Genomic DNA, 144,179 nt, shown 5'->3' with positions numbered 1-144,179 from the left:
GCCAAAACTAATCCAAAAATATTTTCAAACCTGCCAAAATAGAAATCCAGACAGAAGTGATCAATACATTCGAAAAAACCTGACAAAACATGATAAAGCCCAACAAAGCTAATCCAAACACACCAAAAACTGGGCTAAACAGAATCAAAACAAATCAAAACAAATCGAAACCTTCTAAAAACCGGCCAAAATATTTCAAAACCCATCAAAACTAATCAAAACCTTCCGAATACCCGCCAAAACATTCCAAATACCCGCCAAAATATTTTAAAACCCGCCAAAATGAATCCAAACATTCCAAAACCTGCCAACACAATAAAAACAACTCAAGAGAATACAAAACATTCTAAAACCCAACCAAAACATTCCGAAAACCCGCCAAAACATCATCAAAGCAAATCAAAACCAACCAAAATATTCCGAAAACCCGCCAAAATAATTTAGACCCGCAAAACTCATCAAAACATTCTGAAAAGATGCCAAAACATTAGAAAACCAGCCAGAACTGATCAAAACATTCAAAAAACTTGGCAAAACATCATAAAAACAAATCAAAACCAACCAGAACATTCCGAAAACCCGACAAAATAGTTTAGAACCTGCCAAAACTGATCAAAACATTCTGAAAAGATGCCAAAACACTAGAAAACCAGTCAGAAGTGATCGAAACTTTCAATAACTTGCCAAAACATAATCAAAACAAATGAAAGCAAACCAAAACATTCCAAATACCCGACAAAATATTTTAAAACCCGCCAAAAGGAATCCAAATGTTCCACAACCTGCCAAGACAATAAAAACAACACAAGAGAAAACAAAACATTCTAAAACACCACCAAAACATTCCGAAAACCTGCCAAAACATCATAAAAACAATTCAAAACCAACCAAAAAATAAGAGGAACACGGCAACATATTGGCACACAAGAGACGGAGAGCGCGGCACCTTCTAGGAGGCCAAGAAGGAAGCCGCACAACACCTGCACTGTGTCTGCAACTTTCAAACTGCTAGAAGCTAGTGGCTTGCCACTGGCCTGCCTCTTCAATTGCCATTAGCATTCCAATGGAAGCTATTCTTGGACAACTTTGCTCTGCTTGCTGCTAGTTCTGCCCCAGCCTACCATAGATAACCTTGCTCTTCCCTTGAGGCTCTGAGATGCCAAGAACTTGTCAACTTCAAAGGGCGGGCCGGGCTACATCTACTCAGCTGCCACAGTTTCTCCGTGCTAGACCTAGTGGGAAAGCATTTTGCTGAGATGCAGAAGGCAAGAAACGCAGAATACGGAGACGCGGAGCTGTCCCAAGTGCCGCTGCCAGGCGTCTTTCTGCAGAAGCAGCGCCCCGGAGCGCACCGCAACCGGCACCGTCATCTCTGCGCAAAGAGCCAAAATCTTTGAAAACCCGCCAAAACTCATCCAAAAATATTTTCAAACCCGCCAAAATAGAAAACCAGACAGAAGTGATCAATACATTCGAAAAAACCTGACAAAACATGATAAAGCCCACCAAAGCTAATCCAAACACACCAAAAACTGGGCTAAACAGAATCAAAACAAATCAAAACAAATCGAAACCTTCTAAAAACAGGCCAACATATTTCAAAACCCGTCAAAACTAATCAAAACATTCCGAATACCCGCCAAAACATTCCAAATACCCGCCAAAATATTTCAAAACCCGCCAAATGGTATCCAAACGTTCCAAAACCTGCCAACACAATAAAAACAACTCAAGAGAATACAAAACATTTTAAAAAACGACAAAAACATTCCGAAAACCTGACAAAACATCATAAAAACAAATCAAAACCAACCAAAATATTCCGAAAACCCGCCAAAATAATTTAGACCCGCAAAACTCATCAAAACATTCTGAAAAGATGCCAAAACATTAGAAAACCAGCCAGAACTGATCAAAACATTCAAAAAACTTGGCAAAACATCATAAAAACAAATCAAATCCAAACGAAACATTCCAAAAACCAGCCAAAATATTTTAAAAACCGCCAAAAGGAATCCAAACGTTCCACAACCTGCCAAGACAATAAAAACAACTCAAGAGAATACAAAACATTCTAAAACCAACCAAAACATTCCGAAAACCCGACAAAATAGTTTAGAACCTGAAAAAACTCATCAAAACATTCTGAAAAGATGCCAAAATACTAGAAAACCAGTCAGAAGTGATCAAAACTTTCAATAACTTGCCAAAACATAATCAAAACATTCCAAATACCCGACAAAATATTTTAAAACCCGCCAAAAGGAATCCAAATGTTCCACAACCTGTCAACACAATAAAAACAACAGAAGAGAAAACAAAACATTCTAAAACACCACCAAAATATTCCGAAAACCCGCCAAAACATCATAAAAACAAATCAAAACAAACCAAACAATAGGAGGAACACGGCAACATATTGGCACACAAGAGACGGAGAGCGCGGCACCTTCTAGGAGGCCAAGAAGGAAGCCGCACAACACCTGCACTGTGTCTGCAACTTTCAAACTGCTAGAAGCTAGTGGCTTGCCACTGGCCTGCCTCTTCAATTGCCATTAGCATTCCAATGGAAGCTATTCTTGGACAACTTTGCTCTGCTTGCTGCTAGTTCCGCCCCAGCCTACCATAGATAACCTTGCTCTTCCCTTGAGGCTCTGAGATGCCAAGAACTTGTCAACTTCAAAGGGCGGGCCGGGCTACATCTACTCAGCTGCCACAGTTTCTCCTTGCTAGACCTAGTGGGAAAGCATTTTGCTGAGATGCAGAAGGCAAGAAACGCAGAATACGGAGACGCAGAGCTGTCCCAAGTGCCGCTGCCAGGCGTCTTTCCGCAGAAGGAGCGCCCCGAAGCGCACCGCAACCGGCACCGTCATCTCTGCGCAAAGAGCCAAAATATTTGAAAACCCGCCAAAACTCATCCAAAAATATTTTTAAACCCGCCAAAATGGAAAACCAGACAGAAGTGATCAATACATTCGAAAAAACCTGACAAAACATGATAAAGCCCAACAAAGCTAATCCAAACACACCAAAAACTGGGCTAAACAGAATCAAAACAAATCAAAACAAATCTAAACCTCTTAAAAACCGGCCAAAATATTTCAAAACCCATCAAAACTAATCAAAACCTTCCGAATACCCGCCAAAACATTCCAAATACCCGCCAAAATATTTTAAAACCCGCCAAAATGAATCCAAACATTCCAAAACCTGCCAACACAATAAAAACAACTCAAGAGAATACAAAACATTCTAAAACCCAACCAAAACATTCCGAAAACCCGCCAAAACATCATCAAAACAAATCAAAACCAACCAAAATATTCCGAAAACCTGCCAAAATAATTTAGACCCGCAAAACTCATCAAAACATTCTGAAAAGATGCCAAAACATTAGAAAACCAGCCAGAACTGATCAAAACATTCAAAAAACTTGGCAAAACATCATAAAAACAAATCAAATCCAAACGAAACATTCCAAAAACCAGCCAAAATATTTTAAAACCCGCCAAAAGGAATCCAAACGTTCCACAACCTGCCAAGACAATAAAAACAACTCAAGAGAATACAAAACATTCTAAAACCCAACCAAAACATTCCGAAAACCTGCCAAAACATCATCAAAACAAATCAAAACCAACCAAAATATTCCGAAAACCCGCCAAAATAATTTAGACCCGCAAAACTCATCAAAACATTCTGAAAAGATGCCAAAACATTAGAAAACCAGCCAGAACTGATCAAAACATTCAAAAAACTTGGCAAAACATCATAAAAACAAATCAAAACCAACCAAAACATTCCGAAAACCCGCCAAAACATCATCAAAACAAATCAAAACCAACCAAAATATTCCGAAAACCCGCCAAAATAATTTAGACCCGCAAAACTCATCAAAACATTCTGAAAAGATGCCAAAACATTAGAAAACCAGCCAGAACTGATCAAAACATTCAAAAAACTTGGCAAAACATCATAAAAACAAATCAAAACCTACCAGAACATTCCGAAAACCCGCCAAAACATCATAAAAACAAATCAAAACAAACCAAACAATAAGAGGAACACGGCAACATATTGGCACACAAGAGACGGAGAGCGCGGCACCTTCTAGGAGGCCAAGAAGGAAATCGCACAACACCTGCACTGTGTCTGCGACTTTCAAACTGCTAGAAGATAGTGGCCTGCCTCTTCAATTGCCATTAGCATTCCAATGGAAGGTATTCTTGGACAACTTTGCCGTGCTTCTACCACAGATAACCTTGCTCTTCCCTTGAGGCTCTGAGATGCCAAGAACTTGTCAACTTCAAAGGGCGGGCCGGGCTACATCTACTCAGCTGCCACAGTTTCTCCTTGCTAGACCTAGTGGGAAAGCATTTTGCTGAGATGCAGAAGGCAAGAAACGCAGAATACGGAGACGCGGAGCTGTCCCAAGTGCCGCTGCCAGGCGTCTTTCCGCAGAAGGAGCGCCCCGGAGCGCACCGCAACCGGCACCGTCATCTCTGCGCAAAGAGCCAAAATCTTTGAAAACCCGCCAAAACTAATCCAAAAATATTTTCAAACCTGCCAAAATAGAAAACCAGACAGAAGTGATCAATACATTCGAAAAAACCTGACAAAACATGATAAAGCCCAACAAAGCTAATCCAAACACACCAAAAACTGGGCTAAACAGAATCAAAACAAATCAAAACAAATCGAAACCTTCTAAAAACAGGCCAACATATTTCAAAACCCGTCAAAACTAATCAAAACATTCCGAATACCCGCCAAAACAATCCAAATACCCGCCAAAATATTTGAAAACCCGCCAAAATGAATCCAAACGTTCCAAACCCTGCCAACACAATAAAAACAACTCAAGAGAATACAAAACATTTTAAAAAACGACAAAAACATTCCGAAAACCCGCCAAAACATCATAAAAACAAATCAAAACAAACCAAACAATAGGAGGAACACGGCAACATATTGGCACACAAGAGACGGAGAGCGCGGCACCTTCTAGGAGGCCAAGAAGGAAGCCGCACAACACCTGCGCTGTGTCTGCAACTTTCAAACTGCTAGAAGCTAGTGGCTTGCCACTGGCCTGCCTCTTCAATTGCCATTAGCATTCCAATGGAAGCTATTCTTGGACAACTTTGCTCTGCTTGCTGCTAGTTCCGCCCCAGCCTACCATAGATAACCTTGCTCTTCCCTTGAGGCTCTGAGATGCCAAGAACTTGTCAACTTCAAAGGGCGGGCCGGGCTACATCTACTCAGCTGCCACAGTTTCTCCTTGCTAGACCTAGTGGGAAAGCATTTTGCTGAGATGCAGAAGGCAAGAAACGCAGAATACGGAGACGCAGAGCTGTCCCAAGTGCCGCTGCCAGGCGTCTTTCCGCAGAAGGAGCGCCCCGAAGCGCACCGCAACCGGCACCGTCATCTCTGCGCAAAGAGCCAAAATCTTTGAAAACCCGCCAAAACTCATCCAAAAATATTTTTAAACCCGCCAAAATAGAAAACCAGACAGAAGTGATCAATACATTCGAAAAAACCTGACAAAACATGATAAAGCCCAACAAAGCTAATCCAAACACACCAAAAACTGGGCTAAACAGAATCAAAACAAATCAAAACAAATCGAAACCTTCTAAAAACCGGCCAAAATATTTCAAAACCCATCAAAACTAATCAAAACCTTCCGAATACCCGCCAAAACATTCCAAATACCCGCCAAAATATTTTAAAACCCGCCAAAATGAATCCAAACATTCCAAAACCTGCCAACACAATAAAAACAACTCAAGAGAATACAAAACATTCTAAAACCCAACCAAAACATTCCGAAAACCCGCCAAAACATCATCAAAACAAATCAAAACCAACCAAAATATTCCGAAAACCCGCCAAAATAATTTAGACCCGCAAAACTCATCAAAACATTCTGAAAAGATGCCAAAACATTAGAAAACCAGCCAGAACTGATCAAAACATTCAAAAAACTTGGCAAAACATCATAAAAACAAATCAAAACCAACCAGAACATTCCGAAAACCCGACAAAATAGTTTAGAACCTGCCAAAACTGATCAAAACATTCTGAAAAGATGCCAAAATACTAGAAAACCAGTCAGAAGTGATCGAAACATTCAATAACTTGCCAAAACATAATCAAAACAAATGAAAGCAAACCAAAACATTCCAAATACCCGACAAAATATTTTAAAACCCGCCAAAAGGAATCCAAATGTTCCACAACCTGCCAAGACAATAAAAACAACACAAGAGAAAACAAAACATTCTAAAACACCACCAAAACATTCCGAAAACCTGCCAAAACATCATAAAAACAATTCAAAACCAACCAAAAAATAAGAGGAACACGGCAACATATTGGCACACAAGAGACGGAGAGCGCGGCACCTTCTAGGAGGCCAAGAAGGAAGCCGCACAACACCTGCACTGTGTCTGCAACTTTCAAACTGCTAGAAGCTAGTGGCTTGCCACTGGCCTGCCTCTTCAATTGCCATTAGCATTCCAATGGAAGCTATTCTTGGACAACTTTGCTCTGCTTGCTGCTAGTTCTGCCCCAGCCTACCATAGATAACCTTGCTCTTCCCTTGAGGCTCTGAGATGCCAAGAACTTGTCAACTTCAAAGGGCGGGCCGGGCTACATCTACTCAGCTGCCACAGTTTCTCCGTGCTAGACCTAGTGGGAAAGCATTTTGCTGAGATGCAGAAGGCAAGAAACGCAGAATACGGAGACGCGGAGCTGTCCCAAGTGCCGCTGCCAGGCGTCTTTCTGCAGAAGCAGCGCCCCGGAGCGCACCGCAACCGGCACCGTCATCTCTGCGCAAAGAGCCAAAATCTTTGAAAACCCGCCAAAACTCATCCAAAAATATTTTCAAACCCGCCAAAATAGAAAACCAGACAGAAGTGATCAATACATTCGAAAAAACCTGACAAAACATGATAAAGCCCACCAAAGCTAATCCAAACACACCAAAAACTGGGCTAAACAGAATCAAAACAAATCAAAACAAATCGAAACCTTCTAAAAACAGGCCAACATATTTCAAAACCCGTCAAAACTAATCAAAACATTCCGAATACCCGCCAAAACATTCCAAATACCCGCCAAAATATTTTAAAACCCGCCAAATGGTATCCAAACGTTCCAAAACCTGCCAACACAATAAAAACAACTCAAGAGAATACAAAACATTTTAAAAAACGACAAAAACATTCCGAAAACCTGACAAAACATCATAAAAACAAATCAAAACCAACCAAAATATTCCGAAAACCCGCCAAAATAATTTAGACCCGCAAAACTCATCAAAACATTCTGAAAAGATGCCAAAACATTAGAAAACCAGCCAGAACTGATCAAAACATTCAAAAAACTTGGCAAAACATCATAAAAACAAATCAAATCCAAACGAAACATTCCAAAAACCAGCCAAAATATTTTAAAAACCGCCAAAAGGAATCCAAACGTTCCACAACCTGCCAAGACAATAAAAACAACTCAAGAGAATACAAAACATTCTAAAACCAACCAAAACATTCCGAAAACCCGACAAAATAGTTTAGAACCTGAAAAAACTCATCAAAACATTTTGAAAAGATGCCAAAATACTAGAAAACCAGTCAGAAGTGATCAAAACTTTCAATAACTTGCCAAAACATAATCAAAACATTCCAAATACCCGACAAAATATTTTAAAACCCGCCAAAAGGAATCCAAATGTTCCACAACCTGTCAACACAATAAAAACAGCAGAAGAGAAAACAAAACATTCTAAAACACCACCAAAATATTCCGAAAACCCGCCAAAACATCATAAAAACAAATCAAAACAAACCAAACAATAGGAGGAACACGGCAACATATTGGCACACAAGAGACGGAGAGCGCGGCACCTTCTAGGAGGCCAAGAAGGAAGCCGCACAACACCTGCACTGTGTCTGCAACTTTCAAACTGCTAGAAGCTAGTGGCTTGCCACTGGCCTGCCTCTTCAATTGCCATTAGCATTCCAATGGAAGCTATTCTTGGACAACTTTGCTCTGCTTGCTGCTAGTTCCGCCCCAGCCTACCATAGATAACCTTGCTCTTCCCTTGAGGCTCTGAGATGCCAAGAACTTGTCAACTTCAAAGGGCGGGCCGGGCTACATCTACTCAGCTGCCACAGTTTCTCCTTGCTAGACCTAGTGGGAAAGCATTTTGCTGAGATGCAGAAGGCAAGAAACGCAGAATACGGAGACGCAGAGCTGTCCCAAGTGCCGCTGCCAGGCGTCTTTCCGCAGAAGGAGCGCCCCGAAGCGCACCGCAACCGGCACCGTCATCTCTGCGCAAAGAGCCAAAATATTTGAAAACCCGCCAAAACTCATCCAAAAATATTTTTAAACCCGCCAAAATAGAAAACCAGACAGAAGTGATCAATACATTCGATAAAACCTGATAAAACATGATAAAGCCCACCAAAGCTAATCCAAACACACCAAAAACTGGGCTAAACATAATCAAAACAAATCAAAACAAATCGAAACCTCTTAAAAACCGGCCAAAATATTTCAAAACCCATCAAAACTAATCAAAACCTTCCGAATACCCGCCAAAACATTCCAAATACCCGCCAAAATATTTTAAAACCCGCCAAAATGAATCCAAACATTCCAAAACCTGCCAACACAATAAAAACAACACAAGAGAATACAAAACATTCTAAAACCCAACCAAAACATTCCGAAAACCCGCCAAAACATCATCAAAACAAATCAAAACCAACCAAAATATTCCGAAAACCCGCCAAAATAATTTAGACCCGCAAAACTCATCAAAACATTCTGAAAAGATGCCAAAACATTAGAAAACCAGCCAGAACTGATCAAAACATTCAAAAAACTTGGCAAAACATCATAAAAACAAATCAAATCCAAACGAAACATTCCAAAAACCAGCCAAAATATTTTAAAACCCGCCAAAAGGAATCCAAACGTTCCACAACCTGCCAAGACAATAAAAACAACTCAAGAGAATACAAAACATTCTAAAACCCAACCAAAACATTCCGAAAACCTGCCAAAACATCATCAAAACAAATCAAAACCAACCAAAATATTCCGAAAACCCGCCAAAATAATTTAGACCCGCAAAACTCATCAAAACATTCTGAAAAGATGCCAAAACATTAGAAAACCAGCCAGAACTGATCAAAACATTCAAAAAACTTGGCAAAACATCATAAAAACAAATCAAATCCAAACGAAACATTCCAAAAACCAGCCAAAATATTTTAAAAACCGCCAAAAGGAATCCAAACGTTCCACAACCTGCCAAGACAATAAAAACAACTCAAGAGAATACAAAACATTCTAAAACCAACCAAAACATTCCGAAAACCCGACAAAATAGTTTAGAACCTGAAAAAACTCATCAAAACATTTTGAAAAGATGCCAAAATACTAGAAAACCAGTCAGAAGTGATCAAAACTTTCAATAACTTGCCAAAACATAATCAAAACATTCCAAATACCCGACAAAATATTTTAAAACCCGCCAAAAGGAATCCAAATGTTCCACAACCTGTCAACACAATAAAAACAGCAGAAGAGAAAACAAAACATTCTAAAACACCACCAAAATATTCCGAAAACCCGCCAAAACATCATAAAAACAAATCAAAACAAACCAAACAATAGGAGGAACACGGCAACATATTGGCACACAAGAGACGGAGAGCGCGGCACCTTCTAGGAGGCCAAGAAGGAAGCCGCACAACACCTGCACTGTGTCTGCAACTTTCAAACTGCTAGAAGCTAGTGGCTTGCCACTGGCCTGCCTCTTCAATTGCCATTAGCATTCCAATGGAAGCTATTCTTGGACAACTTTGCTCTGCTTGCTGCTAGTTCCGCCCCAGCCTACCATAGATAACCTTGCTCTTCCCTTGAGGCTCTGAGATGCCAAGAACTTGTCAACTTCAAAGGGCGGGCCGGGCTACATCTACTCAGCTGCCACAGTTTCTCCTTGCTAGACCTAGTGGGAAAGCATTTTGCTGAGATGCAGAAGGCAAGAAACGCAGAATACGGAGACGCAGAGCTGTCCCAAGTGCCGCTGCCAGGCGTCTTTCCGCAGAAGGAGCGCCCCGAAGCGCACCGCAACCGGCACCGTCATCTCTGCGCAAAGAGCCAAAATATTTGAAAACCCGCCAAAACTCATCCAAAAATATTTTTAAACCCGCCAAAATGGAAAACCAGACAGAAGTGATCAATACATTCGAAAAAACCTGACAAAACATGATAAAGCCCAACAAAGCTAATCCAAACACACCAAAAACTGGGCTAAACAGAATCAAAACAAATCAAAACAAATCTAAACCATTTAAAAACCGGCCAAAATATTTCAAAACCCATCAAAACTAATCAAAACCTTCCGAATACCCGCCAAAACATTCCAAATACCCGCCAAAATATTTTAAAACCCGCCAAAATGAATCCAAACGTTCCAAAACCTGCCAACACAATAAAAACAACTCAAGAGAATACAAAACATTCTAAAACCCAACCAAAACATTCCGAAAACCCGCCAAAACATCATAAAAACAAATCAAAACAAACCAAACAATAAGAGGAACACGGCAACATATTGGCACACAAGAGACGGAGAGCGCGGCACCTTCTAGGAGGCCAAGAAGGAAATCGCACAACACCTGCACTGTGTCTGCGACTTTCAAACTGCTAGAAGATAGTGGCCTGCCTCTTCAATTGCCATTAGCATTCCAATGGAAGGTATTCTTGGACAACTTTGCCGTGCTTGTACCATAGATAACCTTGCTCTTCCCTTGAGGCTCTGAGATGCCAAGAACTTGTCAACTTCAAAGGGCGGGCCGGGCTACATCTACTCAGCTGCCACAGTTTCTCCTTGCTAGACCTAGTGGGAAAGCATTTGGCTGAGATGCAGAAGGCAAGAAACGCAGAATACGGAGACGCGGAGCTGTCCCAAGTGCCGCTGCCAGGCGTCTTTCCGCAGAAGGACCGCCCCGGAGCGCACCGCAACCGGCACCGTCATCTCTGCGCAAAGAGCCAAAATCTTTGAAAACCCGCCAAAACTAATCCAAAAATATTTTCAAACCTGCCAAAATAGAAAACCAGACAGAAGTGATCAATACATTCGAAAAAACCTGACAAAACATGATAAAGCCCACCAAAGCTAATCCAAACACACCAAAAACTGGGCTAAACAGAATCAAAACAAATCAAAACAAATCTAAACCTTCTAAAAACAGGCCAACATATTTCAAAACCCATCAAAACTAATCAAAACCTTCCGAATACCCGCCAAAACATTCCAAATACCCGCCAAAATATTTTAAAACCCGCCAAAATGAATCCAAACATTCCAAAACCTGCCAACACAATAAAAACAACTCAAGAGAATACAAAACATTCTAAAACCCAACCAAAACATTCCGAAAACCCGCCAAAACATCATCAAAACAAATCAAAACCAACCAAAATATTCCGAAAACCCGCCAAAATAATTTAGACCCGCAAAACTCATCAAAACATTCTGAAAAGATGCCAAAACATTAGAAAACCAGCCAGAACTGATCAAAACATTCAAAAAACTTGGCAAAACATCATAAAAACAAATCAAAACCAACCAGAACATTCCGAAAACCCGACAAAATAGTTTAGAACCTGCCAAAACTGATCAAAACATTCTGAAAAGATGCCAAAATACTAGAAAACCAGTCAGAAGTGATCGAAACTTTCAATAACTTGCCAAAACATAATCAAAACAAATGAAAGCAAACCAAAACATTCCAAATACCCGACAAAATATTTTAAAACCCGCCAAAAGGAATCCAAATGTTCCACAACCTGCCAAGACAATAAAAACAACACAAGAGAAAACAAAACATTCTAAAACACCACCAAAACATTCCGAAAACCTGCCAAAACATCATCAAAACAATTCAAAACCAACCAAAAAATAAGAGGAACACGGCAACATATTGGCACACAAGAGACGGAGAGCGCGGCACCTTCTAGGAGGCCAAGAAGGAAGCCGCACAACACCTGCACTGTGTCTGCAACTTTCAAACTGCTAGAAGCTAGTGGCTTGCCACTGGCCTGCCTCTTCAATTGCCATTAGCATTCCAATGGAAGCTATTCTTGGACAACTTTGCTCTGCTTGCTGCTAGTTCTGCCCCAGCCTACCATAGATAACCTTGCTCTTCCCTTGAGGCTCTGAGATGCCAAGAACTTGTCAACTTCAAAGGGCGGGCCGGGCTACATCTACTCAGCTGCCACAGTTTCTCCGTGCTAGACCTAGTGGGAAAGCATTTTGCTGAGATGCAGAAGGCAAGAAACGCACAATACGGAGACGCGGAGCTGTTCCAAGTGCCGCTGCCAGGCGTCTTTCCGCAGAAGGACCGCCCCGGAGCGCACCGCAACCGGCACCGTCATCTCTGCGCAAAGAGCCAAAATCTTTGAAAACCCGCCAAAACTCATCCAAAAATATTTTCAAACCCGCCAAAATAGAAAACCAGACAGAAGTGATCAATACATTCGAAAAAACCTGACAAAACATGATAAAGCCCACCAAAGCTAATCCAAACACACCAAAAACTGGGCTAAACAGAATCAAAACAAATCAAAACAAATCTAAACCATTTAAAAACCGGCCAAAATATTTCAAAACCCATCAAAACTAATCAAAACCTTCCGAATACCCGCCAAAACATTCCAAATACCCGCCAAAATATTTTAAAACCCGCCAAAATGAATCCAAACATTCCAAAACCTGCCAACACAATAAAAACAACTCAAGAGAATACAAAACATTCTAAAACCCAACCAAAACATTCCGAAAACCCGCCAAAACATCATCAAAGCAAATCAAAACCAACCAAAATATTCCGAAAACCCGCCAAAATAATTTAGACCCGCAAAACTCATCAAAACATTCTGAAAAGATGCCAAAACATTAGAAAACCAGCCAGAACTGATCAAAACATTCAAAAAACTTGGCAAAACATCATAAAAACAAATCAAAACCAACCAAAACATTCCGAAAACCCGCCAAAACATCATCAAAACAAATCAAAACCAACCAAAATATTCCGAAAACCCGCCAAAATAATTTAGACCCGCAAAACTCATCAAAACATTCTGAAAAGATGCCAAAACATTAGAAAACCAGCCAGAACTGATCAAAACATTCAAAAAACTTGGCAAAACATCATAAAAACAAATCAAAACCAACCAGAACATTCCGAAAACCCTCCAAAACATCATAAAAACAAATCAAAACAAACCAAACAATAAGAGGAACACGGCAACATATTGGCACGCAAGAGACGGAGAGCGCGGCACCTTCTAGGAGGCCAAGAAGGAAGCCGCACAACACCTGCACTGTGTCTGCGACTTTCAAACTGCTAGAAGATAGTGGCCTGCCTCTTCAATTGCCATTAGCATTCCAATGGAAGCTATTCTTGGACAACTTTGCTGTGCTTGTACCATAGATAACCTTGCTCTTCCCTTGAGGCTCTGAGATGCCAAGAACTTGTCAACTTCAAAGGGCGGGCCGGGCTACATCTACTCAGCTGCCACAGTTTCTCCGTGCTAGACCTAGTGGGAAAGCATTTTGCTGAGATGCAGAAGGCAAGAAACGCAGAATACGGAGACGCGGAGCTGTCCCAAGTGCCGCTGCCAGGCGTCTTTCCGCAGAAGGAGCGCCCCGGAGCGCACCGCAACCGGCACCGTCATCTCTGCGCAAAGAGCCAAAATCTTTGAAAACCCGCCAAAACTAATCCAAAAATATTTTCAAACCCGCCAAAATAGAAAACCAGACAGAAGTGATCAATACATTCGAAAAAACCTGACAAAACATGATAAAGCCCACCAAAGCTAATCCAAACACACCAAAAACTGGGCTAAACAGAATCAAAACAAATCAAAACAAATCTAAACCTTCTAGAAACAGGCCAACATATTTCAAAACCCGTCAAAACTAATCAAAACATTCCGAATACCCGCCAAAACATTCCAAATACCCGCCAAAATATTTTAAAACCCGCCAAAAGGTATCCAAACGTTCCAAAACCTGCCAACACAATAAAAACAACTCAAGAGAATACAAAACATTTTCAAAAACGACAAAAACATTCCGAAAACCTGACAAAACATCATAAAAACAAATCAAAACCAACCAAAACATTCCGAAAACCCGACAAAATAGTTTAGAACCTGAAAAAACTCATCAAAACATTCTGAAAAGATGCCAAAATACTAGAAAACCAGTCAGAAGTGATCAAAACTTTCAATAACTTGCCAAAACATAATCAAAACATTCCAAATACCCGACAAAATATTTTAAAACCCGCCAAAAGGAATCCAAACCTTCCACAACCTGTCAACACAATAAAAACAGCAGAAGAGAAAACAAAACATTCTAAAATACCACCAAAATATTCCGAAAACCCGCCAAAACATCATAAAAACAAATCAAAACAAACCAAACAATAGGAGGAACACGGCAACATATTGGCACACAAGAGACGGAGAGCGCGGCACATTCTAGGAGGCCAAGAAGGAAGCCGCACAACACCTGCACTGTGTCTGCAACTTTCAAACTGCTAGAAGCTAGTGGCTTGCCACTGGCCTGCCTCTTCAATTGCCATTAGCATTCCAATGGAAGCTATTCTTGGACAACTTTGCTCTGCTTGCTGCTAGTTCCGCCCCAGCCTACCATAGATAACCTTGCTCTTCCCTTGAGGCTCTGAGATGCCAAGAACTTGTCAACTTCAAAGGGCGGGCCGGGCTACATCTACTCAGCTGCCACAGTTTCTCCTTGCTAGACCTAGTGGGAAAGCATTTTGCTGAGATGCAGAAGGCAAGAAACGCAGAATACGGAGACGCGGAGCTGTCCCAAGTGCCGCTGCCAGGCGTCTTTCCGCAGAAGGACCGCCCCGGAGCGCACCGCAACCGGCACCGTCATCTCTGCGCAAAGAGCCAAAATCTTTGAAAACCCGCCAAAACTAATCCAAAAATATTTTCAAACCTGCCAAAATAGAAAACCAGACAGAAGTGATCAATACATTCGAAAAAACCTGACAAAACATGATAAAGCCCACCAAAGCTAATCCAAACACACCAAAAACTGGGCTAAACAGAATCAAAACAAATCAAAACAAATCTAAACCTTCTAAAAACAGGCCAACATATTTCAAAACCCATCAAAACTAATCAAAACCTTCCGAATACCCGCCAAAACATTCCAAATACCCGCCAAAATATTTTAAAACCCGCCAAAATGAATCCAAACATTCCAAAACCTGCCAACACAATAAAAACAACTCAAGAGAATACAAAACATTCTAAAACCCAACCAAAACATTCCGAAAACCCGCCAAAACATCATCAAAACAAATCAAAACCAACCAAAATATTCCGAAAACCCGCCAAAATAATTTAGACCCGCAAAACTCATCAAAACATTCTGAAAAGATGCCAAAACATTAGAAAACCAGCCAGAACTGATCAAAACATTCAAAAAACTTGGCAAAACATCATAAAAACAAATCAAAACCAACCAGAACATTCCGAAAACCCGACAAAATAGTTTAGAACCTGCCAAAACTGATCAAAACATTCTGAAAAGATGCCAAAATACTAGAAAACCAGTCAGAAGTGATCGAAACTTTCAATAACTTGCCAAAACATAATCAAAACAAATGAAAGCAAACCAAAACATTCCAAATACCCGACAAAATATTTTAAAACCCGCCAAAAGGAATCCAAATGTTCCACAACCTGCCAAGACAATAAAAACAACACAAGAGAAAACAAAACATTCTAAAACACCACCAAAACATTCCGAAAACCTGCCAAAACATCATCAAAACAATTCAAAACCAACCAAAAAATAAGAGGAACACGGCAACATATTGGCACACAAGAGACGGAGAGCGCGGCACCTTCTAGGAGGCCAAGAAGGAAGCCGCACAACACCTGCACTGTGTCTGCAACTTTCAAACTGCTAGAAGCTAGTGGCTTGCCACTGGCCTGCCTCTTCAATTGCCATTAGCATTCCAATGGAAGCTATTCTTGGACAACTTTGCTCTGCTTGCTGCTAGTTCTGCCCCAGCCTACCATAGATAACCTTGCTCTTCCCTTGAGGCTCTGAGATGCCAAGAACTTGTCAACTTCAAAGGGCGGGCCGGGCTACATCTACTCAGCTGCCACAGTTTCTCCGTGCTAGACCTAGTGGGAAAGCATTTTGCTGAGATGCAGAAGGCAAGAAACGCACAATACGGAGACGCGGAGCTGTCCCAAGTGCCGCTGCCAGGCGTCTTTCCGCAGAAGGACCGCCCCGGAGCGCACCGCAACCGGCACCGTCATCTCTGCGCAAAGAGCCAAAATCTTTGAAAACCCGCCAAAACTCATCCAAAAATATTTTCAAACCCGCCAAAATAGAAAACCAGACAGAAGTGATCAATACATTCGAAAAAACCTGACAAAACATGATAAAGCCCACCAAAGCTAATCCAAACACACCAAAAACTGGGCTAAACAGAATCAAAACAAATCAAAACAAATCGAAACCATTTAAAAACCGGCCAAAATATTTCAAAACCCATCAAAACTAATCAAAACCTTCCGAATACCCGCCAAAACATTCCAAATACCAGCCAAAATATTTTAAAACCCGCCAAAATGAATCCAAACATTCCAAAACCTGCCAACACAATAAAAACAACTCAAGAGAATACAAAACATTCTAAAACCCAACCAAAACATTCCGAAAACCCGCCAAAACATCATCAAAGCAAATCAAAACCAACCAAAATATTCCGAAAACCCGCCAAAATAATTTAGACCCGCAAAACTCATCAAAACATTCTGAAAAGATGCCAAAACATTAGAAAACCAGCCAGAACTGATCAAAACATTCAAAAAACTTGGCAAAACATCATAAAAACAAATCAAAACCAACCAAAACATTCCGAAAACCCGCCAAAACATCATCAAAACAAATCAAAACCAACCAAAATATTCCGAAAACCCGCCAAAATAATTTAGACCTGCAAAACTCATCAAAACATTCTGAAAAGATGCCAAAACATTAGAAAACCAGCCAGAACTGATCAAAACATTCAAAAAACTTGGCAAAACATCATAAAAACAAATCAAATCCAACCGAAACATTCCAAAAACCAGCCAAAATATTTTAATACCCGCCAAAAGGAATCCAAACCTTCCACAACCTGCCAAGACAATAAAAGCAACACAAGAGAAAACAAAACATTCTAAAACACCACCAAAATATTCCGAAAACCTGCCAAAACATCATAAAAACAAATCAAAACAAACCAAACAATAGGAGGAACACGGCAACATATTGGCACACAAGAGACGGAGAACGCGGCACCTTCTAGGAGGCCAAGAAGGAAGCCGCACAACACCTGCACTGTGTCTGCAACTTTCAAACTGCTAGAAGCTAGTGGCTTGCCACTGGCCTGCCTCTTCAATTGCCATTAGCATTCCAATGGAAGCTATTCTTGGACAACTTTGCTCTGCTTGCTGCTAGTTCTGCCCCAGCCTACCATAGATAACCTTGCTCTTCCCTTGAGGCTCTGAGATGCCAAGAACTTGTCAACTTCAAAGGGCGGGCCGGGCTACATCTACTCAGCTGCCACAGTTTCTCCTTGCTAGACCTAGTGGGAAAGCATTTTGCTGAGATGCAGAAGGCAAGAAACGCACAATACGGAGACGCGGAGCTGTCCCAAGTGCCGCTGCCAGGCGTCTTTCCGCAGAAGGAGCGCCCCGGAGCGCACCGCAACCGGCACCGTCATCTCTGCGCAAAGAGCCAAAATCTTTGAAAACCCACCAAAACTCATCCAAAAATATTTTCAAACCCGCCAAAATAGAAAACCAGACAGAAGTGATCAATACATTCGAAAAAACCTGACAAAACATGATAAAGCCCACCAAAGCTAATCCAAACACACCAAAAACTGGGCTAAACAGAATCAAAACAAATCAAAACAAATCGAAACCTTCTAAAAACCCGCCAAAATATTTCAAAACCCGTCAAAACTAATCAAAACATTCCAAATACCAGCCAAAACATTCCAAATACCAGCCAAAATATTTTAAAACCCGCCAAAATGAATCCAAACGTTCCAAAACCTGCCAACACAATAAAAACAACTCAAGAGAATACAAAACATCCTAAAACCCAACCAAAACATTCCGAAAACCCGCCAAAACATCATCAAAACAAATCAAAACCAACCAAAATATTCCGAAAACTCGCCAAAATAATTTAGACCCACAAAACTCATCAAAAGATTCTGAAAAGATGACAAAACATTAGAAAACCAGCCAGAACTGATCAAAACATTCAAAAAACTTGGCAAAACCTCATAAAAACAAATCAAAACCAACCAAAACATTCCGAAAACCCGCCAAAACATCATCAAAACAAATCAAAACCAACCAAAATATTCCGAAAACCCGACAAAATAGTTTAGAACCTGCCAAAACTGATCAAAACATTCTGAAAAGATGCCAAAATACTAGAAAACCAGTCAGAAGTGATCGAAACTTTCAATAACTTGCCAAAACATAATCAAAACAAATGAAGGCAAACCAAAACATTCCAAATACCCGACAAAATATTTTAAAACCCGCCAAAAGGAATCCAAATGTTTCACAACCTGCCAAGACAATAAAAACAACACAAGAGAAAACAAAACATTCTAAAACACCACCAAAACATTCCGAAAACCTGCCAAAACATCATAAAAACAATTCAAAACCAACCAAAAAATAAGAGGAACACGGCAACATATTGGCACACAAGAGACGGAGAGCGCGGCACCTTCTAGGAGGCCAAGAAGGAAGCCGCACAACACCTGCACTGTGTCTGCAACTTTCAAACTGCTAGAAGCTAGTGGCTTGCCACTGGCCTGCCTCTTCAATTGCCATTAGCATTCCAATGGAAGCTATTCTTGGACAACTTTGCTCTGCTTGCTGCTAGTTCTGCCCCAGCCTACCATAGATAACCTTGCTCTTCCCTTGAGGCTCTGAGATGCCAAGAACTTGTCAACTTCAAAGGGCGGGCCGGGCTACATCTACTCAGCTGCCACAGTTTCTCCGTGCTAGACCTAGTGGGAAAGCATTTTGCTGAGATGCAGAAGGCAAGAAATGTAGAATACGGAGACGCGGAGCTGTCCCAAGTGCCGCTGCCAGGCGTCTTTCCGCAGAAGGAGCGCCCCGGAGCGCACCGCAACCGGCACCGTCATCTCTGCGCAAAGAGCCAAAATCTTTGAAAACCCGCCAAAACTCATCCAAAAATATTTTCAAACCCGCCAAAATAGAAAACCAGACAGAAGTGATCAATACATTCGAAAAAACCTGACAAAACATGATAAAGCCCACCAAAGCTAATCCAAACACACCAAAAACTGGGCTAAACAGAATCAAAACATATCAAAACGAATGTAAACCATTTAAAAACCGGCCAAAATATTTCAAAACCCATCAAAACTAATCAAAACCTTCCGAATACCCGCCAAAACATTCCAAATACCAGCCAAAATATTTTAAAACCCGCCAAAATGAATCCAAACATTCCAAAACCTGCCAACACAATAAAAACAACTCAAGAGAATACAAAACATTCTAAAACCCAACCAAAACATTCCGAAAACCCGCCAAAACATCATCAAAGCAAATCAAAACCAACCAAAATATTCCGAAAACCCGCCAAAATAATTTAGACCCGCAAAACTCATCAAAACATTCTGAAAAGATGCCAAAACATTAGAAAACCAGCCAGAACTGATCAAAACATTCAAAAAACTTGGCAAAACATCATAAAAACAAATCAAAACCAACCAAAACATTCCGAAAACCCGCCAAAACATCATCAAAACAAATCAAAACCAACCAAAATATTCCGAAAACCCGCCAAAATAATTTAGACCCGCAAAACTCATCAAAACATTCTGAAAAGATGCCAAAACATTAGAAAACCAGCCAGAACTGATCAAAACATTCAAAAAACTTGGCAAAACATCATAAAAACAAATCAAAACCTACCAGAACATTCCGAAAACCCGCCAAAACATCATAAAAACAAATCAAAACAAACCAAACAATAAGAGGAACACGGCAACATATTGGCACACAAGAGACGGAGAGCGCGGCACCTTCTAGGAGGCCAAGAAGGAAATCGCACAACACCTGCACTGTGTCTGCAACTTTCAAACTGCTAGAAGATAGTGGCCTGCCTCTTCAATTGCCATTAGCATTCCAATGGAAGGTATTCTTGGACAACTTTGCCGTGCTTCTACCATAGATAACCTTGCTCTTCCCTTGAGGCTCTGAGATGCCAAGAACTTGTCAACTTCAAAGGGCGGGCCGGGCTACATCTACTCAGCTGCCACAGTTTCTCCTTGCTAGACCTAGTGGGAAAGCATTTTGCTGAGATGCAGAAGGCAAGAAACGCAGAATACAGAGACGCGGAGCTGTCCCAAGTGCCGCTGCCAGGCGTCTTTCCGCAGAAGGAGCGCCCCGGAGCGCACCGCAACCGGCACCGTCATCTCTGCGCAAAGAGCCAAAATCTTTGAAAACCCGCCAAAACTAATCCAAAAATATTTTCAAACCTGCCAAAATAGAAAACCAGACAGAAGTGATCAATACATTCGAAAAAACCTGACAAAACATGATAAAGCCCACCAAAGCTAATCCAAACACACCAAAAACTGGGCTAAACAGAATCAAAACAAATCAAAACAAATCGAAACCTTCTAAAAACAGGCCAACATATTTCAAAACCCGTCAAAACTAATCAAAACATTCCGAATACCCGCCAAAACAATCCAAATACCCGCCAAAATATTTGAAAACCCGCCAAAATGAATCCAAACGTTCCAAAACCTGCCAACACAATAAAAACAACTCAAGAGAATACAAAACATTTTAAAAAACGACAAAAACATTCCGAAAACCCGCCAAAACATCATAAAAACAAATCAAAACAAACCAAACAATAGGAGGAACACGGCAACATATTGGCACACAAGAGACGGAGAGCGCGGCACCTTCTAGGAGGCCAAGAAGGAAGCCGCACAACACCTGCACTGTGTCTGCAACTTTCAAACTGCTAGAAGCTAGTGGCTTGCCACTGGCCTGCCTCTTCAATTGCCATTAGCATTCCAATGGAAGCTATTCTTGGACAACTTTGCTCTGCTTGCTGCTAGTTCCGCCCCAGCCTACCAAAGATAACCTTGCTCTTCCCTTGAGGCTCTGAGATGCCAAGAACTTGTCAACTTCAAAGGGCGGGCCGGGCTACATCTACTCAGCTGCCACAGTTTCTCCTTGCTAGACCTAGTGGGAAAGCATTTTGCTGAGATGCAGAAGGCAAGAAACGCAGAATACGGAGACGCGGAGCTGTCCCAAGTGCCGCTGCCAGGCGTCTTTCCGCAGAAGGAGCGCCCCGAAGCGCACCGCAACCGGCACCGTCATCTCTGCGCAAAGAGCCAAAATCTTTGAAAACCCGCCAAAACTCATCCAAAAATATTTTTAAACCCGCCAAAATAGAAAACCAGACAGAAGTGATCAATACATTCGAAAAAACCTGACAAAACATGATAAAGCCCAACAAAGCTAATCCAAACACACCAAAAACTGGGCTAAACAGAATCAAAACAAATCAAAACAAATCGAAACCTTCTAAAAACCGGCCAAAATATTTCAAAACCCATCAAAACTAATCAAAACCTTCCGAATACCCGCCAAAACATTCCAAATACCCGCCAAAATATTTTAAAACCCGCCAAAATGAATCCAAACATTCCAAAACCTGCCAACACAATAAAAACAACTCAAGAGAATACAAAACATTCTAAAACCCAACCAAAACATTCCGAAAACCCGCCAAAACATCATCAAAGCAAATCAAAACCAACCAAAATATTCCGAAAACCCGCCAAAATAATTTAGACCCGCAAAACTCATCAAAACATTCTGAAAAGATGCCAAAACATTAGAAAACCAGCCAGAACTGATCAAAACATTCAAAAAACTTGGCAAAACATCATAAAAACAAATCAAAACCAACCAGAACATTCCGAAAACCCGACAAAATAGTTTAGAACCTGCCAAAACTGATCAAAACATTCTGAAAAGATGCCAAAATACTAGAAAACCAGTCAGAAGTGATCGAAACTTTCAATAACTTGCCAAAACATAATCAAAACAAATGAAAGCAAACCAAAACATTCCAAATACCCGACAAAATATTTTAAAACCCGCCAAAAGGAATCCAAATGTTCCACAACCTGCCAAGACAATAAAAACAACACAAGAGAAAACAAAACATTCTAAAACACCACCAAAACATTCCGAAAACCTGCCAAAACATCATAAAAACAATTCAAAACCAACCAAAAAATAAGAGGAACACGGCAACATATTGGCACACAAGAGACGGAGAGCGCGGCACCTTCTAGGAGGCCAAGAAGGAAGCCGCACAACACCTGCACTGTGTCTGCAACTTTCAAACTGCTAGAAGCTAGTGGCTTGCCACTGGCCTGCCTCTTCAATTGCCATTAGCATTCCAATGGAAGCTATTCTTGGACAACTTTGCTCTGCTTGCTGCTAGTTCTGCCCCAGCCTACCATAGATAACCTTGCTCTTCCCTTGAGGCTCTGAGATGCCAAGAACTTGTCAACTTCAAAGGGCGGGCCGGGCTACATCTACTCAGCTGCCACAGTTTCTCCGTGCTAGACCTAGTGGGAAAGCATTTTGCTGAGATGCAGAAGGCAAGAAACGCAGAATACGGAGACGCGGAGCTGTCCCAAGTGCCGCTGCCAGGCGTCTTTCTGCAGAAGCAGCGCCCCGGAGCGCACCGCAACCGGCACCGTCATCTCTGCGCAAAGAGCCAAAATCTTTGAAAACCCACCAAAACTCATCCAAAAATATTTTCAAACCCGCCAAAATAGAAAACCAGACAGAAGTGATCAATACATTCGAAAAAACCTGACAAAACATGATAAAGCCCACCAAAGCTAATCCAAACACACCAAAAACTGGGCTAAACAGAATCAAAACAAATCAAAACAAATCGAAACCTTCTAAAAACAGGCCAACATATTTCAAAACCCGTCAAAACTAATCAAAACATTCCGAATACCCGCCAAAACATTCCAAATACCCGCCAAAATATTTCAAAACCCGCCAAATGGTATCCAAACGTTCCAAAACCTGCCAACACAATAAAAACAACTCAAGAGAATACAAAACATTTTAAAAAACGACAAAAACATTCTGAAAACCTGACAAAACATCATAAAAACAAATCAAAACCAACCAAAATATTCCGAAAACCCGCCAAAATAATTTAGACCCGCAAAACTCATCAAAACATTCTGAAAAGATGCCAAAACATTAGAAAACCAGCCAGAACTGATCAAAACATTCAAAAAACTTGGCAAAACATCATAAAAACAAATCAAATCCAAACGAAACATTCCAAAAACCAGCCAAAATATTTTAAAACCCGCCAAAAGGAATCCAAACGTTCCACAACCTGCCAAGACAATAAAAACAACTCAAGAGAATACAAAACATTCTAAAACCAACCAAAACATTCCGAAAACCCGACAAAATAGTTTAGAACCTGAAAAAACTCATCAAAACATTCTGAAAAGATGCCAAAATACTAGAAAACCAGTCAGAAGTGATCAAAACTTTCAATAACTTGCCAAAACATAATCAAAACATTCCAAATACCCGACAAAATATTTTAAAACCCGCCAAAAGGAATCCAAATGTTCCACAACCTGTCAACACAATAAAAACAGCAGAAGAGAAAACAAAACATTCTAAAACACCACCAAAATATTCCGAAAACCCGCCAAAACATCATAAAAACAAATCAAAACAAACCAAACAATAGGAGGAACACGGCAACATATTGGCACACAAGAGACGGAGAGCGCGGCACCTTCTAGGAGGCCAAGAAGGAAGCCGCACAACACCTGCACTGTGTCTGCAACTTTCAAACTGCTAGAAGCTAGTGGCTTGCCACTGGCCTGCCTCTTCAATTGCCATTAGCATTCCAATGGAAGCTATTCTTGGACAACTTTGCTCTGCTTGCTGCTAGTTCCGCCCCAGCCTACCATAGATAACCTTGCTCTTCCCTTGAGGCTCTGAGATGCCAAGAACTTGTCAACTTCAAAGGGCGGGCCGGGCTACATCTACTCAGCTGCCACAGTTTCTCCTTGCTAGACCTAGTGGGAAAGCATTTTGCTGAGATGCAGAAGGCAAGAAACGCAGAATACGGAGACGCAGAGCTGTCCCAAGTGCCGCTGCCAGGCGTCTTTCCGCAGAAGGAGCGCCCCGAAGCGCACCGCAACCGGCACCGTCATCTCTGCGCAAAGAGCCAAAATATTTGAAAACCCGCCAAAACTCATCCAAAAATATTTTTAAACCCGCCAAAATAGAAAACCAGACAGAAGTGATCAATACATTCGAAAAAACCTGACAAAACATGATAAAGCCCAACAAAGCTAATCCAAACACACCAAAAACTGGGCTAAACAGAATCAAAACAAATCAAAACAAATCTAAACCATTTAAAAACCGGCCAAAATATTTCAAAACCCATCAAAACTAATCAAAACTTTCCGAATACCCGCCAAAACATTCCAAATACCCGCCAAAATATTTTAAAACCCGCCAAAATGAATCCAAACGTTCCAAAACCTGCCAACACAATAAAAACAACTCAAGAGAATACAAAACATTCTAAAACCCAACCAAAACATTCCGAAAACCCGCCAAAACATCATAAAAACAAATCAAAACAAACCAAACAATAAGAGGAACACGGCAACATATTGGCACACAAGAGACGGAGAGCGCGGCACCTTCTAGGAGGCCAAGAAGGAAATCGCACAACACCTGCACTGTGTCTGCGACTTTCAAACTGCTAGAAGATAGTGGCCTGCCTCTTCAATTGCCATTAGCATTCCAATGGAAGGTATTCTTGGACAACTTTGCCGTGCTTGTACCATAGATAACCTTGCTCTTCCCTTGAGGCTCTGAGATGCCAAGAACTTGTCAACTTCAAAGGGCGGGCCGGGCTACATCTACTCAGCTGCCACAGTTTCTCCTTGCTAGACCTAGTGGGAAAGCATTTTGCTGAGATGCAGAAGGCAAGAAACGCAGAATACGGAGACGCGGAGCTGTCCCAAGTGCCGCTGCCAGGCGTCTTTCCGCAGAAGGACCGCCCCGGAGCGCACCGCAACCGGCACCGTCATCTCTGCGCAAAGAGCCAAAATCTTTGAAAACCCGCCAAAACTAATCCAAAAATATTTTCAAACCTGCCAAAATAGAAAACCAGACAGAAGTGATCAATACATTCGAAAAAACCTGACAAAACATGATAAAGCCCAACAAAGCTAATCCAAACACACCAAAAACTGGGCTAAACAGAATCAAAACAAATCAAAACAAATCTAAACCTTCTAAAAACAGGCCAACATATTTCAAAACCCATCAAAACTAATCAAAACCTTCCAAATACCCGCCAAAACATTCCAAATACCCGCCAAAATATTTTAAAACCCGCCAAAATGAATCCAAACATTCCAAAACCTGCCAACACAATAAAAACAACTCAAGAGAATACAAAACATTCTAAAACCCAACCAAAACATTCCGAAAACCCGCCAAAACATCATCAAAACAAATCAAAACCAACCAAAATATTCCGAAAACCCGCCAAAATAATTTAGACCCGCAAAACTCATCTAAACATTCTGAAAAGATGCCAAAACATTAGAAAACCAGCCAGAACTGATCAAAACATTCAAAAAACTTGGCAAAACATCATAAAAACAAATCAAAACCAACCAGAACATTCCGAAAACCCGACAAAATAGTTTAGAACCTGCCAAAACTGATCAAAACATTCTGAAAAGATGCCAAAATACTAGAAAACCTGTCAGAAGTGATCGAAACTTTCAATAACTTGCCAAAACATAATCAAAACAAATGAAAGCAAACCAAAACATTCCAAATACCCGACAAAATATTTTAAAACCCGCCAAAAGGAATCCAAATGTTCCACAACCTGCCAAGACAATAAAAACAACACAAGAGAAAACAAAACATTCTAAAACACCACCAAAACATTCCGAAAACCTGCCAAAACATCATAAAAACAATTCAAAACCAACCAAAAAATAAGAGGAACACGGCAACATATTGGCACACAAGAGACGGAGAGCGCGGCACCTTCTAGGAGGCCAAGAAGGAAGCCGCACAACACCTGCACTGTGTCTGCAACTTTCAAACTGCTAGAAGCTAGTGGCTTGCCACTGGCCTGCCTCTTCAATTGCCATTAGCATTCCAATGGAAGCTATTCTTGGACAACTTTGCTCTGCTTGCTGCTAGTTCTGCCCCAGCCTACCATAGATAACCTTGCTCTTCCCTTGAGGCTCTGAGATGCCAAGAACTTGTCAACTTCAAAGGGCGGGCCGGGCTACATCTACTCAGCTGCCACAGTTTCTCCGTGCTAGACCTAGTGGGAAAGCATTTTGCTGAGATGCAGAAGGCAAGAAACGCAGAATACGGAGACGCGGAGCTGTCCCAAGTGCCGCTGCCAGGCGTCTTTCCGCAGAAGGAGCGCCCCGGAGCGCACCGCAACCGGCACCGTCATCTCTGCGCAAAGAGCCAAAATCTTTGAAAACCCGCCAAAACTCATCCAAAAATATTTTCAAACCCGCCAAAATAGAAAACCAGACAGAAGTGATCAATACATTCGAAAAAACCTGACAAAACATGATAAAGCCCACCAAAGCTAATCCAAACACACCAAAAACTGGGCTAAACAGAATCAAAACAAATCAAAACAAATCTAAACCATTTAAAAACCGGCCAAAATATTTCAAAACCCATCAAAACTAATCAAAACCTTCCGAATACCCGCCAAAACATTCCAAATACCCGCCAAAATATTTTAAAACCCGCCAAAATGAATCCAAACATTCCAAAACCTGCCAACACAATAAAAACAACTCAAGAGAATACAAAACATTCTAAAACCCAACCAAAACATTCCGAAAACCCGCCAAAACATCATCAAAGCAAATCAAAACCAACCAAAATATTCCGAAAACCCGCCAAAATAATTTAGACCCGCAAAACTCATCAAAACATTCTGAAAAGATGCCAAAACATTAGAAAACCAGCCAGAACTGATCAAAACATTCAAAAAACTTGGCAAAACATCATAAAAACAAATCAAAACCAACCAAAACATTCCGAAAACCCGCCAAAACATCATCAAAACAAATCAAAACCAACCAAAATATTCCGAAAACCCGCCAAAATAATTTAGACCCGCAAAACTCATCAAAACATTCTGAAAAGATGCCAAAACATTAGAAAACCAGCCAGAACTGATCAAAACATTCAAAAAACTTGGCAAAACATCATAAAAACAAATCAAAACCAACCAGAACATTCCGAAAACCCTCCAAAACATCATAAAAACAAATCAAAACAAACCAAACAATAAGAGGAACACGGCAACATATTGGCACGCAAGAGACGGAGAGCGCGGCACCTTCTAGGAGGCCAAGAAGGAAGCCGCACAACACCTGCACTGTGTCTGCGACTTTCAAACTGCTAGAAGATAGTGGCCTGCCTCTTCAATTGCCATTAGCATTCCAATGGAAGCTATTCTTGGACAACTTTGCTGTGCTTGTACCATAGATAACCTTGCTCTTCCCTTGAGGCTCTGAGATGCCAAGAACTTGTCAACTTCAAAGGGCGGGCCGGGCTACATCTACTCAGCTGCCACAGTTTCTCCGTGCTAGACCTAGTGGGAAAGCATTTTGCTGAGATGCAGAAGGCAAGAAACGCAGAATACGGAGACGCGGAGCTGTCCCAAGTGCCGCTGCCAGGCGTCTTTCCGCAGAAGGAGCGCCCCGGAGCGCACCGCAACCGGCACCGTCATCTCTGCGCAAAGAGCCAAAATCTTTGAAAACCCGCCAAAACTCATCCAAAAATATTTTCAAACCCGCCAAAATAGAAAACCAGACAGAAGTGATCAATACATTCGAAAAAACCTGACAAAACATGATAAAGCCCACCAAAGCTAATCCAAACACACCAAAAACTGGGCTAAACAGAATCAAAACAAATCAAAACAAATCTAAACCTTCTAGAAACAGGCCAACATATTTCAAAACCCGTCAAAACTAATCAAAACATTCCGAATACCCGCCAAAACATTCCAAATACCCGCCAAAATATTTGAAAACCCGCCAAAAGGTATCCAAACGTTCCAAAACCTGCCAACACAATAAAAACAACTCAAGAGAATACAAAACATTTTCAAAAACGACAAAAACATTCCGAAAACCTGACAAAACATCATAAAAACAAATCAAAACCAACCAAAACATTCCGAAAACCCGACAAAATAGTTTAGAACCTGAAAAAACTCATCAAAACATTCTGAAAAGATGCCAAAATACTAGAAAACCAGTCAGAAGTGATCAAAACTTTCAATAACTTGCCAAAACATAATCAAAACATTCCAAATACCCGACAAAATATTTTAAAACCCACCAAAAGGAATCCAAACCTTCCACAACCTGTCAACACAATAAAAACAGCAGAAGAGAAAACAAAACATTCTAAAATACCACCAAAATATTCCGAAAACCCGCCAAAACATCATAAAAACAAATCAAAACAAACCAAACAATAGGAGGAACACGGCAACATATTGGCACACAAGAGACGGAGAGCGCGGCACATTCTAGGAGGCCAAGAAGGAAGCCGCACAACACCTGCACTGTGTCTGCAACTTTCAAACTGCTAGAAGCTAGTGGCTTGCCACTGGCCTGCCTCTTCAATTGCCATTAGCATTCCAATGGAAGCTATTCTTGGACAACTTTGCTCTGCTTGCTGCTAGTTCCGCCCCAGCCTACCATAGATAACCTTGCTCTTCCCTTGAGGCTCTGAGATGCCAAGAACTTGTCAACTTCAAAGGGCGGGCCGGGCTACATCTACTCAGCTGCCACAGTTTCTCCTTGCTAGACCTAGTGGGAAAGCATTTTGCTGAGATGCAGAAGGCAAGAAACGCAGAATACGGAGACGCGGAGCTGTCCCAAGTGCCGCTGCCAGGCGTCTTTCCGCAGAAGGACCGCCCCGGAGCGCACCGCAACCGGCACCGTCATCTCTGCGCAAAGAGCCAAAATCTTTGAAAACCCGCCAAAACTAATCCAAAAATATTTTCAAACCTGCCAAAATAGAAAACCAGACAGAAGTGATCAATACATTCGAAAAAACCTGACAAAACATGATAAAGCCCACCAAAGCTAATCCAAACACACCAAAAACTGGGCTAAACAGAATCAAAACAAATCAAAACAAATCTAAACCTTCTAAAAACAGGCCAACATATTTCAAAACCCATCAAAACTAATCAAAACCTTCCGAATACCCGCCAAAACATTCCAAATACCCGCCAAAATATTTTAAAACCCGCCAAAATGAATCCAAACATTCCAAAACCTGCCAACACAATAAAAACAACTCAAGAGAATACAAAACATTCTAAAACCCAACCAAAACATTCCGAAAACCCGCCAAAACATCATCAAAACAAATCAAAACCAACCAAAATATTCCGAAAACCCGCCAAAATAATTTAGACCCGCAAAACTCATCAAAACATTCTGAAAAGATGCCAAAACATTAGAAAACCAGCCAGAACTGATCAAAACATTCAAAAAACTTGGCAAAACATCATAAAAACAAATCAAAACCAACCAGAACATTCCGAAAACCCGACAAAATAGTTTAGAACCTGCCAAAACTGATCAAAACATTCTGAAAAGATGCCAAAATACTAGAAAACCAGTCAGAAGTGATCGAAACTTTCAATAACTTGCCAAAACATAATCAAAACAAATGAAAGCAAACCAAAACATTCCAAATACCCGACAAAATATTTTAAAACCCGCCAAAAGGAATCCAAATGTTCCACAACCTGCCAAGACAATAAAAACAACACAAGAGAAAACAAAACATTCTAAAACAACACCAAAACATTCCGAAAACCTGCCAAAACATCATAAAAACAATTCAAAACCAACCAAAAAATAAGAGGAACACGGCAACATATTGGCACACAAGAGACGGAGAGCGCGGCACCTTCTAGGAGGCCAAGAAGGAAGCCGCACAACACCTGCACTGTGTCTGCAACTTTCAAACTGCTAGAAGCTAGTGGCTTGCCACTGGCCTGCCTCTTCAATTGCCATTAGCATTCCAATGGAAGCTATTCTTGGACAACTTTGCTCTGCTTGCTGCTAGTTCTGCCCCAGCCTACCATAGATAACCTTGCTCTTCCCTTGAGGCTCTGAGATGCCAAGAACTTGTCAACTTCAAAGGGCGGGCCGGGCTACATCTACTCAGCTGCCACAGTTTCTCCGTGCTAGACCTAGTGGGAAAGCATTTTGCTGAGATGCAGAAGGCAAGAAACGCAGAATACGGAGACGCGGAGCTGTCCCAAGTGCCGCTGCCAGGCGTCTTTCTGCAGAAGCAGCGCCCCGGAGCGCACCGCAACCGGCACCGTCATCTCTGCGCAAAGAGCCAAAATCTTTGAAAACCCGCCAAAACTCATCCAAAAATATTTTCAAACCCGCCAAAATAGAAAACCAGACAGAAGTGATCAATACATTCGAAAAAACCTGACAAAACATGATAAAGCCCACCAAAGCTAATCCAAACACACCAAAAACTGGGCTAAACAGAATCAAAACAAATCAAAACAAATCGAAACCATTTAAAAACCGGCCAAAATATTTCAAAACCCATCAAAACTAATCAAAACCTTCCGAATACCCGCCAAAACATTCCAAATACCAGCCAAAATATTTTAAAACCCGCCAAAATGAATCCAAACATTCCAAAACCTGCCAACACAATAAAAACAACTCAAGAGAATACAAAACATTCTAAAACCCAACCAAAACATTCCGAAAACCCGCCAAAACATCATCAAAGCAAATCAAAACCAACCAAAATATTCCGAAAACCCGCCAAAATAATTTAGACCCGCAAAACTCATCAAAACATTCTGAAAAGATGCCAAAACATTAGAAAACCAGCCAGAACTGATCAAAACATTCAAAAAACTTGGCAAAACATCATAAAAACAAATCAAAACCAACCAAAACATTCCGAAAACCCGCCAAAACATCATCAAAACAAATCAAAACCAACCAAAATATTCCGAAAAGCCGCCAAAATAATTTAGACCCGCAAAACTCATCAAAACATTCTGAAAAGATGCCAAAACATTAGAAAACCAGCCAGAACTGATCAAAACATTCAAAAAACTTGGCAAAACATCATAAAAACAAATCAAATCCAACCGAAACATTCCAAAAACCAGCCAAAATATTTTAATACCCGCCAAAAGGAATCCAAACCTTCCACAACCTGCCAAGACAATAAAAGCAACACAAGAGAAAACAAAACATTCTAAAACACCACCAAAATATTCCGAAAACCTGCCAAAACATCATAAAAACAAATCAAAACAAACCAAACAATAGGAGGAACACGGCAACATATTGGCACACAAGAGACGGAGAACGCGGCACCTTCTAGGAGGCCAAGAAGGAAGCCGCACAACACCTGCACTGTGTCTGCAACTTTCAAACTGCTAGAAGCTAGTGGCTTGCCACTGGCCTGCCTCTTCAATTGCCATTAGCATTCCAATGGAAGCTATTCTTGGACAACTTTGCTCTGCTTGCTGCTAGTTCTGCCCCAGCCTACCATAGATAACCTTGCTCTTCCCTTGAGGCTCTGAGATGCCAAGAACTTGTCAACTTCAAAGGGCGGGCCGGGCTACATCTACTCAGCTGCCACAGTTTCTCCTTGCTAGACCTAGTGGGAAAGCATTTTGCTGAGATGCAGAAGGCAAGAAACGCAGAATACGGAGACGCGGAGCTGTCCCAAGTGCCGCTGCCAGGCGTCTTTCCGCAGAAGGAGCGCCCCGGAGCGCACCGCAACCGGCACCGTCATCTCTGCGCAAAGAGCCAAAATATTTTCAAACCCACCAAAACTCATCCAAAAATATTTTCAAACCCGCCAAAATAGAAAACCAGACAGAAGTGATCAATACATTCGAAAAAACCTGACAAAACATGATAAAGCCCACCAAAGCTAATCCAAACACACCAAAAACTGGGCTAAACAGAATCAAAACAAATCAAAACAAATCGAAACCTTCTAAAAACCCGCCAAAATATTTCAAAACCCGTCAAAACTAATCAAAACATTCCAAATACCCGCCAAAACATTCCAAATACCAGCCAAAATATTTTAAAACCCGCCAAAATGAATCCAAACGTTCCAAAACCTGCCAACACAATAAAAACAACTCAAGAGAATACAAAACATCCTAAAACCCAACTAAAACCTTCCGAAAACCCGCCAAAACATCATCAAAACAAATCAAAACCAACCAAAATATTCCGAAAACTCGCCAAAATAATTTAGACCCACAAAACTCATCAAAAGATTCTGAAAAGATGACAAAACATTAGAAAACCAGCCAGAACTGATCAAAACATTCAAAAAACTTGGCAAAACCTCATAAAAACAAATCAAAACCAACCAAAACATTCCGAAAACCCGCCAAAACATCATCAAAACAAATCAAAACCAACCAAAATATTCCGAAAACCCGACAAAATAGTTTAGAACCTGCCAAAACTGATCAAAACATTCTGAAAAGATGCCAAAATACTAGAAAACCAGTCAGAAGTGATCGAAACTTTCAATAACTTGCCAAAACATAATCAAAACAAATGAAGGCAAACCAAAACATTCCAAATACCCGACAAAATATTTTAAAACCCGCCAAAAGGAATCCAAATGTTTCACAACCTGCCAAGACAATAAAAACAACACAAGAGAAAACAAAACATTCTAAAACACCACCAAAACATTCCGAAAACCTGCCAAAACATCATAAAAACAATTCAAAACCAACCAAAAAATAAGAGGAACACGGCAACATATTGGCACACAAGAGACGGAGAGCGCGGCACCTTCTAGGAGGCCAAGAAGGAAGCCGCACAACACCTGCACTGTGTCTGCAACTTTCAAACTGCTAGAAGCTAGTGGCTTGCCACTGGCCTGCCTCTTCAATTGCCATTAGCATTCCAATGGAAGCTATTCTTGGACAACTTTGCTCTGCTTGCTGCTAGTTCTGCCCCAGCCTACCATAGATAACCTTGCTCTTCCCTTGAGGCTCTGAGATGCCAAGAACTTGTCAACTTCAAAGGGCGGGCCGGGCTACATCTACTCAGCTGCCACAGTTTCTCCGTGCTAGACCTAGTGGGAAAGCATTTTGCTGAGATGCAGAAGGCAAGAAACGCAGAATACGGAGACGCGGAGCTGTCCCAAGTGCCGCTGCCAGGCGTCTTTCCGCAGAAGGAGCGCCCCGGAGCGCACCGCAACCGGCACCGTCATCTCTGCGCAAAGAGCCAAAATCTTTGAAAACCCGCCAAAACTCATCCAAAAATATTTTCAAACCCGCCAAAATAGAAAACCAGACAGAAGTGATCAATACATTCGAAAAAACCTGACAAAACATGATAAAGCCCACCAAAGCTAATCCAAACACACCAAAAACTGGGCTAAACAGAATCAAAACAAATCAAAACAAATCTAAACCTTCTAGAAACAGGCCAACATATTTCAAAACCCGTCAAAACTAATCAAAACATTCCGAATACCCGCCAAAACATTCCAAATACCCGCCAAAATATTTGAAAACCCGCCAAAAGGAATCCAAACGTTCCAAAACCTGCCAAAACAATAAAAACAACACAAGAGAAAACAAAACATTTTAAAAAATGACAAAAACATTCCGAAAACCTGACAAAACATCATAAAAACAAATCAAAACCAACCAAAACATTCCGAAAACCCGACAAAATACTTTAGAACCTGAAAAAACTCATCAAAACATTCTGAAAAAATGCCAAAATACTAGAAAACCAGTCAGAAGAGATCAAAACTTTCAATAACTTGCCAAAACATAATGAAAACACTCCAAATACCCGACAAAATATTTTAAAACCCGCCAAAAGGAATCCAAATGTTCCACAACCTGTCAACACAATAAAAACAGCAAAAGAGAAAACAAAACATTCTAAAACACCACCAAAATATTCCGAAAACCCGCCAAAACATCATAAAAACAAATCAAAACAAACCAAACAATAGGAGGAACACGGCAACATATTGGCACACAAGAGACGGAGAGCGCGGCACCTTCTAGGAGGCCAAGAAGGAAGCCGCACAACACCTGCACTGTGTCTGCAACTTTCAAACTGCTAGAAGCTAGTGGCTTGCCACTGGCCTGCCTCTTCAATTGCCATTAGCATTCCAATGGAAGCTATTCTTGGACAACTTTGCTCTGCTTGCTGCTAGTTCTGCCCCAGCCTACCATAGATAACCTTGCTCTTCCCTTGAGGCTCTGAGATGCCAAGAACTTGTCAACTTCAAAGGGCGGGCCGGGCTACATCTACTCAGCTGCCACAGTTTCTCCTTGCTAGACCTAGTGGGAAAGCATTTTGCTGAGATGCAGAAGGCAAGAAACGCAGAATACGGAGACGCAGAGCTGTCCCAAGTGCCGCTGCCAGGCGTCGTTCCGCAGAAGGAGCGCCCCGAAGCGCACCGCAACCGGCACCGTCATCTCTGCGCAAAGAGCCAAAATATTTTCAAACCTGCCAAAACTCATCCAAAAATATTTTTAAACCCGCCAAAATAGAAAACCAGACAGAAGTGATCAATACATTCGATAAAACCTGATAAAACATGATAAAGCCCACCAAAGCTAATCCAAACACACCAAAAACTGGGCTAAACATAATCAAAACAAATCAAAACAAATCTAAAACTCTTAAAAACCGGCCAAAATATTTCAAAACCCATCAAAACTAATCAAAACCTTCCGAATACCCGCCAAAACATTCCAAATACCCGCCAAAATATTTTAAAACCTGCCAAAATGAATCCAAACATTCCAAAACCTGCCAACACAATAAAAACAACTCAAGAGAATACAAAACATTCTAAAACCCAACCAAAACATTCCGAAAACCCGCCAAAACATCATCAAAACAAATCAAAACCAACCAAAATATTCCGAAAACCCGCCAAAATAATTTAGACCCGCAAAACTCATCAAAACATTCTGAAAAGATGCCAAAACATTAGAAAACCAGCCAGAACTGATCAAAACATTCAAAAAACTTGGCAAAACATCATAAAAACAAATCAAATCCAACTGAAACATTCCAAAAACCAGCCAAAATATTTTAAAACCCGCCAAAAGGAATCCAAACCTTCCACAACCTGCCAAGACAATAAAAGCAACACAAGAGAACACAAAACATTCTAAAACACCACCAAAATATTCCGAAAACCCGCCAAAACCTCATAAAAACAAATCAAAACAAACCAAACAATAGGAGGAACACGGCAACATATTGGCACACAAGAGACGGAGAACGCGGCACCTTCTAGGAGGCCAAGAAGGAAGCCGCACAACACCTGCACTGTGTCTGCAACTTTCAAACTGCTAGAAGCTAGTGGCTTGCCACTGGCCTGCCTCTTCAATTGCCATTAGCATTCCAATGGAAGCTATTCTTGGACAACTTTGCTCTGCTTGCTGCTAGTTCTGCCCCAGCCTACCATAGATAACCTTGCTCTTCCCTTGAGGCTCTGAGATGCCAAGAACTTGTCAACTTCAAAGGGCGGGCCGGGCTACATCTACTCAGCTGCCACAGTTTCTCCTTGCTAGACCTAGTGGGAAAGCATTTTGCTGAGATGCAGAAGGCAAGAAACGCACAATACGGAGACGCGGAGCTGTCCCAAGTGCCGCTGCCAGGCGTCTTTCCGCAGAAGGAGCGCCCCGGAGCGCACCGCAACCGGCACCGTCATCTCTGCGCAAAGAGCCAAAATATTTTCAAACCCACCAAAACTCATCCAAAAATATTTTCAAACCCGCCAAAATAGAAAACCAGACAGAAGTGATCAATACATTCGAAAAAACCTGACAAAACATGATAAAGCCCACCAAAGCTAATCCAAACACACCAAAAACTGGGCTAAACAGAATCAAAACAAATCAAAACAAATCTAAACGTTCTAAAAACCGGCCAAAATATTTCAAAACCCGTCAAAACTAATCAAAACATTCCAAATACCCGCCAAAACATTCCAAATACCAGCCAAAATATTTTAAAACCCGCCAAAATGAATCCAAACGTTCCAAAACCTGCCAACACAATATAAACAACTCAAGAGAAAACAAAACATCCTAAAACCCAACTAAAACATTCCGAAAACCCGCCAAAACATCATCAAAACAAATCAAAACCAACCAAAATATTCCGAAAACTCGCCAAAATAATTTAGACCCACAAAACTCATCAAAAGATTCTGAAAAGATGACAAAACATTAGAAAACCAGCCTGAACTGATCAAAACATTCAAAAAACTTGGCAAAACCTCATAAAAACAAATCAAAACCAATCGAAACATTCAAAAAACCTGACAAAATAGTTTAGAACCTGCCAAAACTGATCAAAACATTCTGAAAAGATGCCAAAATACTAGAAAACCAGTCAGAAGTGATCAAAACTTTCAATAACTTGCCAAAACATAATCAAAACAAATGAAAGCAAACGAAAACATTCCAAATACCCGACAAAATATTTTAAAACCCGCCAAAAGGAATCCAAATGTTCCACAACCTGCCAACACAATAAAAACAACACAAGAGAAAACAAAACATTCTGAAACACCACCAAAACATTCCGAAAACCTGCCAAAACATCATAAAAACAATTCAAAACCAACCAAAAAATAAGAGGAACACGGCAACATATTGGCACACAAGAGACGGAGAGCGCGGCACCTTCTAGGAGGCCAAGAAGGAAGCCGCACAACACCGGCACTGTGTCTGCAACTTTCAAACTGCTAGAAGCTAGTGGCTTGCCACTGGCCTGCCTCTTCAATTGCCATTAGCATTCCAATGGAAGCTATTCTTGGACAACTTTGCTCTGCTTGCTGCTAGTTCTGCCCCAGCCTACCATAGATAACCTTGCTCTTCCCTTGAGGCTCTGAGATGCCAAGAACTTGTCAACTTCAAAGGGCGGGCCGGGCTACATCTACTCAGCTGCCACAGTTTCTCCTTGCTAGACCTAGTGGGAAAGCATTTTGCTGAGATGCAGAAGGCAAGAAACGCACAATACGGAGACGCGGAGCTGTCCCAAGTGCCGCTGCCAGGCGTCTTTCCGCAGAAGGAGCGCCCCGGAGCGCACCGCAACCGGCACCGTCATCTCTGCGCAAAGAGCCAAAATATTTTCAAACCCACCAAAACTCATCCAAAAATATTTTCAAACCCGCCAAAATAGAAAACCAGACAGAAGTGATCAATACATTCGAAAAAACCTGACAAAACATGATAAAGCCCACCAAAGCTAATCCAAACACACCAAAAACTGGGCTAAACAGAATCAAAACAAATCAAAACAAATCTAAACGTTCTAAAAACCGGCCAAAATATTTCAAAACCCGTCAAAACTAATCAAAACATTCCAAATACCCGCCAAAACATTCCAAATACCAGCCAAAATATTTTAAAACCCGCCAAAATGAATCCAAACGTTCCAAAACCTGCCAACACAATATAAACAACTCAAGAGAAAACAAAACATCCTAAAACCCAACTAAAACATTCCGAAAACCCGCCAAAACATCATCAAAACAAATCAAAACCAACCAAAATATTCCGAAAACTCGCCAAAATAATTTAGACCCACAAAACTCATCAAAAGATTCTGAAAAGATGACAAAACATTAGAAAACCAGCCTGAACTGATCAAAACATTCAAAAAACTTGGCAAAACCTCATAAAAACAAATCAAAACCAATCGAAACATTCAAAAAACCTGACAAAATAGTTTAGAACCTGCCAAAACTGATCAAAACATTCTGAAAAGATGCCAAAATACTAGAAAACCAGTCAGAAGTGATCAAAACTTTCAATAACTTGCCAAAACATAATCAAAACAAATGAAAGCAAACGAAAACATTCCAAATACCCGACAAAATATTTTAAAACCCGCCAAAAGGAATCCAAATGTTCCACAACCTGCCAACACAATAAAAACAACACAAGAGAAAACAAAACATTCTGAAACACCACCAAAACATTCCGAAAACCTGCCAAAACATCATAAAAACAATTCAAAACCAACCAAAAAATAAGAGGAACACGGCAACATATTGGCACACAAGAGACGGAGAGCGCGGCACCTTCTAGGAGGCCAAGAAGGAAGCCGCACAACACCGGCACTGTGTCTGCAACTTTCAAACTGCTAGAAGCTAGTGGCTTGCCACTGGCCTGCCTCTTCAATTGCCATTAGCATTCCAATGGAAGCTATTCTTGGACAACTTTGCTCTGCTTGCTGCTAGTTCTGCCCCAGCCTACCATAGATAACCTTGCTCTTCCCTTGAGGCTCTGAGATGCCAAGAACTTGTCAACTTCAAAGGGCGGGCCGGGCTACATCTACTCAGCTGCCACAGTTTCTCCTTGCTAGACCTAGTGGGAAAGCATTTTGCTGAGATGCAGAAGGCAAGAAATGCAGAATACGGAGACGCAGAGCTGTCCCAAGTGCCGCTGCCAGGCGTCTTTCCGCAGAAGGACCGCCCCGGAGCGCACCGCAACCGGCACCGTCATCTCTGTGCAAAGAGCCAAAATATTTGAAAACCCGCCAAAACTCATCCAAAAATATTTTCAAACCCGCCAAAATAGAAAACCAGACAGAAGTGATCAATACATTCGAAAAAACCTGACAAAACATGATAAAGCCCACCAAAGCTAATCCAAACACACCAAAAACTGGGCTAAACAGAATCAAAACAAATCAAAACAAATCTAAACCATTTAAAAACCGGCCAAAATATTTCAAAACCCATCAAAACTAATCAAAACCTTCCGAATACCCGCCAAAACATTCCAAATACCCGCCAAAATATTTTAAAACCCGCCAAAATGAATCCAAACATTCCAAAACCTGCCAACACAATAAAAACAACTCAAGAGAATACAAAACATTCTAAAACCCAACCAAAACATTCCGAAAACCCGCCAAAACATCATCAAAGCAAATCAAAACCAACCAAAATATTCCGAAAAGCCGCCAAAATAATTTAGACCCGCAAAACTCATCAAAACATTCTGAAAAGATGCCAAAACATTAGAAAACCAGCCAGAACTGATCAAAACATTCAAAAAACTTGGCAAAACATCATAAAAACAAATCAAAACCAACCAAAACATTCCGAAAACCCGCCAAAACATCATCAAAACAAATCAAAACCAACCAAAATATTCCGAAAACCCGCCAAAATAATTTAGACCCGCAAAACTCATCAAAACATTCTGAAAAGATGCCAAAACATTAGAAAACCAGCCAGAACTGATCAAAACATTCAAAAAACTTGGCAAAACATCATAAAAACAAATCAAATCCAACCGAAACATTCCAAAAACCAGCCAAAATATTTTAAAACCCGCCAAAAGGAATCCAAATGTTCCACAACCTGCCAAGACAATAAAAGCAACAAAAGAGAAAACAAAACATTCTAAAACACCACCAAAATATTCTGAAAACCCGCCAAAACCTCATAAAAACAAATCAAAACAAACCAAACAATAGGAGGAACACGGCAACATATTGGCACACAAGAGACGGAGAACGCGGCACCTTCTAGGAGGCCAAGAAGGAAGCCGCACAACACCTGCACTGTGTCTGCAACTTTCAAACTGCTAGAAGCTAGTGGCTTGCCACTGGCCTGCCTCTTCAATTGCCATTAGCATTCCAATGGAAGCTATTCTTGGACACCTTTGCTCTGCTTGCTGCTAGTTCTGCCCCAGCCTACCATAGATAACCTTGCTCTTCCCTTGAGGCTCTGAGATGCCAAGAACTTGTCAACTTCAAAGGGCGGGCCGGGCTACATCTACTCAGCTGCCACAGTTTCTCCTTGCTAGACCTAGTGGGAAAGCATTTTGCTGAGATGCAGAAGGCAAGAAACGCAGAATACGGAGACGCGGAGCTGTCCCAAGTGCCGCTGCCAGGCGTCTTTCCGCAGAAGGAGCGCCCCGGAGCGCACCGCAACCGGCACCGTCATCTCTGCGCAAAGAGCCAAAATCTTTGAAAACCCACCAAAACTCATCCAAAAATATTTTCAAACCCGCCAAAATAGAAAACCAGACAGAAGTGATCAATACATTAGAAAAAACCTGACAAAACATGATAAAGCCCACCAAAGCTAATCCAAACACACCAAAAACTGGGCTAAACAGAATCAAAACAAATCAAAACAAATCGAAACGTTCTAAAAACCGGCCAAAATATTTCAAAACCCGTCAAAACTAATCAAAACATTCCAAATACCCGCCAAAACATTCCAAATACCAGCCAAAATATTTTAAAACCCGCCAAAATGAATCCAAACGTTCCAAAACCTGCCAACACAATATAAACAACTCAAGAGAAAACAAAACATCCTAAAACCCAACTAAAACATTCCGAAAACCCGCCAAAACATCATCAAAACAAATCAAAACCAACCAAAATATTCCGAAACTCGCCAAAATAATTTAGACCCACAAAACTCATCAAAAGATTCTGAAAAGATGACAAAACATTAGAAAACCAGCCAGAACTGATCAAAACATTCAAAAAACTTGGCAAAACATAATCAAAACACTCCAAATACCCGACAAAATATTTTAAAACCCGCCAAAAGGAATCCAAATGTTCCACAACCTGTCAACACAATAAAAACAGCAAAAGAGAAAACAAAACATTCTAAAACACCACCAAAATATTCCGAAAACCCGCCAAAACATCATAAAAACAAATCAAAACAAACCAAACAATAGGAGGAACACGGCAACATATTGGCACACAAGAGACGGAGAGCGCGGCACCTTCTAGGAGGCCAAGAAGGAAGCCGCACAACACCTGCACTGTGTCTGCAACTTTCAAACTGCTAGAAGCTAGTGGCTTGCCACTGGCCTGCCTCTTCAATTGCCATTAGCATTCCAATGGAAGCTATTCTTGGACAACTTTGCTCTGCTTGCTGCTAGTTCTGCCCCAGCCTACCATAGATAACCTTGCTCTTCCCTTGAGGCTCTGAGATGCCAAGAACTTGTCAACTTCAAAGGGCGGGCCGGGCTACATCTACTCAGCTGCCACAGTTTCTCCTTGCTAGACCTAGTGGGAAAGCATTTTGCTGAGATGCAGAAGGCAAGAAACGCAGAATACGGAGACGCAGAGCTGTCCCAAGTGCCGCTGCCAGGCGTCGTTCCGCAGAAGGAGCGCCCCGAAGCGCACCGCAACCGGCACCGTCATCTCTGCGCAAAGAGCCAAAATATTTTCAAACCTGCGAAAACTCATCCAAAAATATTTTTAAACCCGCCAAAATAGAAAACCAGACAGAAGTGATCAATACATTCGAAAAAACCTGACAAAGCATGATAAAGCCCACCAAAGCTAATCCAAACACACCAAAAACTGGGCTAAACAGAATCAAAACAAATCAAAACAAATCTAAAACTCTTAAAAACCGGCCAAAATATTTCAAAACCCATCAAAACTAATCAAAACCTTCCGAATACCCGCCAAAACATTCCAAATACCCGCCAAAATATTTTAAAACCTGCCAAAATGAATCCAAACATTCCAAAACCTGCCAACACAATAAAAACAACTCAAGAGAATACAAAACATTCTAAAACCCAACCAAAACATTCCGAAAACCCGCCAAAACATCATCAAAACAAATCAAAACCAACCAAAATATTCCGAAAACCCAACAAAATAATTTAGACCCGCAAAACTCATCAAAACATTCTGAAAAGATGCCAAAACATTAGAAAACCAGCCAGAACTGATCAAAACATTCAAAAAACTTGGCAAAACATCATAAAAACAAATCAAATCCAACTGAAACATTCCAAAAACCAGCCAAAATATTTTAAAACCCGCCAAAAGGAATCCAAACCTTCCACAACCTGCCAAGACAATAAAAGCAACACAAGAGAAAACAAAACATTCTAAAACACCACCAAAATATTCCGAAAACCCGCCAAAACCTCATAAAAACAAATCAAAACAAACCAAACAATAGGAGGAACACGGCAACATATTGGCACACAAGAGACGGAGAACGCGGCACCTTCTAGGAGGCCAAGAAGGAAGCCGCACAACACCTGCACTGTGTCTGCAACTTTCAAACTGCTAGAAGCTAGTGGCTTGCCACTGGCCTGCCTCTTCAATTGCCATTAGCATTCCAATGGAAGCTATTCTTGGACAACTTTGCTCTGCTTGCTGCTAGTTCTGCCCCAGCCTACCATAGATAACCTTGCTCTTCCCTTGAGGCTCTGAGATGCCAAGAACTTGTCAACTTCAAAGGGCGGGCCGGGCTACATCTACTCAGCTGCCACAGTTTCTCCTTGCTAGACCTAGTGGGAAAGCATTTTGCTGAGATGCAGAAGGCAAGAAACGCACAATACGGAGACGCGGAGCTGTCCCAAGTGCCGCTGCCAGGCGTCTTTCCGCAGAAGGAGCGCCCCGGAGCGCACCGCAACCGGCACCGTCATCTCTGCGCAAAGAGCCAAAATATTTGAAAACCCACCAAAACTCATCCAAAAATATTTTCAAACCCGCCAAAATAGAAAACCAGACAGAAGTGATCAATACATTCGAAAAAACCTGACAAAACATGATAAAGCCCACCAAAGCTAATCCAAACACACCAAAAACTGGGCTAAACAGAATCAAAACAAATCAAAACAAATCTAAACGTTCTAAAAACCGGCCAAAATATTTCAAAACCCGTCAAAACTAATCAAAACCTTCCGAATACCTGCCAAAACATTCCAAATACCCGCCAAAAGATTTTAAAACCCGCCAAAAGGAATCCAAACATTCCAAAACCTGCCAACACAATATAAACAACTCAAAAGAAAACAAAACATCCTAAAACCCAACTAAAACATTCCGAAAACCCGCCAAAACATCATCAAAACAAATCAAAACCAACCAAAATATTCCAAAAACTCGCCAAAATAATTTAGACCCACAAAACTCATCAAAAGATTCTGAAAAGATGACAAAACATTAGAAAACCAGCCTGAACTGATCAAAACATTCAAAAAACTTGGCAAAACCTCATCAAAACAAATCAAAACCAATCGAAACATTCAAAAAACCTGACAAAATAGTTTAGAACCTGCCAAAACTGATCAAAACATTCTGAAAAGATGCCAAAATACTAGAAAACCAGTCAGAAGTGATCAAAACTTTCAATAACTTGCCAAAACATAATCAAAACAAATGAAAGCAAACGAAAACATTCCAAATACCCGACAAAATATTTTAAAACCCGCCAAAAGGAATCCAAATGTTCCACAACCTGCCAACACAATAAAAACAACACAAGAGAAAACAAAACATTCTGAAACACCACCAAAACATTCCGAAAACCTGCCAAAACATCATAAAAACAATTCAAAACCAACCAAAAAATAAGAGGAACACGGCAACATATTGGCACACAAGAGACGGAGAGCGCGGCACCTTCTAGGAGGCCAAGAAGGAAGCCGCACAACACCTGCACTGTGTCTGCAACTTTCAAACTGCTAGAAGCTAGTGGCTTGCCACTGGCCTGCCTCTTCAATTGCCATTAGCATTCCAATGGAAGCTATTCTTGGACAACTTTGCTCTGCTTGCTGCTAGTTCTGCCCCAGCCTACCATAGATAACCTTGCTCTTCCCTTGAGGCTCTGAGATGCCAAGAACTTGTCAACTTCAAAGGGCGGGCCGGGCTACATCTACTCAGCTGCCACAGTTTCTCCGTGCTAGACCTAGTGGGAAAGCATTTTGCTGAGATGCAGAAGGCAAGAAATGCAGAATACGGAGACGCGGAGCTGTCCCAAGTGCCGCTGCCAGGCGTCTTTCCGCAGAAGGAGCGCCCCGGAGCGCACCGCAACCGGCACCGTCATCTCTGCGCAAAGAGCCAAAATCTTTGAAAACCCGCCAAAACTCATCCAAAAATATTTTCAAACCCGCCAAAATAGAAAACCAGACAGAAGTGATCAATACATTCGAAAAAACCTGACAAAACATGATAAAGCCCACCAAAGCTAATCCAAACACACCAAAAACTGGGCTAAACAGAATCAAAACAAATCAAAACGAATGTAAACCATTTAAAAACCGGCCAAAATATTTCAAAACCCATCAAAACTAATCAAAACCTTCCGAATACCCGCCAAAACATTCCAAATACCAGCCAAAATATTTTAAAACCCGCCAAAATGAATCCAAACATTCCAAAACCTGCCAACACAATAAAAACAACTCAAGAGAATACAAAACATTCTAAAACCCAACCAAAACATTCCGAAAACCCGCCAAAACATCATCAAAGCAAATCAAAACCAACCAAAATATTCCGAAAACCCGCCAAAATAATTTAGACCCGCAAAACTCATCAAAACATTCTGAAAAGATGCCAAAACATTAGAAAACCAGCCAGAACTGATCAAAACATTCAAAAAACTTGGCAAAACATCATAAAAACAAATCAAAACCAACCAAAACATTCCGAAAACCCGCCAAAACATCATCAAAACAAATCAAAACCAACCAAAATATTCCGAAAACCCGCCAAAATAATTTAGACCCGCAAAACTCATCAAAACATTCTGAAAAGATGCCAAAACATTAGAAAACCAGCCAGAACTGATCAAAACATTCAAAAAACTTGGCAAAACATCATAAAAACAAATCAAAACCAACCAGAACATTCCGAAAACCCTCCAAAACATCATAAAAACAAATCAAAACAAACCAAACAATAGGAGGAACACGGCAACATATTGGCACGCAAGAGACGGAGAGCGCGGCACCTTCTAGGAGGCCAAGAAGGAAGCCGCACAACACCTGCACTGTGTCTGCGACTTTCAAACTGCTAGAAGATAGTGGCCTGCCTCTTCAATTGCCATTAGCATTCCAATGGAAGCTATTCTTGGACAACTTTGCTGTGCTTGTACCATAGATAACCTTGCTCTTCCCTTGAGGCTCTGAGATGCCAAGAACTTGTCAACTTCAAAGGGCGGGCTGGGCTACATCTACTCAGCTGCCACAGTTTCTCCGTGCTAGACCTAGTCGGAAAGCATTTTGCTGAGATGCAGAAGGCAAGAAACGCAGAATACGGAGACGCGGAGCTGTCCCAAGTGCCGCTGCCAGGCGTCTTTCCGCAGAAGGAGCGCCCCGGAGCGCACCGCAACCGGCACCGTCATCTCTGCGCAAAGAGCCAAAATCTTTGAAAACCCGCCAAAACTAATCCAAAAATATTTTCAAACCCGCCAAAATAGAAAACCAGACAGAAGTGATCAATACATTCGAAAAAACCTGACAAAACATGATAAAGCCCACCAAAGCTAATCCAAACACACCAAAAACTGGGCTAAACAGAATCAAAACAAATCAAAACAAATCTAAACCTTCTAAAAACAGGCCAACATATTTCAAAACCCGTCAAAACTAATCAAAACATTCCGAATACCCGCCAAAACATTCCAAATACCCGCCAAAATATTTGAAAACCCGCCAAAAGGAATCCAAACGTTCCAAAACCTGCCAACACAATAAAAACAACACAAGAGAAAACAAAACATTTTAAAAAACGACAAAAACATTCCGAAAACCTGACAAAACATCATAAAAACAAATCAAAACCAACCAAAACATTCCGAAAACCCGACAAAATACTTTAGAACCTGAAAAAACTCATCAAAACATTCTGAAAAGATGCCAAAATACTAGAAAACCAGTCAGAAGTGATCAAAACTTTCAATAACTTGCCAAAACATAATCAAAACACTCCAAATACCCGACAAAATATTTTAAAACCCGCCAAAAGGAATCCAAATGTTCCACAACCTGTCAACACAATAAAAACAGCAAAAGAGAAAACAAAACATTCTAAAACACCACCAAAATATTCCGAAAACCCGCCAAAACATCATAAAAACAAATCAAAACAAACCAAACAATAGGAGGAACACGGCAACATATTGGCACACAAGAGACGGAGAGCGCGGCACCTTCTAGGAGGCCAAGAAGGAAGCCGCACAACACCTGCACTGTGTCTGCAACTTTCAAACTGCTAGAAGCTAGTGGCTTGCCACTGGCCTGCCTCTTCAATTGCCATTAGCATTCCAATGGAAGCTATTCTTGGACAACTTTGCTCTGCTTGCTGCTAGTTCTGCCCCAGCCTACCATAGATAACCTTGCTCTTCCCTTGAGGCTCTGAGATGCCAAGAACTTGTCAACTTCAAAGGGCGGGCCGGGCTACATCTACTCAGCTGCCACAGTTTCTCCTTGCTAGACCTAGTGGGAAAGCATTTTGCTGAGATGCAGAAGGCAAGAAACGCAGAATACGGAGACGCAGAGCTGTCCCAAGTGCCTCTGCCAGGCGTCGTTCCGCAGAAGGAGCGCCCCGAAGCGCACCGCAACCGGCACCGTCATCTCTGCGCAAAGAGCCAAAATATTTTCAAACCTGCCAAAACTCATCCAAAAATATTTTTAAACCCGCCAAAATAGAAAACCAGACAGAAGTGATCAATACATTCGAAAAAACCTGACAAAGCATGATAAAGCCCACCAAAGCTAATCCAAACACACCAAAAACTGGGCTAAACAGAATCAAAACAAATCAAAACAAATCTAAACCTCTTAAAAACCGGCCAAAATATTTCAAAACCCATCAAAACTAATCAAAACCTTCCGAATACCCGCCAAAACATTCCAAATACCCGCCAAAATATTTTAAAACCTGCCAAAATGAATCCAAACATTCCAAAACCTGCCAACACAATAAAAACAACTCAAGAGAATACAAAACATTCTAAAACCCAACCAAAACATTCCGAAAACCCGCCAAAACATCATCAAAACAAATCAAAACCAACCAAAATATTCCGAAAACCCGCCAAAATAATTTAGACCCGCAAAACTCATCAAAACATTCTGAAAAGATGCCAAAACATTAGAAAACCAGCCAGAACTGATCAAAACATTCAAAAAACTTGGCAAAACATCATAAAAACAAATCAAATCCAACTGAAACATTCCAAAAACCAGCCAAAATATTTTAAAACCCGCCAAAAGGAATCCAAACCTTCCACAACCTGCCAAGACAATAAAAGCAACACAAGAGAAAACAAAACATTCTAAAACACCACCAAAATATTCCGAAAACCCGCCAAAACCTCATAAAAACAAATCAAAACAAACCAAACAATAGGAGGAACACGGCAACATATTGGCACACAAGAGACGGAGAACGCGGCACCTTCTAGGAGGCCAAGAAGGAAGCCGCACAACACCTGCACTGTGTCTGCAACTTTCAAACTGCTAGAAGCTAGTGGCTTGCCACTGGCCTGCCTCTTCAATTGCCATTAGCATTCCAATGGAAGCTATTCTTGGACAACTTTGCTCTGCTTGCTGCTAGTTCTGCCCCAGCCTACCATAGATAACCTTGCTCTTCCCTTGAGGCTCTGAGATGCCAAGAACTTGTCAACTTCAAAGGGCGGGCCGGGCTACATCTACTCAGCTGCCACAGTTTCTCCTTGCTAGACCTAGTGGGAAAGCATTTTGCTGAGATGCAGAAGGCAAGAAACGCACAATACGGAGACGCGGAGCTGTCCCAAGTGCCGCTGCCAGGCGTCTTTCCGCAGAAGGAGCGCCCCGGAGCGCACCGCAACCGGCACCGTCATCTCTGCGCAAAGAGCCAAAATCTTTGAAAACCCACCAAAACTCATCCAAAAATATTTTCAAACCCGCCAAAATAGAAAACCAGACAGAAGTGATCAATACATTCGAAAAAACCTGACAAAACATGATAAAGCCCACCAAAGCTAATCCAAACACACCAAAAACTGGGCTAAACAGAATCAAAACAAATCAAAACAAATCTAAACGTTCTAAAAACCGGCCAAAATATTTCAAAACCCGTCAAAACTAATCAAAACATTCCAAATACCCGCCAAAACATTCCAAATACCAGCCAAAATATTTTAAAACCCGCCAAAATGAATCCAAACGTTCCAAAACCTGCCAACACAATATAAACAACTCAAGAGAAAACAAAACATCCTAAAACCCAACTAAAACATTCCGAAAACCCGCCAAAACATCATCAAAACAAATCAAAACCAACCAAAATATTCCGAAAACTCGCCAAAATAATTTAGACCCACAAAACTCATCAAAAGATTCTGAAAAGATGACAAAACATTAGAAAACCAGCCTGAACTGATCAAAACATTCAAAAAACTTGGCAAAACCTCATAAAAACAAATCAAAACCAATCGAAACATTCAAAAAACCTGACAAAATAGTTTAGAACCTGCCAAAACTGATCAAAACATTCTGAAAAGATGCCATAATACTAGAAAACCAGTCAGAAGTGATCAAAACTTTCAATAACTTGCCAAAACATAATCAAAACAAATGAAAGCAAACGAAAACATTCCAAATACCCGACAAAATATTTTGAAACCCGCCAAAAGGAATCCAAATGTTCCACAACCTGCCAACACAATAAAAACAACACAAGAGAAAACAAAACATTCTGAAACACCACCAAAACATTCCGAAAACCTGCCAAAACATCATAAAAACAATTCAAAACCAACCAAAAAATAAGAGGAACACGGCAACATATTGGCACACAAGAGACGGAGAGCGCGGCACCTTCTAGGAGGCCAAGAAGGAAGCCGCACAACACCGGCACTGTGTCTGCAACTTTCAAACTGCTAGAAGCTAGTGGCTTGCCACTGGCCTGCCTCTTCAATTGCCATTAGCATTCCAATGGAAGCTATTCTTGGACAACTTTGCTCTGCTTGCTGCTAGTTCTGCCCCAGCCTACCATAGATAACCTTGCTCTTCCCTTGAGGCTCTGAGATGCCAAGAACTTGTCAACTTCAAAGGGCGGGCCGGGCTACATCTACTCAGCTGCCACAGTTTCTCCTTGCTAGACCTAGTGGGAAAGCATTTTGCTGAGATGCAGAAGGCAAGAAATGCAGAATACGGAGACGCGGAGCTGTCCCAAGTGCCGCTGCCAGGCGTCTTTCCGCAGAAGGACCGCCCCGGAGCGCACCGCAACCGGCACCGTCATCTCTGTGCAAAGAGCCAAAATATTTGAAAACCCGCCAAAACTCATCCAAAAATATTTTCAAACCCGCCAAAATAGAAAACCAGACAGAAGTGATCAATACATTCGAAAAAACCTGACAAAACATGATAAAGCCCACCAAAGCTAATCCAAACACACCAAAAACTGGGCTAAACAGAATCAAAACAAATCAAAACAAATCTAAACCATTTAAAAACCGGCCAAAATATTTCAAAACCCATCAAAACTAATCAAAACCTTCCGAATACCCGCCAAAACATTCCAAATACCCGCCAAAATATTTTAAAACCCGCCAAAATGAATCCAAACATTCCAAAACCTGCCAACACAATAAAAACAACTCAAGAGAATACAAAACATTCTAAAACCCAACCAAAACATTCCGAAAACCCGCCAAAACATCATCAAAGCAAATCAAAACCAACCAAAATATTCCGAAAAGCCGCCAAAATAATTTAGACCCGCAAAACTCATCAAAACATTCTGAAAAGATGCCAAAACATTAGAAAACCAGCCAGAACTGATCAAAACATTCAAAAAACTTGGCAAAACATCATAAAAACAAATCAAAACCAACCAAAACATTCCGAAAACCCGCCAAAACATCATCAAAACAAATCAAAACCAACCAAAATATTCCGAAAACACGCCAAAATAATTTAGACCCGCAAAACTCATCAAAACATTCTGAAAAGATGCCAAAACATTAGAAAACCAGCCAGAACTGATCAAAACATTCAAAAAACTTGGCAAAACATCATAAAAACAAATCAAATCCAACCGAAACATTCCAAAAACCAGCCAAAATATTTTAAAACCCGCCAAAAGGAATCCAAACCTTCCACAACCTGCCAAGACAATAAAAGCAACACAAGAGAAAACAAAACATTCTAAAACACCACCAAAATATTCCGAAAACCCGCCAAAACCTCATAAAAACAAATCAAAACAAACCAAACAATAGGAGGAACACGGCAACATATTGGCACACAAGAGACGGAGAACGCGGCACCTTCTAGGAGGCCAAGAAGGAAGCCGCACAACACCTGCACTGTGTCTGCAACTTTCAAACTGCTAGAAGCTAGTGGCTTGCCACTGGCCTGCCTCTTCAATTGCCATTAGCATTCCAATGGAAGCTATTCTTGGACAACTTTGCTCTGCTTGCTGCTAGTTCTGCCCCAGCCTACCATAGATAACCTTGCTCTTCCCTTGAGGCTCTGAGATGCCAAGAACTTGTCAACTTCAAAGGGCGGGCCGGGCTACATCTACTCAGCTGCCACAGTTTCTCCTTGCTAGACCTAGTGGGAAAGCATTTTGCTGAGATGCAGAAGGCAAGAAACGCAGAATACGGAGACGCGGAGCTGTCCCAAGTGCCGCTGCCAGGCGTCTTTCCGCAGAAGGAGCGCCCCGGAGCGCACCGCAACCGGCACCGTCATCTCTGCGCAAAGAGCCAAAATCTTTGAAAACCCACCAAAACTCATCCAAAAATATTTTCAAACCCGCCAAAATAGAAAACCAGACAGAAGTGATCAATACATTCGAAAAAACCTGACAAAACATGATAAAGCCCACCAAAGCTAATCCAAACACACCAAAAACTGGGCTAAACAGAATCAAAACAAATCAAAACAAATCTAAACGTTCTAAAAACCGGCCAAAATATTTCAAAACCCGTCAAAACTAATCAAAACATTCCAAATACCCGCCAAAACATTCCAAATACCAGCCAAAATATTTTAAAACCCGCCAAAATGAATCCAAACGTTCCAAAACCTGCCAACACAATATAAACAACTCAAGAGAAAACAAAACATCCTAAAACCCAACTAAAACATTCCGAAAACCCGCCAAAACATCATCAAAACAAATCAAAACCAACCAAAATATTCCGAAACTCGCCAAAATAATTTAGACCCACAAAACTCATCAAAAGATTCTGAAAAGATGACAAAACATTAGAAAACCAGCCAGAACTGATCAAAACATTCAAAAAACTTGGCAAAACATAATCAAAACACTCCAAATACCCGACAAAATATTTTAAAACCCGCCAAAAGGAATCCAAATGTTCCACAACCTGTCAACACAATAAAAACAGCAAAAGAGAAAACAAAACATTCTAAAACACCACCAAAATATTCCGAAAACCCGCCAAAACATCATCAAAACAAATCAAAACAAACCAAACAATAGGAGGAACACGGCAACATATTGGCACACAAGAGACGGAGAACGCGGCACCTTCTAGGAGGCCAAGAAGGAAGCCGCACAACACCTGCACTGTGTCTGCAACTTTCAAACTGCTAGAAGCTAGTGGCTTGCCACTGGCCTGCCTCTTCAATTGCCATTAGCATTCCAATGGAAGCTATTCTTGGACAACTTTGCTCTGCTTGCTGCTAGTTCTGCCCCAGCCTACCATAGATAACCTTGCTCTTCCCTTGAGGCTCTGAGATGCCAAGAACTTGTCAACTTCAAAGGGCGGGCCGGGCTACATCTACTCAGCTGCCACAGTTTCTCCTTGCTAGACCTAGTGGGAAAGCATTTTGCTGAGATGCAGAAGGCAAGAAACGCAGAATACGGAGACGCAGAGCTGTCCCAAGTGCCGCTGCCAGGCGTCGTTCCGCAGAAGGAGCGCCCCGAAGCGCACCGCAACCGGCACCGTCATCTCTGCGCAAAGAGCCAAAATATTTTCAAACCTGCCAAAACTCATCCAAAAATATTTTTAAACCCGCCAAAATAGAAAACCAGACAGAAGTGATCAATACATTCGAAAAAACCTGACAAAGCATGATAAAGCCCACCAAAGCTAATCCAAACACACCAAAAACTGGGCTAAACAGAATCAAAACAAATCAAAACAAATCTAAACCTCTTAAAAACCGGCCAAAATATTTCAAAACCCATCAAAACTAATCAAAACCTTCCGAATACCCGCCAAAACATTCCAAATACCCGCCAAAATATTTTAAAACCTGCCAAAATGAATCCAAACATTCCAAAACCTGCCAACACAATAAAAACAACTCAAGAGAATACAAAACATTCTAAAACCCAACCAAAACATTCCGAAAACCCGCCAAAACATCATCAAAACAAATCAAAACCAACCAAAATATTCCGAAAACCCGCCAAAATAATTTAGACCCGCAAAACTCATCAAAACATTCTGAAAAGATGCCAAAACATTAGAAAACCAGCCAGAACTGATCAAAACATTCAAAAAACTTGGCAAAACATCATAAAAACAAATCAAATCCAACTGAAACATTCCAAAAACCAGCCAAAATATTTTAAAACCCGCCAAAAGGAATCCAAATGTTCCACAACCTGCCAAGACAATAAAAGCAACAAAAGAGAAAACAAAACATTCTAAAACACCACCAAAATATTCCGAAAACCCGCCAAAACCTCATAAAAACAAATCAAAACAAACCAAACAATAGGAGGAACACGGCAACATATTGGCACACAAGAGACGGAGAACGCGGCACCTTCTAGGAGGCCAAGAAGGAAGCCGCACAACACCTGCACTGTGTCTGCAACTTTCAAACTGCTAGAAGCTAGTGGCTTGCCACTAGCCTGCCTCTTCAATTGCCATTAGCATTCCAATGGAAGCTATTCTTGGACAACTTTGCTCTGCTTGCTGCTAGTTCTGCCCCAGCCTACCATAGATAACCTTGCTCTTCCCTTGAGGCTCTGAGATGCCAAGAACTTGTCAACTTCAAAGGGCGGGCCGGGCTACATCTACTCAGCTGCCACAGTTTCTCCTTGCTAGACCTAGTGGGAAAGCATTTTGCTGAGATGCAGAAGGCAAGAAACGCACAATACGGAGACGCGGAGCTGTCCCAAGTGCCGCTGCCAGGCGTCTTTCCGCAGAAGGAGCGCCCCGGAGCGCACCGCAACCGGCACCGTCATCTCTGCGCAAAGAGCCAAAATCTTTGAAAACCCACCAAAACTCATCCAAAAATATTTTCAAACCCGCCAAAATAGAAAACCAGACAGAAGTGATCAATACATTCGAAAAAACCTGACAAAACATGATAAAGCCCACCAAAGCTAATCCAAACACACCAAAAACTGGGCTAAACAGAATCAAAACAAATCAAAACAAATCTAAACGTTCTAAAAACCGGCCAAAATATTTCAAAACCCGTCAAAACTAATCAAAACATTCCAAATACCCGCCAAAACATTCCAAATACCAGCCAAAATATTTTAAAACCCGCCAAAATGAATCCAAACGTTCCAAAACCTGCCAACACAATATAAACAACTCAAGAGAAAACAAAACATCCTAAAACCCAACTAAAACATTCCGAAAACCCGCCAAAACATCATCAAAACAAATCAAAACCAACCAAAATATTCCGAAAACTCGCCAAAATAATTTAGACCCACAAAACTCATCAAAAGATTCTGAAAAGATGACAAAACATTAGAAAACCAGCCTGAACTGATCAAAACATTCAAAAAACTTGGCGAAACCTCATAAAAACAAATCAAAACCAATCGAAACATTCAAAAAACCTGACAAAATAGTTTAGAACCTGCCAAAACTGATCAAAACATTCTGAAAAGATGCCAAAATACTAGAAAACCAGTCAGAAGTGATCAAAACTTTCAATAACTTGCCAAAACATAATCAAAACAAATGAAAGCAAACGAAAACATTCCAAATACCCGACAAAATATTTTAAAACCCGCCAAAAGGAATCCAAATGTTCCACAACCTGCCAACACAATAAAAACAACACAAGAGAAAACAAAACATTCTGAAACACCACCAAAACATTCCGAAAACCTGCCAAAACATCATAAAAACAATTCAAAACCAACCAAAAAATAAGAGGAACACGGCAACATATTGGCACACAAGAGACGGAGAGCGCGGCACCTTCTAGGAGGCCAAGAAGGAAGCCGCACAACACCGGCACTGTGTCTGCAACTTTCAAACTGCTAGAAGCTAGTGGCTTGCCACTGGCCTGCCTCTTCAATTGCCATTAGCATTCCAATGGAAGCTATTCTTGGACAACTTTGCTCTGCTTGCTGCTAGTTCTGCCCCAGCCTACCATAGATAACCTTGCTCTTCCCTTGAGGCTCTGAGATGCCAAGAACTTGTCAACTTCAAAGGGCGGGCCGGGCTACATCTACTCAGCTGCCACAGTTTCTCCTTGCTAGACCTAGTGGGAAAGCATTTTGCTGAGATGCAGAAGGCAAGAAATGCAGAATACGGAGACGCGGAGCTGTCCCAAGTGCCGCTGCCAGGCGTCTTTCCGCAGAAGGAGCGCCCCGGAGCGCACCGCAACCGGCACCGTCATCTCTGTGCAAAGAGCCAAAATATTTGAAAACCCGCCAAAACTCATCCAAAAATATTTTCAAACCCGCCAAAATAGAAAACCAGACAGAAGTGATCAATACATTCGAAAAAACCTGACAAAACATGATAAAGCCCAACAAAGCTAATCCAAACACACCAAAAACTGGGCTAAACAGAATCAAAACAAATCAAAACAAATCTAAACCATTTAAAAACCGGCCAAAATATTTCAAAACCCATCAAAACTAATCAAAACCTTCCGAATACCCGCCAAAACATTCCAAATACCCGCCAAAATATTTTAAAACCCGCCAAAATGAATCCAAACATTCCAAAACCTGCCAACACAATAAAAACAACTCAAGAGAATACAAAACATTCTAAAACCCAACCAAAACATTCCGAAAACCCGCCAAAACATCATCAAAGCAAATCAAAACCAACCAAAATATTCCGAAAAGCCGCCAAAATAATTTAGACCCGCAAAACTCATCAAAACATTCTGAAAAGATGCCAAAACATTAGAAAACCAGCCAGAACTGATCAAAACATTCAAAAAACTTGGCAAAACATCATAAAAACAAATCAAAACCAACCAAAACATTCCGAAAACCCGCCAAAACATCATCAAAACAAATCAAAACCAACCAAAATATTCCGAAAACACGCCAAAATAATTTAGACCCGCAAAACTCATCAAAACATTCTGAAAAGATGCCAAAACATTAGAAAACCAGCCAGAACTGATCAAAACATTCAAAAAACTTGGCAAAACATCATAAAAACAAATCAAATCCAACCGAAACATTCCAAAAACCAGCCAAAATATTTTAAAACCCGCCAAAAGGAATCCAAATGTTCCACAACCTGCCAAGACAATAAAAGCAACAAAAGAGAAAACAAAACATTCTAAAACACCACCAAAATATTCTGAAAACCCGCCAAAACCTCATAAAAACAAATCAAAACAAACCAAACAATAGGAGGAACACGGCAACATATTGGCACACAAGAGACGGAGAACGCGGCACCTTCTAGGAGGCCAAGAAGGAAGCCGCACAACACCTGCACTGTGTCTGCAACTTTCAAACTGCTAGAAGCTAGTGGCTTGCCACTGGCCTGCCTCTTCAATTGCCATTAGCATTCCAATGGAAGCTATTCTTGGACAACTTTGCTCTGCTTGCTGCTAGTTCTGCCCCAGCCTACCATAGATAACCTTGCTCTTCCCTTGAGGCTCTGAGATGCCAAGAACTTGTCAACTTCAAAGGGCGGGCCGGGCTACATCTACTCAGCTGCCACAGTTTCTCCTTGCTAGACCTAGTGGGAAAGCATTTTGCTGAGATGCAGAAGGCAAGAAACGCAGAATACGGAGACGCGGAGCTGTCCCAAGTGCCGCTGCCAGGCGTCTTTCCGCAGAAGGAGCGCCCCGGAGCGCACCGCAACCGGCACCGTCATCTCTGCGCAAAGAGCCAAAATCTTTGAAAACCCACCAAAACTCATCCAAAAATATTTTCAAACCCGCCAAAATAGAAAACCAGACAGAAGTGATCAATACATTCGAAAAAACCTGACAAAACATGATAAAGCCCACCAAAGCTAATCCAAACACACCAAAAACTGGGCTAAACAGAATCAAAACAAATCAAAACAAATCGAAACCTTCTAAAAACCCGCCAAAATATTTCAAAACCCGTCAAAACTAATCAAAACATTCCAAATACCCGCCAAAACATTCCAAATACCAGCCAAAATATTTTAAAACCCGCCAAAATGAATCCAAACGTTCCAAAACCTGCCAACACAATAAAAACAACTCAAGAGAATACAAAACATTCTAAAACCCAACCAAAACATTCCGAAAACCCGCCAAAACATCATCAAAACAAATCAAAACCAACCAAAATATTCCGAAAACCCGCCAAAATAATTTAGACCCGCAAAACTCATCAAAACATTCTGAAAAGATGCCAAAACATTAGAAAACCAGCCAGAACTGATCAAAACATTCAAAAAACTTGGCAAAACATCATAAAAACAAATCAAATCCAACTGAAACATTCCAAAAACCAGCCAAAATATTTTAAAACCCGCCAAAAGGAATCCAAACCTTCCACAACCTGCCAAGACAATAAAAGCAACACAAGAGAAAACAAAACATTCTAAAACACCACCAAAATATTCCGAAAACCCGCCAAAACCTCATAAAAACAAATCAAAACAAACCAAACAATAGGAGGAACACGGCAACATATTGGCACACAAGAGACGGAGAACGCGGCACCTTCTAGGAGGCCAAGAAGGAAGCCGCACAACACCTGCACTGTGTCTGCAACTTTCAAACTGCTAGAAGCTAGTGGCTTGCCACTGGCCTGCCTCTTCAATTGCCATTAGCATTCCAATGGAAGCTATTCTTGGACAACTTTGCTCTGCTTGCTGCTAGTTCTGCCCCAGCCTACCATAGATAACCTTGCTCTTCCCTTGAGGCTCTGAGATGCCAAGAACTTGTCAACTTCAAAGGGCGGGCCGGGCTACATCTACTCAGCTGCCACAGTTTCTCCTTGCTAGACCTAGTGGGAAAGCATTTTGCTGAGATGCAGAAGGCAAGAAACGCACAATACGGAGACGCGGAGCTGTCCCAAGTGCCGCTGCCAGGCGTCTTTCCGCAGAAGGAGCGCCCCGGAGCGCACCGCAACCGGCACCGTCATCTCTGCGCAAAGAGCCAAAATATTTTCAAACCCACCAAAACTCATCCAAAAATATTTTCAAACCCGCCAAAATAGAAAACCAGACAGAAGTGATCAATACATTCGAAAAAACCTGACAAAACATGATAAAGCCCACCAAAGCTAATCCAAACACACCAAAAACTGGGCTAAACAGAATCAAAACAAATCAAAACAAATCTAAACGTTCTAAAAACCGGCCAAAATATTTCAAAACCCGTCAAAACTAATCAAAACATTCCAAATACCCGCCAAAACATTCCAAATACCAGCCAAAATATTTTAAAACCCGCCAAAATGAATCCAAACGTTCCAAAACCTGCCAACACAATATAAACAACTCAAGAGAAAACAAAACATCCTAAAACCCAACTAAAACATTCCGAAAACCCGCCAAAACATCATCAAAGCAAATCAAAACCAACCAAAATATTCCGAAAAGCCGCCAAAATAATTTAGACCCGCAAAACTCATCAAAACATTCTGAAAAGATGCCAAAACATTAGAAAACCAGCCAGAACTGATCAAAACATTCAAAAAACTTGGCAAAACATCATAAAAACAAATCAAAACCAACCAAAACATTCCGAAAACCCGCCAAAACATCATCAAAACAAATCAAAACCAACCAAAATATTCCGAAAACACGCCAAAATAATTTAGACCCGCAAAACTCATCAAAACATTCTGAAAAGATGCCAAAACATTAGAAAACCAGCCAGAACTGATCAAAACATTCAAAAAACTTGGCAAAACATCATAAAAACAAATCAAATCCAACCGAAACATTCCAAAAACCAGCCAAAATATTTTAAAACCCGCCAAAAGGAATCCAAATGTTCCACAACCTGCCAAGACAATAAAAGCAACAAAAGAGAAAACAAAACATTCTAAAACACCACCAAAATATTCTGAAAACCCGCCAAAACCTCATAAAAACAAATCAAAACAAACCAAACAATAGGAGGAACACGGCAACATATTGGCACACAAGAGACGGAGAACGCGGCACCTTCTAGGAGGCCAAGAAGGAAGCCGCACAACACCTGCACTGTGTCTGCAACTTTCAAACTGCTAGAAGCTAGTGGCTTGCCACTGGCCTGCCTCTTCAATTGCCATTAGCATTCCAATGGAAGCTATTCTTGGACAACTTTGCTCTGCTTGCTGCTAGTTCTGCCCCAGCCTACCATAGATAACCTTGCTCTTCCCTTGAGGCTCTGAGATGCCAAGAACTTGTCAACTTCAAAGGGCGGGCCGGGCTACATCTACTCAGCTGCCACAGTTTCTCCTTGCTAGACCTAGTGGGAAAGCATTTTGCTGAGATGCAGAAGGCAAGAAACGCAGAATACGGAGACGCGGAGCTGTCCCAAGTGCCGCTGCCAGGCGTCTTTCCGCAGAAGGAGCGCCCCGGAGCGCACCGCAACCGGCACCGTCATCTCTGCGCAAAGAGCCAAAATCTTTGAAAACCCACCAAAACTCATCCAAAAATATTTTCAAACCCGCCAAAATAGAAAACCAGACAGAAGTGATCAATACATTCGAAAAAACCTGACAAAACATGATAAAGCCCACCAAAGCTAATCCAAACACACCAAAAACTGGGCTAAACAGAATCAAAACAAATCAAAACAAATCGAAACCTTCTAAAAACCCGCCAAAATATTTCAAAACCCGTCAAAACTAATCAAAACATTCCAAATACCCGCCAAAACATTCCAAATACCAGCCAAAATATTTTAAAACCCGCCAAAATGAATCCAAACGTTCCAAAACCTGCCAACACAATAAAAACAACTCAAGAGAATACAAAACATTCTAAAACCCAACCAAAACATTCCGAAAACCCGCCAAAACATCATCAAAACAAATCAAAACCAACCAAAATATTCCGAAAACCCGCCAAAATAATTTAGACCCGCAAAACTCATCAAAACATTCTGAAAAGATGCCAAAACATTAGAAAACCAGCCAGAACTGATCAAAACATTCAAAAAACTTGGCAAAACATCATAAAAACAAATCAAATCCAACTGAAACATTCCAAAAACCAGCCAAAATATTTTAAAACCCGCCAAAAGGAATCCAAACCTTCCACAACCTGCCAAGACAATAAAAGCAACACAAGAGAAAACAAAACATTCTAAAACACCACCAAAATATTCCGAAAACCCGCCAAAACCTCATAAAAACAAATCAAAACAAACCAAACAATAGGAGGAACACGGCAACATATTGGCACACAAGAGACGGAGAACGCGGCACCTTCTAGGAGGCCAAGAAGGAAGCCGCACAACACCGGCACTGTGTCTGCAACTTTCAAACTGCTAGAAGCTAGTGGCTTGCCACTGGCCTGCCTCTTCAATTGCCATTAGCATTCCAATGGAAGCTATTCTTGGACAACTTTGCTCTGCTTGCTGCTAGTTCTGCCCCAGCCTACCATAGATAACCTTGCTCTTCCCTTGAGGCTCTGAGATGCCAAGAACTTGTCAACTTCAAAGGGCGGGCCGGGCTACATCTACTCAGCTGCCACAGTTTCTCCTTGCTAGACCTAGTGGGAAAGCATTTTGCTGAGATGCAGAAGGCAAGAAATGCAGAATACGGAGACGCGGAGCTGTCCCAAGTGCCGCTGCCAGGCGTCTTTCCGCAGAAGGACCGCCCCGGAGCGCACCGCAACCGGCACCGTCATCTCTGTGCAAAGAGCCAAAATATTTGAAAACCCGCCAAAACTCATCCAAAAATATTTTCAAACCCGCCAAAATAGAAAACCAGACAGAAGTGATCAATACATTCGAAAAAACCTGACAAAACATGATAAAGCCCAACAAAGCTAATCCAAACACACCAAAAACTGGGCTAAACAGAATCAAAACAAATCAAAACAAATCTAAACCATTTAAAAACCGGCCAAAATATTTCAAAACCCATCAAAACTAATCAAAACCTTCCGAATACCCGCCAAAACATTCCAAATACCCGCCAAAATATTTTAAAACCCGCCAAAATGAATCCAAACATTCCAAAACCTGCCAACACAATAAAAACAACTCAAGAGAATACAAAACATTCTAAAACCCAACCAAAACATTCCGAAAACCCGCCAAAACATCATCAAAGCAAATCAAAACCAACCAAAATATTCCGAAAACCCGCCAAAATAATTTAGACCCGCAAAACTCATCAAAACATTCTGAAAAGATGCCAAAACATTAGAAAACCAGCCAGAACTGATCAAAACATTCAAAAAACTTGGCAAAACATCATAAAAACAAATCAAAACCAACCAAAACATTCCGAAAACCCGCCAAAACATCATCAAAACAAATCAAAACCAACCAAAATATTCCGAAAACACGCCAAAATAATTTAGACCCGCAAAACTCATCAAAACATTCTGAAAAGATGCCAAAACATTAGAAAACCAGCCAGAACTGATCAAAACATTCAAAAAACTTGGCAAAACATCATAAAAACAAATCAAATCCAACCGAAACATTCCAAAAACCAGCCAAAATATTTTAAAACCCGCCAAAAGGAATCCAAATGTTCCACAACCTGCCAAGACAATAAAAGCAACACAAGAGAAAACAAAACATTCTAAAACACCACCAAAATATTCTGAAAACCCGCCAAAACCTCATAAAAACAAATCAAAACAAACCAAACAATAGGAGGAACACGGCAACATATTGGCACACAAGAGACGGAGAACGCGGCACCTTCTAGGAGGCCAAGAAGGAAGCCGCACAACACCTGCACTGTGTCTGCAACTTTCAAACTGCTAGAAGCTAGTGGCTTGCCACTGGCCTGCCTCTTCAATTGCCATTAGCATTCCAATGGAAGCTATTCTTGGACAACTTTGCTCTGCTTGCTGCTAGTTCTGCCCCAGCCTACCATAGATAACCTTGCTCTTCCCTTGAGGCTCTGAGATGCCAAGAACTTGTCAACTTCAAAGGGCGGGCCGGGCTACATCTACTCAGCTGCCACAGTTTCTCCTTGCTAGACCTAGTGGGAAAGCATTTTGCTGAGATGCAGAAGGCAAGAAACGCAGAATACGGAGACGCGGAGCTGTCCCAAGTGCCGCTGCCAGGCGTCTTTCCGCAGAAGGACCGCCCCGGAGCGCACCGCAACCGGCACCGTCATCTCTGCGCAAAGAGCCAAAATCTTTGAAAACCCACCAAAACTCATCCAAAAATATTTTCAAACCCGCCAAAATAGAAAACCAGACAGAAGTGATCAATACATTCGAAAAAACCTGACAAAACATGATAAAGCCCACCAAAGCTAATCCAAACACACCAAAAACTGGGCTAAACAGAATCAAAACAAATCAAAACAAATCGAAACCTTCTAAAAACCCGCCAAAATATTTCAAAACCCGTCAAAACTAATCAAAACATTCCAAATACCCGCCAAAACATTCCAAATACCAGCCAAAATATTTTAAAACCCGCCAAAATGAATCCAAACGTTCCAAAACCTGCCAACACAATATAAACAACTCAAGAGAATACAAAACATTCTAAAACCCAACCAAAACATTCCGAAAACCCGCCAAAACATCATCAAAACAAATCAAAACCAACCAAAATATTCCGAAAACCCGCCAAAATAATTTAGACCCGCAAAACTCATCAAAACATTCTGAAAAGATGCCAAAACATTAGAAAACCAGCCAGAACTGATCAAAACATTCAAAAAACTTGGCAAAACATCATAAAAACAAATCAAATCCAACTGAAACATTCCAAAAACCAGCCAAAATATTTTAAAACCCGCCAAAAGGAATCCAAACCTTCCACAACCTGCCAAGACAATAAAAGCAACACAAGAGAAAACAAAACATTCTAAAACACCACCAAAATATTCCGAAAACCCGCCAAAACCTCATAAAAACAAATCAAAACAAACCAAACAATAGGAGGAACACGGCAACATATTGGCACACAAGAGACGGAGAACGCGGCACCTTCTAGGAGGCCAAGAAGGAAGCCGCACAACACCTGCACTGTGTCTGCAACTTTCAAACTGCTAGAAGCTAGTGGCTTGCCACTGGCCTGCCTCTTCAATTGCCATTAGCATTCCAATGGAAGCTATTCTTGGACAACTTTGCTCTGCTTGCTGCTAGTTCTGCCCCAGCCTACCATAGATAACCTTGCTCTTCCCTTGAGGCTCTGAGATGCCAAGAACTTGTCAACTTCAAAGGGCGGGCCGGGCTACATCTACTCAGCTGCCACAGTTTCTCCTTGCTAGACCTAGTGGGAAAGCATTTTGCTGAGATGCAGAAGGCAAGAAACGCACAATACGGAGACGCGGAGCTGTCCCAAGTGCCGCTGCCAGGCGTCTTTCCGCAGAAGGAGCGCCCCGGAGCGCACCGCAACCGGCACCGTCATCTCTGCGCAAAGAGCCAAAATATTTTCAAACCCACCAAAACTCATCCAAAAATATTTTCAAACCCGCCAAAATAGAAAACCAGACAGAAGTGATCAATACATTCGAAAAAACCTGACAAAACATGATAAAGCCCACCAAAGCTAATCCAAACACACCAAAAACTGGGCTAAACAGAATCAAAACAAATCAAAACAAATCTAAACGTTCTAAAAACCGGCCAAAATATTTCAAAACCCGTCAAAACTAATCAAAACATTCCAAATACCCGCCAAAACATTCCAAATACCAGCCAAAATATTTTAAAACCCGCCAAAATGAATCCAAACGTTCCAAAACCTGCCAACACAATATAAACAACTCAAGAGAAAACAAAACATCCTAAAACCCAACTAAAACATTCCGAAAACCCGCCAAAACATCATCAAAACAAATCAAAACCAACCAAAATATTCCGAAAACTCGCCAAAATAATTTAGACCCACAAAACTCATCAAAAGATTCTGAAAAGATGACAAAACATTAGAAAACCAGCCTGAACTGATCAAAACATTCAAAAAACTTGGCAAAACCTCATAAAAACAAATCAAAACCAATCGAAACATTCAAAAATCCTGACAAAATAGTTTAGAACCTGCCAAAACTGATCAAAACATTCTGAAAAGATGCCAAAATACTAGAAAACCAGTCAGAAGTGATCAAAACTTTCAATAACTTGCCAAAACATAATCAAAACAAATGAAAGCAAACCAAAACATTCCAAATACCCGACAAAATATTTTAAAACCCGCCAAAAGGAATCCAAATGTTCCACAACCTGCCAACACAATAAAAACAACACAAGAGAAAACAAAACATTCTGAAACACCACCAAAACATTCCGAAAACCTGCCAAAACATCATAAAAACAATTCAAAACCAACCAAAAAATAAGAGGAACACGGCAACATATTGGCACACAAGAGACGGAGAGCGCGGCACCTTCTAGGAGGCCAAGAAGGAAGCCGCACAACACCGGCACTGTGTCTGCAACTTTCAAACTGCTAGAAGCTAGTGGCTTGCCACTGGCCTGCCTCTTCAATTGCCATTAGCATTCCAATGGAAGCTATTCTTGGACAACTTTGCTCTGCTTGCTGCTAGTTCTGCCCCAGCCTACCATAGATAACCTTGCTCTTCCCTTGAGGCTCTGAGATGCCAAGAACTTGTCAACTTCAAAGGGCGGGCCGGGCTACATCTACTCAGCTGCCACAGTTTCTCCTTGCTAGACCTAGTGGGAAAGCATTTTGCTGAGATGCAGAAGGCAAGAAATGCAGAATACGGAGACGCGGAGCTGTCCCAAGTGCCGCTGCCAGGCGTCTTTCCGCAGAAGGACCGCCCCGGAGCGCACCGCAACCGGCACCGTCATCTCTGTGCAAAGAGCCAAAATATTTGAAAACCCGCCAAAACTCATCCAAAAATATTTTCAAACCCGCCAAAATAGAAAACCAGACAGAAGTGATCAATACATTCGAAAAAACCTGACAAAACATGATAAAGCCCAACAAAGCTAATCCAAACACACCAAAAACTGGGCTAAACAGAATCAAAACAAATCAAAACAAATCTAAACCATTTAAAAACCGGCCAAAATATTTCAAAACCCATCAAAACTAATCAAAACCTTCCGAATACCCGCCAAAACATTCCAAATACCCGCCAAAATATTTTAAAAGCCGCCAAAATGAATCCAAACATTCCAAAACCTGCCAACACAATAAAAACAACTCAAGAGAATACAAAACATTCTAAAACCCAACCAAAACATTCCGAAAACCCGCCAAAACATCATCAAAGCAAATCAAAACCAACCAAAATATTCCGAAAAGCCGCCAAAATAATTTAGACCCGCAAAACTCATCAAAACATTCTGAAAAGATGCCAAAACATTAGAAAACCAGCCAGAACTGATCAAAACATTCAAAAAACTTGGCAAAACATCATAAAAACAAATCAAAACCAACCAAAACATTCCGAAAACCCGCCAAAACATCATCAAAACAAATCAAAACCAACCAAAATATTCCGAAAACCCGCCAAAATAATTTAGACCCGCAAAACTCATCAAAACATTCTGAAAAGATGCCAAAACATTAGAAAACCAGCCAGAACTGATCAAAACATTCAAAAAACTTGGCAAAACATCATAAAAACAAATCAAATCCAACCGAAACATTCCAAAAACCAGCCAAAATATTTTAAAACCCGCCAAAAGGAATCCAAATGTTCCACAACCTGCCAAGACAATAAAAGCAACAAAAGAGAAAACAAAACATTCTAAAACACCACCAAAATATTCTGAAAACCCGCCAAAACCTCATAAAAACAAATCAAAACAAACCAAACAATAGGAGGAACACGGCAACATATTGGCACACAAGAGACGGAGAACGCGGCACCTTCTAGGAGGCCAAGAAGGAAGCCGCACAACACCGGCACTGTGTCTGCAACTTTCAAACTGCTAGAAGCTAGTGGCTTGCCACTGGCCTGCCTCTTCAATTGCCATTAGCATTCCAATGGAAGCTATTCTTGGACAACTTTGCTCTGCTTGCTGCTAGTTCTGCCCCAGCCTACCATAGATAACCTTGCTCTTCCCTTGAGGCTCTGAGATGCCAAGAACTTGTCAACTTCAAAGGGCGGGCCGGGCTACATCTACTCAGCTGCCACAGTTTCTCCTTGCTAGACCTAGTGGGAAAGCATTTTGCTGAGATGCAGAAGGCAAGAAACGCAGAATACGGAGACGCGGAGCTGTCCCAAGTGCCGCTGCCAGGCGTCTTTCCGCAGAAGGACCGCCCCGGAGCGCACCGCAACCGGCACCGTCATCTCTGCGCAAAGAGCCAAAATCTTTGAAAACCCACCAAAACTCATCCAAAAATATTTTCAAACCCGCCAAAATAGAAAACCAGACAGAAGTGATCAATACATTCGAAAAAACCTGACAAAACATGATAAAGCCCACCAAAGCTAATCCAAACACACCAAAAACTGGGCTAAACAGAATCAAAACAAATCAAAACAAATCGAAACGTTCTAAAAACCAGCCAAAATATTTCAAAACCCGTCAAAACTAATCAAAACATTCCAAATACCCGCCAAAACATTCCAAATACCAGCCAAAATATTTTAAAACCCGCCAAAATGAATCCAAACGTTCCAAAACCTGCCAACACAATATAAACAACTCAAGAGAAAACAAAACATCCTAAAACCCAACTAAAACATTCCGAAAACCCGCCAAAACATCATCAAAACAAATCAAAACCAACCAAAATATTCCGAAAACTCGCCAAAATAATTTAGACCCACAAAACTCATCAAAAGATTCTGAAAAGATGACAAAACATTAGAAAACCAGCCAGAACTGATCAAAACATTCAAAAAACTTGGCAAAACCTCATAAAAACAAATCAAAACCAACCAAAACATTCCGAAAACCCGCCAAAACATCATCAAAACAAATCAAAACCAACCAAAATATTCCGAAAACCCGCCAAAATAATTTAGACCCGCAAAACTCATCAAAACATTCTGAAAAGATGCCAAAACATTAGAAAACCAGCCAGAACTGATCAAAACATTCAAAAAACTTGGCAAAACATCATAAAAACAAATCAAAACCAACCGAAACATTCAAAAAACCCGACAAAATAGTTTAGAACCTGCCAAAACTGATCAAAACATTCTGAAAAGATGCCAAAATACTAGAAAACCAGTCAGAAGTGATCGAAACTTTCAATAACTTGCCAAAACATAATCAAAACAAATGAAAGCAACCCAAAACATTCCAAATACCCGACAAAATATTTTAAAACCCGCCAAAAGGAATCCAAATGTTCCACAACCTGCCAACACAATAAAAACAACACAAGAGAAAACAAAACATTCTGAAACACCACCAAAACATTCCGAAAACCTGCCAAAACATCATAAAAACAAATCAAAACAAACCAAACAATAGGAGGAACACGGCAACATATTGGCACACAAGAGACGGAGAGCGCGGCACCTTCTAGGAGGCCAAGAAGGAAGCCGCACAACACCTGCACTGTGTCTGCAACTTTCAAACTGCTAGAAGCTAGTGGCTTGCCACTGGCCTGCCTCTTCAATTGCCATTAGCATTCCAATGGAAGCTATTCTTGGACAACTTTGCTCTGCTTGCTGCTAGTTCCGCCCCAGCCTACCATAGATAACCTTGCTCTTCCCTTGAGGCTCTGAGATGCCAAGAACTTGTCAACTTCAAAGGGCGGGCCGGGCTACATCTACTCAGCTGCCACAGTTTCTCCTTGCTAGACCTAGTGGGAAAGCATTTTGCTGAGATGCAGAAGGCAAGAAACGCAGAATACGGAGACGCAGAGCTGTCCCAAGTGCCGCTGCCAGGCGTCTTTCCGCAGAAGGAGCGCCCCGAAGCGCACCGCAACCGGCACCGTCATCTCTGCGCAAAGAGCCAAAATATTTTCAAACCCGCCAAAACTCATCCAAAAATATTTTTAAACCCGCCAAAATAGAAAACCAGACAGAAGTGATCAATACATTCGAAAAAACCTGACAAAGCATGATAAAGCCCACCAAAGCTAATCCAAACACACCAAAAACTGGGCTAAACAGAATCAAAACAAATCAAAACAAATCTAAACCTCTTAAAAACCGGCCAAAATATTTCAAAACCCATCAAAACTAATCAAAACCTTCCGAATACCCGCCAAAACATTCCAAATACCCGCCAAAATATTTTAAAACCCGCCAAAAGGAATCCAAACATTGCAAAACCTGCCAACACAATAAAAACAACTCAAGAGAATACAAAACATTCTAAAACCCAACCAAAACATTCCGAAAACCCGCCAAAACATCATCAAAACAAATCAAAACCAACCAAAATATTCCGAAAAGCCGCCAAAATAATTTAGACCCGCAAAACTCATCAAAACATTCTGAAAAGATGCCAAAACATTAGAAAACCAGCCAGAACTGACCAAAACATTCAAAAAACTTGGCAAAACATCATAAAAACAAATCAAATCCAACCGAAACATTCCAAAAACCAGCCAAAATATTTTAAAACCCGCCAAAAGGAATCCAAACCTTCCACAACCTGCCAAGACAATAAAAGCAACACAAGAGAAAACAAAACATTCTAAAACACCACCAAAATATTCCGAAAACCCGCCAAAACCTCATAAAAACAAATCAAAACAAACCAAACAATAGGAGGAACACGGCAACATATTGGCACACAAGAGACGGAGAACGCGGCACCTTCTAGGAGGCCAAGAAGGAAGCCGCACAACACCTGCACTGTGTCTGCAACTTTCAAACTGCTAGAAGCTAGTGGCTTGCCACTGGCCTGCCTCTTCAATTGCCATTAGCATTCCAATGGAAGCTATTCTTGGACAACTTTGCTCTGCTTGCTGCTAGTTCTGCCCCAGCCTACCATAGATAACCTTGCTCTTCCCTTGAGGCTCTGAGATGCCAAGAACTTGTCAACTTCAAAGGGCGGGCCGGGCTACATCTACTCAGCTGCCACAGTTTCTCCTTGCTAGACCTAGTGGGAAAGCATTTTGCTGAGATGCAGAAGGCAAGAAACGCAGAATACGGAGACGCGGAGCTGTCCCAAGTGCCGCTGCCAGGCGTCTTTCCGCAGAAGGAGCGCCCCGGAGCGCACCGCAACCGGCACCGTCATCTCTGCGCAAAGAGCCAAAATCTTTGAAAACCCACCAAAACTCATCCAAAAATATTTTCAAACCCGCCAAAATAGAAAACCAGACAGAAGTGATCAATACATTCGAAAAAACCTGACAAAACATGATAAAGCCCACCAAAGCTAATCCAAACACACCAAAAACTGGGCTAAACAGAATCAAAACAAATCAAAACAAATCTAAACGTTCTAAAAACCGGCCAAAATATTTCAAAACCCGTCAAAACTAATCAAAACATTCCAAATACCCGCCAAAACATTCCAAATACCAGCCAAAATATTTTAAAACCCGCCAAAATGAATCCAAACGTTCCAAAACCTGCCAACACAATAAAAACAACTCAAGAGAATACAAAACATCCTAAAACCCAACTAAAACATTCCGAAAACCCGCCAAAACATCATCAAAACAAATCAAAACCAACCAAAATATTCCGAAAACTCGCCAAAATAATTTAGACCCACAAAACTCATCAAAAGATACTGAAAAGATGACAAAACATTAAAAACCAGCCAGAACTGATCAAAACATTCAAAAAACTTGGCAAAACCTCATAAAAACAAATCAAAACCAACCAAAACATTCCGAAAACCCGCCAAAACATCATCAAAACAAATGAAAACCAACCAAAATATTCCGAAAACCCGCCAAAATAATTTAGACCCGCAAAACTCATCAAAACATTCTGAAAAGATGCCAAAACATTAGAAAACCAGCCAGAACTGATCAAAACATTCAAAAAACTTGGCAAAACATCATAAAAACAAATCAAATCCAACCGAAACATTCCAAAAACCAGCCAAAATATTTTAAAACCCGCCAAAAGGAATCCAAACCTTCCACAACCTGCCAAGACAATAAAAGCAACACAAGAGAAAACAAAACATTCTAAAACACCACCAAAATATTCCAAAAACCTGCCAAAACATCATAAAAACAAATCAAAACAAACCAAACAATAGGAGGAACACGGCAACATATTGGCACACAAGAGACGGAGAGCGCGGCACCTTCTAGGAGGCCAAGAAGGAAGCCGCACAACACCTGCACTGTGTCTGCAACTTTCAAACTGCTAGAAGCTAGTGGCTTGCCACTGGCCTGCCTCTTCAATTGCCATTAGCATTCCAATGGAAGCTATTCTTGGACAACTTTGCTCTGCTTGCTGCTAGTTCTGCCCCAGCCTACCATAGATAACCTTGCTCTTCCCTTGAGGCTCTGAGATGCCAAGAACTTGTCAACTTCAAAGGGCGGGCCGGGCTACATCTACTCAGCTGCCACAGTTTCTCCTTGCTAGACCTAGTGGGAAAGCATTTTGCTGAGATGCAGAAGGCAAGAAACGCAGAATACGGAGACGCGGAGCTGTCCCAAGTGCCGCTGCCAGGCGTCTTTCCGCAGAAGGAGCGCCCCGGAGCGCACCGCAACCGGCACCGTCATCTCTGCGCAAAGAGCCAAAATCTTTGAAAACCCACCAAAACTCATCCAAAAATATTTTCAAACCCGCCAAAATAGAAAACCAGACAGAAGTGATCAATACATTCGAAAAAACCTGACAAAACATGATAAAGCCCACCAAAGCTAATCCAAACACACCAAAAACTGGGCTAAACAGAATCAAAACAAATCAAAACAAATCTAAACGTTCTAAAAACCGGCCAAAATATTTCAAAACCCGTCAAAACTAATCAAAACATTCCAAATACCCGCCAAAACATTCCAAATACCAGCCAAAATATTTTAAAACCCGCCAAAATGAATCCAAACGTTCCAAAACCTGCCAACACAATATAAACAACTCAAGAGAAAACAAAACATCCTAAAACCCAACTAAAACATTCCGAAAACCCGCCAAAACATCATCAAAACAAATCAAAACCAACCAAAATATTCCGAAAACTCGCCAAAATAATTTAGACCCACAAAACTCATCAAAAGATTCTGAAAAGATGACAAAACATTAGAAAACCAGCCAGAACTGATCAAAACATTCAAAAAACTTGGCAAAACCTCATAAAAACAAATCAAAACCAACCAAAACATTCCGAAAACCCGCCAAAACATCATCAAAACAAATCAAAACCAACCAAAATATTCCGAAAACCCGCCAAAATAATTTAGACCCGCAAAACTCATCAAAACATTCTGAAAAGATGCCAAAACATTAGAAAACCAGCCAGAACTGATCAAAACATTCAAAAAACTTGGCAAAACATCATAAAAACAAATCAAAACCAACCGAAACATTCAAAAAACCCGACAAAATAGTTTAGAACCTGCCAAAACTGATCAAAACATTCTGAAAAGATGCCAAAATACTAGAAAACCAGTCAGAAGTGATCGAAACTTTCAATAACTTGCCAAAACATAATCAAAACAAATGAAAGCAAACCAAAACATTCCAAATACCCGACAAAATATTTTAAAACCCGCCAAAAGGAATCCAAATGTTCCACAACCTGCCAACACAATAAAAACAACACAAGAGAAAACAAAACATTCTGAAACACCACCAAAACATTCCGAAAACCTGCCAAAACATCATAAAAACAAATCAAAACAAACCAAACAATAGGAGGAACACGGCAACATATTGGCACACAAGAGACGGAGAGCGCGGCACCTTCTAGGAGGCCAAGAAGGAAGCCGCACAACACCTGCACTGTGTCTGCAACTTTCAAACTGCTAGAAGCTAGTGGCTTGCCACTGGCCTGCCTCTTCAATTGCCATTAGCATTCCAATGGAAGCTATTCTTGGACAACTTTGCTCTGCTTGCTGCTAGTTCCGCCCCAGCCTACCATAGATAACCTTGCTCTTCCCTTGAGGCTCTGAGATGCCAAGAACTTGTCAACTTCAAAGGGCGGGCCGGGCTACATCTACTCAGCTGCCACAGTTTCTCCTTGCTAGACCTAGTGGGAAAGCATTTTGCTGAGATGCAGAAGGCAAGAAACGCAGAATACGGAGACGCAGAGCTGTCCCAAGTGCCGCTGCCAGGCGTCTTTCCGCAGAAGGAGCGCCCCGAAGCGCACCGCAACCGGCACCGTCATCTCTGCGCAAAGAGCCAAAATATTTTCAAACCCGCCAAAACTCATCCAAAAATATTTTTAAACCCGCCAAAATAGAAAACCAGACAGAAGTGATCAATACATTCGAAAAAACCTGACAAAGCATGATAAAGCCCACCAAAGCTAATCCAAACACACCAAAAACTGGGCTAAACAGAATCAAAACAAATCAAAACAAATCTAAACCTCTTAAAAACCGGCCAAAATATTTCAAAACCCATCAAAACTAATCAAAACCTTCCGAATACCCGCCAAAACATTCCAAATACCCGCCAAAATATTTTAAAACCCGCCAAAAGGAATCCAAACATTGCAAAACCTGCCAACACAATAAAAACAACTCAAGAGAATACAAAACATTCTAAAACCCAACCAAAACATTCCGAAAACCCGCCAAAACATCATCAAAACAAATCAAAACCAACCAAAATATTCCGAAAAGCCGCCAAAATAATTTAGACCCGCAAAACTCATCAAAACATTCTGAAAAGATGCCAAAACATTAGAAAACCAGCCAGAACTGACCAAAACATTCAAAAAACTTGGCAAAACATCATAAAAACAAATCAAATCCAACCGAAACATTCCAAAAACCAGCCAAAATATTTTAAAACCCGCCAAAAGGAATCCAAACCTTCCACAACCTGCCAAGACAATAAAAGCAACACAAGAGAAAACAAAACATTCTAAAACACCACCAAAATATTCCGAAAACCTGCCAAAACATCATAAAAACAAATCAAAACAAACCAAACAATAGGAGGAACACGGCAACATATTGGCACACAAGAGACGGAGAGCGCGGCACCTTCTAGGAGGCCAAGAAGGAAGCCGCACAACACCTGCACTGTGTCTGCAACTTTCAAACTGCTAGAAGCTAGTGGCTTGCCACTGGCCTGCCTCTTCAATTGCCATTAGCATTCCAATGGAAGCTATTCTTGGACAACTTTGCTCTGCTTGCTGCTAGTTCTGCCCCAGCCTACCATAGATAACCTTGCTCTTCCCTTGAGGCTCTGAGATGCCAAGAACTTGTCAACTTCAAAGGGCGGGCCGGGCTACATCTACTCAGCTGCCACAGTTTCTCCTTGCTAGACCTAGTGGGAAAGCATTTTGCTGAGATGCAGAAGGCAAGAAACGCAGAATACGGAGACGCGGAGCTGTCCCAAGTGCCGCTGCCAGGCGTCTTTCCGCAGAAGGAGCGCCCCGGAGCGCACCGCAACCGGCACCGTCATCTCTGCGCAAAGAGCCAAAATCTTTGAAAACCCACCAAAACTCATCCAAAAATATTTTCAAACCCGCCAAAATAGAAAACCAGACAGAAGTGATCAATACATTCGAAAAAACCTGACAAAACATGATAAAGCCCACCAAAGCTAATCCAAACACACCAAAAACTGGGCTAAACAGAATCAAAACAAATCAAAACAAATCTAAACGTTCTAAAAACCGGCCAAAATATTTCAAAACCCATCAAAACTAATCAAAACATTCCAAATACCCGCCAAAACATTCCAAATACCAGCCAAAATATTTTAAAACCCGCCAAAATGAATCCAAACGTTCCAAAACCTGCCAACACAATAAAAACAACTCAAGAGAATACAAAACATCCTAAAACCCAACTAAAACATTCCGAAAACCCGCCAAAACATCATCAAAACAAATCAAAACCAACCAAAATATTCCGAAAACTCGCCAAAATAATTTAGACCCACAAAACTCATCAAAAGATACTGAAAAGATGACAAAACATTAAAAACCAGCCAGAACTGATCAAAACATTCAAAAAACTTGGCAAAACCTCATAAAAACAAATCAAAACCAACCAAAACATTCCGAAAACCCGCCAAAACATCATCAAAACAAATGAAAACCAACCAAAATATTCCGAAAACCCGCCAAAATAATTTAGACCCGCAAAACTCATCAAAACATTCTGAAAAGATGCCAAAACATTAGAAAACCAGCCAGAACTGATCAAAACATTCAAAAAACTTGGCAAAACATCATAAAAACAAATCAAATCCAACCGAAACATTCCAAAAACCAGCCAAAATATTCCGAAAACCCGCCAAAAGGAATCCAAACCTTCCACAACCTGCCAAGACAATAAAAGCAACACAAGAGAAAACAAAACATTCTAAAACACCACCAAAATATTCCAAAAACCTGCCAAAACATCATAAAAACAAATCAAAACAAACCAAACAATAGGAGGAACACGGCAACATATTGGCACACAAGAGACGGAGAGCGCGGCACCTTCTAGGAGGCCAAGAAGGAAGCCGCACAACACCTGCACTGTGTCTGCAACTTTCAAACTGCTAGAAGCTAGTGGCTTGCCACTGGCCTGCCTCTTCAATTGCCATTAGCATTCCAATGGAAGCTATTCTTGGACAACTTTGCTCTGCTTGCTGCTAGTTCTGCCCCAGCCTACCATAGATAACCTTGCTCTTCCCTTGAGGCTCTGAGATGCCAAGAACTTGTCAACTTCAAAGGGCGGGCCGGGCTACATCTACTCAGCTGCCACAGTTTCTCCTTGCTAGACCTAGTGGGAAAGCATTTTGCTGAGATGCAGAAGGCAAGAAACGCAGAATACGGAGACGCGGAGCTGTCCCAAGTGCCGCTGCCAGGCGTCTTTCCGCAGAAGGAGCGCCCCGGAGCGCACCGCAACCGGCACCGTCATCTCTGCGCAAAGAGCCAAAATCTTTGAAAACCCACCAAAACTCATCCAAAAATATTTTCAAACCCGCCAAAATAGAAAACCAGACAGAAGTGATCAATACATTCGAAAAAACCTGACAAAACATGATAAAGCCCACCAAAGCTAATCCAAACACACCAAAAACTGGGCTAAACAGAATCAAAACAAATCAAAACAAATCTAAACGTTCTAAAAACCGGCCAAAATATTTCAAAACCCGTCAAAACTAATCAAAACATTCCAAATACCCGCCAAAACATTCCAAATACCAGCCAAAATATTTTAAAACCCGCCAAAATGAATCCAAACGTTCCAAAACCTGCCAACACAATATAAACAACTCAAGAGAAAACAAAACATCCTAAAACCCAACTAAAACATTCCGAAAACCCGCCAAAACATCATCAAAACAAATCAAAACCAACCAAAATATTCCGAAAACTCGCCAAAATAATTTAGACCCACAAAACTCATCAAAAGATTCTGAAAAGATGACAAAACATTAGAAAACCAGCCAGAACTGATCAAAACATTCAAAAAACTTGGCAAAACCTCATAAAAACAAATCAAAACCAACCAAAACATTCCGAAAACCCGCCAAAACATCATCAAAACAAATCAAAACCAACCAAAATATTCCGAAAACCCGCCAAAATAATTTAGACCCGCAAAACTCATCAAAACATTCTGAAAAGATGCCAAAACATTAGAAAACCAGCCAGAACTGATCAAAACATTCAAAAAACTTGGCAAAACATCATAAAAACAAATCAAAACCAACCGAAACATTCAAAAAACCCGACAAAATAGTTTAGAACCTGCCAAAACTGATCAAAACATTCTGAAAAGATGCCAAAATACTAGAAAACCAGTCAGAAGTGATCGAAACTTTCAATAACTTGCCAAAACATAATCAAAACAAATGAAAGCAAACCAAAACATTCCAAATACCCGACAAAATATTTTAAAACCCGCCAAAAGGAATCCAAATGTTCCACAACCTGCCAACACAATAAAAACAACACAAGAGAAAACAAAACATTCTGAAACACCACCAAAACATTCCGAAAACCTGCCAAAACATCATAAAAACAAATCAAAACAAACCAAACAATAGGAGGAACACGGCAACATATTGGCACACAAGAGACGGAGAGCGCGGCACCTTCTAGGAGGCCAAGAAGGAAGCCGCACAACACCTGCACTGTGTCTGCAACTTTCAAACTGCTAGAAGCTAGTGGCTTGCCACTGGCCTGCCTCTTCAATTGCCATTAGCATTCCAATGGAAGCTATTCTTGGACAACTTTGCTCTGCTTGCTGCTAGTTCCGCCCCAGCCTACCATAGATAACCTTGCTCTTCCCTTGAGGCTCTGAGATGCCAAGAACTTGTCAACTTCAAAGGGCGGGCCGGGCTACATCTACTCAGCTGCCACAGTTTCTCCGTGCTAGACCTAGTGGGAAAGCATTTTGCTGAGATGCAGAAGGCAAGAAACGCAGAATACGGAGACGCGGAGCTGTCCCAAGTGCCGCTGCCAGGCGTCTTTCCGCAGAAGGAGCGCCCCGAAGCGCACCGCAACCGGCACCGTCATCTCTGCGCAAAGAGCCAAAATATTTTCAAACCTGCCAAAACTCATCCAAAAATATTTTTAAACCCGCCAAAATAGAAAACCAGACAGAAGTGATCAATACATTCGAAAAAACCTGACAAAGCATGATAAAGCCCACCAAAGCTAATCCAAACACACCAAAAACTGGGCTAAACAGAATCAAAACAAATCAAAACAAATCTAAACCATTTAAAAACCGGCCAAAATATTTCAAAACCCATCAAAACTAATCAAAACCTTCCGAATACCCGCCAAAACATTCCAAATACCCGCCAAAATATTTTAAAACCCGCCAAAATGAATCCAAACATTGCAAAACCTGCCAACACAATAAAAACAACTCAAGAGAATACAAAACATTCTAAAACCCAACCAAAACATTCCGAAAACCCGCCAAAACATCATCAAAACAAATCAAAACCAACCAAAATATTCCGAAAAGCCGCCAAAATAATTTAGACCCGCAAAACTCATCAAAACATTCTGAAAAGATGCCAAAACATTAGAAAACCAGCCAGAACTGACCAAAACATTCAAAAAACTTGGCAAAACATCATAAAAACAAATCAAATCCAACCGAAACATTCCAAAAACCAGCCAAAATATTTTAAAACCCGCCAAAAGGAATCCAAACCTTCCACAACCTGCCAAGACAATAAAAGCAACACAAGAGAAAACAAAACATTCTAAAACACCACCAAAATATTCCGAAAACCCGCCAAAACCTCATAAAAACAAATCAAAACAAACCAAACAATAGGAGGAACACGGCAACATATTGGCACACAAGAGACGGAGAACGCGGCACCTTCTAGGAGGCCAAGAAGGAAGCCGCACAACACCTGCACTGTGTCTGCAACTTTCAAACTGCTAGAAGCTAGTGGCTTGCCACTGGCCTGCCTCTTCAATTGCCATTAGCATTCCAATGGAAGCTATTCTTGGACAACTTTGCTCTGCTTGCTGCTAGTTCTGCCCCAGCCTACCATAGATAACCTTGCTCTTCCCTTGAGGCTCTGAGATGCCAAGAACTTGTCAACTTCAAAGGGCGGGCCGGGCTACATCTACTCAGCTGCCACAGTTTCTCCTTGCTAGACCTAGTGGGAAAGCATTTTGCTGAGATGCAGAAGGCAAGAAACGCAGAATACGGAGACGCGGAGCTGTCCCAAGTGCCGCTGCCAGGCGTCTTTCCGCAGAAGGAGCGCCCCGGAGCGCACCGCAACCGGCACCGTCATCTCTGCGCAAAGAGCCAAAATCTTTGAAAACCCACCAAAACTCATCCAAAAATATTTTCAAACCCGCCAAAATAGAAAACCAGACAGAAGTGATCAATACATTCGAAAAAACCTGACAAAACATGATAAAGCCCACCAAAGCTAATCCAAACACACCAAAAACTGGGCTAAACATAATCAAAACAAATCAAAACAAATCTAAACGTTCTAAAAACCGGCCAAAATATTTCAAAACCCGTCAAAACTAATCAAAACATTCCAAATACCCGCCAAAACATTCCAAATACCAGCCAAAATATTTTAAAACCCGCCAAAATGAATCCAAACGTTCCAAAACCTGCCAACACAATAAAAACAACTCAAGAGAAAACAAAACATCCTAAAACCCAACTAAAACATTCCGAAAACCCGCCAAAACATCATCAAAACAAATCAAAACCAACCAAAATATTCCGAAAACTCGCCAAAATAATTTAGACCCACAAAACTCATCAAAAGATACTGAAAAGATGACAAAACATTAAAAACCAGCCAGAACTGATCAAAACATTCAAAAAACTTGGCAAAACCTCATAAAAACAAATCAAAACCAACCAAAACATTCCGAAAACCCGCCAAAACATCATCAAAACAAATCAAAACCAACCAAAATATTCCGAAAACCCGCCAAAATAATTTAGACCCGCAAAACTCATCAAAACATTCTGAAAAGATGCCAAAACATTAGAAAACCAGCCAGAACTGACCAAAACATTCAAAAAACTTGGCAAAACATCATAAAAACAAATCAAATCCAACCGAAACATTCCAAAAACCAGCCAAAATATTTTAAAACCCGCCAAAAGGAATCCAAATGTTCCACAACCTGCCAAGACAATAAAAACAACACAAGAGAAAACAAAACATTCTGAAACACCACCAAAACATTCCGAAAACCCACCAAAACATCATAAAAACAATTCAAAACCAACCAAAAAATAAGAGGAACACGGCAACATATTGGCACACAAGAGACGGAGAGCGCGGCACCTTCTAGGAGGCCAAGAAGGAAGCCGCACAACACCTGCACTGTGTCTGCAACTTTCAAACTGCTAGAAGCTAGTGGCTTGCCACTGGCCTGCCTCTTCAATTGCCATTAGCATTCCAATGGAAGCTATTCTTGGACAACTTTGCTCTGCTTGCTGCTAGTTCCGCCCCAGCCTACCATAGATAACCTTGCTCTTCCCTTGAGGCTCTGAGATGCCAAGAACTTGTCAACTTCAAAGGGCGGGCTGGGCTACATCTACTCAGCTGCCACAGTTTCTCCGTGCTAGACCTAGTGGGAAAGCATTTTGCTGAGATGCAGAAGGCAAGAAACGCAGAATACGGAGACGCGGAGCTGTCCCAAGTGCCGCTGCCAGGCGTCTTTCCGCAGAAGGAGCGCCCCGGAGCGCACCGCAACCGGCACCGTCATCTCTGCGCAAAGAGCCAAAATATTTTCAAACCCACCAAAACTCATCCAAAAATATTTTCAAACCCGCCAAAATAGAAAACCAGACAGAAGTGATCAATACATTCGAAAAAACCTGACAAAACATGATAAAGCCCACCAAAGCTAATCCAAACACACCAAAAACTGGGCTAAACAGAATCAAAACAAATCAAAACAAATCTAAACATTCTAAAAACCGGCCAAAATATTTCAAAACCCGTCAAAACTAATCAAAACATTCCAAATACCCGCCAAAACATTCCAAATACCAGCCAAAATATTTTAAAACCCGCCAAAAGGAATCCAAACGTTCCAAAACCTGCCAACACAATATAAACAACTCAAGAGAAAACAAAACATCCTAAAACCCAACTAAAACATTCCGAAAACCCGCCAAAACATCATCAAAACAAATCAAAACCAACCAAAATATTCCGAAAACTCGCCAAAATAATTTAGACCCACAAAACTCATCAAAAGATACTGAAAAGATGACAAAACATTAGAAAACCAGCCAGAACTGATCAAAACATTCAAAAAACTTGGCAAAACCTCATAAAAACAAATCAAAACCAACCAAAACATTCCGAAAACCCGCCAAAACATCATCAAAACAAATCAAAACCAACCAAAATATTCCAAAAACCCGCCAAAATAATTTAGACCCGCAAAACTCATCAAAACATTCTGAAAAGACGCCAAAACATTAGAAAACCAGCCAGAACTGATCAAAACATTCAAAAAACTTGGCAAAACATCATAAAAACAAATCAAAACCAACCGAAACATTCAAAAAACCCGACAAAATAGTTTAGAACCTGCCAAAACTGATCAAAACATTCTGAAAAGATGCCAAAATACTAGAAAACCAGTCAGAAGTGATCGAAACTTTCAATAACTTGCCAAAACATAATCAAAACAAATGAAAGCAAACCAAAACATTCCAAATACCCGACAAAATATTTTAAAACCCGCCAAAAGGAATCCAAATGTTCCACAACCTGCCAAGACAATAAAAACAACACAAGAGAAAACAAAACATTCTGAAACACCACCAAAACATTCCGAAAACCCACCAAAACATCATAAAAACAATTCAAAACCAACCAAAAAATAAGAGGAACACGGCAACATATTGGCACACAAGAGACGGAGAGCGCGGCACCTTCTAGGAGGCCAAGAAGGAAGCCGCACAACACCTGCACTGTGTCTGCAACTTTCAAACTGCTAGAAGCTAGTGGCTTGCCACTGGCCTGCCTCTTCAATTGCCATTAGCATTCCAATGGAAGCTATTCTTGGACAACTTTGCTCTGCTTGCTGCTAGTTCCGCCCCAGCCTACCATAGATAACCTTGCTCTTCCCTTGAGGCTCTGAGATGCCAAGAACTTGTCAACTTCAAAGGGCGGGCCGGGCTACATCTACTCAGCTGCCACAGTTTCTCCGTGCTAGACCTAGTGGGAAAGCATTTTGCTGAGATGCAGAAGGCAAGAAACGCAGAATACGGAGACGCGGAGCTGTCCCAAGTGCCGCTGCCAGGCGTCTTTCCGCAGAAGGAGCGCCCCGAAGCGCACCGCAACCGGCACCGTCATCTCTGCGCAAAGAGCCAAAATATTTTCAAACCTGCCAAAACTCATCCAAAAATATTTTTAAACCCGCCAAAATAGAAAACCAGACAGAAGTGATCAATACATTCGAAAAAACCTGACAAAGCATGATAAAGCCCACCAAAGCTAATCCAAACACACCAAAAACTGGGCTAAACAGAATCAAAACAAATCAAAACAAATCGAAACCTTGTAAAAACCCGCCAAAATATTTCAAAACCCGTCAAAACTAATCAAAACATTCCAAATACCCGCCAAAACATTCCAAATACCAGCCAAAATATTTTAAAACCCGCCAAAATGAATCCAAACGTTCCAAAACCTGCCAACACAATATAAACAACTCAAGAGAAAACAAAACATCCTAAAACCCAACTAAAACATTCCGAAAACCCGCCAAAACATCATCAAAACAAATCAAAACCAACCAAAATATTCCGAAAACTCGCCAAAATAATTTAGACCCACAAAACTCATCAAAAGATTCTGAAAAGATGACAAAACATTAGAAAACCAGCCAGAACTGATCAAAACATTCAAAAAACTTGGCAAAACCTCATAAAAACAAATCAAAACCAACCAAAACATTCCGAAAACCCGCCAAAACATCATCAAAACAAATCAAAACCAACCAAAATATTCCGAAAACCCGCCAAAATAATTTAGACCCGCAAAACTCATCAAAACATTCTGAAAAGACGCCAAAACATTAGAAAACCAGCCAGAACTGATCAAAACATTCAAAAAACTTGGCAAAACATCATAAAAACAAATCAAAACCAACCGAAACATTCAAAAAACCCGACAAAATAGTTTAGAACCTGCCAAAACTGATCAAAACATTCTGAAAAGATGCCAAAATACTAGAAAACCAGTCAGAAGTGATCGAAACTTTCAATAACTTGCCAAAACATAATCAAAACAAATGAAAGCAAACCAAAACATTCCAAATACCCGACAAAATATTTTAAAACCCGCCAAAAGGAATCCAAATGTTCCACAACCTGCCAACACAATAAAAACAACACAAGAGAAAACAAAACATTCTGAAACACCACCAAAACATTCCGAAAACCCACCAAAACATCATAAAAACAATTCAAAACCAACCAAAAAATAAGAGGAACACGGCAACATATTGGCACACAAGAGACGGAGAGCGCGGCACCTTCTAGGAGGCCAAGAAGGAAGCCGCACAACACCTGCACTGTGTCTGCAACTTTCAAACTGCTAGAAGCTAGTGGCTTGCCACTGGCCTGCCTCTTCAATTGCCATTAGCATTCCAATGGAAGCTATTCTTGGACAACTTTGCTCTGCTTGCTGCTAGTTCCGCCCCAGCCTACCATAGATAACCTTGCTCTTCCCTTGAGGCTCTGAGATGCCAAGAACTTGTCAAATTCAAAGGGCGGGCCGGGCTACATCTACTCAGCTGCCACAGTTTCTCCGTGCTAGACCTAGTGGGAAAGCATTTTGCTGAGATGCAGAAGGCAAGAAACGCAGAATACGGAGACGCGGAGCTGTCCCAAGTGCCGCTGCCAGGCGTCTTTCCGCAGAAGGAGCGCCCCGGAGCGCACCGCAACCGGCACCATCATCTCTGCGTAAAGAGCCAAAATCTTTGAAAACCCGCCAAAACTCATCCAAAAATATTTTCAAACCCGCCAAAATAGAAAACCAGACAGAAGTGATCAATACATTCGAAAAAACCTGACAAAACATGATAAAGCCCACCAAAGCTAATCCAAACACACCAAAAACTGGGCTAAACAGAATCAAAACAAATCAAAACAAATCTAAACCATTTAAAAACCGGCCAAAATATTTCAAAACCCATCAAAACTAATCAAAACCTTCCGAATACCCCCCAAAACATTCCAAATACCCGCCAAAATATTTTAAAACCCGCCAAAATGAATCCAAACGTTCCAAAACCTGCCAACACAATAAAAACAACTCAAGAGAAAACAAAACATCCTAAAACCCAACTAAAACATTCCGAAAACCCGCCAAAACATCATCAAAACAAATCAAAACCAACCAAAATATTCCGAAAACTCGCCAAAATAATTTAGACCCACAAAACTCATCAAAAGATTCTGAAAAGATGACAAAACATTAGAAAACCAGCCAGAACTGATCAAAACATTCAAAAAACTTGGCAAAACCTCATAAAAACAAATCAAAACCAACCAAAACATTCCAAAAACCCGCCAAAACATCATCAAAACAAATCAAAACCAACCAAAATATTCCGAAAACCCGCCAAAATAATTTAGACCCGCAAAACTCATCAAAACATTCTGAAAAGATGCCAAAACATTAGAAAACCAGCCAGAACTGATCAAAACATTCAAAAAACTTGGCAAAACATCATAAAAACAAATCAAAACCAACCAAAACATTCCGAAAACCCGCCAAAACATCATCAAAACAAATCAAAACAAACCAAACAATAAGAGGAACACGGCAACATATTGGCAAGCAAGACACAGAGAGCGCGGCACCTTCTAGGAGGCCAAGAAGGAAATCGCACAACACCTGCACTGTGTCTGCGACTTTCAAACTGCTAGAAGATAGTGGCCTGCCTCTTCAATTGCCATTAGCATTCCAATGGAAGGTATTCTTGGACAACTTTGCTCTGCTTGTACCATAGATAACCTTGCTCTTCCCTTGAGGCTCTGAGATGCCAAGAACTTGTCAACTTCAAAGGGCGGGCCGGGCTACATCTACTCAGCTGCCACAGTTTCTCCTTGCTAGACCTAGTGGGAAAGCATTTTGCTGAGATGCAGAAGGCAAGAAACGCACAATACGGAGACGCGGAGCTGTCCCAAGTGCCGCTGCCAGGCGTCTTTCCGCAGAAGGAGCGCCCCGGAGCGCACCGCAACCGTAACCGTCATCTCTGTGCAAAAAGCCAAAATCTTTGAAAACCCGCCAAAACTCATCCAAAAATATTTTCAAACCCGCCAAAATAGAAAACCAGACAGAAGTGATCAATACATTCGAAAAAACCTGACAAAACATGATAAAGCCCACCAAAGCTAATCCAAACACACCAAAAACTGGGCTAAACAGAATCAAAACAAATCAAAACAAATCGAAACCTTCTAAAAACCGGCCAAAATATTTCAAAACCCATCAAAACTAATCAAAACATTCCGAATACCCGCCAAAACATTCCAAATACCCGCCAAAATATTTTAAAACCCGCCAAAATGAATCCAAACATTCCAAAACCTGCCAACACAATAAAAACAACTCAAGAGAATACAAAACATTCTAAAACCCAACCAAAACATTCCGAAAACACGCCAAAACATCATCAAAGCAAATCAAAACCAACCAAAATATTCAGAAAACCCGCCAAAATAATTTAGACCCGCAAAACTCATCAAAACATTCTGAAAAGATGCCAAAACATTAGAAAACCAGCCAGAACTGATCAAAACATTCAAAAAACTTGGCAAAACATCATAAAAACAAATCAAAACCAACCAAAACATTCCGAAAACCCGCCAAAACATCATCAAAACAAATCAAAACCAACCAAAATATTCCGAAAACCCGCCAAAATAATTTAGACCCGCAAAACTCATCAAAAGATTCTGAAAAGATGCCAAAACATTAGAAAACCAGCCAGAACTGATCAAAACATTCAAAAAACTTGGCAAAACATCATAAAAACAAATCAAAACCAACCAGAACATTCCGAAAACCCGACAAAATAGTTTAGAACCTGCCAAAACTGATCAAAACATTCTGAAAAGATGCCAAAATACTAGAAAACCAGTCAGAAGTGATCGAAACTTTCAATAACTTGCCAAAACATAATCAAAACAAATGAAAGCAAACCAAAACATTCCAAATACCCGACAAAATATTTTAAAACCCGCCAAAAGGAATCCAAATGTTCCACAACCTGCCAAGACAATAAAAACAACACAAGAGAAAACAAAACATTCTGAAACACCACCAAAATATTCCGAAAACCTGCCAAAACATCATCAAAACAATTCAAAACCAACCAAAAAATAAGAGGAACACGGCAACATATTGGCACACAAGAGACGGAGAACGCGGCACCTTCTAGGAGGCCAAGAAGGAAATCGCACAACACCTGCACTGTGTCTGCAACTTTCAAACTGCTAGAAGCTAGTGGCTTGCCACTGGCCGGTCTCTTCAATTGCCATTAGCATTCCAATGGAAGCTATTCTTGGACAACTTTGCTCTGCTTGCTGCTAGTTCTGCCCCAGCCTACCATAGATAACCTTGCTCTTCCCTTGAGGCTCTGAGATGCCAAGAACTTGTCAACTTCAAAGGGCGGGCCGGGCTACATCTACTCAGCTGCCAGTTTCTCCTTGCTAGACCTAGTGGGAAAGCATTTTGCTGAGATGCAGAAGGCAAGAAACGCACAATACGGAGACGCGGAGCTGTCCCAAGTGCCGCTGCCAGGCGTCTTTCCGCAGAAGGAGCGCCCCGGAGCGCACCGCAACCGGCACCGTCATCTCTGCGCAAAGAGCCAAAATATTTGAAAACCCGCCAAAATTCATCCAAAAATATTTTCAAACCCGCCAAAATAGAAAACCAGACAGAAGTGATCAATACATTCGAAAAAACCTGACAAAACATGATAAAGCCCACCAAAGCTAATCCAAACACACCAAAAACTGGGCTAAACAGAATCAAAACAAATCAAAACAAATCTAAACCTCTTAAAAACCGGCCAAAATATTTCAAAACCCATCAAAACTAATCAAAACCTTCCGAATACCCGCCAAAACATTCCAAATACCAGCCAAAATATTTTAAAACCCGCCAAAATGAATCCAAACATTCCAAAACCTGCCAACACAATAAAAACAACTCAAGAGAATACAAAACATCATAAAAACCCAACCAAAACATTCCGAAAACCCGCCAAAATAATTTAGACCCGCAAAACTCATCAAAAGATTCTGAAAAGATGCCAAAACATTAGAAAACCAGCCAGAACTGATCAAAACATTCAAAAAACTTGGCAAAACATCATAAAAACAAATCAAAACCAACCAAAACATTCCGAAAACCCGCCAAAACATCATCAAAACAAATCAAAACAAACCAAACAATAAGAGGAACACGGCAACATATTGGCAAGCAAGACACAGAGAGCGCGGCACCTTCTAGGAGGCCAAGAAGGAAATCGCACAACACCTGCACTGTGTCTGCGACTTTCAAACTGCTAGAAGATAGTGGCCTGCCTCTTCAATTGCCATTAGCATTCCAATGGAAGGTATTCTTGGACAACTCTGCTGTGCTTGTACCATAGATAACCTTGCTCTTCCCTTGAGGCTCTGAGATGCCAAGAACTTGTCAACTTCAAAGGGCGGGCCGGGCTACATCTACTCAGCTGCCACAGTTTCTCCTTGCTAGACCTAGTGGGAAAGCATTTTGCTGAGATGCAGAAGGCAAGAAACGCACAATACGGAGACGCGGAGCTGTCCCAAGTGCCGCTGCCAGGCGTCTTTCCGCAGAAGGAGCGCCCCGGAGCGCACCGCAACCGGCACCGTCATCTCTGCGCAAAGAGCCAAAATCTTTGAAAACCCGCCAAAACTCATCCAAAAATATTTTCAAACCCGCCAAAATAGAAAACCAGACAGAAGTGATCAATACATTCAAAAAAACCTGACAAAACATGATAAAGCCCACCAAAGCTAATCCAAACACACCAAAAACTGGGCTAAACAGAATCAAAACAAATCAAAACAAATCTAAACCTTCTAAAAACAGGCCAAAATATTTCAAAACCCGTCAAAACTAATCAAAACATTCCGAATACCCGCCAAAACATTCCAAATACCCGCCAAAACATTCCAAATACCACCCAAAATTTTTTAAAACCCGCCAAAAGGAATCCAAACGTTCCACAACCTGCCAACACAATAAAAACAACACAAGAGAAAACAAAACATTTTAAAAAACGACCAAAACATTCCGAAAACCTGACAAAACATCATAAAAACAAATCAAAACCAACCAAAACATTCCGAAAACCCGCCAAAACATCATAAAAACAAATCAAAACAAACCAAACAATAAGATGAACACGGCAACATATTGGCAAGCAAGACACAGAGAGCGCGGCACATTCTAGGAGGCCAAGAAGGAAGCCGCACAACACCTGCACTGTGTCTGCAACTTTCAAACTGCTAGAACCTAGTGGCTTGCCACAGGCCTGCCTCTTCAATTGCCATTAGCATTCCAATGGAAGCTATTCTTGGACAACTTTGCTCTGCTTGCTGCTAGTTCCGCTCCAGCCTACCATAGATAACCTTGCTCTTCCCTTGAGGCTCTGAGATGCCAAGAACTTGTCAACTTCAAAGGGCGGGCTGGGCTACATCTACTCAGCTGCCACAGTTTCTCCTTGCTAGACCTAGTGGGAAAGCATTTTGCTGAGATGCAGAAGGCAAGAAACGCAGAATACGGAGACGCGGCGCTGTCCCAAGTGCCGCTGCCAGGCGTCTTTCCGCAGAAAGAGCGCCCCGGAGCGCACCGCAACCGGCACCGTCATCTCTGCGCAAAGAGCCAAAATCTTTGAAAACCCGCCAAAACTCATCCAAAAATATTTTCAAACCCGCCAAAATAGAAAACCAGACAGAGGTGATCAATACATTCGAACAAACCTGACAAAACATGATAAAGCCCACCAAAGCTAATCCAAACACACCAAAAACTGGGCTAAACAGAATCAAAACAAATCAAAACAAATCGAAACCTTCTAAAAACCGGCCAAAATATTTCAAAACTAATCAAAACTAATCAAAACATTCCGCATACACGCCAAAACATCCCGAACACCTGCCAAAAGGAATCCAAACATTGCAAAACCTGCCAACACAATAAAAACAACTCAAGAGAATACAAAACATTCTAAAACCCAACCAAAACATTCCGAAAACCCGCCAAAACATCATAAAAACAAATCAAAACCAACCAAAATATTCCGAAAACCCGCCAAAATAATTTAGACCCGCAAAACTCATCAAAACATTCTGAAAAGATGCCAAAACATTAGAAAACCAGCCTGAACTGATCAAAACATTCAAAAAACTTGGCAAAACATCATAAAAACAAATCAAAACCAACCAAAAAATTCCAAAAACCTGACAAAATAGTTTAGAACCCGCCAAAACTGATCAAAACATTCTGAAAAGATGCCAAAATACTAGAAAACCAGTCAGAAGTGATCAAATTTTTCAATAACTTGCCAAAACATAATCAAAACAAATGAAAGCAAACCAAAACTTTCCAAATACCCGCCAAAATATTTTAAAACCCGCCAAAAGGAATCAAAATGTTCCACAACCTGCCAACACAATAAAAACAACACAAGAGAAAACAAAACATTCTAAAACCCAACCAAAACATTCCGAAAACCCACCAAAACATCATAAAAACAAATCAAAACCAACCAAAATATTCCGAAAACCCGCCAAAATAATTTAGACCCGCAAAACTCATCAAAACATTCTGAAAAGATGCCAAAACATTAGAAAACCAGCCAGAACTGATCAAAACATTCAAAAAACTTGGCAAAACATCATAAAAACAAATCAAAACCAACCAAAAAATTCCGAAAACCCGCCAAAACATCATAAAAACAAATCAAAACAAACCAAACAATAAGAGGAACAGGGCAACATATTGGCAAGCAAGACACAGAGAGCGCGGCACCTTCTAGGAGGCCAAGAAGGAAGCCGCACAACACCGGCACTGTGTCTGCAACTTTCAAACTGCTAGAAGCTAGTGGCTTGCCACAGGCCTGCCTCTTCAATTGCCATTAGCATTCCAATGGAAGCTATTCTTGGACAACTTTGCTCTGCTTGCTGCTAGTTCCGCTCCAGCCTACCATAGATAACCTTGCTCTTCCCTTGAGGCTCTGAGATGCCAAGAACTTGTCAACTTCAAAGGGCGGGCCGGGCTACATCTACTCAGCTGCCACAGTTTCTCCTTGCTAGACCTAGTGGGAAAGCATTTTGCTGAGATGCAGAAGGCAAGAAACGCAGAATACGGAGACGCGGCGCTGTCCCAAGTGCCGCTGCCAGGGGTCTTTCCGCAGAAGGAGCGCCCCGGAGCGCACCGCAACCGGCACCGTCATCTCTGCGCAAAGAGCCAAAATCTTTGAAAACCCGCCAAAACTCATCCAAAAATATTTTCAAACCCGCCAAAATAGAAAACCAGACAGAAGTGATCAATACATTCGAAAAACCCTGACAAAACATGATAAAGCCCACCAAAGCTAATCCAAACACACCAAAAACTGGGCTAAACAGAATCAAAACAAATCAAAACAAATCGAAACCTTCTAAAAACCGGCCAAAATATTTCAAAACCCGTCAAAACTAATCAAAACATTCCGAAAACCCGCCAAAACATTCCGAACACCTGCCAAAAGGAATCCAAACATGCAAAACCTGCCAACACAATAAAAACAACTCAAGAGAATACAAAACATTCTAAAACCCAACCAAAACATTCCGAAAACCCACCAAAACATCATAAAAACAAATCAAAACCAACCAAAATATTCCGAAAACCCGCCAAAATAATTTAGACCCGCAAAACTCATTAAAACATTCTGAAAAGATGCCAAAACATTAGAAAACCAGCCAGAACTGATCAAAACATTCAAAAAACTTGGCAAAACATCATAAAAACAAATCAAAACCAACCAAAAAATTCCAAAAACCTGACAAAATAGTTTAGAACCCGCCAAAACTGATCAAAACATTCTGAAAAGATGCCAAAATACTAGAAAACAAGTCAGAAGTGATCAAAATTTTCAATAACTTGCCAAAACATAATGAAAACAAATGAAAGCAAACCACAACATTCCAAATACCCGCCAAAATATTTTAAAACCCGCCAAAAGGAATCCAAATGTTCCACAACCTGACAACACAATAAAAACAACACAAGAGAAAACAAAACATTCTAAAACCCAACCAAAACATTCCGAAAACCCACCAAAACATCATAAAAACAAATCAAAACCAACCAAAATATTCCGAAAACCCGCCAAAATAATTTAGACCCGCAAAACTCATCAAAACATTCTGAAAAGATGCCAAAACATTAGAAAACCAGCCAGAACTGATCAAAACATTCAAAAAACTTGGCAAAACATCATAAAAACAAATCAAAACCAACCAAAACATTCCGAAAACCCGCCAAAACATCATAAAAACAAATCAAAACAAACCAAACAATAAGAGGAACACGGCAACATATTGGCAAGCAAGACACAGAGAGCGCGGCACCTTCTAGGAGGCCAAGAAGGAAGCCGCACAACACCGGCACTGTGTCTGCAACTTTCAAACTGCTAGAAGCTAGTGGCTTGCCACAGGCCTGCCTCTTCAATTGCCATTAGCATTCCAATGGAAGCTATTCTTGGACAACTTTGCTCTGCTTGCTGCTAGTTCCGCTCCAGCCTACCATAGATAACCTTGCTCTTCCCTTGAGGCTCTGAGATGCCAAGAACTTGTCAACTTCAAAGGGCGGGCTGGGCTACATCTACTCAGCTGCCACAGTTTCTCCTTGCTAGACCTAGTGGGAAAGCATTTTGCTGAGATGCAGAAGGCAAGAAACGCAGAATACGGAGACGCGGAGCTGTCCCAAGTGCCGCTGCCAGGCGTCTTTCCGCAGAAGGAGCGCCCCGGAGCGCACCGCAACCGGCACCGTCATCTCTGCGCAAAGAGCCAAAATCTTTGAAAACCCGCCAAAACTCATCCAAAAATATTTTCAAACCCGCCAAAATAGAAAACCAGACAGAGGTGATCAATACATTCGAAAAAACCTGACAAAACATGATAAAGCCCACCAAAGCTAATCCAAACACACCAAAAACTGGGCTAAACAGAATCAAAACAAATCAAAACAAATCGAAACCTTCTAAAAACCGGCCAAAATATTTCAAAACTAATCAAAACTAATCAAAACATTCCGCATACACGCCAAAACATTCCGAACACCTGCCAAAAGGAATCCAAACATTGCAAAACCTGCCAACACAATAAAAACAACTCAAGAGAATACAAAACATTCTAAAACCCAACCAAAACATTCCGAAAACCCGCCAAAACATCATAAAAACAAATCAAAACCAACCAAAATATTCCGAAAACCCGCCAAAATAATTTAGACCCACAAAACTCATTAAAACATTCTGAAAAGATGCCAAAACATTAGAAAACCAGCCTGAACTGATCAAAACATTCAAAAAACTTGGCAAAACATCATAAAAACAAATCAAAACCAACCAAAAAATACCAAAAACCTGACAAAATAGTTTAGAACCCGCCAAAACTGATCAAAACATTCTGAAAAGATGCCAAAATACTAGAAAACCAGTCAGAAGTGATCAAAATTTTCAATAACTTGCCAAAACATAATCAAAACAAATGAAAGCAAACCAAAACATTCCAAATACCCGCCAAAATATTTTAAAACCCGCCAAAAGGAATCCAAATATTCCACAACCTGCCAACACAATAAAAACAACACAAGAGAAAACAAAACATTCTAAAACCCAACCAAAACATTCCGAAAACCCACCAAAACATCATAAAAACAAATCAAAACCAACCAAAATATTCCGAAAACCCGCCAAAATAATTTAGACCCGCAAAACTCATCAAAACATTCTGAAAAGATGCCAAAACATTAGAAAACCAGCCAGAACTGATCAAAACATTCAAAAAACTTGGCAAAACATCATAAAAACAAATCAAAACCAACCAAAACATTCCGAAAACCCGCCAAAACATCATAAAAACAAATCAAAACAAACCAAACAATAAGAGGAACACGGCAACATATTGGCAAGCAAGACACAGAGAGCGCGGCACCTTCTAGGAGGCCAAGAAGGAAGCCGCACAACACCGGCACTGTGTCTGCAACTTTCAAACTGCTAGAAGCTAGTGGCTTGCCACTGGCCTGCCTCTTCAATTGCCATTAGCATTCCAATGGAAGCTATTCTTGGACAACTTTGCTCTGCTTGCTGCTAGTTCCGCTCCAGCCTACCATAGATAACCTTGCTCTTCCCTTGAGGCTCTGAGATGCCAAGAACTTGTCAACTTCAAAGGGCGGGCCGGGCTACATCTACTCAGCTGCCACAGTTTCTCCTTGCTAGACCTAGTGGGAAAGCATTTTGCTGAGATGCAGAAGGCAAGAAACGCAGAATACGGAGACGCGGAGCTGTCCCAAGTGCCGCTGCCAGGCGTCTTTCCGCAGAAGGACCGCCCCGGAGCGCACCGCAACCGGCACCGTCATCTCTGCGCAAAGAGCCAAAATCTTTGAAAACCCGCCAAAACTCATCCAAAAATATTTTCAAACCCGCCAAAATAGAAAACCAGACAGAAGTGATCAATACATTCGAAAAAACCTGACAAAACATGATAAAGCCCACCAAAGCTAATCCAAACACACCAAAAACTGGGCTAAACAGAATCAAAACAAATCAAAACAAATCGAAACCTTCTAAAAACCGGCCAAAATATTTCAAAACCCGTCAAAACTAATCAAAACATTCCGAATACCCGCCAAAACATTCCAAACACCCGCCAAAACATTCCAAATACCCGCCAAAACATTCCGAAAACCCGCCAAAACATCATAAAAAAAAAATGAAAACCAACCAAAATATTCCGAAAAGCCGCCAAAATAATTTAGACCCGCAAAACTCATTAAAACACTCTGAAAAGATGCCAAAACATTAGAAAACCAGCCTGAACTGATCAAAACATTCAAAAAACTTGGCAAAACATCATAAAAACAAATCAAAACCAACCAAAAAATTCCAAAAACCTGACAAAATAGTTTAGAACCCGCCAAAACTGATCAAAACATTCTGAAAAGATGCCAAAATACTAGAAAACCAGTCAGAAGTGATCAAATTTTTCAATAACTTGCCAAAACATAATCAAAACAAATGAAAGCAAACCACAACATTCCAAATACCCGCCAAAATATTTTAAAACCCGCCAAAAGGAATCCAAATGTTCCACAACCTGCCAACACAATAAAAACAACACAAGAGAAAACAAAACATTCTAAAACCCAACCAAAACATTCCGAAAACCCACCAAAACATCATAAAAACAAATCAAAACCAACCAAAATATTCCGAAAACCCGCCAAAATAATTTAGACCCGCAAAACTGATCAAAACATTCTGAAAAGATGCCAAAACATTAGAAAACCAGCCAGAACTGATCAAAACATTCAAAAAACTTGGCAAAACATCATAAAAACAAATCAAAACCAACCAAAACATTCCGAAAACCCGCCAAAACATCATAAAAACAAATCAAAACAAACCAAACAATAAGAGGAACACGGCAACATATTGGCAAGCAAGACACAGAGAGCGCGGCACCTTCTAGGAGGCCAAGAAGGAAGCCGCACAACACCGGCACTGTGTCTGCAACTTTCAAACTGCTAGAAGCTAGTGGCTTGCCACAGGCCTGCCTCTTCAATTGCCATTAGCATTCCAATGGAAGCTATTCTTGGACAACTTTGCTCTGCTTGCTGCTAGTTCCGCTCAAGCCTACCATAGATAACCTTGCTCTTCCCTTGAGGCTCTGAGATGCCAAGAACTTGTCAACTTCAAAGGGCGGGCCGGGCTACATCTACTCAGCTGCCACAGTTTCTCCTTGCTAGACCTAGTGGGAAAGCATTTTGCTGAGATGCAGAAGGCAAGAAACGCAGAATACGGAGACGCGGAGCTGTCCCAAGTGCCGCTGCCAGGCGTCTTTCCGCAGAAGGACCGCCCCGGAGCGCACCGCAACCGGCACCGTCATCTCTGCGCAAAGAGCCAAAATCTTTGAAAACCCACCAAAACTCATCCAAAAATATTTTCAAACCCGCCAAAATAGAAAACCAGACAGAGGTGATCAATACATTCGAAAAAACCTGACAAAACATGATAAAGCCCACCAAAGCTAATCCAAACACACCAAAAACTGGGCTAAACAGAATCAAAACAAATCAAAACAAATCGAAACCTTCTAAAAACCGGCCAAAATATTTCAAAACCCGTCAAAACTAATCAAAACATTCCGAATACCCGCCAAAACATTCCGAACACCCGCCAAAACATTCCAAATACCCGCCAAAACATTCCGAAAACCCGCCAAAACATCATAAAAAAAAATCAAAACCAACCAAAATATTCCGAAAAGCCGCCAAAATAATTTAGACCCACAAAACTCATCAAAACATTCTGAAAAGATGCCAAAACATTAGAAAACCAGCCTGAACTGATCAAAACATTCAAAAAACTTGGCAAAACATCATAAAAACAAATCAAAACCAACCAAAAAATTCCAAAAACCTGACAAAATAGTTTAGAACCCGCCAAAACTGATCAAAACATTCTGAAAAGATGCCAAAATACTAGAAAACCAGTCAGAAGTGATCAAAATTTTCAATAACTTGCCAAAACATAATCAAAACAAATGAAAGCAAACCACAACATTCCAAATACCCGCCAAAATATTTTAAAACCCGCCAAAAGGAATCCAAATGTTCCACAACCTGCCAACACAATAAAAACAACACAAGAGAAAACAAAACATTCTAAAACCCAACCAAAACATTCCGAAAACCCACCAAAACATCATAAAAACAAATCAAAACCAACCAAAATATTCCGAAAACCCGACAAAATAATTTAGACCCGCAAAACTCATCAAAACATTCTGAAAAGATGCCAAAACATTAGAAAACCAGCCTGAACTGATCAAAACATTCAAAAAACTTGGCAAAACATCATAAAAACAAATCAAAACCAACCAAAACATTCCGAAAACCCGCCAAAACATCATAAAAACAAATCAAAACAAACCAAACAATAAGAGGAACACGGCAACATATTGGCAAGCAAGACACAGAGAGCGCGGCACCTTCTAGGAGGCCAAGAAGGAAGCCGCACAACACCGGCACTGTGTCTGCAACTTTCAAACTGCTAGAAGCTAGTGGCTTGCCACAGGCCTGCCTCTTCAATTGCCATTAGCATTCCAATGGAAGCTATTCTTGGACAACTTTGCTCTGCTTGCTGCTAGTTCCGCTCCAGCCTACCATAGATAACCTTGCTCTTCCCTTGAGGCTCTGAGATGCCAAGAACTTGTCAACTTCAAAGGGCGGGCCGGGCTACATCTACTCAGCTGCCACAGTTTCTCCTTGCTAGACCTAGTGGGAAAGCATTTTGCTGAGATGCAGAAGGCAAGAAACGCAGAATACGGAGACGCGGAGCTGTCCCAAGTGCCGCTGCCAGGCGTCTTTCCGCAGAAGGACCGCCCCGGAGCGCACCGCAACCGGCACCGTCATCTCTGCGCAAAGAGCCAAAATCTTTGAAAACCCGCCAAAACTCATCCAAAAATATTTTCAAACCCGCCAAAATAGAAAACCAGACAGAAGTGATCAATACATTCGAAAAAACCTGACAAAACATGATAAAGCCCACCAAAGCTAATCCAAACACACCAAAAACTGGGCTAAAAAGAATCAAAACAAATCAAAACAAATCGAAACCTTCTAAAAACCGGCCAAAATATTTCAAAACCCATCAAAACTAATCAAAACATTCCGCATACACGCCAAAACATTCCGAACACCTGCCAAAAGGAATCCAAACATTGCAAAACCTGCCAACACAATAAAAACAACTCAAGAGAATACAAAACATTCTAAAACCCAACCAAAACATTCCGAAAACCCACCAAAACATCATAAAATAATCAAAACCAACCAAAATATTCCGAAAAGCCGCCAAAATAATTTAGACCCGCAAAACTCATTAAAACATTCTGAAAAGATGCCAAAACATTAGAAAACCAGCCAGAACTGATCAAAACATTCAAAAAACTTGGCAAAACATCATAAAAACAAATCAAAACCAACCAAAAAATTCCAAAAACCTGACAAAATAGTTTAGAACCCGCAAACTGATCAAAACATTCTGAAAAGATGCCAAAATACTAGAAAACCAGTCAGAAGTGATCAAAATTTTCAATAACTTGCCAAAACATAATCAAAACAAATGAAAGCAAACCAAAACATTCCAAATACCCGCCAAAATATTTTAAAACCCGCCAAAAGGAATGCAAATGTTCCACAACCTGCCAACACAATAAAAACAACTCAAGAGAATACAAAACATTCTAAAACCCAACCAAAACATTCCGAAAACCCGCCAAAACATCATAAAAACAAATCAAAACCAACCAAAATATTCCGAAACGCCGCCAAAATAATTTAGACCCGCAAAACTCATCAAAACATTCTGAAAAGATGCCAAAACATTAGAAAACCAGCCAGAACTGATCAAAACATTCAAAAAACTTGGCAAAACATCATAAAAACAAATCAAAACCAACCAAAATATTCCGAAAACCCGCCAAAATAATTTAGACCCGCAAAACTCATTAAAACATTCTGAAAAGATGCCAAAACATTAGAAAACCAGCCAGAACTGATCAAAACATTCAGAAAACTTGGCAAAACATCATAAAAACAAATCAAAACCAACCAAAACATTCCGAAAACCCGCCAAAACATCATAAAAACAAATCAAAACAAACCAAACAATAAGAGGAACACGGCAACATATTGGCAAGCAAGACACAGAGAGCGCGGCAACTTCTAGGAGGCCAAGAAGGAAGCCGCACAACACCTGCACTGTGTCTGCAACTTTCAAACTGCTAGAAGCTAGTGGCTTGCCACTGGCCTGCCTCTTCAATTGCCATTAGCATTCCAATGGAAGCTATTCTTGGACAACTTTGCTCTGCTTGCTGCTAGTTCTGCCCCAGCCTACCATAGATAACCTTGCTCTTCCCTTGAGGCTCTGAGATGCCAAGAACTTGTCAACTTCAAAGGGCGGGCCGGGCTACATCTACTCAGCTGCCACAGTTTCTCCTTGCTAGACCTAGTGGGAAAGCATTTTGCTGAGATGCAGAAGGCAAGAAACGCAGAATACGGAGACGCGGAGCTGTCCCAAGTGCCGCTGCCAGGCGTCTTTCCGCAGAAGGACAGCCCCGGAGCGCACAGCAACCGGCACCGTCATCTCTGCGCAAAGAGCAAAAATCTTTGAAAACCCGCCAAAACTCATCCAAAAATATTTTCAAACCCGCCAAAATAGAAAACCAGACAGAAGTGATCAATACATTCGAAAAAACCTGACAAAACATGATAAAGCCCACCAAAGCTAATCCAAACACACCAAAAACTGGGCTAAACAGAATCAAAACAAATCAAAACAAATCGAAACCTTCTAAAAACCGGCCAAAATATTTCAAAACCCGTCAAAACTAATCAAAACATTCCGAACACCCGCCAAAACATTCCGAACACCTGCCAAAACGAATCCAAACATTGCAAAACCTGCCAACACAATAAAAACAACTCAAGAGAATACAAAACATTCTAAAACCCAACCAAAACATTCCGAAAACCCGCCAAAACATCATAAAAACAAATCAAAACCAACCAAAATATTCCGAAAACCCGCCAAAATAATTTAGACCCGCAAAACTCATCAAAACATTCTGAAAAGATGCCAAAACATTAGAAAACCAGCCAGAACTGATCAAAACATTCAAAAAACTTGGCAAAACATCATAAAAACAAATCAAAACCAACCAAAAAATTCCAAAAACCTGACAAAATAGTTTAGAACCCGCCAAAACTGATCAAAACATTCTGAAAAGATGCCAAAATACTAGAAAACCAGTCAGAAGTGATCAAATTTTTCAATAACTTGCCAAAACATAATGAAAACAAATGAAAGCAAACCACAACATTCCAAATACCCGCCAAAATATTTTAAAACCCGCCAAAAGGAATCAAAATGTTCCACAACCTGCCAACACAATAAAAACAACACAAGAGAAAACAAAACATTCTAAAACCCAACCAAAACATTCCGAAAACCCACCAAAACATCATAAAAACAAATCAAAACCAACCAAAATATTCCGAAAACCCGCCAAAATAATTTAGACCCGCAAAACTCATCAAAACATTCTGAAAAGATGCCAAAACATTAGAAAACCAGCCAGAACTGATCAAAACATTCAAAAAACTTGGCAAAACATCATAAAAACAAATCAAAACCAACCAAAACATTCCGAAAACCCGCCAAAACATCATCAAAACAAATCAAAACAAACCAAACAATAAGAGGAACACGGCAACATATTGGCAAGCAAGACACAGAGAGCGCGGCACCTTCTAGGAGGCCAAGAAGGAAGCCGCACAACACCGGCACTGTGTCTGCAACTTTCAAACTGCTAGAAGCTAGTGGCTTGCCACTGGCCTGCCTCTTCAATTGCCATTAGCATTCCAATGGAAGCTATTCTTGGACAACTTTGCTCTGCTTGCTGCTAGTTCCGCTCCAGCCTACCATAGATAACCTTGCTCTTCCCTTGAGGCTCTGAGATGCCAAGAACTTGTCAACTTCAAAGGGCGGGCCGGGCTACATCTACTCAGCTGCCACAGTTTCTCCTTGCTAGACCTAGTGGGAAAGCATTTTGCTGAGATGCAGAAGGCAAGAAACGCACAATACGGAGACGCGGAGCTGTCCCAAGTGCCGCTGCCAGGCGTCTTTCCGCAGAAGGAGCGCCCCGGAGCGCACCGCAACCGGCACCGTCATCTCTGCGCAAAGAGCCAAAATCTTTGAAAACCCGCCAAAACTCATCCAAAAATATTTTCAAACCCGCCAAAATAGAAAACCAGACAGAAGTGATCAATACATTCGAAAAAACCTGACAAAACATGATAAAGCCCACCAAAGCTAATCCAAACACACCAAAAACTGGGCTAAACAGAATCAAAACAAATCAAAACAAATCGAAACCTTCTAAAAACCGGCCAAAATATTTCAAAACCCGTCAAAACTAATCAAAACATTCCGAAAACCCGCCAAAACATTCCGAACACCAGCCAAAAGGAATCCAAACATGCAAAACCTGCCAACACAATAAAAACAACTCAAGAGAATACAAAACATTCTAAAACCCAACCAAAACATTCCGAAAACCCACCAAAACATCATAAAAACAAATCAAAACCAACCAAAATATTCCGAAAACCCACCAAAATAATTTAGACCCGCAAAACTCATTAAAACATTCTGAAAAGATGCCAAAACATTAGAAAACCAGCCTGAACTGATCAAAACATTCAAAAAACTTGGCAAAACATCATAAAAACAAATCAAAACCAACCAAAAAATTCCAAAAACCTGACAAAATAGTTTAGAACCCGCCAAAACTGATCAAAACATTCTGAAAAGATGCCAAAATACTAGAAAACCAGTCAGAAGTGATCAAAATTTTCAATAACTTGCCAAAACATAATCAAAACAAATGAAAGCAAACCAAAACATTCCAAATACCCGCCAAAATATTTTAAAACCCGCCAAAAGGAATCCAAATGTTCCACAACCTGCCAACACAATAAAAACAACACAAGAGAAAACAAAACATTCTAAAACCCAACCAAAACATTCCGAAAACCCACCAAAACATCATAAAAACAAATCAAAACCAACCAAAATATTCCGAAAACCCGACAAAATAATTTAGACCCGCAAAACTCATCAAAACATTCTGAAAAGATGCCAAAACATTAGAAAACCAGCCAGAACTGATCAAAACATTCAGAAAACTTGGCAAAACATCATAAAAACAAATCAAAACCAACCAAAACATTCCGAAAACCCGCCAAAACATCATAAAAACAAATCAAAACAAACCAAACAATAAGAGGAACACGGCAACATATTGGCAAGCAAGACACAGAGAGCGCGGCAACTTCTAGGAGGCCAAGAAGGAAGCCGCACAACACCTGCACTGTGTCTGCAACTTTCAAACTGCTAGAAGCTAGTGGCTTGCCACTGGCCTGCCTCTTCAATTGCCATTAGCATTCCAATGGAAGCTATTCTTGGACAACTTTGCTCTGCTTGCTGCTAGTTCCGCTCCAGCCTACCATAGATAACCTTGCTCTTCCCTTGAGGCTCTGAGATGCCAAGAACTTGTCAACTTCAAAGGGCGGGCCGGGCTACATCTACTCAGCTGCCACAGTTTCTCCTTGCTAGACCTAGTGGGAAAGCATTTTGCTGAGATGCAGAAGGCAAGAAACGCACAATACGGAGACGCGGAGCTGTCCCAAGTGCCGCTGCCAGGCGTCTTTCCGCAGAAGGACAGCCCCGGAGCGCACAGCAACCGGCACCGTCATCTCTGCGCAAAGAGCAAAAATCTTTGAAAACCCGCCAAAACTCATCCAAAAATATTTTCAAACCCGCCAAAATAGAAAACCAGACAGAAGTGATCAATACATTCGAAAAAACCTGACAAAACATGATAAAGCCCACCAAAGCTAATCCAAACACACCAAAAACTGGGCTAAACAGAATCAAAACAAATCAAAACAAATCGAAACCTTCTAAAAACCGGCCAAAATATTTCAAAACCCGTTAAAACTAATCAAAACATTCCGAACACCCGCCAAAACATTCCGAACACCTGCCAAAAGGAATCCAAACATTGCAAAACCTGCCAACACAATAAAAACAACTCAAGAGAATACAAAACATTCTAAAACCCAACCAAAACATTCCGAAAACCCGCCAAAACATCATCAAAACAAATCAAAACCAACCAAAATATTCCGAAAACCCGACAAAATAATTTAGACCCGCAAAACTCATCAAAACATTCTGAAAAGATGCCAAAACATTAGAAAACCAGCCTGAACTGATCAAAACATTCAAAAAACTTGGCAAAACATCATAAAAACAAATCAAAACCAACCAAAAAATTCCAAAAACCTGACAAAATAGTTTAGAACCCGCCAAAACTGATCAAAACATTCTGAAAAGATGCCAAAATACTAGAAAACCAGTCAGAAGTGATCAAATTTTTCAATAACTTGCCAAAACATAATGAAAACAAATGAAAGCAAACCACAACATTCCAAATACCCGCCAAAATATTTTAAAACCCGCCAAAAAGAATCCAAATGTTCCACAACCTGCCAACACAATAAAAACAACACAAGAGAAAACAAAACATTCTGAAACACCACCAAAACATTCCGAAAACCCACCAAAACATCATAAAAACAAATCAAAACCAACCAAAATATTCCGAAAACCCGCCAAAATAATTTAGACCCGCAAAACTCATCAAAACATTCTGAAAAGATGCCAAAACATTAGAAAACCAGCCAGAACTGATCAAAACATTCAAAAAACTTGGCAAAACATCATAAAAACAAATCAAAACCAACCAAAACATTCCGAAAACCCGCCAAAACATCATAAAAACAAATCAAAACAAACCAAACAATAAGAGGAACACGGCAACATATTGGCAAGCAAGACACAGAGAGCGCGGCACCTTCTAGGAGGCCAAGAAGGAAGCCGCACAACACCGGCACTGTGTCTGCAACTTTCAAACTGCTAGAAGCTAGTGGCTTGCCACTGGCCTGCCTCTTCAATTGCCATTAGCATTCCAATGGAAGCTATTCTTGGACAACTTTGCTCTGCTTGCTGCTAGTTCCGCTCCAGCCTACCATAGATAACCTTGCTCTTCCCTTGAGGCTCTGAGATGCCAAGAACTTGTCAACTTCAAAGGGCGGGCCGGGCTACATCTACTCAGCTGCCACAGTTTCTCCTTGCTAGACCTAGTGGGAAAGCATTTTGCTGAGATGCAGAAGGCAAGAAACGCACAATACGGAGACGCGGAGCTGTCCCAAGTGCCGCTGCCAGGCGTCTTTCCGCAGAAGGAGTGCCCCGGAGCGCACCGCAACCGGCACCGTCATCTCTGCGCAAAGAGCCAAAATCTTTGAAAACCCGCCAAAACTCATCCAAAAATATTTTCAAACCCGCCAAAATAGAAAACCAGACAGAAGTGATCAATACATTCGAAAAAACCTGACAAAACATGATAAAGCCCACCAAAGCTAATCCAAACACACCAAAAACTGGGCTAAACAGAATCAAAACAAATCAAAACAAATCGAAACCTTCTAAAAACCGGCCAAAATATTTCAAAACCCGTTAAAACTAATCAAAACATTCCGAACACCCGCCAAAACATTCCGAACACCTGCCAAAAGGAATCCAAACATTGCAAAACCTGCCAACACAATAAAAACAACTCAAGAGAATACAAAACATTCTAAAACCCAACCAAAACATTCCGAAAACCCGCCAAAACATCATCAAAACAAATCAAAACCAACCAAAATATTCCGAAAACCCGACAAAATAATTTAGACCCGCAAAACTCATCAAAACATTCTGAAAAGATGCCAAAACATTAGAAAACCAGCCTGAACTGATCAAAACATTCAAAAAACTTGGCAAAACATCATAAAAACAAATCAAAACCAACCAAAAAATTCCAAAAACCTGACAAAATAGTTTAGAACCCGCCAAAACTGATCAAAACATTCTGAAAAGATGCCAAAATACTAGAAAACCAGTCAGAAGTGATCAAATTTTTCAATAACTTGCCAAAACATAATGAAAACAAATGAAAGCAAACCACAACATTCCAAATACCCGCCAAAATATTTTAAAACCCGCCAAAAGGAATCCAAATGTTCCACAACCTGCCAACACAATAAAAACAACACAAGAGAAAACAAAACATTCTGAAACACCACCAAAACATTCCGAAAACCCACCAAAACATCATAAAAACAAATCAAAACCAACCAAAATATTCCGAAAACCCGCCAAAATAATTTAGACCCGCAAAACTCATCAAAACATTCTGAAAAGATGCCAAAACATTAGAAAACCAGCCAGAACTGATCAAAACATTCAAAAAACTTGGCAAAACATCATAAAAACAAATCAAAACCAACCAAAACATTCCGAAAACCCGCCAAAACATCATAAAAACAAATCAAAACAAACCAAACAATAAGAGGAACACGGCAACATATTGGCAAGCAAGACACAGAGAGCGCGGCACCTTCTAGGAGGCCAAGAAGGAAGCCGCACAACACCGGCACTGTGTCTGCAACTTTCAAACTGCTAGAAGATAGTGGCTTGCCACTGGCCTGCCTCTTCAATTGCCATTAGCATTCCAATGGAAGCTATTCTTGGACAACTTTGCTCTGCTTGCTGCTAGTTCCGCTCCAGCCTACCATAGATAACCTTGCTCTTCCCTTGAGGCTCTGAGATGCCAAGAACTTGTCAACTTCAAAGGGCGGGCCGGGCTACATCTACTCAGCTGCCACAGTTTCTCCTTGCTAGACCTAGTGGGAAAGCATTTTGCTGAGATGCAGAAGGCAAGAAACGCACAATACGGAGACGCGGAGCTGTCCCAAGTGCCGCTGCCAGGCGTCTTTCCGCAGAAGGAGCGCCCCGGAGCGCACCGCAACCGGCACCGTCATCTCTGCGCAAAGAGCCAAAATCTTTGAAAACCCGCCAAAACTCATCCAAAAATATTTTCAAACCCGCCAAAATAGAAAACCAGACAGAAGTGATCAATACATTCGAAAAAACCTGACAAAACATGATAAAGCCCACCAAAGCTAATCCAAACACACCAAAAACTGGGCTAAACAGAATCAAAACAAATCAAAACAAATCGAAACCTTCTAAAAACCGGCCAAAATATTTCAAAACCCGTCAAAACTAATCAAAACATTCCGAAAACCCGCCAAAACATTCCGAACACCAGCCAAAAGGAATCCAAACATGCAAAACCTGCCAACACAATAAAAACAACTCAAGAGAATACAAAACATTCTAAAACCCAACCAAAACATTCCGAAAACCCACCAAAACATCATAAAAACAAATCAAAACCAACCAAAATATTCCGAAAACCCGCCAAAATAATTTAGACCCGCAAAACTCATTAAAACATTCTGAAAAGATGCCAAAACATTAGAAAACCAGCCTGAACTGATCAAAACATTCAAAAAACTTGGCAAAACATCATAAAAACAAATCAAAACCAACCAAAAAATTCCAAAAACCTGACAAAATAGTTTAGAACCCGCCAAAACTGATCAAAACATTCTGAAAAGATGCCAAAATACTAGAAAACCAGTCAGAAGTGATCAAATTTTTCAATAACTTGCCAAACATAATCAAAACAAATGAAAGCAAACCAAAACATTCCAAATACCCGCCAAAATATTTTAAAACCCGCCAAAAGGAATCAAAATGTTCCACAACCTGCCAACACAATAAAAACAACACAAGAGAAAACAAAACATTCTAAAACCCAACCAAAACATTCCGAAAACCCACCAAAACATCATAAAAACAAATCAAAACCAACCAAAATATTCCGAAAACCCGCCAAAATAATTTAGACCCGCAAAACTCATCAAAACATTCTGAAAAGATGCCAAAACATTAGAAAACCAGCCAGAACTGATCAAAACATTCAAAAAACTTGGCAAAACATCATAAAAACAAATCAAAACCAACCAAAACATTCCGAAAACCCGCCAAAACATCATAAAAACAAATCAAAACAAACCAAACAATAAGAGGAACACGGCAACATATTGGCAAGCAAGACACAGAGAGCGCGGCACCTTCTAGGAGGCCAAGAAGGAAGCCGCACAACACCGGCACTGTGTCTGCAACTTTCAAACTGCTAGAAGCTAGTGGCTTGCCACAGGCCTGCCTCTTCAATTGCCATTAGCATTCCAATGGAAGCTATTCTTGGACAACTTTGCTCTGCTTGCTGCTAGTTCCGCTCCAGCCTACCATAGATAACCTTGCTCTTCCCTTGAGGCTCTGAGATGCCAAGAACTTGTCAACTTCAAAGGGCGGGCCGGGCTACATCTACTCAGCTGCCACAGTTTCTCCTTGCTAGACCTAGTGGGAAAGCATTTTGCTGAGATGCAGAAGGCAAGAAACGCAGAATACGGAGACGCGGAGCTGTCCCAAGTGCCGCTGCCAGGCGTCTTTCCGCAGAAGGACCGCCCCGGAGCACACCGCAACCGGCACCGTCATCTCTGCGCAAAGAGCCAAAATCTTTGAAAACCCACCAAAACTCATCCAAAAATATTTTCAAACCCGCCAAAATAGAAAACCAGACAGAAGTGATCAATACATTCGAAAAAACCTGACAAAACATGATAAAGCCCACCAAAGCTAATCCAAACACACCAAAAACTGGGCTAAACAGAATCAAAACAAATCAAAACAAATCGAAACCTTCTAAAAACCGGCCAAAATATTTCAAAACCCGTCAAAACTAATCAAAACATTCCGAAAACCCGCCAAAACATTCCGAACACCAGCCAAAAGGAATCCAAACATGCAAAACCTGCCAACACAATAAAAACAACTCAAGAGAATACAAAACATTCTAAAACCCAACCAAAACATTCCGAAAACCCGCCAAAACATCATAAAAACAAATCAAAACCAACCAAAATATTCCGAAAACCCGCCAAAATAATTTAGACCCGCAAAACTCATTAAAACATTCTGAAAAGATGCCAAAACATTAGAAAACCAGCCTGAACTGATCAAAACATTCAAAAAACTTGGCAAAACATCATAAAAACAAATCAAAACCAACCAAAAAATTCCAAAAACCTGACAAAATAGTTTAGAACCCGCCAAAACTGATCAAAACATTCTGAAAAGATGCCAAAATACTAGAAAACCAGTCAGAAGTGATCAAATTTTTCAATAACTTGCCAAAACATAATGAAAACAAATGAAAGCAAACCACAACATTCCAAATACCCGCCAAAATATTTTAAAACCCGCCAAAAGGAATCCAAATGTTCCACAACCTGCCAACACAATAAAAACAACACAAGAGAAAACAAAACATTCTAAAACCCAACCAAAACATTCCGAAAACCCACCAAAACATCATAAAAACAAATCAAAACCAACCAAAATATTCCGAAAACCCGCCAAAATAATTTAGACCCGCAAAACTCATCAAAACATTCTGAAAAGATGCCAAAACATTAGAAAACCAGCCAGAACTGATCAAAACATTCAAAAAACTTGGCAAAACATCATAAAAACAAATCAAAACCAACCAAAACATTCCGAAAACCCGCCAAAACATCATAAAAACAAATCAAAACAAACCAAACAATAAGAGGAACACGGCAACATATTGGCAAGCAAGACACAGAGAGCGCGGCACCTTCTAGGAGGCCAAGAAGGAAGCCGCACAACACCGGCACTGTGTCTGCAACTTTCAAACTGCTAGAAGCTAGTGGCTTGCCACTGGCCTGCCTCTTCAATTGCCATTAGCATTCCAATGGAAGCTATTCTTGGACAACTTTGCTCTGCTTGCTGCTAGTTCCGCTCCAGCCTACCATAGATAACCTTGCTCTTCCCTTGAGGCTCTGAGATGCCAAGAACTTGTCAACTTCAAAGGGCGGGCCGGGCTACATCTACTCAGCTGCCACAGTTTCTCCTTGCTAGACCTAGTGGGAAAGCATTTTGCTGAGATGCAGAAGGCAAGAAACGCAGAATACGGAGACGCGGAGCTGTCCCAAGTGCCGCTGCCAGGCGTCTTTCCGCAGAAGGACCGCCCCGGAGCGCACCGCAACCGGCACCGTCATCTCTGCGCAAAGAGCCAAAATCTTTGAAAACCCGCCAAAACTCATCCAAAAATATTTTCAAACCCGCCAAAATAGAAAACCAGACAGAAGTGATCAATACATTCGAAAAAACCTGACAAAACATGATAAAGCCCACCAAAGCTAATCCAAACACACCAAAAACTGGGCTAAACAGAATCAAAACAAATCAAAACAAATCGAAACCTTCTAAAAACCGGCCAAAATATTTCAAAACCCGTCAAAACTAATCAAAACATTCCGAAAACCCGCCAAAACATTCCGAACACCAGCCAAAAGGAATCCAAACATGCAAAACCTGCCAACACAATAAAAACAACTCAAGAGAATACAAAACATTCTAAAACCCAACCAAAACATTCCGAAAACCCGCCAAAACATCATAAAAACAAATCAAAACCAACCAAAATATTCCGAAAACCCGACAAAATAATTTAGACCCGCAAAACTCATCAAAAGATTCTGAAAAGATGCCAAAATATTAGAAAACCAGCCTGAACTGATCAAAACATTCAAAAAACTTGGCAAAACATCATAAAAACAAATCAAAACCAACCAAAAAATTCCAAAAACCTGACAAAATAGTTTAGAACCCACCAAAACTGATCAAAACATTCTGAAAAGATGCCAAAATACTAGAAAACCAGTCAGAAGTGATCAAATTTTTCAATAACTTGCCAAAACATAATCAAAACAAATGAAAGCAAACCACAACATTCCAAATACCCGCCAAAATATTTTAAAACCCGCCAAAAGGAATCCAAATGTTCCACAACCTGCCAACACAATAAAAACAACACAAGAGAAAACAAAACATTCTAAAACCCAACCAAAACATTCCGAAAACCCACCAAAACATCATAAAAACAAATCAAAACCAACCAAAATATTCCGAAAACCCGCCAAAATAATTTAGACCCGCAAAACTCATCAAAACATTCTGAAAAGATGCCAAAACATTAGAAAACCAGCCAGAACTGATCAAAACATTCAAAAAACTTGGCAAAACATCATAAAAACAAATCAAAACCAACCAAAACATTCCGAAAACCCGCCAAAACATCATCAAAACAAATCAAAACAAACCAAACAATAAGAGGAACACGGCAACATATTGGCAAGCAAGACACAGAGAGCGCGGCACCTTCTAGGAGGCCAAGAAGGAAGCCGCACAACACCGGCACTGTGTCTGCAACTTTCAAACTGCTAGAAGCTAGTGGCTTGCCACAGGCCTGCCTCTTCAATTGCCATTAGCATTCCAATGGAAGCTATTCTTGGACAACTTTGCTCTGCTTGCTGCTAGTTCCGCTCCAGCCTACCATAGATAACCTTGCTCTTCCCTTGAGGCTCTGAGATGCCAAGAACTTGTCAACTTCAAAGGGCGGGCCGGGCTACATCTACTCAGCTGCCACAGTTTCTCCTTGCTAGACCTAGTGGGAAAGCATTTTGCTGAGATGCAGAAGGCAAGAAACGCAGAATACGGAGACGCGGAGCTGTCCCAAGTGCCGCTGCCAGGCGTCTTTCCGCAGAAGGACCGCCCCGGAGCACACCGCAACCGGCACCGTCATCTCTGCGCAAAGAGCCAAAATCTTTGAAAACCCACCAAAACTCATCCAAAAATATTTTCAAACCCGCCAAAATAGAAAACCAGACAGAGGTGATCAATACATTCGAAAAAACCTGACAAAACATGATAAAGCCCACCAAAGCTAATCCAAACACACCAAAAACTGGGCTAAACAGAATCAAAACAAATCAAAACAAATCGAAACCTTCTAAAAACCGGCCAAAATATTTCAAAACTAATCAAAACTAATCAAAACATTCCGCATACCCGCCAAAACATTCCGAACACCTGCCAAAAGGAATCCAAACATTGCAAAACCTGCCAACACAATAAAAACAACTCAAGAGAATACAAAACATTCTAAAACCCAACCAAAACATTCCGAAAACCCGCCAAAACATCATAAAAACAAATCAAAACCAACCAAAATATTCCGAAAAGCCGCCAAAATAATTTAGACCCGCAAAACTCATCAAAACATTCTGAAAAGATGCCAAAACATTAGAAAACCAGCCAGAACTGATCAAAACATTCAAAAAACTTGGCAAAACATCATAAAAACAAATCAAAACCAACCAAAAAATTCCAAAAACCTGACAAAATAGTTTAGAACCCGCCAAAACTGATCAAAACATTCTGAAAAGATGCCAAAATACTAGAAAACCAGTCAGAAGTGATCAAAATTTTCAATAACTTGCCAAAACATTATCAAAACAAATGAAAGCAAACCAAAACATTCCAAATACCCGCCAAAATATTTTAAAACCCGCCAAAAGGAATCAAAATGTTCCACAACCTGCCAACACAATAAAAACAACACAAGAGAAAACAAAACATTCTAAAACCCAACCAAAACATTCCGAAAACCCACCAAAACATCATAAAAACAAATCAAAACCAACCAAAATATTCCGAAAACCCGACAAAATAATTTAGACCCGCAAAACTCATCAAAACATTCTGAAAAGATGCCAAAACATTAGAAAACCAGCCTGAACTGATCAAAACATTCAAAAAACTTGGCAAAACATCATAAAAACAAATCAAAACCAACCAAAACATTCCGAAAACCCGCCAAAACATCATAAAAACAAATCAAAACAAACCAAACAATAAGAGGAACACGGCAACATATTGGCAAGCAAGACACAGAGAGCGCGGCACATTCTAGGAGGCCAAGAAGGAAGCCGCACAACACCTGCACTGTGTCTGCAACTTTCAAACTGCTAGAAGCTAGTGGCTTGCCACTGGCCTGCCTCTTCAATTGCCATTAGCATTCCAATGGAAGCTATTCTTGGACAACTTTGCTCTGCTTGCTGCTAGTTCCGCCCCAGCCTACCATAGATAACCTTGCTCTTCCCTTGAGGCTCTGAGATGCCAAGAACTTGTCAACTTCAAAGGGCGGGCCGGGCTACATCTACTCAGCTGCCACAGTTTCTCCTTGCTAGACCTAGTGGGAAAGCATTTTGCTGAGATGCAGAAGGCAAGAAACGCACAATACGGAGACGCGGAGCTGTCCCAAGTGCCGCTGCCAGGCGTCTTTCCGCAGAAGGACCGCCCCGGAGCACACCGCAACCGGCACCGTCATCTCTGCGCAAAGAGCCAAAATCTTTGAAAACCCACCAAAACTCATCCAAAAATATTTTCAAACCCGCCAAAATAGAAAACCAGACAGAGGTGATCAATACATTCGAAAAAACCTGACAAAACATGATAAAGCCCACCAAAGCTAATCCAAACACACCAAAAACTGGGCTAAACAGAATCAAAACAAATCAAAACAAATCGAAACATTCTAAAAACCGGCCAAAATATTTCAAAACTAATCAAAACTAATCAAAACATTCCGCATACACGCCAAAACATTCCGAACACCTGCCAAAAGGAATCCAAACATTGCAAAACCTGCCAACACAATAAAAACAACTCAAGAGAATACAAAACATTCTAAAACCCAACCAAAACATTCCGAAAACCCGCCAAAACATCATAAAAACAAATCAAAACCAACCAAAATATTCCGAAAACCCGACAAAATAATTTAGACCCGCAAAACTCATCAAAACATTCTGAAAAGATGCCAAAACATTAGAAAACCAGCCAGAACTGATCAAAACATTCAAAAAACTTGGCAAAACATCATAAAAACAAATCAAAACCAACCAAAACATTCCAAAAACCTGACAAAATAGTTTAGAACCCGCCAAAACTGATCAAAACATTCTGAAAAGATGCCAAAATACTAGAAAACCAGTCAGAAGTGATCAAATTTTTCAATAACTTGCCAAAACATAATCAAAACAAATGAAAGCAAACCAAAACATTCCAAATACCCGCCAAAATATTTTAAAACCCGCCAAAAGGAATCAAAATGTTCCACAACCTGCCAACACAATAAAAACAACACAAGAGAAAACAAAACATTCTAAAACCCAACCAAAACATTCCGAAAACCCACCAAAACATCATAAAAACAAATCAAAACCAACCAAAATATTCCGAAAACCCGCCAAAATAATTTAGACCCGCAAAACTCATCAAAACATTCTGAAAAGATGCCAAAACATTAGAAAACCAGCCAGAACTGATCAAAACATTCAAAAAACTTGGCAAAACATCATAAAAACAAATCAAAACCAACCAAAACATTCCGAAAACCCGCCAAAACATCATAAAAACAAATCAAAACAAACCAAACAATAAGAGGAACACGGCAACATATTGGCAAGCAAGACACAGAGAGCGCGGCACCTTCTAGGAGGCCAAGAAGGAAGCCGCACAACACCGGCACTGTGTCTGCAACTTTCAAACTGCTAGAAGCTAGTGGCTTGCCACTGGCCTGCCTCTTCAATTGCCATTAGCATTCCAATGGAAGCTATTCTTGGACAACTTTGCTCTGCTTGCTGCTAGTTCCGCTCCAGCCTACCATAGATAACCTTGCTCTTCCCTTGAGGCTCTGAGATGCCAAGAACTTGTCAACTTCAAAGGGCGGGCCGGGCTACATCTACTCAGCTGCCACAGTTTCTCCTTGCTAGACCTAGTGGGAAAGCATTTTGCTGAGATGCAGAAGGCAAGAAACGCAGAATACGGAGACGCGGAGCTGTCCCAAGTGCCGCTGCCAGGCGTCTTTCCGCAGAAGGACCGCCCTGGAGCGCACCGCAACCGGCACCGTCATCTCTGCGCAAAGAGCCAAAATCTTTGAAAACCCGCCAAAACTCATCCAAAAATATTTTCAAACCCGCCAAAATAGAAAACCAGACAGAAGTGATCAATACATTCGAAAAAACCTGACAAAACATGATAAAGCCCACCAAAGCTAATCCAAACACACCAAAAACTGGGCTAAACAGAATCAAAACAAATCAAAACAAATCGAAACCTTCTAAAAACCGGCCAAAATATTTCAAAACCTGTCAAAACTAATCAAAACATTCCGAAAACCCGCCAAAACATTCCGAACACCAGCCAAAAGGAATCCAAACATGCAAAACCTGCCAACACAATAAAAACAACTCAAGAGAATACAAAACATTCTAAAACCCAACCAAAACATTCCGAAAACCCACCAAAACATCATAAAAACAAATCAAAACCAACCAAAATATTCCGAAAACCCGACAAAATAATTTAGACCCGCAAAACTCATCAAAAGATTCTGAAAAGATGCCAAAATATTAGAAAACCAGCCTGAACTGATCAAAACATTCAAAAAACTTGGCAAAACATCATAAAAACAAATCAAAACCAACCAAAAAATTCCAAAAACCTGACAAAATAGTTTAGAACCCACCAAAACTGATCAAAACATTCTGAAAAGATGCCAAAATACTAGAAAACCAGTCAGAAGTGATCAAATTTTTCAATAACTTGCCAAAACATAATCAAAACAAATGAAAGCAAACCACAACATTCCAAATACCCGCCAAAATATTTTAAAACCCGCCAAAAGGAATCCAAATGTTCCACAACCTGCCAACACAATAAAAACAACACAAGAGAAAACAAAACATTCTAAAACCCAACCAAAACATTCCGAAAACCCACCAAAACATCATAAAAACAAATCAAAACCAACCAAAATATTCCGAAAACCCGCCAAAATAATTTAGACCCGCAAAACTCATCAAAACATTCTGAAAAGATGCCAAAACATTAGAAAACCAGCCAGAACTGATCAAAACATTCAAAAAACTTGGCAAAACAACATAAAAACAAATCAAAACCAACCAAAACATTCCGAAAACCCGCCAAAACATCATCAAAACAAATCAAAACAAACCAAACAATAAGAGGAACACGGCAACATATTGGCAAGCAAGACACAGAGAGCGCGGCACCTTCTAGGAGGCCAAGAAGGAAGCCGCACAACACCGGCACTGTGTCTGCAACTTTCAAACTGCTAGAAGCTAGTGGCTTGCCACAGGCCTGCCTCTTCAATTGCCATTAGCATTCCAATGGAAGCTATTCTTGGACAACTTTGCTCTGCTTGCTGCTAGTTCCGCTCCAGCCTACCATAGATAACCTTGCTCTTCCCTTGAGGCTCTGAGATGCCAAGAACTTGTCAACTTCAAAGGGCGGGCCGGGCTACATCTACTCAGCTGCCACAGTTTCTCCTTGCTAGACCTAGTGGGAAAGCATTTTGCTGAGATGCAGAAGGCAAGAAACGCAGAATACGGAGACGCGGAGCTGTCCCAAGTGCCGCTGCCAGGCGTCTTTCCGCAGAAGGACCGCCCCGGAGCACACCGCAACCGGCACCGTCATCTCTGCGCAAAGAGCCAAAATCTTTGAAAACCCACCAAAACTCATCCAAAAATATTTTCAAACCCGCCAAAATAGAAAACCAGACAGAGGTGATCAATACATTCGAAAAAACCTGACAAAACATGATAAAGCCCACCAAAGCTAATCCAAACACACCAAAAACTGGGCTAAACAGAATCAAAACAAATCAAAACAAATCGAAACCTTCTAAAAACCGGCCAAAATATTTCAAAACTAATCAAAACTAATCAAAACATTCCGCATACACGCCAAAACATTCCGAACACCTGCCAAAAGGAATCCAAACATTGCAAAACCTGCCAACACAATAAAAACAACTCAAGAGAATACAAAACATTCTAAAACCCAACCAAAACATTCCGAAAACCCGCCAAAACATCATAAAAACAAATCAAAACCAACCAAAATATTCCGAAAACCCGCCAAAATAATTTAGACCCGCAAAACTCATTAAAACATTCTGAAAAGATGCCAAAACATTAGAAAACCAGCCTGAACTGATCAAAACATTCAAAAAACTTGGCAAAACATCATAAAAACAAATCAAAACCAACCAAAACATTCCAAAAACCTGACAAAATAGTTTAGAACCCGCCAAAACTGATCAAAACATTCTGAAAAGATGCCAAAATACTAGAAAACCAGTCAGAAGTGATCAAATTTTTCAATAACTTGCCAAAACATAATCAAAACAAATGAAAGCAAACCAAAACATTCCAAATACCCGCCAAAATATTTTAAAACCCGCCAAAAGGAATCAAAATGTTCCACAACCTGCCAACACAATAAAAACAACACAAGAGAAAACAAAACATTCTAAAACCCAACCAAAACATTCCGAAAACCCACCAAAACATCATAAAAACAAATCAAAACCAACCAAAATATTCCGAAAACCCGCCAAAATAATTTAGACCCGCAAAACTCATCAAAACATTCTGAAAAGATGCCAAAACATTAGAAAACCAGCCAGAACTGATCAAAACATTCAAAAAACTTGGCAAAACATCATAAAAACAAATCAAAACCAACCAAAACATTCCGAAAACCCGCCAAAACATCATCAAAACAAATCAAAACAAACCAAACAATAAGAGGAACACGGCAACATATTGGCAAGCAAGACACAGAGAGCGCGGCACCTTCTAGGAGGCCAAGAAGGAAGCCGCACAACACCGGCACTGTGTCTGCAACTTTCAAACTGCTAGAAGCTAGTGGCTTGCCACTGGCCTGCCTCTTCAATTGCCATTAGCATTCCAATGGAAGCTATTCTTGGACAACTTTGCTCTGCTTGCTGCTAGTTCCGCTCCAGCCTACCATAGATAACCTTGCTCTTCCCTTGAGGCTCTGAGATGCCAAGAACTTGTCAACTTCAAAGGGCGGGCCGGGCTACATCTACTCAGCTGCCACAGTTTCTCCTTGCTAGACCTAGTGGGAAAGCATTTTGCTGAGATGCAGAAGGCAAGAAACGCACAATACGGAGACGCGGAGCTGTCCCAAGTGCCGCTGCCAGGCGTCTTTCCGCAGAAGGACCGCCCCGGAGCACACCGCAACCGGCACCGTCATCTCTGCGCAAAGAGCCAAAATCTTTGAAAACCCACCAAAACTCATCCAAAAATATTTTCAAACCCGCCAAAATAGAAAACCAGACAGAGGTGATCAATACATTCGAAAAAACCTGACAAAACATGATAAAGCCCACCAAAGCTAATCCAAACACACCAAAAACTGGGCTAAACAGAATCAAAACAAATCAAAACAAATCGAAACCTTCTAAAAACCGGCCAAAATATTTCAAAACTAATCAAAACTAATCAAAACATTCCGCATACCCGCCAAAACATTCCGAACACCTGCCAAAAGGAATCCAAACATTGCAAAACCTGCCAACACAATAAAAACAACTCAAGAGAATACAAAACATTCTAAAACCCAACCAAAACATTCCGAAAACCCGCCAAAACATCATAAAAACAAATCAAAACCAACCAAAATATTCCGAAAAGCCGCCAAAATAATTTAGACCCGCAAAACTCATCAAAACATTCTGAAAAGATGCCAAAACATTAGAAAACCAGCCAGAACTGATCAAAACATTCAAAAAACTTGGCAAAACATCATAAAAACAAATCAAAACCAACCAAAAAATTCCAAAAACCTGACAAAATAGTTTAGAACCCGCCAAAACTGATCAAAACATTCTGAAAAGATGCCAAAATACTAGAAAACCAGTCAGAAGTGATCAAAATTTTCAATAACTTGCCAAAACATTATCAAAACAAATGAAAGCAAACCAAAACATTCCAAATACCCGCCAAAATATTTTAAAACCCGCCAAAAGGAATCCAAATGTTCCACAACCTGCCAACACAATAAAAACAACACAAGAGAAAACAAAACATTCTAAAACCCAACCAAAACATTCCGAAAACCCACCAAAACATCATAAAAACAAATCAAAACCAACCAAAATATTCCGAAAACCCGCCAAAATAATTTAGACCCGCAAAACTCATCAAAACATTCTGAAAAGATGCCAAAACATTAGAAAACCAGCCAGAACTGATCAAAACATTCAAAAAACTTGGCAAAACATCATAAAAACAAATCAAAACCAACCAAAACATTCCGAAAACCCGCCAAAACATCATAAAAACAAATCAAAACAAACCAAACAATAAGAGGAACACGGCAACATATTGGCAAGCAAGACACAGAGAGCGCGGCACATTCTAGGAGGCCAAGAAGGAAGCCGCACAACACCTGCACTGTGTCTGCAACTTTCAAACTGCTAGAAGCTAGTGGCTTGCCACTGGCCTGCCTCTTCAATTGCCATTAGCATTCCAATGGAAGCTATTCTTGGACAACTTTGCTCTGCTTGCTGCTAGTTCCGCCCCAGCCTACCATAGATAACCTTGCTCTTCCCTTGAGGCTCTGAGATGCCAAGAACTTGTCAACTTCAAAGGGCGGGCCGGGCTACATCTACTCAGCTGCCACAGTTTCTCCTTGCTAGACCTAGTGGGAAAGCATTTTGCTGAGATGCAGAAGGCAAGAAACGCACAATACGGAGACGCGGAGCTGTCCCAAGTGCCGCTGCCAGGCGTCTTTCCGCAGAAGGACCGCCCCGGAGCACACCGCAACCGGCACCGTCATCTCTGCGCAAAGAGCCAAAATCTTTGAAAACCCACCAAAACTCATCCAAAAATATTTTCAAACCCGCCAAAATAGAAAACCAGACAGAGGTGATCAATACATTCGAAAAAACCTGACAAAACATGATAAAGCCCACCAAAGCTAATCCAAACACACCAAAAACTGGGCTAAACAGAATCAAAACAAATCAAAACAAATCGAAACATTCTAAAAACCGGCCAAAATATTTCAAAACTAATCAAAACTAATCAAAACATTCCGCATACACGCCAAAACATTCCGAACACCTGCCAAAAGGAATCCAAACATTGCAAAACCTGCCAACACAATAAAAACAACTCAAGAGAATACAAAACATTCTAAAACCCAACCAAAACATTCCGAAAACCCGCCAAAACATCATAAAAACAAATCAAAACCAACCAAAATATTCCGAAAACCCGACAAAATAATTTAGACCCGCAAAACTCATCAAAACATTCTGAAAAGATGCCAAAACATTAGAAAACCAGCCAGAACTGATCAAAACATTCAAAAAACTTGGCAAAACATCATAAAAACAAATCAAAACCAACCAAAACATTCCAAAAACCTGACAAAATAGTTTAGAACCCGCCAAAACTGATCAAAACATTCTGAAAAGATGCCAAAATACTAGAAAACCAGTCAGAAGTGATCAAATTTTTCAATAACTTGCCAAAACATAATCAAAACAAATGAAAGCAAACCAAAACATTCCAAATACCCGCCAAAATATTTTAAAACCCGCCAAAAGGAATCCAAATGTTCCACAACCTGCCAACACAATAAAAACAACACAAGAGAAAACAAAACATTCTAAAACCCAACCAAAACATTCCGAAAACCCACCAAAACATCATAAAAACAAATCAAAACCAACCAAAATATTCCGAAAACCCGCCAAAATAATTTAGACCCGCAAAACTCATCAAAACATTCTGAAAAGATGCCAAAACATTAGAAAACCAGCCAGAACTGATCAAAACATTCAAAAAACTTGGCAAAACATCATAAAAACAAATCAAAACCAACCAAAACATTCCGAAAACCCGCCAAAACATCATAAAAACAAATCAAAACAAACCAAACAATAAGAGGAACACGGCAACATATTGGCAAGCAAGACACAGAGAGCGCGGCACCTTCTAGGAGGCCAAGAAGGAAGCCGCACAACACCGGCACTGTGTCTGCAACTTTCAAACTGCTAGAAGCTAGTGGCTTGCCACTGGCCTGCCTCTTCAATTGCCATTAGCATTCCAATGGAAGCTATTCTTGGACAACTTTGCTCTGCTTGCTGCTAGTTCCGCTCCAGCCTACCATAGATAACCTTGCTCTTCCCTTGAGGCTCTGAGATGCCAAGAACTTGTCAACTTCAAAGGGCGGGCCGGGCTACATCTACTCAGCTGCCACAGTTTCTCCTTGCTAGACCTAGTGGGAAAGCATTTTGCTGAGATGCAGAAGGCAAGAAACGCACAATACGGAGACGCGGAGCTGTCCCAAGTGCCGCTGCCAGGCGTCTTTCCGCAGAAGGAGCGCCCCGGAGCGCACCGCAACCGGCACCGTCATCTCTGCGCAAAGAGCCAAAATCTTTGAAAACCCGCCAAAACTCATCCAAAAATATTTTCAAACCCGCCAAAATAGAAAACCAGACAGAAGTGATCAATACATTCGAAAAAACCTGACAAAACATGATAAAGCCCACCAAAGCTAATCCAAACACACCAAAAACTGGGCTAAACAGAATCAAAACAAATCAAAACAAATCGAAACCTTCTAAAAACCGGCCAAAATATTTCAAAACCCGTCAAAACTAATCAAAACATTCCGAAAACCCGCCAAAACATTCCGAACACCAGCCAAAAGGAATCCAAACATGCAAAACCTGCCAACACAATAAAAACAACTCAAGAGAATACAAAACATTCTAAAACCCAACCAAAACATTCCGAAAACCCACCAAAACATCATAAAAACAAATCAAAACCAACCAAAATATTCCGAAAACCCGACAAAATAATTTAGACCCGCAAAACTCATCAAAACATTCTGAAAAGATGCCAAAATATTAGAAAACCAGCCTGAACTGATCAAAACATTCAAAAAACTTGGCAAAACATCATAAAAACAAATCAAAACCAACCAAAAAATTCCAAAAACCTGACAAAATAGTTTAGAACCCACCAAAACTGATCAAAACATTCTGAAAAGATGCCAAAATACTAGAAAACCAGTCAGAAGTGATCAAATTTTTCAATAACTTGCCAAAACATAATCAAAACAAATGAAAGCAAACCACAACATTCCAAATACCCGCCAAAATATTTTAAAACCCGCCAAAAGGAATCCAAATGTTCCACAACCTGCCAACACAATAAAAACAACACAAGAGAAAACAAAACATTCTAAAACCCAACCAAAACATTCCGAAAACCCACCAAAACATCATAAAAACAAATCAAAACCAACCAAAATATTCCGAAAACCCGCCAAAATAATTTAGACCCGCAAAACTCATCAAAACATTCTGAAAAGATGCCAAAACATTAGAAAACCAGCCAGAACTGATCAAAACATTCAAAAAACTTGGCAAAACATCATAAAAACAAATCAAAACCAACCAAAACATTCCGAAAACCCGCCAAAACATCATCAAAACAAATCAAAACAAACCAAACAATAAGAGGAACACGGCAACATATTGGCAAGCAAGACACAGAGAGCGCGGCACCTTCTAGGAGGCCAAGAAGGAAGCCGCACAACACCGGCACTGTGTCTGCAACTTTCAAACTGCTAGAAGCTAGTGGCTTGCCACAGGCCTGCCTCTTCAATTGCCATTAGCATTCCAATGGAAGCTATTCTTGGACAACTTTGCTCTGCTTGCTGCTAGTTCCGCTCCAGCCTACCATAGATAACCTTGCTCTTCCCTTGAGGCTCTGAGATGCCAAGAACTTGTCAACTTCAAAGGGCGGGCCGGGCTACATCTACTCAGCTGCCACAGTTTCTCCTTGCTAGACCTAGTGGGAAAGCATTTTGCTGAGATGCAGAAGGCAAGAAACGCAGAATACGGAGACGCGGAGCTGTCCCAAGTGCCGCTGCCAGGCGTCTTTCCGCAGAAGGACCGCCCCGGAGCACACCGCAACCGGCACCGTCATCTCTGCGCAAAGAGCCAAAATCTTTGAAAACCCACCAAAACTCATCCAAAAATATTTTCAAACCCGCCAAAATAGAAAACCAGACAGAGGTGATCAATACATTCGAAAAAACCTGACAAAACATGATAAAGCCCACCAAAGCTAATCCAAACACACCAAAAACTGGGCTAAACAGAATCAAAACAAATCAAAACAAATCGAAACCTTCTAAAAACCGGCCAAAATATTTCAAAACTAATCAAAACTAATCAAAACATTCCGCATACACGCCAAAACATTCCGAACACCTGCCAAAAGGAATCCAAACATTGCAAAACCTGCCAACACAATAAAAACAACTCAAGAGAATACAAAACATTCTAAAACCCAACCAAAACATTCCGAAAACCCGCCAAAACATCATAAAAACAAATCAAAACCAACCAAAATATTCCGAAAACCCGCCAAAATAATTTAGACCCGCAAAACTCATTAAAACATTCTGAAAAGATGCCAAAACATTAGAAAACCAGCCTGAACTGATCAAAACATTCAAAAAACTTGGCAAAACATCATAAAAACAAATCAAAACCAACCAAAAAATTCCAAAAACCTGACAAAATAGTTTAGAACCCGCCAAAACTGATCAAAACATTCTGAAAAGATGCCAAAATACTAGAAAACCAGTCAGAAGTGATCAAATTTTTCAATAACTTGCCAAAACATAATCAAAACAAATGAAAGCAAACCAAAACATTCCAAATACCCGCCAAAATATTTTAAAACCCGCCAAAAGGAATCCAAATGTTCCACAACCTGCCAACACAATAAAAACAACACAAGAGAAAACAAAACATTCTAAAACCCAACCAAAACATTCCGAAAACCCACCAAAACATCATAAAAACAAATCAAAACCAACCAAAATATTCCGAAAACCCGCCAAAATAATTTAGACCCGCAAAACTCATCAAAACATTCTGAAAAGATGCCAAAACATTAGAAAACCAGCCAGAACTGATCAAAACATTCAAAAAACTTGGCAAAACATCATAAAAACAAATCAAAACCAACCAAAACATTCCGAAAACCCGCCAAAACATCATCAAAACAAATCAAAACAAACCAAACAATAAGAGGAACACGGCAACATATTGGCAAGCAAGACACAGAGAGCGCGGCACCTTCTAGGAGGCCAAGAAGGAAGCCGCACAACACCGGCACTGTGTCTGCAACTTTCAAACTGCTAGAAGCTAGTGGCTTGCCACTGGCCTGCCTCTTCAATTGCCATTAGCATTCCAATGGAAGCTATTCTTGGACAACTTTGCTCTGCTTGCTGCTAGTTCCGCTCCAGCCTACCATAGATAACCTTGCTCTTCCCTTGAGGCTCTGAGATGCCAAGAACTTGTCAACTTCAAAGGGCGGGCCGGGCTACATCTACTCAGCTGCCACAGTTTCTCCTTGCTAGACCTAGTGGGAAAGCATTTTGCTGAGATGCAGAAGGCAAGAAACGCACAATACGGAGACGCGGAGCTGTCCCAAGTGCCGCTGCCAGGCGTCTTTCCGCAGAAGGAGCGCCCCGGAGCGCACCGCAACCGGCACCGTCATCTCTGCGCAAAGAGCCAAAATCTTTGAAAACCCGCCAAAACTCATCCAAAAATATTTTCAAACCCGCCAAAATAGAAAACCAGACAGAAGTGATCAATACATTCGAAAAAACCTGACAAAACATGATAAAGCCCACCAAAGCTAATCCAAACACACCAAAAACTGGGCTAAACAGAATCAAAACAAATCAAAACAAATCGAAACCTTCTAAAAACCGGCCAAAATATTTCAAAACCCGTCAAAACTAATCAAAACATTCCGAAAACCCGCCAAAACATTCCGAACACCAGCCAAAAGGAATCCAAACATGCAAAACCTGCCAACACAATAAAAACAACTCAAGAGAATACAAAACATTCTAAAACCCAACCAAAACATTCCGAAAACCCACCAAAACATCATAAAAACAAATCAAAACCAACCAAAATATTCCGAAAACCCGACAAAATAATTTAGACCCGCAAAACTCATCAAAAGATTCTGAAAAGATGCCAAAACATTAGAAAACCAGCCTGAACTGATCAAAACATTCAAAAAACTTGGCAAAACATCATAAAAACAAATCAAAACCAACCAAAAAATTCCAAAAACCTGACAAAATAGTTTAGAACCCGCCAAAACTGATCAAAACATTCTGAAAAGATGCCAAAATACTAGAAAACCAGTCAGAAGTGATCAAATTTTTCAATAACTTGCCAAAACATAATCAAAACAAATGAAAGCAAACCACAACATTCCAAATACCCGCCAAAATATTTTAAAACCCGCCAAAAGGAATCCAAATGTTCCACAACCTGCCAACACAATAAAAACAACACAAGAGAAAACAAAACATTCTAAAACCCAACCAAAACATTCCGAAAACCCACCAAAACATCATAAAAACAAATCAAAACCAACCAAAATATTCCGAAAACCCGCCAAAATAATTTAGACCCACAAAACTCATCAAAACATTCTGAAAAGATGCCAAAACATTAGAAAACCAGCCAGAACTGATCAAAACATTCAAAAAACTTGGCAAAACATCATAAAAACAAATCAAAACCAACCAAAACATTCCAAAAACCCGACAAAATAGTTTACAACCTGCCAAAACTGATCAAAACATTCTGAAAAGATGCCAAAATACTAGAAAACCAGTCAGAAGTGATCAAAACTTTCAATAACTTGCCAAAACATAATCAAAACAAATGAAAGCAAACCAAAACATTCCAAATACCCGCCAAAATATTTTAAAACCCGCCAAAAGGAATCCAAATGTTCCACAACCTGCCAAGACAATAAAAACAACACAAGAGAAAACAAAACATTCTAAAACACCACCAAAACATTCCGAAAACCCGCCAAAAGATCATCAAAACAAATCAAAACAAACCAAACAATAGGAGGAACACGGCAACATATTGGCAAGCAAGAGACGGAGAGCGCGGCACCTTCTAGGAGGCCAAGAAAGAAGCCGCACAACACCTGCACTGTGTCTGCAACTTTCAAACTGCTAGAAGCTAGTGGCTTGCCACTGGCCTGCCTCTTCAATTGCCATTAGCATTCCAATGGAAGCTATTCTTGGACAACTTTGCTCTGCTTGCTGCTAGTTCTGCCCCAGCCTACCATAGATAACCTTGCTCTTCCCTTGAGGCTCTGAGATGCCAAGAACTTGTCAACTTCAAAGGGCGGGCCGGGCTACATCTACTCAGCTGCCACAGTTTCTCCTTGCTAGACCTAGTGGGAAACCATTTGGCTGAGATGCAGAAGGCAAGAAACGCAGAATACGGAGACGCGGAGCTGTCCCAAGTGCCGCTGCCAGGCGTCTTTCCGCAGAAGGAGCGCCCCGGAGCGCACCGCAACCGGCACCGTCGTCTCTGCGCAAAGAGCCAAAATATTTTCAAACCCGCCAAAACTAATCCAAAAATATTTTCAAACCCGCCAAAATAGAAAACCAGACAGAAGTGATCAATACATTCGAAAAAACCTGACAAAACATGATAAAGCCCACCAAAGCTAATCCAAACACACCAAAAACTGGGCTAAACAGAATCAAAACCTTCTAAAAACCGGCCAAAATATTTCAAAACCCGTCAAAACTAATCAAAACATTCCGAATACCCGCCAAAACATTCCAAATACCCGCCAAAATATTTTAAAACCCGCCAAAACGAATCCAAACGTTCCACAACCTGCCAAGACAATAAAAACAACACAAGAGAAAACAAAACATTCTAAAACACCACCAAAACATTCCGAAAACCCGCCAAAAGATCATCAAAACAAATCAAAACAAACCAAACAATAGGAGGAACACGGCAACATATTGGCAAGCAAGAGACTGAGAGCGCGGCACCTTCTAGGAGGCCAAGAAGGAAGCCGCACAACACCTGCACTGTGTCTGCAACTTTCAAACTGCTAGAAGCTAGTGTCTTGCCACTGGCCTGCCTCTTCAATTGCCATTAGCATTCCAATGGAAGCTATTCTTGGACAACTTTGCTCTGCTTGCTGCTAGTTCTGCCCCAGCCTACCATAGATAACCTTGCTCTTCCCTTGAGGCTCTGAGATGCCAAGAACTTGTCAACTTCAAAGGGCGGGCCGGGCTACATCTACTCAGCTGCCACAGTTTCTCCTTGCTAGACCTAGTGGGAAAGCATTTTGCTGAGATGCAGAAGGCAAGAAACGCAGAATACGGAGACGCGGAGCTGTCCCAAGTGCCGCTGCCAGGCGTCTTGCCGCAGAAGGAGCGCCCCGGAGCGCACCGCAACCGGCACCGTCGTCTCTGCGCAAAGAGCCAAAATATTTGAAAACCCGCCAAAACTCATCCAAAAATATTTTCAAACCCGCCAAAATAGAAAACCAGACAGAAGTGATCAATACATTCGAAAAAACCTGACAAAACATGATAAAGCCCACCAAAGCTAATCCAAACACACCAAAAACTGGGCTAAACAGAATCAAAACCTTCTAAAAACCGGCCAAAATATTTCAAAACCCGTCAAAACTAATCAAAACATTCCGAATACCCGCCAAAACATTCCAAATACCCGCCAAAATATTTTAAACCCCGCCAAAAGGAATCCAAACATTCCAAAACCTGCCAACACAATAAAAACAACTCAAGAGAATACAAAACATTCTAAAACCCAACCAAAACATTCCCGAAAACCCGACAAAACATCATAAAAACAAATCAAAACCAACCAAAATATTCCGAAAACCCGCCAAAATAATTTAGACCCACAAAACTCATCAAAACATTCTGAAAAAATGCCAAAACATTAGAAAACCAGCCAGAACTGATCAAAACATTCCAAAAACTTGGCAAAACATCATAAAAACAAATCAAAACCAACCAAAACATTCCAAAAACCCGACAAAATAGTTTACAACCTGCCAAAACTGATCAAAACATTCTGAAAAGATGCCAAAATACTAGAAAACCAGTCAGAAGTGATCAAAACTTTCAATAACTTGCCAAAACATAATCAAAACAAATGAAAGCAAACCAAAACATTCCAAATACCCGCCAAAATATTTTAAAACCCGCCAAAACGAATCCAAACGTTCCACAACCTGCCAAGACAATAAAAACAACACAAGAGAAAACAAAACATTCTAAAACACCACCAAAACATTCCAAAAACCCGCCAAAAGATCATCAAAACAAATCAAAACAAACCAAACAATAGGAGGAACACGGCAACATATTGGCAAGCAAGAGACGGAGAGCGCGGCACCTTCTAGGAGGCCAAGAAGGAAGCCGCACAACACCTGCACTGTGTCTGCAACTTTCAAACTGCTAGAAGCTAGTGGCTTGCCACTGGCCTGCCTCTTCAATTGCCATTAGCATTCCAATGGAAGCTATTCTTGGACAACTTTGCTCTGCTTGCTGCTAGTTCTGCCCCAGCCTACCATAGATAACCTTGCTCTTCCCTTGAGGCTCTGAGATGCCAAGAACTTGTCAACTTCAAAGGGCGGGCCGGGCTACATCTACTCAGCTGCCACAGTTTCTCCTTGCTAGACCTAGTGGGAAAGCATTTTGCTGAGATGCAGAAGGCAAGAAACGCAGAATACGGAGACGCGGAGCTGTCCCAAGTGCCGCTGCCAGGCGTCTTGCCGCAGAAGGAGCGCCCCGGAGCGCACCGCAACCGGCACCGTCATCTCTGCGCAAAGAGCCAAAATATTTTCAAACCCGCCAAAACTAATCCAAAAATATTTTCAAACCCGCCAAAATAGAAAACCAGACAGAAGTGATCAATACATTCGAAAAAACCTGACAAAACATGATAAAGCCCACCAAAGCTAATCCAAACACACCAAAAACTGGGCTAAACAGAATCAAAACCTTCTAAAAACCGGCCAAAATATTTCAAAACCCGTCAAAACTAATCAAAACATTCCGAATACCCGCCAAAACATTCCAAATACCCGCCAAAATATTTTAAACCCCGCCAAAAGGAATCCAAACATTCCAAAACCTGCCAACACAATAAAAACAACTCAAGAGAATACAAAACATTCTAAAACCCAACCAAAACATTCCCCAAAACCCGACAAAACATCATAAAAACAAATCAAAACCAACCAAAATATTCCGAAAGCCCGCCAAAATAATTTAGACCCACAAAACTCATCAAAACATTCTGAAAAAATGCCAAAACATTAGAAAACCAGCCAGAACTGATCAAAACATTCAAAAAACTTGGCAAAACATCACAAAAACAAATCAAAACCAACCAAAACATTCCAAAAACCCGACAAAATAGTTTACAACCTGCCAAAACTGATCAAAACATTCTGAAAAGATGCCAAAATACTAGAAAACCAGTCAGAAGTGATCAAAACTTTCAATAACTTGCCAAAACATAATCAAAAAAAATGAAAGCAAACCAAAACATTCCAAATACCCGCCAAAATATTTTCAAACCCGCCAAAACTCATCCAAAAATATTTTCAAACCCGCCAAAATAGAAAACCAGACAGAAGTGATCAATACATTCGAAAAAACCTGACAAAACATGATAAAGCCCACCAAAGCTAATCCAAACACACCAAAAACTGGGCTAAACAGAATCAAAACCTTCTAAAAACCGGCCAAAATATTTCAAAACCCGTCAAAACTAATCAAAACATTCCGAATACCCGCCAAAACATTCCAAATACCCGCCAAAAGATTTTAAACCCCGCCAAAAGGAATCCAAACATTCCAAAACCTGCCAACACAATAAAAACAACTCAAGAGAATACAAAACATTCTAAAACCCAACCAAAACATTCCCGAAAACCCGACAAAACATCATAAAAACAAATCAAAACCAACCAAAATATTCCGAAAACCCGCCAAAATAATTTAGACCCACAAAACTCATCAAAACATTCAGAAAAAGTGCCAAAACATTAGAAAACCAGCCATAACTGATCAAAACATTCAAAAAACTTGGCAAAACATCATAAAAACAAATCAAAACCAACCAAAACATTCCAAAAACCCGACAAAATAGTTTACAACCTGCCAAAACTGATCAAAACATTCTGAAAAGATGCCAAAATACTAGAAAACCAGTCAGAAGTGATCAAAACTTTCAATAACTTGCCAAAACATAATCAAAACAAATGAAAGCAAACCAAAACATTCCAAATACCCGCCAAAATATTTTAAAACCCGCCAAAACGAATCCAAACGTTCCACAACCTGCCAAGACAATAAAAACAACACAAGAGAAAACAAAACATTCTAAAACACCACCAAAACATTCCGAAAACCCGCCAAAAGATCATCAAAACAAATCAAAACAAACCAAACAATAGGAGGAACACGGCAACATATTGGCAAGCAAGAGATGGAGAGCGCGGCACCTTCTAGGAGGCCAAGAAAGAAGCCGCACAACACCTGCACTGTGTCTGCAACTTTCAAACTGCTAGAAGCTAGTGGCTTGCCACTGGCCTGCCTCTTCAATTGCCATTAGCATTCCAATGGAAGCTATTCTTGGACAATTTTGCTCTGCTTGCTGCTAGTTCTGCCCCAGCCTACCATAGATAACCTTGCTCTTCCCTTGAGGCTCTGAGATGCCAAGAACTTGTCAACTTCAAAGGGCGGGCCGGGCTACATCTACTCAGCTGCCACAGTTTCTCCTTGCTAGACCTAGTGGGAAAGCATTTTGCTGAGATGCAGAAGGCAAGAAACGCAGAATACGGAGACGCGGAGCTGTCCCAAGTGCCGCTGCCAGGCGTCTTGCCGCAGAAGGAGCGCCCCGGAGCGCACCGCAACCGGCACCGTCGTCTCTGCGCAAAGAGCCAAAATATTTGAAAACCCGCCAAAACTCATCCAAAAATATTTTCAAACCCGCCAAAATAGAAAACCAGACAGAAGTGATCAATACATTCGAAAAAACCTGACAAAACATGATAAAGCCCACCAAAGCTAATCCAAACACACCAAAAACTGGGCTAAACAGAATCAAAACCTTCTAAAAACCGGCCAAAATATTTCAAAACCCGTCAAAACTAATCAAAACATTCCGAATACCCGCCAAAACATTCCAAATACCCGCCAAAATATTTTAAACCCCGCCAAAAGGAATCCAAACATTCCAAAACCTGCCAACACAATAAAAACAACTCAAGAGAATACAAAACATTCTAAAACCCAACCAAAACATTCCCGAAAACCCGACAAAACATCATAAAAACAAATCAAAACCAACCAAAATATTCCGAAAACCCGCCAAAATAATTTAGACCCACAAAACTCATCAAAACATTCTGAAAAAATGCCAAAACATTAGAAAACCAGCCAGAACTGATCAAAACATTCAAAAAACTTGGCAAAACATCATAAAAACAAATCAAAACCAACCAAAACATTCCAAAAACCCGACAAAATAGTTTACAACCTGCCAAAACTGATCAAAACATTCTGAAAAGATGCCAAAATACTAGAAAACCAGTCAGAAGTGATCAAAACTTTCAATAACTTGCCAAAACATAATCAAAACAAATGAAAGCAAACCAAAACATTCCAAATACCCGCCAAAATATTTTAAAACCCGCCAAAACTCATCCAAAAATATTTTCAAACCCGCCAAAATAGAAAACCAGACAGAAGTGATCAATACATTCGAAAAAACCTGACAAAACATGATAAAGCCCACCAAAGCTAATCCAAACACACCAAAAACTGGGCTAAACAGAATCAAAACCTTCTAAAAACCGGCCAAAATATTTCAAAACCCGTCAAAACTAATCAAAACATTCCGAATACCCGCCAAAACATTCCAAATACCCGCCAAAAGATTTTAAACCCCGCCAAAAGGAATCCAAACATTCCAAAACCTGCCAACACAATAAAAACAACTCAAGAGAATACAAAACATTCTAAAACCCAACCAAAACATTCCCGAAAACCCGACAAAACATCATAAAAACAAATCAAAACCAACCAAAATATTCCGAAAACCCGCCAAAATAATTTAGACCCACAAAACTCATCAAAACATTCTGAAAAAATGCCAAAACATTAGAAAACCAGCCAGAACTGATCAAAACATTCCAAAAACTTGGCAAAACATCATAAAAACAAATCAAAACCAACCAAAACATTCCGAAAACCCGCCAAAACATCATCAAAACAAATCAAAACAAACCAAACAATAAGAGGAACACGGCAACATATTGGCAAGCAAGACACAGAGAGCGCGGCACCTTCTAGGAGGCCAAGAAGGAAGCCGCACAACACCGGCACTGTGTCTGCAACTTTCAAACTGCTAGAAGCTAGTGGCTTGCCACAGGCCTGCCTCTTCAATTGCCATTAGCATTCCAATGGAAGCTATTCTTGGACAACTTTGCTCTGCTTGCTGCTAGTTCCGCTCCAGCCTACCATAGATAACCTTGCTCTTCCCTTGAGGCTCTGAGATGCCAAGAACTTGTCAACTTCAAAGGGCGGGCCGGGCTACATCTACTCAGCTGCCACAGTTTCTCCTTGCTAGACCTAGTGGGAAAGCATTTTGCTGAGATGCAGAAGGCAAGAAACGCAGAATACGGAGACGCGGAGCTGTCCCAAGTGCCGCTGCCAGGCGTCTTTCCGCAGAAGGACCGCCCCGGAGCACACCGCAACCGGCACCGTCATCTCTGCGCAAAGAGCCAAAATCTTTGAAAACCCACCAAAACTCATCCAAAAATATTTTCAAACCCGCCAAAATAGAAAACCAGACAGAGGTGATCAATACATTCGAAAAAACCTGACAAAACATGATAAAGCCCACCAAAGCTAATCCAAACACACCAAAAACTGGGCTAAACAGAATCAAAACAAATCAAAACAAATCGAAACCTTCTAAAAACCGGCCAAAATATTTCAAAACTAATCAAAACTAATCAAAACATTCCGCATACACGCCAAAACATTCCGAACACCTGCCAAAAGGAATCCAAACATTGCAAAACCTGCCAACACAATAAAAACAACTCAAGAGAATACAAAACATTCTAAAACCCAACCAAAACATTCCGAAAACCCGCCAAAACATCATAAAAACAAATCAAAACCAACCAAAATATTCCGAAAACCCGCCAAAATAATTTAGACCCGCAAAACTCATTAAAACATTCTGAAAAGATGCCAAAACATTAGAAAACCAGCCTGAACTGATCAAAACATTCAAAAAACTTGGCAAAACATCATAAAAACAAATCAAAACCAACCAAAAAATTCCAAAAACCTGACAAAATAGTTTAGAACCCGCCAAAACTGATCAAAACATTCTGAAAAGATGCCAAAATACTAGAAAACCAGTCAGAACTGATCAAAACATTCAAAAAACTTGGCAAAACATCATAAAAACAAATCAAAACCAACCAAAACATTCCAAAAACCCGACAAAATAGTTTACAACCTGCCAAAACTGATCAAAACATTCTGAAAAGATGCCAAAATACTAGAAAACCAGTCAGAAGTGATCAAAACTTTCAATAACTTGCCAAAACATAATCAAAACAAATGAAAGCAAACCAAAACATTCCAAATACCCGCCAAAATATTTTAAAACCCGCCAAAACTCATCCAAAAATATTTTCAAACCCGCCAAAATAGAAAACCAGACAGAAGTGATCAATACATTCGAAAAAACCTGACAAAACATGATAAAGCCCACCAAAGCTAATCCAAACACACCAAAAACTGGGCTAAACAGAATCAAAACCTTCTAAAAACCGGCCAAAATATTTCAAAACCCGTCAAAACTAATCAAAACATTCCGAATACCCGCCAAAACATTCCAAATACCCGCCAAAAGATTTTAAACCCCGCCAAAAGGAATCCAAACATTCCAAAACCTGCCAACACAATAAAAACAACTCAAGAGAATACAAAACATTCTAAAACCCAACCAAAACATTCCCGAAAACCCGACAAAACATCATAAAAACAAATCAAAACCAACCAAAATATTCCGAAAACCCGCCAAAATAATTTAGACCCACAAAACTCATCAAAACATTCTGAAAAAATGCCAAAACATTAGAAAACCAGCCAGAACTGATCAAAACATTCCAAAAACTTGGCAAAACATCATAAAAACAAATCAAAACCAACCAAAACATTCCGAAAACCCGCCAAAACATCATCAAAACAAATCAAAACAAACCAAACAATAAGAGGAACACGGCAACATATTGGCAAGCAAGACACAGAGAGCGCGGCACCTTCTAGGAGGCCAAGAAGGAAGCCGCACAACACCGGCACTGTGTCTGCAACTTTCAAACTGCTAGAAGCTAGTGGCTTGCCACAGGCCTGCCTCTTCAATTGCCATTAGCATTCCAATGGAAGCTATTCTTGGACAACTTTGCTCTGCTTGCTGCTAGTTCCGCTCCAGCCTACCATAGATAACCTTGCTCTTCCCTTGAGGCTCTGAGATGCCAAGAACTTGTCAACTTCAAAGGGCGGGCCGGGCTACATCTACTCAGCTGCCACAGTTTCTCCTTGCTAGACCTAGTGGGAAAGCATTTTGCTGAGATGCAGAAGGCAAGAAACGCAGAATACGGAGACGCGGAGCTGTCCCAAGTGCCGCTGCCAGGCGTCTTTCCGCAGAAGGACCGCCCCGGAGCACACCGCAACCGGCACCGTCATCTCTGCGCAAAGAGCCAAAATCTTTGAAAACCCACCAAAACTCATCCAAAAATATTTTCAAACCCGCCAAAATAGAAAACCAGACAGAGGTGATCAATACATTCGAAAAAACCTGACAAAACATGATAAAGCCCACCAAAGCTAATCCAAACACACCAAAAACTGGGCTAAACAGAATCAAAACAAATCAAAACAAATCGAAACCTTCTAAAAACCGGCCAAAATATTTCAAAACTAATCAAAACTAATCAAAACATTCCGCATACACGCCAAAACATTCCGAACACCTGCCAAAAGGAATCCAAACATTGCAAAACCTGCCAACACAATAAAAACAACTCAAGAGAATACAAAACATTCTAAAACCCAACCAAAACATTCCGAAAACCCGCCAAAACATCATAAAAACAAATCAAAACCAACCAAAATATTCCGAAAACCCGCCAAAATAATTTAGACCCGCAAAACTCATTAAAACATTCTGAAAAGATGCCAAAACATTAGAAAACCAGCCTGAACTGATCAAAACATTCAAAAAACTTGGCAAAACATCATAAAAACAAATCAAAACCAACCAAAAAATTCCAAAAACCTGACAAAATAGTTTAGAACCCGCCAAAACTGATCAAAACATTCTGAAAAGATGCCAAAATACTAGAAAACCAGTCAGAAGTGATCAAATTTTTCAATAACTTGCCAAAACATAATCAAAACAAATGAAAGCAAACCAAAACATTCCAAATACCCGCCAAAATATTTTAAAACCCGCCAAAAGGAATCAAAATGTTCCACAACCTGCCAACACAATAAAAACAACACAAGAGAAAACAAAACATTCTAAAACCCAACCAAAACATTCCGAAAACCCACCAAAACATCATAAAAACAAATCAAAACCAACCAAAATATTCCGAAAACCCGCCAAAATAATTTAGACCCGCAAAACTCATCAAAACATTCTGAAAAGATGCCAAAACATTAGAAAACCAGCCAGAACTGATCAAAACATTCAAAAAACTTGGCAAAACATCATAAAAACAAATCAAAACCAACCAAAACATTCCGAAAACCCGCCAAAACATCATCAAAACAAATCAAAACAAACCAAACAATAAGAGGAACACGGCAACATATTGGCAAGCAAGACACAGAGAGCGCGGCACCTTCTAGGAGGCCAAGAAGGAAGCCGCACAACACCGGCACTGTGTCTGCAACTTTCAAACTGCTAGAAGCTAGTGGCTTGCCACTGGCCTGCCTCTTCAATTGCCATTAGCATTCCAATGGAAGCTATTCTTGGACAACTTTGCTCTGCTTGCTGCTAGTTCCGCTCCAGCCTACCATAGATAACCTTGCTCTTCCCTTGAGGCTCTGAGATGCCAAGAACTTGTCAACTTCAAAGGGCGGGCCGGGCTACATCTACTCAGCTGCCACAGTTTCTCCTTGCTAGACCTAGTGGGAAAGCATTTTGCTGAGATGCAGAAGGCAAGAAACGCACAATACGGAGACGCGGAGCTGTCCCAAGTGCCGCTGCCAGGCGTCTTTCCGCAGAAGGAGCGCCCCGGAGCGCACCGCAACCGGCACCGTCATCTCTGCGCAAAGAGCCAAAATCTTTGAAAACCCGCCAAAACTCATCCAAAAATATTTTCAAACCCGCCAAAATAGAAAACCAGACAGAAGTGATCAATACATTCGAAAAAACCTGACAAAACATGATAAAGCCCACCAAAGCTAATCCAAACACACCAAAAACTGGGCTAAACAGAATCAAAACAAATCAAAACAAATCGAAACCTTCTAAAAACCGGCCAAAATATTTCAAAACCCGTCAAAACTAATCAAAACATTCCGAAAACCCGCCAAAACATTCCGAACACCAGCCAAAAGGAATCCAAACATGCAAAACCTGCCAACACAATAAAAACAACTCAAGAGAATACAAAACATTCTAAAACCCAACCAAAACATTCCGAAAACCCACCAAAACATCATAAAAACAAATCAAAACCAACCAAAATATTCCGAAAACCCGACAAAATAATTTAGACCCGCAAAACTCATCAAAAGATTCTGAAAAGATGCCAAAACATTAGAAAACCAGCCTGAACTGATCAAAACATTCAAAAAACTTGGCAAAACATCATAAAAACAAATCAAAACCAACCAAAAAATTCCAAAAACCTGACAAAATAGTTTAGAACCCGCCAAAACTGATCAAAACATTCTGAAAAGATGCCAAAATACTAGAAAACCAGTCAGAAGTGATCAAATTTTTCAATAACTTGCCAAAACATAATCAAAACAAATGAAAGCAAACCACAACATTCCAAATACCCGCCAAAATATTTTAAAACCCGCCAAAAGGAATCCAAATGTTCCACAACCTGCCAACACAATAAAAACAACACAAGAGAAAACAAAACATTCTAAAACACAACCAAAACATTCCGAAAACCCACCAAAACATCATAAAAACAAATCAAAACCAACCAAAATATTCCGAAAACCCGCCAAAATAATTTAGACCTGCAAAACTCATCAAAACATTCTGAAAAGATGCCAAAACATTAGAAAACCAGCCAGAACTGATCAAAACATTCAAAAAACTTGGCAAAACATCATAAAAACAAATCAAAACCAACCAAAACATTCCGAAAACCCGCCAAAACATCATCAAAACAAATCAAAACAAACCAAACAATAAGAGGAACACGGCAACATATTGGCAAGCAAGACACAGAGAGCGCGGCACCTTCTAGGAGGCCAAGAAGGAAGCCGCACAACACCGGCACTGTGTCTGCAACTTTCAAACTGCTAGAAGCTAGTGGCTTGCCACAGGCCTGCCTCTTCAATTGCCATTAGCATTCCAATGGAAGCTATTCTTGGACAACTTTGCTCTGCTTGCTGCTAGTTCCGCTCCAGCCTACCATAGATAACCTTGCTCTTCCCTTGAGGCTCTGAGATGCCAAGAACTTGTCAACTTCAAAGGGCGGGCCGGGCTACATCTACTCAGCTGCCACAGTTTCTCCTTGCTAGACCTAGTGGGAAAGCATTTTGCTGAGATGCAGAAGGCAAGAAACGCACAATACGGAGACGCGGAGCTGTCCCAAGTGCCGCTGCCAGGCGTCTTGCCGCAGAAGGACCGCCCCGGAGCACACCGCAACCGGCACCGTCATCTCTGCGCAAAGAGCCAAAATCTTTGAAAACCCACCAAAACTCATCCAAAAATATTTTCAAACCCGCCAAAATAGAAAACCAGACAGAGGTGATCAATACATTCGAAAAAACCTGACAAAACATGATAAAGCCCACCAAAGCTAATCCAAACACACCAAAAACTGGGCTAAACAGAATCAAAACAAATCAAAACAAATCGAAACCTTCTAAAAACCGGCCAAAATATTTCAAAACTAATCAAAACTAATCAAAACATTCCGCATACACGCCAAAACATTCCGAACACCTGCCAAAAGGAATCCAAACATTGCAAAACCTGCCAACACAATAAAAACAACTCAAGAGAATACAAAACATTCTAAAACCCAACCAAAACATTCCGAAAACCCGCCAAAACATCATAAAAACAAATCAAAACCAACCAAAATATTCCGAAAACCCGCCAAAATAATTTAGACCCACAAAACTCATTAAAACATTCTGAAAAGATGCCAAAACATTAGAAAACCAGCCTGAACTGATCAAAACATTCAAAAAACTTGGCAAAACATCATAAAAACAAATCAAAACCAACCAAAAAATTCCAAAAACCTGACAAAATAGTTTAGAACCCGCCAAAACGGATCAAAACATTCTGAAAAGATGCCAAAATACTAGAAAACCAGTCAGAAGTGATCAAATTTTTCAATAACTTGCCAAAACATAATCAAAACAAATGAAAGCAAACCACAACATTCCAAATACCCGCCAAAATATTTTAAAACCCGCCAAAAGGAATCCAAATGTTCCACAACCTGCCAACACAATAAAAACAACACAAGAGAAAACAAAACATTCTAAAACCCAACCAAAACATTCCGAAAACCCACCAAAACATCATAAAAACAAATCAAAACCAACCAAAATATTCCGAAAACCCGCCAAAATAATTTAGACCCGCAAAACTCATCAAAACATTCTGAAAAGATGCCAAAACATTAGAAAACCAGCCAGAACTGATCAAAACATTCAAAAAACTTGGCAAAACATCATAAAAACAAATCAAAACCAACCAAAACATTCCGAAAACCCGCCAAAACATCATCAAAACAAATCAAAACAAACCAAACAATAAGAGGAACACGGCAACATATTGGCAAGCAAGACACAGAGAGCGCGGCACCTTCTAGGAGGCCAAGAAGGAAGCCGCACAACACCTGCACTGTGTCTGCAACTTTCAAACTGCTAGAAGCTAGTGGCTTGCCACTGGCCTGCCTCTTCAATTGCCATTAGCATTCCAATGGAAGCTATTCTTGGACAATTTTGCTCTGCTTGCTGCTAGTTCTGCCCCAGCCTACCATAGATAACCTTGCTCTTCCCTTGAGGCTCTGAGATGCCAAGAACTTGTCAACTTCAAAGGGCGGGCCGGGCTACATCTACTCAGCTGCCACAGTTTCTCCTTGCTAGACCTAGTGGGAAAGCATTTTGCTGAGATGCAGAGGGCAAGAAACGCAGAATACGGAGACGCGGAGCTGTCCCAAGTGCCGCTGCCAGGCGTCTTGCCGCAGAAGGAGCGCCCCGGAGCGCACCGCAACCGGCACCGTCGTCTCTGCGCAAAGAGCCAAAATATTTGAAAACCCGCCAAAACTCATCCAAAAATATTTTCAAACCCGCCAAAATAGAAAACCAGACAGAAGTGATCAATACATTCGAAAAAACCTGACAAAACATGATAAAGCCCACCAAAGCTAATCCAAACACACCAAAAACTGAGCTAAACAGAATCAAAACCTTCTAAAAACCGGCCAAAATATTTCAAAACCCGTCAAAACTAATCAAAACATTCCGAATACCCGCCAAAACATTCCAAATACCTGCCAAAAGATTTTAAACCCCGCCAAAAGGAATCCAAACATTCCAAAACCTGCCAACACAATAAAAACAACTCAAGAGAATACAAAACATTCTAAAACCCAACCAAAACATTCCCGAAAACCCGACAAAACATCATAAAAACAAATCAAAACCAACCAAAATATTCCGAAAACCCGCCAAAATAATTTAGACCCACAAAACTCATCAAAACATTCTGAAAAAATGCCAAAACATTAGAAAACCAGCCAGAACTGATCAAAACATTCAAAAAACTTGGCAAAACATCATAAAAACAAATCAAAACCAACCAAAACATTCCAAAAACCCGACAAAATAGTTTACAACCTGCCAAAACTGATCAAAACATTCTGAAAAGATGCCAAAATACTAGAAAACCAGTCAGAAGTGATCAAAACTTTCAATAACTTGCCAAAACATAATCAAAACAAATGAAAGCAAACCAAAACATTCCAAATACCCGCCAAAATATTTTAAAACCCGCCAAAACGAATCCAAACGTTCCACAACCTGCCAAGACAATAAAAACAACACAAGAGAAAACAAAACATTCTAAAACACCACCAAAACATTCCGAAAACCCGCCAAAAGATCATCAAAACAAATCAAAACAAACCAAACAATAGGAGGAACACGGCAACATATTGGCAAGCAAGAGACGGAGAGCGCGGCACCTTCTAGGAGGCCAAGAAAGAAGCCGCACAACACCTGCACTGTGTCTGCAACTTTCAAACTGCTAGAAGCTAGTGGCTTGCCACTGGCCTGCCTCTTCAATTGCCATTAGCATTCCAATGGAAGCTATTCTTGGACAACTTTGCTCTGCTTGCTGCTAGTTCTGCCCCAGCCTACCATAGATAACCTTGCTCTTCCCTTGAGGCTCTGAGATGCCAAGAACTTGTCAACTTCAAAGGGCGGGCCGGGCTACATCTACTCAGCTGCCACAGTTTCTCCTTGCTAGACCTAGTGGGAAAGCATTTTGCTGAGATGCAGAAGGCAAGAAACGCAGAATACGGAGACGCGGAGCTGTCCCAAGTGCCGCTGCCAGGCGTCTTGCCGCAGAAGGAGCGCCCCGGAGCGCACCGCAACCGGCACCGTTGTCTCTGCGCAAAGAGCCAAAATATTTTCAAACCCGCCAAAACTCATCCAAAAATATTTTCAAACCCGCCAAAATAGAAAACCAGACAGAAGTGATCAATACATTCGAAAAAACCTGACAAAACATGATAAAGCCCACCAAAGCTAATCCAAACACACCAAAAACTGGGCTAAACAGAATCAAAACCTTCTAAAAACCGGCCAAAATATTTCAAAACCCGTCAAAACTAATCAAAACATTCCGAATACCCGCCAAAACATTCCAAATACCCGCCAAAAGATTTTAAACCCCGCCAAAAGGAATCCAAACATTCCAAAACCTGCCAACACAATAAAAACAACTCGAGAGAATACAAAACATTCTAAAACCCAACCAAAACATTCCCGAAAACCCGACAAAACATCATAAAAACAAATCAAAACCAACCAAAATATTCCGAAAACCCGCCAAAATAATTTAGACCCACAAAACTCATCAAAACATTCTGAAAAAATGCCAAAACATTAGAAAACCAGCCAGAACTGATCAAAACATTCAAAAAACTTGGCAAAACATCATAAAAACAAATCAAAACCAACCAAAACATTCCAAAAACCCGACAAAATAGTTTACAACCTGCCAAAACTGATCAAAACATTCTGAAAAGATGCCAAAATACTAGAAAACCAGTCAGAAGTGATCAAAACTTTCAATAACTTGCCAAAACATAATCAAAACAAATGAAAGCAAACCAAAACATTCCAAATACCCGCCAAAATATTTTAAAACCCGCCAAAAGGAATCCAAATGTTCCACAACCTGCCAAGACAATAAAAACAACACAAGAGAAAACAAAACATTCTAAAACACCACCAAAACATTCCGAAAACCCGCCAAAAGATCATCAAAACAAATCAAAACAAACCAAACAATAGGAGGAACACGGCAACATATTGGCAAGCAAGAGACGGAGAGCGCGGCACCTTCTAGGAGGCCAAGAAAGAAGCCGCACAACACCTGCACTGTGTCTGCAACTTTCAAACTGCTAGAAGCTAGTGGCTTGCCACTCGCCTGCCTCTTCAATTGCCATTAGCATTCCAATGGAAGCTATTCTTGGACAACTTTGCTCTGCTTGCTGCTAGTTCTGCCCCAGCCTACCATAGATAACCTTGCTCTTCCCTTGAGGCTCTGAGATGCCAAGAACTTGTCAACTTCAAAGGGCGGGCCGGGCTACATCTACTCAGCTGCCACAGTTTCTCCTTGCTAGACCTAGTGGGAAAGCATTTTGCTGAGATGCAGAAGGCAAGAAACGCACAATACGGAGACGCGGAGCTGTCCCAAGTGCCGCTGCCAGGCGTCTTTCCGCAGAAGGAGCGCCCCGGAGCGCACCGCAACCGGCACCGTCGTCTCTGCGCAAAGAGCCAAAATATTTTCAAACCCGCCAAAACTAATCCAAAAATATTTTCAAACCCGCCAAAATAGAAAACCAGACAGAAGTGATCAATACATTCGAAAAAACCTGACAAAACATGATAAAGCCCACCAAAGCGAATCCAAACACACCAAAAACTGGGCTAAACAGAATCAAAACCTTCTAAAAACCGGCCAAAATATTTCAAAACCCGTCAAAACTAATCAAAACATTCCGAATACCCGCCAAAACATTCCAAATACCCGCCAAAATATTTTAAAACCCGCCAAAACGAATCCAAACGTTCCACAACCTGCCAAGACAATAAAAACAACACAAGAGAAAACAAAACATTCTAAAACACCACCAAAACATTCCGAAAACCCGCCAAAAGATCATCAAAACAAATCAAAACAAACCAAACAATAGGAGGAACACGGCAACATATTGGCAAGCAAGAGACTGAGAGCGCGGCACCTTCTAGGAGGCCAAGAAGGAAGCCGCACAACACCTGCACTGTGTCTGCAACTTTCAAACTGCTAGAAGCTAGTGTCTTGCCACTGGCCTGCCTCTTCAATTGCCATTAGCATTCCAATGGAAGCTATTCTTGGACAACTTTGCTCTGCTTGCTGCTAGTTCTGCCCCAGCCTACCATAGATAACCTTGCTCTTCCCTTGAGGCTCTGAGATGCCAAGAACTTGTCAACTTCAAAGGGCGGGCCGGGCTACATCTACTCAGCTGCCACAGTTTCTCCTTGCTAGACCTAGTGGGAAAGCATTTTGCTGAGATGCAGAAGGCAAGAAACGCAGAATACAGAGACGCGGAGCTGTCCCAAGTGCCGCTGCCAGGCGTCTTTCCGCAGAAGGAGCGCCCCGGAGCGCAACGCAACCGGCACCGTCATCTCTGCGCAAAGAGCCAAAATATTTTCAAACCCGCCAAAACTCATCCAAAAATATTTTCAAACCCGCCAAAATAGAAAACCAGACAGAAGTGATCAATACATTCGAAAAAACCTGACAAAACATGATAAAGCCCACCAAAGCTAATCCAAACACACCAAAAACTGGGCTAAACAGAATCAAAACCTTCTAAAAACCGGCCAAAATATTTCAAAACCCGTCAAAACTAATCAAAACATTCCGAATACCCGCCAAAACATTCCAAATACCCGCCAAAATATTTTAAACCCCGCCAAAAGGAATCCAAACATTCCAAAACCTGCCAACACAATAAAAACAACTCAAGAGAATACAAAACATTCTAAAACCCAACCAAAACATTCCCGAAAACCCGACAAAACATCATAAAAACAAATCAAAACCAACCAAAATATTCCGAAAACCCGCCAAAATAATTTAGACCCACAAAACTCATCAAAACATTCTGAAAAAATGCCAAAACATTAGAAAACCAGCCAGAACTGATCAAAACATTCCAAAAACTTGGCAAAACATCATAAAAACAAATCAAAACCAACCAAAACATTCCAAAAACCCGACAAAATAGTTTACAACCTGCCAAAACTGATCAAAACATTCTGAAAAGATGCTAAAATACTAGAAAACCAGTCAGAAGTGATCAAAACTTTCAATAACTTGCCAAAACATAATCAAAACAAATGAAAGCAAACCAAAACATTCCAAATACCCGCCAAAATATTTTAAAACCCGCCAAAACGAATCCAAACGTTCCACAACCTGCCAAGACAATAAAAACAACACAAGAGAAAACAAAACATTCTAAAACACCACCAAAACATTCCGAAAACCCGCCAAAAGATCATCAAAACAAATCAAAACAAACCAAACAATAGGAGGAACACGGCAACATATTGGCAAGCAAGAGACGGAGAGCGCGGCACCTTCTAGGAGGCCAAGAAAGAAGCCGCACAACACCTGCACTGTGTCTGCAACTTTCAAACTGCTAGAAGCTAGTGGCTTGCCACTGGCCTGCCTCTTCAATTGCCATTAGCATTCCAATGGAAGCTATTCTTGGACAACTTTGCTCTGCTTGCTGCTAGTTCTGCCCCAGCCTACCATAGATAACCTTGCTCTTCCCTTGAGGCTCTGAGATGCCAAGAACTTGTCAACTTCAAAGGGCGGGCCGGGCTACATCTACTCAGCTGCCACAGTTTCTCCTTGCTAGACCTAGTGGGAAAGCATTTTGCTGAGATGCAGAAGGCAAGAAACGCAGAATACGGAGACGCGGAGCTGTCCCAAGTGCCGCTGCCAGGCGTCTTGCCGCAGAAGGAGCGCCCCGGAGCGCACCACAACCGGCACCGTCGTCTCTGCGCAAAGAGCCAAAATATTTGAAAACCCGCCAAAACTCATCCAAAAATATTTTCAAACCCGCCAAAATAGAAAACCAGACAGAAGTGATCAATACATTCGAAAAAACCTGACAAAACATGATAAAGCCCACCAAAGCTAATCCAAACACACCAAAAACTGGGCTAAACAGAATCAAAACCTTCTAAAAACCGGCCAAAATATTTCAAAACCCGTCAAAACTAATCAAAACATTCCGAATACCCGCCAAAACATTCCAAATACCCGCCAAAATATTTTAAACCCCGCCAAAAGGAATCCAAACATTCCAAAACCTGCCAACACAATAAAAACAACTCAAGAGAATACAAAACATTCTAAAACCCAACCAAAACATTCCCGAAAACCCGACAAAACATCATAAAAACAAATCAAAACCAACCAAAATATTCCGAAAACCCGCCAAAATAATTTAGACCCACAAAACTCATCAAAACATTCTGAAAAAATGCCAAAACATTAGAAAACCAGCCAGAACTGATCAAAACATTCCAAAAACTTGGCAAAACATCATAAAAACAAATCAAAACCAACCAAAACATTCCAAAAACCCGACAAAATAGTTTACAACCTGCCAAAACTGATCAAAACATTCTGAAAAGATGCCAAAATACTAGAAAACCAGTCAGAAGTGATCAAAACTTTCAATAACTTGCCAAAACATAATCAAAAAAAATGAAAGCAAACCAAAACATTCCAAATACCCGCCAAAATATTTTCAAACCCGCCAAAACTCATCCAAAAATATTTTCAAACCCGCCAAAATAGAAAACCAGACAGAAGTGATCAATACATTCGAAAAAACCTGACAAAACATGATAAAGCCCACCAAAGCTAATCCAAACACACCAAAAACTGGGCTAAACAGAATCAAAACCTTCTAAAAACCGGCCAAAATATTTCAAAACCCGTCAAAACTAATCAAAACATTCCGAATACCCGCCAAAACATTCCAAATACCCGCCAAAAGATTTTAAACCCCGCCAAAAGGAATCCAAACATTCCAAAACCTGCCAACACAATAAAAACAACTCAAGAGAATACAAAACATTCTAAAACCCAACCAAAACATTCCCGAAAACCCGACAAAACATCATAAAAACAAATCAAAACCAACCAAAATATTCCGAAAACCCGCCAAAATAATTTAGACCCACAAAACTCATCAAAACATTCAGAAAAAGTGCCAAAACATTAGAAAACCAGCCATAACTGATCAAAACATTCAAAAAACTTGGCAAAACATCATAAAAACAAATCAAAACCAACCAAAACATTCCAAAAACCCGACAAAATAGTTTACAACCTGCCAAAACTGATCAAAACATTCTGAAAAGATGCCAAAATACTAGAAAACCAGTCAGAAGTGATCAAAACTTTCAATAACTTGCCAAAACATAATCAAAACAAATGAAAGCAAACCAAAACATTCCAAATACCCGCCAAAATATTTTAAAACCCGCCAAAACGAATCCAAACGTTCCACAACCTGCCAAGACAATAAAAACAACACAAGAGAAAACAAAACATTCTAAAACACCACCAAAACATTCCGAAAACCCGCCAAAAGATCATCAAAACAAATCAAAACAAACCAAACAATAGGAGGAACACGGCAACATATTGGCAAGCAAGAGATGGAGAGCGCGGCACCTTCTAGGAGGCCAAGAAAGAAGCCGCACAACACCTGCACTGTGTCTGCAACTTTCAAACTGCTAGAAGCTAGTGGCTTGCCACTGGCCTGCCTCTTCAATTGCCATTAGCATTCCAATGGAAGCTATTCTTGGACAATTTTGCTCTGCTTGCTGCTAGTTCTGCCCCAGCCTACCATAGATAACCTTGCTCTTCACTTGAGGCTCTGAGATGCCAAGAACTTGTCAACTTCAAAGGGCGGGCCGGGCTACATCTACTCAGCTGCCACAGTTTCTCCTTGCTAGACCTAGTGGGAAAGCATTTTGCTGAGATGCAGAAGGCAAGAAACGCAGAATACGGAGACGCGGAGCTGTCCCAAGTGCCGCTGCCAGGCGTCTTGCCGCAGAAGGAGCGCCCCGGAGCGCACCGCAACCGGCACCGTCGTCTCTGCGCAAAGAGCCAAAATATTTGAAAACCCGCCAAAACTCATCCAAAAATATTTTCAAACCCGCCAAAATAGAAAACCAGACAGAAGTGATCAATACATTCGAAAAAACCTGACAAAACATGATAAAGCCCACCAAAGCTAATCCAAACACACCAAAAACTGGGCTAAACAGAATCAAAACCTTCTAAAAACCGGCCAAAATATTTCAAAACCCGTCAAAACTAATCAAAACATTCCGAATACCCGCCAAAACATTCCAAATACCCGCCAAAATATTTTAAACCCCGCCAAAAGGAATCCAAACATTCCAAAACCTGCCAACACAATAAAAACAACTCAAGAGAATACAAAACATTCTAAAACCCAACCAAAACATTCCCGAAAACCCGACAAAACATCATAAAAACAAATCAAAACCAACCAAAATATTCCGAAAACCCGCCAAAATAATTTAGACCCACAAAACTCATCAAAACATTCTGAAAAAATGCCAAAACATTAGAAAACCAGCCAGAACTGATCAAAACATTCAAAAAACTTGGCAAAACATCATAAAAACAAATCAAAACCAACCAAAACATTCCAAAAACCCGACAAAATAGTTTACAACCTGCCAAAACTGATCAAAACATTCTGAAAAGATGCCAAAATACTAGAAAACCAGTCAGAAGTGATCAAAACTTTCAATAACTTGCCAAAACATAATCAAAACAAATGAAAGCAAACCAAAACATTCCAAATACCCGCCAAAATATTTTAAAACCCGCCAAAACTCATCCAAAAATATTTTCAAACCCGCCAAAATAGAAAACCAGACAGAAGTGATCAATACATTCGAAAAAACCTGACAAAACATGATAAAGCCCACCAAAGCTAATCCAAACACACCAAAAACTGGGCTAAACAGAATCAAAACCTTCTAAAAACCGGCCAAAATATTTCAAAACCCGTCAAAACTAATCAAAACATTCCGAATACCCGCCAAAACATTCCAAATACCCGCCAAAAGATTTTAAACCCGCCAAAAGGAATCCAAACATTCCAAAACCTGCCAACACAATAAAAACAACTCAAGAGAATACAAAACATTCTAAAACCCAACCAAAACATTCCCGAAAACCCGACAAAACATCATAAAAACAAATCAAAACCAACCAAAATATTCCGAAAACCCGCCAAAATAATTTAGACCCACAAAACTCATCAAAACATTCTGAAAAAGTGCCAAAACATTAGAAAACCAGCCATAACTGATCAAAACATTCAAAAAACTTGGCAAAACATCATAAAAACAAATCAAAACCAACCAAAACATTCCAAAAACCCGACAAAATAGTTTACAACCTGCCAAAACTGATCAAAACATTCTGAAAAGATGCCAAAATACTAGAAAACCAGTCAGAAGTGATCAAAACTTTCAATAACTTGCCAAAACATAATCAAAACAAATGAAAGCAAACCAAAACATTCCAAATACCCGCCAAAATATTTTAAAACCCGCCAAAACGAATCCAAACGTTCCACAACCTGCCAAGACAATAAAAACAACACAAGAGAAAACAAAACATTCTAAAACACCACCAAAACATTCCGAAAACCCGCCAAAAGATCATCAAAACAAATCAAAACAAACCAAACAATAGGAGGAACACGGCAACATATTGGCAAGCAAGAGATGGAGAGCGCGGCACCTTCTAGGAGGCCAAGAAAGAAGCCGCACAACACCTGCACTGTGTCTGCAACTTTCAAACTGCTAGAAGCTAGTGGCTTGCCACTGGCCTGCCTCTTCAATTGCCATTAGCATTCCAATGGAAGCTATTCTTGGACAATTTTGCTCTGCTTGCTGCTAGTTCTGCCCCAGCCTACCATAGATAACCTTGCTCTTCCCTTGAGGCTCTGAGATGCCAAGAACTTGTCAACTTCAAAGGGCGGGCCGGGCTACATCTACTCAGCTGCCACAGTTTCTCCTTGCTAGACCTAGTGGGAAAGCAT

This window comes from Passer domesticus, chromosome 7, assembly GCF_036417665.1.
Source record: "Passer domesticus isolate bPasDom1 chromosome 7, bPasDom1.hap1, whole genome shotgun sequence".
NCBI lineage: Eukaryota > Metazoa > Chordata > Aves > Passeriformes > Passeridae > Passer > Passer domesticus.
This window is presented reverse-complemented; position numbering follows the sequence as displayed.